The sequence below is a fragment of the Primulina tabacum genome, chromosome 13, assembly GCF_025594145.1.
Source record: "Primulina tabacum isolate GXHZ01 chromosome 13, ASM2559414v2, whole genome shotgun sequence".
In the NCBI taxonomy this organism is placed as follows: domain Eukaryota; kingdom Viridiplantae; phylum Streptophyta; class Magnoliopsida; order Lamiales; family Gesneriaceae; genus Primulina; species Primulina tabacum.
The window spans coordinates 38,054,288-38,169,276 of record NC_134562.1 but is presented as its reverse complement, the minus strand read 5'-3'; the positions used below and the strand labels follow the sequence as shown (position 1 = coordinate 38,169,276).

The window sequence follows — 114,989 nt, the reverse complement described above, 5'->3', positions numbered from 1 at the left end:
ACAAACGAAGACTTAGGTTTTCCAAGCAAGAGCCGCGAGGTTTTTGTAGGTGTGACCTTTGCATGTGTGGTGAAAAAAGGCTGTGTGTCAAAACTGATTTTAGAGTCTAAAAAATTCGTACCTTTGTCTATAACCCTACGCAATGGACAAATTAAACTTCATTCGCTTCGCTTTCAACGGGGGCCCATGACCTTCGTGTCCTGATCACCGTTAGTCAGAATAAACACTCGTCTCTCCATTTCCGGCATGACAGCAAGCAACCCGCAAATCTCTTCTGCTTCAGCCGGCCCGCAGCTTTTTATCCCTTCTCTGTAACTGTAAACAATTAATTTACCCTTTTATTTGGTGAATATAGTGAGATTATTAATTTATTATTTTGGGTTTGTACCATTTTGCAGTGTAAACTAAAACTCGAGTGGTTTGGATCTCTTGCTCTAATGGCTTAACTGGAGCTGCAATCTAGACATTGTATTTCGTTGGTGCGTAATAGACTTAACTGGTTTAGGGTTCGTGCTGATCTGCCAATCTAAGTCAATTACCATTGTATTTTGAATTTCTTTTATTTAATTGAATTAATTAAAGAAGATAAGAGACAATTTATTTGTGCAAGTGGATTAGATTTGCAGTCGGAGAGAGGACTTGGCGGGTGATGCGTTAAAAGAATTTACTTTGGTTCTTAATTAGCTTAAGCCTTGTCAAGAAAAAAAATGTCGCCGGTGAGATAAATCTTGATTATATATTCTCTCTTTATGAATCTCATGTGTGTGCGAAACATAAATAGTTCATGTTTTTTTTAGAAAAAAGATCCATCAAATTTTATTCCATCATAGTATAATATTATAGAGAACAACAATCTTAAATTGGATTTTTTTTGTTTTGCATCATTTTTCCCCTAAAATCACTAAATCCAACTAATATTGTTTATTTGACACTCTCACATGAAGGAATAAATTAAACATATATTCAATGTCAAAATAAAATATTCGACGAGTTTATTGACTTCCAAAAAAAAAAGGTCGAAACAAAAAAAGTTCAAATAATTGGATGGAAATTAAAATTTAACAAATTACACAGGACCAAAATTCAAACCATGTAAACTTATAGGACGGACTACCCACAACAAATCACGTTCACTAAACAGCAGATCATATCAGTACAATAGAGCACAAATAATTGCAAAGAACTATATATACATATATCCCCACATAACTCCGATGCAGATGCAGCCAGCCACATATGTATAACACAACCACCCCCACATGACTGACCCAAGCATTCATTGCAAACCTAGAAACAATCAATCTATACTGCTGGAAAATTTAATTCAACTTCACATCAGATTATGATAATATTATAGAACAGCTTTGGATATATAGTCTATTATAAAATCCACTCGCTGAGCCGTCTTTGATCGGAAGCAGACCAACTATATATATACATGTTTCGAATCGTTTACTCATAAATATCATCAAGAGATTTGAATCTGTGGACCTTAAACCCCGAAGGTTAGTTTTTTCTCCTCTAGTTATCTTAAAATCATATCGTGTTGTACAGAGTAATTTGCCCTTTAAAGTCATGCGATGGGAAACTCGCTTTCGCAAAAATATGATGTCAAAAATTTGTGTGAGGCAGATCTCTTATTTGGGTCATCCATGAAAACGTATTACTTTTTATACTAAAAGTATTACTTTTTATTGTGAACATTGGTATGATTGACTCGTCTCACAGATAAAGATTTGTGAGACTGTCTTACAAGAGACATGCTCAAATATGATTTAGTCCATTATATACTCTATGTTATATATATGTTGTGTGTGTAATATAATATATGAATATCATGTCTTGCACATATTTATTTTCTCACTTTTAATTTAGTTATTATATTCACAAAATTAAATATGAAATGACATCTAATGAGATGATTTTTCTATAATTTTGAAAAATTAAGCACACCATATTATACTATATAAAATGTAAATAACTAATAATTTAATAGATAAACATAGTCATTTTTCTTTTGTCGAAAAAATAAGATTCGACAAAAAAATTAAATACATTAAAGCCAAATGTGTGAGTAGTATTTTTTGAATTTTTTTTAAAAAAGTCATCAAAATATTATTAAAATATTGGGGTCTCTCCCTTAATTAATAATATAAATTTAGATTAATTATTATTATTATTATTTTTTTTGGAAATACTTTAGATTAATTATTATTTCTTAAAAAAACAAGTTTATATTAACATTAATTATTGACTAACTATAATAACCCTCGGTCCAGGCCCACTATTGGATTCTAGTAGTTCATTTGGGCCTTAATACAAGGTCCGACATACAATTATTATTATTGTTATTATTATTATTATTTGGACTCATACAATTGATATTGGCTTACGCTTTGCTAATATTATATGTGAGGAAAGGTAATTACTTATACTCTCAGCAATGTAATCTCTCAATGCCATAGTAAAACATATGTGTAAAAGCAGCGTTTGAAATTTTAACTTATATCTTCTTATGATTAGCGCAGAGACACACACATTGTGAGCTTGTACAATATTTTTTTATAATTAATTTGATTTATATTCAAATATGAGTAATATCATAATTCTATAAATTAATGAGACGTGATATTAATATATATATATATATATATATATATATATTAATATTTAATTTTGTCTTATTTTATGGTATATATTCTTCATCGAGTCCGGAGAATATATATATTAATATTTTTTTTACGAAAACATTATTTGCAAATAATGTTTTTGTAAAAAAATTTAATTTTGTCTTATTTTATGGTATATATTCTTCATCGAGTCCACTTCTCCATGAGTAAGGAATATAACTGTTGGTCTAAAAAGAAGAGGAAGCAAGGGATTCATTGTGAACATGCTGAGAATTCGATCGGTTCGTGTGTAGCTGGCGCACGTGGGAGCAGTAAGGCTGCCATGTTGACGAATCATACTTCACTTTCCCACGTGTCTTGTCTCCATACATGGGGTTGGGAATTGGGATTCAAATTTAATGTGACATGAAATGATTTAGTACTAATCCTATTCCAGATATTCTGTATCTGTATATGCATCATTAATTTGAATTTAAATATATAATCAATATCCAATTAACATTTTCATCGTCTCGAAATTGTTAGTTTTTATCATATTTAGCGTTGTCAAGAATATCACAGTCGCTAGGTTAATGGTGATCAGAATAATAATTGGTAATATAAGCAGCCGCAATGAATTAAATTAAATACTGCAAGTGTTAGTGATATTAGTCAATCAACTTTTGAGAAAAAGACTTGAAGGGATCGGGACAACCTTTGAAACATTTGATGGAAAGGGACTAAATTAAGGTTAAATAAGGCTGTTTTAAATGGCATAGCTGCACAGTAAAGGGGGAACATACATTTTATGGAGTGGGACATCATCATACATGGTCCTTGCCTGCTTCTTTCTTTGTGTGTCTTCTGGGGACTCAGTCCATCAGGATAGTTTATATTTATATTTATATCTTGGTAAAATTTGTCGGTAGAAGACATGCAATTAATGAGGTGCATTAATTTGACTATTCCTTGAAGGAGAATAAAACGTGGGGATGGGTTGGAGGAAATTTCCACTGGCGGGAATTTCGTGAAAAGTTCGGTCAATAGGCTCTATAAATAGAACTCCCCCTTCATTCTGATATCATCCCTTCTTCCAGTTTTTTCTAATCTTATAAGCATTTGAGTGCTTATCTCTATAATATTTGTGAGTTGTTTTGTTCTCCTGTATTAAGAGAGTGTGTGTTCTCTTTGGATACACAGTGAGTGAGTTGTACACCACAAAATATTATAGTGGAATTCTTTTCATCTTGCCCGTGGTTTTTACCCTAATAATTTTTAGGGGTTTTCCACGTAAATTTCGGTGTCCAGTTTATTCTTTATTTTCACCTTTTATTATCTCAAATTCAGCACGTGGGATCAACAAGTGATATTGCTGTTGTCAATTTACACTTGGCTATAGCTGACGAAGTTTTGTCAAGTATCTCTGAGATAAAAACAGCCAAAGTTATCTGGGAAACTCTGACAAAGATGTACGAGGTCAACACTTGGTTTAAAATTTCTTAAAATTCTGAGTATGCTCTGTGGTTGCAAGCCTAGACTGATCTTCCACATCAGAAAAGATTTTTTGAGATTTTTTATTTAAGGCGGGATTATTTTGTCCAGTCTACTAAATTGTTGTAGACATAATGGCGGGAAGCTACGAGATAGCAAAGTTCAATGGAATCAATTTTATGCTGTGAAAATAAAGATACAAGCAGTTTTAAGAAAGGGGAATTGCTTGGCGGCTATTGGAGATAGACCGGTGGAGATTGCAGGATGATGGAAAGTGGAACGAGATAAATGATAATGTTGTTGTCAATTTACACTTGGCTATAGCTGACGAAGTTTTGTCAAGTATCTCTGAGATAAAAACAGCCAAAGTTATCTGGGAAACTCTGACAAAGATGTACGAGGTCACGTCGCTACACAACATGATTTTCCTAAAGAGAAGGCTTTATACTCTTCGGATGGCGGAATCTTCATCGATGACCGACCATATCAACATACTAAATACTCTATTTGTCCAACTCAATTCCATGGGGCATAAAATAGGGGAAAATGAACGTGCGGAGCTTCTACTTCAAAGTCTACCAGATTCATATGATCAACTTATCATCAACATAACCAACAATATTCTTATGGGCTTTCTAAAATTCGACGATGTCTTGACTGCAGTTCTCGGAGAAGAAAGCCGGCGCAACAATAAGGAAGAATGGTTGGTAACTTCGAAGCAGGCAGAGGCTTTGCCGATGATAAGAGGAAGATTTATGGACCGTGACTCCAGTGGGAGCCAAAGGCGAGGTAGATCAAAGTCGATAAGTAAGAACAAAAATAATTACTGCTTTAAATGTGGCGGTAAAGGGCACTTCAAGAAAGAGTGTACGAGTATCGATAAAAGCTCTCAAGGAAATGTGGTCAATACTTCAGGTAGTGATGAAATATTATTCAGCGAAGCAGCAACTGTTGCAGAAGGCAGGCACAAATTTTGTGTTACATGGATTATGGATTCAGGAGAGACATGGCACATGACGTCTCGGAGAGAATGTTTTGATCATTATGAACCAGTCTCAGGAGGATCTGTATTCATGGGAAATGATCATGCCTTGGAAATCGCTGGGGTCGGTACTATCAAAATTAAAATGTTTGATGGCACCATTCGCACCATACAGGAAGTACGACATGTGAAGTGACTGACGAAAAATCTTTTGTCCTTGGGCCGATTGGATGATATCGGGTGCAAAACTCGGATCGAGAACAGGATCATGAAAATTGTGAAGGGCGCGCTTGTGGTTATGAAAGCGGAAAAAGTTGCTGCAAATCTGTATGTACTATTGGGGGAAATACACAAAGAGGCAAAACTAGTTGTTGCATCAATTGGTTCAGGAGAAGAATTAACAGTGTTATGGCATAGAAAGCTCGAGCATATGTCAGAACGAGGGTTGAAAATTCTCTAAGAACGGAAGCTGCTGTCGGGACTTACAAAAGTGTCACTACCATTTTGTGAACACTGTGTTACTAGTAAACAACACAGATTAAAGTTTGGACACTTCTACTGTCCAGGAGCAAAAGCATATTGGAGCTGATTCATTCGGATGTTTGGCAAGCACCGGTTGTATCCCTAAGAGGAGCAAGATACTTTGTCTCGTTCATTGATGATTTCTCTAGGAGATGTTGGGTGTATTCAATCAAGAAGAAATCAGATGTTTTTCAAGTCTTCAAAGATTTCAAAGCGCGGGTTGAACTTGATTCTAAAAAGAAAATCAAGTGTATGAGGACTGACAATGGAGGAGAATATACCAGTGACGAGTTTGATGCATTTTGTCAACATGAGGGCATCAAGAGACAGTTCACGGCGGCTTACACACCTCAACAGAATGGAGTGGCGGAGCGGATGAACTGGACCTTGTTGAACAGAACAAGAGCTATTTTGAGGACTGCAGATCTAGAAAAGTCATTTTGGGCAGAAGCAGTCAAAACCGCTATTTCGACCCCTCTTCCTGTTAACTTCAAGTTATCCTCCGAGATGTGTCCTAGCAGTGAAGCAGAGAGGATGGAGATGTCTCGAGTACCATATGCATCAGCAGTGGGAAGTTTGATGTTCGCCATGATATGTACAAGATCGGACATTGCTCAAGCAGTGGGAGCAGTTAATCGGTATATGGCGAATCCTGGACGAGAGCATTGGAGCACTGTTAAGAGGATCCTTAGATACATTAAGGGTACCTCGAATGCTGCATTATGTTATGGAGGATCGGATTTTAAACTCAGAGACTATGTCGATTCAGATTATGCAGGTGATCCTGATAAAATAAAATCTACTACTGGTTATGTGTTTACACTTGCAGGAGGAGCAGTAAGCTGGGTTTCAAAACTGCAGACAGTTGTGGCGTTATCTACGACAGCGGCAAAATACATACTCAAGGTTGCAATGAGGCAATATGGATCAAAAGGTTATTGGAGGAGATCGGGCACAAACAAGAAAATGTTTCTTTGTTTTGTGACAGTCAGAGTGCCTTGCACATCGCAAGGAATCCAGCCTTTCATTCCAGGACGAAACAAATTGGAGTACAATTTCATTTTGTGCGAGAAGTAGTAGAAGAAGGAAGCGTGGATATGCAGAAGATCCATACGAAGGATAACATAGCTGATTTTCTGACCAAGCCAGTGAACACTGATAAGTTTGAGTGGTGCAGATCCTCAAGTGGCCTAGCGGAAACGTAAGCAGCAGGGAATGACAAGATTGAAAGGATGTGTGGAGATGTGTTTAATTCTCAATCAAATCTCCAAGTGGGAGAAATGTCGGTAGAAGACATGCAATTAATGAGGTGCATTAATTTGACTATTCCTTGAAGGAGAAAAAAACGTGGGGATGGGTTGGAGAAAATTTCCACTGGCGGATATTTCGTGGAAAGTTTGAATACGCATTTTTAACGCATATTCACACGGTCAAGAGGCTTTATAAATAGAGCTCCCCTCTTCATTCTGATATCATCCCTTCTTCGAGTTTTTTCTCATCTTATAAGCATTTGAGTGCTTAGTTCTATATATTTGTGAGATGTTTTGTTCTCCTGTATTAAGAGAGTGTGTGTTCTCTTTGGAAACACAGTGAGTGAGTTGTACACCACAAAATATTATAGTGGAATTAATTTCATCTTGCCCGTGGTTTTTACCCTAATAATTTTTAGGGGTTTTCCACGTAAATTTCGGTGTCCAGTTTATTCTTTATCTTCGACTTTTATTATCCTCAAATTCCGCACGTGAGACCAACAAAATTCATCTGCATAAGTTAAGAACTCTGAAATATAAAGAAAAAAAATAACATAATCTTTGCTTTGATTCTCTAACGATTTTGTTTCCAGACAGGACCTGGATTTACGTTGAATTATGTTATGAAATTGGACTGGAGCAGTATTTGCTGGTAAGGTAAACACGACGGATTAACCAAGTTCAATTGATCAGAACATTGAGCAAATCTTTTTTGGATTTGAGAATCACGTGTCCTGGTTTTATTTAATATTTCATGTCCATCATTAATGACTAGTCGGATTAGTGGGGAACCCAAATTATATTATTAGATGATTCCATTATACTTTAAATATAAACAAACTCTTATAAAATTATCTCACACTAGTTAATTTTATAAAATAGATTTTGGATCTGATGCATGAAAAAATATTGTTTTTTATGTCAAAAGTATTATTATTCATTACGGGTAGATCAAGTCCACTAATCTCATTAATATATATGTATGAGACCATCTAGTTTGTAGAGATAATACATGGATTTTAATAAATGAATAAGATATAATATTGATGAGCAGATTATAAATTTATTAAAATAAATTTTTATAATAAATTTGTTCAGATGAAAAGATATTATGTTTCTAATTTTATAAGAATATTTTTGCAAAAATGAATTGTTGTCACGTGTCTTGATAACTATTATGGGACACTATTTCTACGCATAGGCTGGAATGCCCCTTTGACCTGAGATTGTAAATATCATATTTTTTAAATAAAAAAAAAAAAACAGAAGATGTATGTTAAATCATCATCCTGTCCTATTTCTAGTTTCTACATATCTTTTACCAACTTTTAAACTAAGCCTTACAACAATTAACATTAAAGTTGGATTTGATTCGAAGAAAAAAAAAATTATTCGAATAATTTCAAAATGTCAATCTTCTTGGGTTTGAAATTCGTCACAATTAATGTTGAAATTGCTAATTTAATATAAAATATATTTAAAATTCATTTGAATTTTATCCATACATATAACTAAAAACAAATTTAATTATTGGATTTCATAATAAAAAAAAAAGAGTCTACAATCTATTTATTTAAATCTTTATTAGAGGGAAAACATGAAATATTTGGTCCCAATCGAGCAGACCTGCACTGGCCCATGATTTATTACAGATGCATAGGCCTCTAGTGGGCTTGGGCCTTTATAGCCCAAATAAATCAGCAAAATAGCATATGCTGGTTTGGTGTACTCTAGCCCAAAAAATCACTTTATTGTTTGTTTTTTTAAAAAATAAAAATAAAAATAAAAATAAAAATCCATAAGCTGAGCCTATTTAAAGCTAGCAATAAGGATATGTTTGTTATAATTTTCCCTCTATAAATAACGTTAAATCTCCTCGACCAAAACAACCACTTCAGTGAATTTGGTCTGATTATTTTGACCTGTTGATTGCTATAGAATATAGAAATCTAATATAACTTGTTAAGACACAATATCTTGAATTAATTACTACGATATCTTAGGCATGCATTGTTAGACGAAACAAAATTTTATAAGTGGCGAAAGCAGAGGCCCAATAAATTACTAGGAGTTCGATTCATTATTCTCTTCTCTGAAATGATCGTACACGGTAGAACCCGAGCAGTCAAGCACGTTATGGCCAATCAGCCGACCCAATAATGCACCTACCCGAACTCATACAGAACATGGAGGTGAATAAAGTTTCAATTATATAAAAATTTTGAATAAATCTTCTATAATAAAGAAATAATACTGAAATAATAGAAATATATCATTCAAATCATATCTTACTAAAGATGAGATAATATCAGACTAAATCTCGTATTTAAGGTAATTTACCATTCTAGAATTTTTGTCATACATCTTCCTACCTCTATAAATATCATGTATTACTCGTTGTTATATTGATTCATTACTTACTTACACAACACTATATATCCGTACTTAAGTTTTTTCCTTCAAATTGACTTAAACATCGAATAGATTACGTTGAAACCCTCTCCGGTGGCCCCTAACATTTGTAGGTGTGCAAATGAATTCAGCTCGGGAGAATACCGACTAGAAGGACGTTCTGCCTGGACAATAGTGAACCAAGGGAAGTTCGGCCAGCGCAATTATCATATTTTGGCTCACCATACCACATCATATTTGTTTCTTTTTTTAATAAAAAAAAAAAAAACGTTTACGATTTTCCTCATCCGATCCCGATTCTTGAAGCGGCATCCAGTCAAAATGCAGTGATATAAACAAAATCCTCGTCAATTCTTATCGGTTTCGGGTCCTCGTTCCGGGTTCTATTTTTTTAAATACAAAATTATCCAAACACGTCATATTCATTCACTAATTTATTTTTAATCTATCAAAACTTTGCATAATTAACACCTGTGGCTATTCATCAATTCCCCTATGATTAGTTTCCAATAACAATATACAATTTGGACATGTACAACTACAACCCACGAGTCACCACCTAATACAGGCAGGCAGGATCCACGAGTCCCAAATTATGGGATGAAACGTGTAAATACTAGTTTCAAATTTTCTTGCCAATATCCACTTTGTTGGACAAAATTGTTAAAGTGATTTAATAAATCTTTTCTTTTACAGGTGTATAGAATTACTTTTTAGTTCATAAAAAAATTATATATTTTATCTTAACAAATTAAAATTTTTGGTACTATTTTCATCGGATAATATAGAATGTCGATAATAGATAACCACTTTTATAAACTATATATTAATTTTTTTTGGTGGCAGACATTCGCATATTATAATATAATATATATGTAATCCGCTGACAATGATGCATTGAATACATGCATTAAAATCAACCGGGCCGCCGCGTAATTCACCGGATAAAAAAAAATAACTTTATATATACAGAGGTGGCTCTCCATTGTTGAAGCAATTAATGGAGACGAAATTCACCATCACATATATATCAACCTAACTATCTCTCTCTCAACAAATCTGTAAAATCTCGTGGGATTGTTAATCATTTTCTGAATAAAATAAATAAATAATTCAGTGTTCATCAATGGCGTTCAGCAGAAAATTAGTTCAAGGTCAGTTAAACGTATCAAGAACCAGCAGCCGTGTTTTAACAAGCTGCTGTGTTTTCCCATCATGCACGGAAAAGGCGTCGTTTAATCGTAAGCAGATGCCAGAGAAAGCCCAGAAGGCCTCTCTCGACCCCGGAGATGATGGTATATCTAAGCGATACCTCCACCACCTCAGGGTGGCGACCGACCCAGAACACCGGTTTCATCACCAAGGAGAAAAGATGCTGGACAATATTCGAGAGATGGACATTCCAGGACAAAGGGTCCGCTATGATGGGTTATGGCGGCGGTCGACGCAAGTGTCGCCCCAGGGGAGACTTACAGGCACAGCGGCTGATGTAAGGAAGATTCTTCGAATTTCACAGCTTGAAATGGTGAAATCGAGGCTGAGGAAGATTGAGAAAGGTCGTGTTTCTCACATGGAGTTCTTGCAGATCTGTGTAAATGAATGTTTGAATGTTGATCAAGGGTTGGAGTTTGCAAAAAAGCTTGATGAATCAGGGAGTGTTATTATTATTGGGAACACAGTATTCCTCAGGCCTGAACAGGTTGGGATCATGCTTTTCTTATTTCATTATATAGATCTAGTTTATTGTTTTAGACTAATTTGCGTTATATCCCTTAAAAAAACTGTCCAAGATGCATCAGATTAAATAATAGAACATTTTAGAAAGATGCGACTAAAATTTGAAACGACTGCCTGGTATCTGAAATTACAGCTTGTAAAAGCAATCCAGGGCCTAGTCCATCTGCCCTCAGCTGACAAGTGCTGTCCTGATTCAAGAACAAAAGAACTCCAAAAAATGGAGAAACAGAAGGCAACCATAGACAAGAATGCAGAATCACGGGTTCGTAACGAGCTGTGGTGCGGATTAGGTTATCTAATTATCCAAACAGCGGTTTTCATGAGGTTAACATTCTGGGATCTTACATGGGATGTAATGGAACCTATCTGTTTCTATGTAGCATCCGTTGACGCCATCGGTTGCTATGCGTTCTTCCTCAGAACGTCCAAAGAGCCTTCGTTCGAAGGGTTCTTCCAGAGCCGGTTTAGAACGAAACAGAAACGGTTGATGCGGGTTCAGAATTTTGATGTGGAGAGGTACAATGAGCTGAAGAAAGGGTTCTTTTCTTATTAACTCATTGGCACGTCCTCGAGTGATCATTTTTGTAAAGGGTTTATTCATTCTAGGGGTGATGCATTGTGAGGACATAAAAGTACTTGAAAAAATTTGGCCATTCTTTATAAAATTAAAATTTGATAACATAAATGTCTAAAATTGTAAAATGACAAAATTATAGGACTAAAATATAATTCTCTCGTTTTTTTTTTATTTTACCATCATTTAATAAATATTTTAATTGTATATAAACTATTAGTGTAAGTAGCTAGTATATTTTATGGTAGGGGTGTGTTTGTGTGTAAAGCTTTCACAATCCCTTCGATTTTCAAGTTTCTATTATTATCTATAAAAATATTTAAGATCTGATTAAATTTATGACTTTATCGTCGCTCTCAAATATATATTACATATTCTAGCTATTTCCACGATAAGAATGCCACTTCTTATTTTAAGAAATTTGAAAGAGTCAGTTATATAAGAAAAATGGAAAATTAAAATAAATGTTCGATTAAAGGCAGCATTTTGAACTAAACTATAATATATATGATCCAAATATCATGTCGAATTCTTTTTATTATTATTATTATTTAGTACATGAAAGTATAGTTAATAGAGGATCAAACTGAAAATATGATGGCACAAATTCGTTGACCTCATATTTAAATATTATTTGGTTACGCATCGTGGATAAAAGGATAAATTCAAGATACTTCAGACAGCCAATAATTTTTATGTATTCCATATGTCTTTTCCTTATCTTCATTATTAACATATTATTATAAAGTTATACACACACACACACACACACATATTGTTAAATTCGGACAATATATATCCATCAGTCCACATTATAGAAATAAAAATAAATATATAATTCAATTAAAGAATATTTTAGTAGCAAAAATTATATTTTTGGTATTGTAATTTGTATTTTTTATTTTATTTATGTTAATAGTGAATTTGTATTATTAGTCTTGTGCCATGCATATTTTTTAATTTTTTGTCATGGTACATTGAATTTTCATTTTTAGCCATGCTACTTGGTTTTTTTTTTTTTTTCCATTTTTGGTTCTTTAACTCGTATGTTTTTTTTTTCATTTTTTATCTTTTTTTACTGGAAAACAAGACAAGGGTAAAAAAATATTTTTTTTTTTAAAATAACATACAATACACAACTGAAAATAAAAATTCATCATAACAGAACAAAAAATAAGAAAAAAATGTGCAAGTTACAGGACTAAAAATTCAAATTCATTATTAATAGAACTAAAAGTGAAACTAATGAAAATTACAGGACTGAAAATATAATTTTTTTTCATTATGTTATGGTATTAGGTATTGGAGTTTCTCTAAGTGATGAATATTAATTTAATTTTGGAAAAAGTACTATTTTTAACTCATGATTTTGTTCGAAAAGTATATCGGAAACCGAGAGCTTAGATTGTTAAATTCGGCCCATATTAAGGCCCACGAAATGCAAGAAACTGGCCCAGAAATATTACAAAAGAAAGAAAGTCTCATTAATTGTAAATACAAATAATAAAATGGGCTTTGTATAGGAAACACTTCGTCCAACAATTTTGGGTTGGGCCTGATCAATACTTCAGTACCAATTCAAATTGAATCAGGCTGCGTTTTGCCGCGTGAAATTCATTGTCGCATCTAAAAGATGAGTATCATCTCATTTATTCATATGGATGAGTGCTTAGTAGATGAACAATATATCAAAACCGATGTGTGTATATATATATATGTAGACACTTAAATTCTTTAACTTCTTCGGGATGATTAATTGAAATGAACCTACACATTAAAGAAAAAAAAAGGCCAACATCCATCTGTAGCTATAAGCGTGCATAACCTATAAATAAATTGCTATAATTTTTTTTCCCTGTATTCTAAATCAAACGAAATAAGAGTTTGTATTGACCTAAATACACACGACTCCCAGGGGTATAAACAAATCGAGCTAAAGTAAAGACAAATCGACGAAGATGAGTAAAGTAAAGATCATATTAATCAGTCAACACAGAAAAATGATATGTCGGCAAAATGAATCGAAGTTCATCTGTTTTCTGATACTTATTTTAGAATCGAAGGTCAACAAAAATATGAAGAGAAATTCAATAAATTCATACCAATAATCTTTCTGGCAGGACAATATTAGTTTAGAGGTGGATGGTTTGGAAAAATGAAAAAGAGTGTCAGGTAAGCAGAAGCACATGGATATGGATACAACGATTAGGTTGAATTGAGATTGAATTGGGTTGCCCTCTCTTTTAGTTATTTATAAAAATTATTTGAATCTTCTATGGAATAATAAACATTTCGATTAATTTATATACAATTGTAGTTGCACGTAACCATTACCAAAATCAAGAGATTTGAGTTTAGTCCAAATATGAATTTCTTGCTGACCATTCTTCTCTTCAGTATTTTTCACAAGTCCTAAACTTTGCCTGCACCAAAATTGGGGTCATCAAAACTTAATGGGACCGAACAAGTGATCCTCCAATGTTCACCTACTTTTTTGCCTTTTTAAAGGATTTCCCCTTACTCGGACCCAAATATTTGTTCATATCTTCTTCACCATCATCATCATCACCGCCCATTTGCTTCTTCTTAATTGCCCTTGCTTTCCTTGATTTTCTGTAGAATGAAAATCAGACAGCAAAATAATAAAAACATTAAGGTTCAAATTTGGAACACAAAGCCCCAAGTTTCATTGGAAAAGAGAGATTCTTTTGTTTAATTAACCTCAAAGTTCATCCACAATAACCAACCCATAAACCTCTTTCATAGCTAGCCTCATGTAAGGAATACCACAATGCATGCATACAAAAGAAAATCAAACATGACTAATCAACAGTCTCGATCAAACGAAGGATTGTTAAAACTCAGATGAAGCTATTTGATGTGTCGCCTCTACGACTCTCCTCGTCACCGCGTCATAAACCTATTTTGCTGTTCTGCTGCGGTCACAATAATTACATATTTTGGAAAAATAGAATTGTCAAGAATTTTTAAAGAAACGGTAAACATAGAAGTTTAAATCCATCGAAAAATCACAACTTCAAAAAAGTTAAACATAGACACTACACTAACCTCAGAAGTTTAAATCCACCGAAAAATCAATAATTAAAGAAAAGATTTGATCATATTAGATTAGCCTTAACATGTTGAATGATCTTTCGTTAGCTAACATACCTTGGTACGTAGTGAAAATTTGACTAAAGAAGCGTGGATAATGAGGTCAAATAATTGTGCTTTGTGACTTTTGCAAATTAGAAAGGGTAACTTTGCGTGCACACTAAAAAAGCCAACAAACGTCTTGTTAAAAGGACATGAGATCTGCCTTTTGTTTCAGACATGAAACATGGCTTCAAACATCTGCCAAAGTCTCATCTTTCTGTTGCTAATATGCCTTCCTTCAGCCAAATCCATAGATTTCAACTATCCAGCAGTTTTCAATTTTGGAGACTCCAATTCCGACACTGGAGGACTTGTTGCTGGCCTTGGTGAGAGACTTGATCCGCCAAATGGCCAGACTTACTTCAAAAAACCATCTGGGAGGTTCTGCGATGGCCGTCTGATCATCGATTTTCTGAGTATTGAAAAGCAAATAATGCACATTTTTACCTACTTTTCTCTCATTTTTTTCCTGATAAACATAGCTTGTATGTATGTATGTTTTTATACAATGTAACAGTGGATGCCATGGACTTGCCATTTCTAAATTCATATTTGGAAGCAATTGGCGCGCCCAGTTTCAGAACCGGATGTAACTTTGCAGCAGCAGGCTCGACTGTACTTCCGGCCACTGCATCATCCGTTAGCCCATTTTCATTTGGAATTCAAGTGGCTCAGTTTTTCAGATTCAAGGCAAAAGTTCAAGATCTACAGGCTAAACGTACATGCATCCGTGTTCTTACATGTAGCTTTTTCAGCTTAGATCAGGAGATAAGCGTTGACATAACCAATTCTTGCAGCAAGGAAATTTGACAAATACATTCCAGCGCAAGATTCATTTCAGAAAGCACTCTACATGTTTGACATAGGCCAGAATGATTTAGCTGGTGCCTTCTATTCTAAGACATTGGATCAAATTATTGCTTCAATTCCCACGATTTTAGCGCAATTTGAAGATGGCATTGAGGTTAGTAATAGAAAGTTTACATATAATGTCATCTACCTAATATGTCATCTACCTAATCGCCTGAAAACCAGAAGATATACTCATCTTTTACAAAATCATGTTTTCCATACAAATGATCTTCTAGACTGGAGAAAAACTTGAATATTTTCATATCCATTCTATTTTTCTGTCCCTACAGAAATTATACGAACAAGGGGCGAGAAATTTTTGGATCCATAATACAGGTCCCCTAGGTTGCTTGCCTCAAAATATTGCAAAATTTGGCACTGATACATCTAGGCTGGATGAGCTAGGGTGTGTCAGCTCTCACAACCAAGCTTCCAGACTTCTCAACCTGCAACTTCATGCTCTCTGTAAAAAGTTACAATCCCAATATCCCGATTCAAATGTCACATTTGTCGATATTTTCACAATCAAATCCAATCTTATAGCAAACTATTCCCGTTACGGTTAGCATTCACAAATAATCTCTCTTATTATGTAAAAACACATTTATGAAAAAAAATTGATTTGCATATCAATTTACAGGCTTTGAGCAGCCATTAATGGCATGCTGTGGATATGGAGGTCCTCCGTTGAATTACGACAGTCGCATCTCCTGTGGTCAAACTAAACTCTTGAATGGAAGTTCTGTAACAGCCAAAGGTTGCAGTGACAGTACAGAATATGTGAACTGGGATGGTATTCATTACACTGAGGCCGCAAATCAGTATGTGGCGTCACAGATTCTGACGGGAAAATACTCGGATCCCTCATTTGCTGATAAGATGCCTTTTCTTCTAAAACTAAAATTTTAAGGACTCGTCATTATTTTATACTTATGTCTGTTCATACATTCAATATAATATTCAGTTATTGGATTTGATTTAGGAACTGGTCTTACTTTGTAGTACTACAAATTTATCATCTAATTAAAGCTTGCTGATGATTTTCTATTGTTTAGAAAATTATGATGAATGGCAATCGTTACTGGCATATTATCAACAAACAACGCTAAAATGTTATATTCCAAAGAAGAATGAAGAAGCTGGAAACAGAACTACAGAAGTTCAAACTTCACAGCATAAAATTTTATATACGGGCTTTCGTTTGGTTCTACTGATCAACAAAACTATTGAAGTTTGTGATCGTACACATAAATAGAAAGAGCACGCATTGCAGTCTCCGGCATTTGGGAATCCCATCACCTGTGGCAACTGACTTTGGCGCCACCAAATAATGCTTCATTCTACTTTTCCTCTACTACTAGGACTGATAAATTTTTTCCAGAATTGTCATCAGAAACTGCCACAATATTAGAAGAATGAGCAGGTTCTGTCAAATATTTGGAGCCAATTTCTTAAAAACAAAAAGGGAATGTTCGAACTACGAAGAGTACAAAGAAATGGATTAAAACTTGAATACATGATAAGAAAAAAGAAAAACCAAGTTAGGAAAAATTACTCCTTAGATTGAAATTGAAAATTATATGACAACTGGAACTCGATACTGTGGGATCAAGAATAGAATCACCAAAAGCCTGGATAAATTCAGGGACACCATTAACAGTTGACTAGCAACAAAGCACAACAATGCCTTTGTTATTGCCTTTCTCAACAACTGGATACCAGCGTTCCAATACTTGGTCAGTGTACTCGAATACCAGCGTTCCAAATCATTATTTGCTCTATTAATAGGCTTCATTTTTGTTCCTTTCCATTGTCACTCCAACTAACAACTCTATGATCCTAACTTTACAGTTTGCCTCGACCAAATCCAACGAAATATTCACGACATTCTTTTACAATCAGGGTGGAGTTACTAAATCCAGTTCAGTCCTCAGGGAGTGTAACCTGCGTAGCTTTTCAGACAACCAATGGAAATCATCCCTCATATGAAAGAATTTACATTTTACCACTAGATATTTAAAACAATAAATTTGGTCCTCGAAACAATTTGTATCGATGTGGATAAATTCAATAATTCATTGATCAAAGTCGGATAAGATTCCATTTTTTCATGTTGTCTGGCCTGTGGATAAATTAACTACACAGTTCTAAATCACGTCACTCGAGTATTTAACTTTTAAACCGATGCTTCCACTTGAGTAACACAAATCAAAACAACGATTATTTGTCTTACAGTTGACAATGTTAATGTGGTAACCTTTTGTGGATTCCAAATCCAACACCAGTCTCTTCTAATCCAATTTCTTAACACAGCAAGAACGCTAGGACCAACAGCTCTGTTGGAGTGCCACTCACAACATCAAATTCCGAAGTCAATGCAGAGTCTGCTAAAACAAGGCAGTTAAAGTTGACGGCTAAAGAAATGGAGCTTGCTGCTAGTCCCTGGTGAACACTGGGGAAAAAAGTAGATTGTTTGATGGATTGCGAATTTCTTTCATTGAGCGAGCAGCAAAAGGGCTTGAGCCCAGAAGTTAATTTCGGTTGGTTTGAAGGAAAAAGAGGAGTCTTGAAAAGTGGGCAGAAGGAATTATTAGAGACAGTGGTTTCTATGGGAGATTATCAGAATTTGGTAGTTAAAATGTGTTTGGTTCTCATTTTTTCTATTGGTTTTGGATTCTTGGCTGGAATTTAGAGGACAATGTTATCAATTGAGGTATAAACGCCATCAGTTGTGACTCATCAAAAGACAATTTTGGGCAGGCGATTTCTTTTCTTCTGACTTTGCTTGTTCTTGGATTGGTTAAGATTGCTCGAGACTCAAGTTTTTGAATTTCGCGCCGGTATATTGCGAAAAATTATTCTTTTTCCTGAACTTCAAATTGAATGATGAACAACCTCGCTCAACTCAATATTTATTTGAGTGAGAACTGGAAAATCTAATTTCCAGTTTGTCATATAGACCAAAAATCAAGCGGAAACAGGTTTCTGCCATTGATGGAAGAGATATAAGAGCTGAGATCAAACAACTTATAGAACGTGTCTCGTAGCGAAGCATCATCTTGGGACGCGCCATATGCACGATTCAGATAACATACTTCCACCATTTATTATCAATTTTCTGTGATAGAACAAAATATATTGTGTGCAATGAAACTAGCAAAGACAATACCTTTTCATTCTCAGCGGAAACTTTAAATTTAAATAAACAAATATCGTGAAAAACAAGCATATATTTATTCATCATAAACAATTTTTTTTCATCAGATCATGAACAATTTTTTCTGCGTTCCTGTAAACATGTAATTTTGATACAAAAGTGTGAGGTCTGTTATTGGCCCAACTTATTTTTATCATTCATTAGTCGCAACTTTCTTCACTTTTTTAAATTTTAATATTTGATCCTATGAAGCTAATACTAAAACCCCCAGCAAACTAACATGGAAAACTTCCTGTGAGCTTAATATGATCGAGAGTCCTCTTTAGATCAAACTCTAGCACAGACTTGTTGCCTTGCCTGAAACCATCTCCATATGCAGCTGAAGTGTCTGATTCAATCTGGTGCTTGAAAAATTCACCAAGTTTTTTCTCAAATTCGGATCGTTTACCCTTCTTCGAAGAGCTAGATGATGACGATGGAGAGGAGGAAGAGGAGGAAGCGGCTGATGAAGATGAAATGGAAGCCATATTACTACCAGAACCAGCAACAATTTCTGAATCCAACCACATATGGGCTAGCACTTGGCAGATACCTTCTTCCACATCCGGGCTTAGATTTGGATAGCCTAAGCGGAAAATTAGTTCAAGTTTTAAGTTTGACCCGGTGATTCAAGCTGAATGCCAGAGAAATGGTGGAATCAAGAAGAAAACAAAACACCTTTAAGTCGCAGCCATGCGTGCATCATCTCGTGGGCAATAATTGATCCGGTCAATAACCTGGATTAACGGAATCTTTTAACTATTCCTTGAATTCAAAACAACCAAGAATAGGCATGTGGAAACTAAGGAGATATATCTTACCGAGGAAGGCCATATAAGATGAGAATTGCTGTCACTTCACAGCGACGAACAAGCCTATAAGGCTCGGTGAACATGTCTATTATTTGATGGCCACCTATTCTCGGTTGCCTCAAAATCTGAAATTATAGTAAACTATCATCATAAATTTAATCTCATTAATTAGTCATACTTAGGATGAATCATCTTCAAAGATGTTCGTACTGTGCTAATGGTTTGTTCTTCCGACAAGCAAAGACCTCTTGTCTCAGGCATGTGGTGATGACCCTGGCCGCACAACAAATTTTAAAGAAACTCAGCAAATCTTCGTAAGAAGTGTTAAGCTGCATCAATTCTTCAGTATCCATAAAGCAAAAAACCTACATTTTTCTCTCCTTCCATGGCTTCATTTAGTGCCTGTCTCTCAACCAAGAGTAAAGGAATTTGCTGCTCCACCTTCATATTTAAACCTTCATAAAATTCTTGTATTTCAAGGTAAAGTGGTTGGCACTCATGGGTATCCATCATCGAAGAGTCCAAACACTCCAGACAGAGCTTCCTTCCATCGTCAAGAATCAAATATCTGGCATCTCCTGGCTGCATAGAGAGTTTTGCATCGATCGAGACATCGAGTATATCAAGAATGAGCATGATCGTAGCCAATTTCATGTCGAATTCACAAATATCATAGCCTATATTATGTTGAGATTATGAAGATCGCTTCCCATCGATCTTTCTTCTTCTTTCATGTTCTCACAGTAATGTGTTGCACATTACCTCAATTCTTTTTTTTAAATGTAAATACAATTTTATAGACACCTTACCTCCATTTTTTCGCAGCTGCAACAGCGAGGCGTTCCATCATTCTCATGTGAAGGGCAATACTTCTGATGCCAGAAAGGATGAGCTCTATACTCAATAAGACCAGCCATGTTTGTTGGGATCTGTACCAGAAATGAAATAATTTATATGATACACGAAGGCGATTCACAATGATCTTAGCGTGATTGAAAAATTGTTAATATGTATATTGAACTCTCATCAAACTAAAGGTTAAGAGACTCACAAATTTTTTGCAAACATCACACTTGGGGTGATGCAGGTCCTTGTAGCAGGATTTATGGTAAGGATGATTGCTAAACATTGAAAACTGAAACAGATTTTACTTCAGAGTTCAAAGATATAAAAGCAACATCAATAGGACCATCTAGTTATGATCTCAAAACCAATATCAGAAGACACAATTAAGAATTAGTTCAACACCTCGTAATCGGATATTGGCTGATTACAAGCATGGCAACTAAAACAATCAGGATGCCAAACAGCCCCCATGCAACTCAAATATCTTCCATGGCCAATTTCACTGTTACAACCAGCACAGATTCTACCAACACAAACTGTCAGTTCCAGATGTCATTGGAATCAACTATTTTACAGGAAGGAAATTGCAGCATGGAAATGCAATTTTCTTGCACTTGTTTAGTTACTTGCATTTTTCTTCCTTCATTTATCGATCTACTATAATTTGACTTAGGGCACCAATAGAAGGCGGCCAAAAATAATTTTCTAAGTAACTTTTATGTACGATGTTTCTAAGCTGGGGGTTTGACTCCCTTACCCACAGAAACAAATCTCGTCCATTCCCTACTTCACCCCATCCACCCTCGCACCCCTCTGATTTTGTGGATTTGCCCTTGGTTTGACTAATGGATATATAATCTGATTGAGTAAATACAAATCTTATAGAGAGGCATGAAAATTGGACCACAAGGAGAGTGGTTACCTGTATCCTGGAAGATAGTGGAATGGATTAGGTGGAAAGAAACTTCCGTAATCATATCGTGGTGATCGAGGTGGAAGTAGCCGAGGAGGTGATCGAGGTGGAAGTAGCTGAGGAGGTGGTTGAGGTGGAGATGATCGAGGAGGTGATGCAAGTGGAGGTGATTGAGGAGGCGATTCTGCATTCAAACTTTCTTGAAGAGCCCTAGCAAGCTGTTCATCTTCTTCCAAATGAGACTCGCTATCTATTAAGCAGAACATTAAAAATAGCGAGTTACTAAAATTGCAAGCATCAAAAACCTTCCAGAGCTTGAGCAACACTCTTCGTACCAAAAAACGTTAGAATGTTATACATCCTAGAGCTAATAAAAAAGATTGAGTATTACGTACAGACACCACCAAACAAAAGATGGTGATCACAACGTACTAAAAATCATCCCCAACAGGTAGTATATTCATAGTTAAACATTTAATAGCTTCTTGATCTTGACTTACCTATTACTTTTTTCCCTTTTTCATCCTCAGCCATAGAAAGGGCAATTGCTCGATCAATTTCTTCCTTGTCAAAATCTGACCAACTTTCCTATATATAATAAGATTAGAAATAACACTCGACATCATCAGATACTGAAAATATCTCGTACAACGCAGAAGAGATCAAAACAGTAAAGCTCATAAACTAGCAGAAAAAATCACCGTTGAAGTAGGAGGTCCTTCCCAAATTGTATCATCTCCATATTTCCCTTGATGTTGCCCTCTCGGTATATTGTGGCTGGAACCTCTGAAAATCTTGGTTAGCCACCCCATAATGCAAATTCCTAACAAACTCTGGGATGGCACTTATATCCACCGGACTATGAATGGCGAAAACAAAGAAAAAAAAAAAGAGACAAATTTAATTATGTTTTTTCCAAAATAAGGGAAATTAATATGACGATTTTCAGTCAATAACTCAAAAACCAAGGTTCAAATTCAAAGATATTAGAAAGCAACAAGTGATCTTAATAAACCAATGATTCTGCAGCAGGAATCCCAATTCAAATAAAACTAATCAATCTTAATCTCATCCATCAAGAAAGTTAATCATCCACCAAATTTCATGGCTGTTCAATGATACAGAAACACTAGACTATAAGTTAAGGGAAGGTTCTTGTCTCTTTTGAACATAGCTACTTCGATCATCCAATTATGAAGATTTATTCTTCAATACTGGAAGGTTCTTTTAGATAGTAGGGTAAGGGAAGTTTTTTGTCCACAATACCAAGAACAAAAATAGGGAAAACAACAGAATAAAGTAAATGAAATTAAATCGTGCCAGAAGATTTTACCTCAAACAATTGAAGAATCTGTAGAATTTCAAGGAATCTGATCAACCCAATATCAGATAAAGAATCCATTCACCGACTGAAACCATAGTCGCCACTAATAACTAGAGTGGTGACACCAAAGACATTCCATTTCCCACATATCTCTCTACACACCTAACAAATCAACCCACATAAGAACAATAAAGGGATACAGAAACAGATCCAATCACTCTGTGCTCATTGCTCAGTTGACTAAACCAAGAACAAAAAAGTTCTTCCGGGTTTAAAAGAAAAACAAAAGTGGAAAAGTCCTACTTCTATTCTACGCAAACACAAGCCAAAAGATGCACACTTTATTTCTGACCACTGTTAAAGAGGCATATGATGCAATGATTACAAATACCTTCTGTAAAAAATTAGGAGATAATCCAAATGGGGATTCAGTTTCAAGATTTTGCGCTATTTGTCTGACGTGGGGTCTTTTGCTTGTAGACCCTTGTCTCCCACCATTAGTACGCTAAATGCCAAGACCCATAACTGTTAACCTTTTCATTAGACAAAGCGTTGGATCTTGCCCACATTCACATCTCCTTTTTTTCTTGAATGGATGAATGAGTGAAACGAAATCTAACCAAGTAATTAATTCTTTAAAGCAAAGATTTAGGTTCTGAAAGCACGGAATTTTAAGATTGCATTAAGAAATATTTCCAAGATATTGTTGAGACAACACGAGTTAAATCCAAATAATTATATCTTTTAATTTAATTTGATATTATTTTCTCCCTCATTTTTTCCGCATCCGTCGAAATTAATCCATGTTAATAACTCTCCATCTCATCAAAAATGATGGGATCCACGAGCCACATATTCATTACATTAACACTTCCCCATTATTAACACACACTCACATTCATTTAATTTCAACTTTCATTATTTATGGGTCCCACTGTCCACTTACTCATTTTTTTTTATTTTTAATATTTCAATATCTTTCTAATATTTTTAAATTTTACAACAAATATTACTAAAAATAAATAGTATTATTATTTTAAAAATAACTTAATTCCAATATTCATTAAAATATTATTAAGAAATGAAAAAAAAGTTGGACTCTTTTATTTAAAATATTATTCAACACAATCTCTTTAAAAAAAAACACAAAATACAAAGAAAACGAATTACGATAATTGAAAAGAGAATTACATCAATCGAAAATTACATATTCCATTTCTCTCTAATTTGGTCACACAGATGTTCATGAACTATAAGCTGCTCCGGCGTCATTTGTGAAGTGTCTTTCGAAAGGATTTCGTATTCCTTAAGCAAATATTTGCTCTTTTTAGCTTCAAATTTGTTCAAAGCCGCGCTTTTGCTTTCATCTCCTCTATTGCAAGTTCTTTTTGTTTTCATTCAGATTCGTTCTTCTTTATGTCTGTATACTGAGTAAAACTTTCGAACAAACTGTCGTATCTAGTTGTCAAATCCTCCATCGATGATTTTGCTTTGTTTTTACCTTTTCTTTTTGCGGCTTTTTGACCAATTGGACGAATCTCTTCTTCATCTATATCTAAATCAATACTCGCATCTTTGTTCGATGAGGTGTTGCTAGCCCCCGACTCTGAGATTCTCGCTTTCTTTGTACCAACCAAGTGATCATCGGACTGTGGAGTGAACAGTGGACTTGTTTTCATGATTCTCCACACATGCTCCAGATTAAATGCAACTTCATTATTTTCATCACGATATTTTTCATATGCAAACCGCAATATGTCTTCATCACTATGGCCGCTTCGATAAGTATTGTAAACACTATTATAATTTGCGTTGAAGCGATTTACCTTTTTTTGGACGGTATTGTGCCAATGAGATCGAATCACGTTTAAAGCTCTCCGAGATGAACCAGCGGGACGATTGTCATTGTAGTAGTCCGCAACACGTCTCCAGAAATCATTCCCCTTCTGATCATTGCCGATGACTGGGTCATCACTCATTGTGACATACGATCTCGCTAGTAGCTCGTCTTCCTCCTTTTTCCATATTATTCGCTTCTTCGTACCCTCAACATCTACATCAGCATTTTGCACATTTTCGAGATCAACTCGTGTTTCACGGTCGGACAACTGAGTCTCTGGGACAAACGTAGGAGTTGGCGGCTCGTTTTCGAATGGCATATTGGTGGATTGTGGATTATATAATCCATAAAAATAAGGCGGCATGAAATCTGGGTTGCCTATACTTTGCCAATATTCAGGTGTAGGCGATGGATACGGAGCTCGTGAGGTGTAATTTGGATGATTCGAAGGATTTTCATAACCTTGGAAATTTGAAACAAACGGCCAATTTGGAAATTGTGGTGGATATCGTGTAGAAGAAACAAATCGTGGTCGATTTTGTGAGTTCTGACTATTGTCACCCATTTGGCTTAAAAATATGAAAAGATAAATGTTGTGGGATGAATTTGTAGAAATTGATTAGTATATATAGTGAGTAATTTCGAATATAGCCGTTGGTGCATAATTTTGCCGTTTGAAAATAGCCGTTGGTGATAATTAGCGACAGTTCCGTCGCACATAGCGACGGATGTTAAAAAACCGTCGCAAATAGCGATCTTTTTTTTTTAAAAAAACAGACGCTTTTCACTTTGCGACGGTTTACGAAAAACCGTTGCAAATTTCGAAATAACGCCGTTCATTCTGATGAATTTCTTGGCTGCCATGTCAGCCAAGATTATTAATTATTGCGCCCACATTGGTGGGCGAAAATTAATGGGTGTTATTAATACCCATTAACCAACCAATGTGGGTGCTAAGGTCATGTAACATTTTGTTAGAATTCTAAAATACAATATATTTTATAGTAGGTCTCTTGTGATACGGTCTCACGAATTTTTATCTGTGAGACGGGTCAACCCTACCAATATTTACAATAAAAAATAATATTTTTAGCATAAAAACTAATATTTTTTCATGGATGATCCGAATAAGATATCTGACTCACAGAATACGACCCGTGACCGTCTCACACAAGTTTTTGCCTATATTTTATTCAAATATTATATAACAATATAGAATTTAGGGAATTAATTGATGATGTTTAATTTTATTTTGGAGGTAAATAATCAAACATTCCATTTAAAGTAAAGGCTCTGATGAAATTTATACTGATTAATTTTTTGAGTGAACGAACATAATTCTTCAGTTATTATAAACATAATAGAATAAATATTAACATAAAAAAGTTTTTTTGTTAGGAAATAATCCCTTGAACAAGAGAAGTTCATAAGATGGTCATGTTATAGTATTTTCCAATGCAATAAAGTTACCAAACTGGAGAAGAATATGATCGTAGTATCGTGATGTCAAAATATTTTAAAATAAAATGTTGAAATATGCCATAATTATATTCATATTCCCCGATTAAAATCATATATGGTCTTCATTAAAATATAAGTCGAATTGCAAAAAAATAAAAAAATTCATGTCTTCAACTTTAAAACATAATTCCAAGATAAATTATGACTAGTAAGAGGCCTTTCAGCCATTTTTCTAACTTAAAGCAATTGTTCAATTAACCAAATATATATTATATGTGCATTATGAGTATAGTTAAATAAAATATATAATAAATCCCACATACAATTTAATTTAATAAAACCATTTTGTAGTTAGATTAGATAGTCGGCAAAAGATGAGTGATGGGAAAAAATAATAATTTAATTATTGACCGGTGGGGCAATGCCGCATGCATGAATGACGACAATTACTTTTCATCTATATTATTAATTATAATTAAATCATTCTTTGAAAATTAATTAATTAATTAAGACCAGCATGAAAGCAAGTAATTATTTCTAAAGGCAGGCTTCTAAACAACCAGTATATATGAATATGGGCTCGAAAAGGACCCGACTCTCTCTCCCAAAATGGACAAGAAATTGGACTTGGCCTCGGTCCAAACATAGCTGCCCCAAATTTTATGGATCATAATTCAAACCCGGATTATGGTGAAATGTGATGGCTGATGGGGCAGAAAAATCCTTATGGTTGTACAACTGAGTCAGGATTAATTTATTTATTTCATTAAATGCCATGCAAATAAAGATTTATCATTACAAACCTGAGTTTCTATATCATCGAAGTATTTAACGTAATATTTATATTGCGATGGTTTGACATACCTATCTCGATGACCATAGTGTTTTGTCCCAGTCTGTGGACCAAAAATTTATCGGTAGCACTTGGACCACCGCTCCCATGTGGCCGCGTCCACCCCTGCCGGCCGGGCCACCCTCAAGGACCACCGCAGTTTGGGGATCAAATCTTCCACCTATCACTTATTTCACGTCATTGTCTCGATGGCCCCATTCCCCAAAGTTGCCAAAGCCCATATTTCTTTACGGTAGATGCCTTCTTTCTTCTTTCTTTCTCTCACTTGTGCTCTTGTTTTTGTTTGTTCCCATGTTATCCTTTTTATTTTTTTAACATTCTTAATGACACTCGTGCATTGTATTATATATATTTTTTTGTAAAAATTTTTTAAAATAATAAAAAAAATGTATTGTTTTTGTCATATTTTGAAATAAACGCAAAGTATAATTGCATTATTCACAATTCGTCAACACTACTGCATTCAAAACAAATTTTAAACAAATGGGATTGTAAGTAACAATAATTCTGTCCATCGAAGTTGTTTAAACTGTTGGATGACTTGATTTGAATGACATCATTATCATCAGTTATAAATTTTGATGATATATTGAATGCTCAATCCTATATATATCAACCCAAAAAGTGGCTGATGCAACCCGGGCGAAATGGACGAGCGGGTCCGGTACTATGCTGGATTTGCTACCAAGATGTTAAAGGAAATATGAGTTAGACGTCTGGACTGAACTTCTTTCCTTCCTGGGATTTGAGAGATCTGCGAACAAGAAAGTAACCACGTGAATGAGCGCCGGAGGGGTGTCCAGCGTGACCACTCCGATGCTTAAGTCAGTGAGAAACTCAAGCAGAAAAGACCAATGTAGCCAAGTGATGGTTGTGTGATTGATGTGGAGAGTAAATGAACAATAAATGAGAGCATTCAATGTGTGAATTAATATCTGAATAGAGAATAAATGCAAGTAAAGTACCTGATATTTATAGTAGAAGATGCAATGATGACTTCGTTTTTTGTGTTGAGCATTAATTGTAGTAGGGCGGCTGATTATACCCTATTGTTCTGACATGTCAAATTTCATACTAGTCACATCCAGTCTACTCGATTTTGTCAACCATTTATGTTATTGTCATAGGGCTGTGTATACTCTATCAAGTCGGCGCCATTAAATGCTTCACTCATATCGAGGTAGCCTGGGTAAAATGCTTCTCGGGATTTCTTACGAGAGCCAGGGCATACAACGTCCCGGGGAGATAATGTCCCGGGTGCTCCTATGGCCCGGCCTCTCAACTGACTGGCCCCTCCATGAATTCTTCAAGTCGTACTATCCTCATCCTGGGCAATCATAGGACTCGGATGTTGGTCCAGTTTATTGTCTTATTGACCCGGGAACAATCCATGCTTCTGACCCGAGCACTTTTCCATGGACAGTCTCCATGGCCCGGGACGTTCCGGGTACTATCCATGACCCGGGACATCCCGAGGTATCATCAGTGGCATATGTAATATTTAATCAAAATTATTGCAGAGCATGATCATGTACAAGCTGCACTATCACGTTGAGATCATAATAACGATGACAAATTCATAATTTTCAAAGTTATTGAATGTCGCGAAATTTAGTGGTAAAAGGATACAATTGGTAAATGAGGAGGAGAAAAAAAGGTTGAAAAAAGTGGGGTCATACCATGAGAATGTTGGTCAGTCGATTAAATGTAAGCCATCAGAACAGAAAGTGACCCCGAATCGAGAAGGACATTACTGTTTGGTTCCCAATAAACAGCCCACCGTTTTGAAATTTAGGCAATGCGATTGCGTTGCTTTTCTTGGCTTTTGTGTCCAATTTAAATGTTGTTTCGGTGAAAAAAATATTTCCTCGAAATAATACTTCTTGATGGGTACATCAATAATTTTTGAAGAGATGCAGTCTTTGAATCAATTAAACTGAATATTATTTTGGTCATTTTTTATTATCCAAATTAGACGAACTAAAAAATCAATAAAAGATTTCGTCCAGGTGAACGAGTTATCTTGCAAGAATTCGTATCTGATACGTCGGGATTTTTTTTAAAAAAAAATTTCAATTTGTTATTAAAAATTAGATATGCAATTTCAAATTTGTTGTCTAATTTCTCAAAGGTATGTAAAAAAAAATTACAATTTGTTATTAAAAATTAGATATGCAATTTCAAATTTGTTGTCTAATTTCTCAAAGGTATGTAATATTTCTACGGTTCGGACCAATGATAGACGAGACAGAAATAATAAAGAAAGATGAATAGAGTGGTTGGTGGAGCACTGAAGTCATAGGCTTAATTACTAAGTAAAACATAAGGTATGTTGCTTAAACATCGTCCCATAACTCGAATTTTTGTCGGTTAATGTTTTACATCATCATTAGGTGGAAGGTACATTTTCTAAGCTGTTTTCTACTTCAATTTATATGCAATTACAAGCAATCGTCGACTTATTTTGATTTTGTTACATAATCGTCGACTTATTTTGATTTTAGGCAAAAAATTTGTGTGAGATGATCTTACAGATCATATTTTGTTAGATGGATCTCTTATTTGTGTCATCCATGAAAAAACATTACTTTTTATGCTAAGAATATTACTTTTTATTGTGAATATCGGTATGGTTGGCTCGTCTCACATATAAAGATTCGTGAGATCGTCTCACAAGAGACATACTCTTGATTTTATTACAATGTTCAACTCATGAGTGAACACTATATTAATTACTCATAGCAGTATAAATGACAGAGATCTCATCGGTCTCTCGCCTCTATGACAAGCCTATTCATGAAAAAATATTTCACTAAAATATATTATCCTAACAAGAATTCAATCATTTGATTATGAAATTTATAATGCTATTTGTTTATGATAAAATATTATAGCCGTGTATGATCAATTAGCGAGGATAAAAAAATCGATTGACTTATTGCGCAAAAGGGAAGTCTTAAAAGCGAAACTTATGACGGTTCGTGAAATGAAGGTCCCCAAGTGGTGTTGTGGTCACATAATAATAAAGTTAGGTTATGTGAATTATCTGCCTAAAAGTTGGAAGAAAAGCGAGGGGAAAATAATAATATAATTAACGTCAAAAGGGCGAACAAAATATACAAAACATTCATTTTAGTCATGCATGTGTATTGGTGTGTGAAATTTTTATTTCGGTATATTTCGTTGAATTAATTATAGTCCTTCTTTCCAACATAATGTTACTAAACAACCAATTGTATTGTTAAAATTGTTATGATACAGTTTTTCTTGTGTCCAAGACGCAGCGAAAGTTTTAAAGTTTTTATTTTGACATTCAAAATATTCTTTGGACACTCGCATGATTTAACTAAATAAACATACATAAGATGTTTAATATATATCTTTTAGTGAATAATTTTCACTTGACTCCAACTACTCTAGTATTAGCGGATATAGCTCTTATTGTATTTCTCTACGAACTTTCTTCGATCTATTAATCTGGTCCACGACTGGAATATTTATTACTCTTCTAAATTGCACTAGAAAAATAGAAGATATATTGAGTAGAGATAGAACACGAAGAAAAAATCGACTCAATACTATTAATTAAGACAAACCGAATTTTTCTTGCAACAAGAAAAAGATTTCGAGAGCTGAACTCCGATAAACCTTGGGAAGAGCCAATCTCTATATCAAAAACTTTCGGATGCAATTTTTTTTTGTAAATAAGAATCAAAATTCTTATTATTATTTCTAATATTTTATTTACTTAATTAATTAGATTAATTAAGTTACTTAAAGATTCTAAAATATGCATGCCAAATCATAGTCAATCTCGATTTTTATTGCATTGTTTTTAGAATATCATGCATTAATTTTATTTTACTTTGTGTGCAATTTTTTAAAATTATAGTATCATGAATATTTCCATATTACATAAATCGATATCATATTTTATAAAAAAAAAACTTAATGTGCTATATTTTAACTCAATTAAAACACAATTTGATTATTAAAGCCTATTTGAACTTTAATAAATTAGTATGATTAGCTTATACTCTTACAAGATCCCATGATCCATGCTCTCATTATATTAATCTCGATCGGTGATCGAATATCATTGATGTGACAATTTCAACTTGTTCGTTATTATGATGCACGCTTTAATTTCGAGATCAACAATGTCTAAATAAGGCATGTGCATTTCTTTTGACTCTCTTTAACAATTAAACTATCAAAATTTCTATAAGCTTTTATAAATTTTATTTATAAGCTTATAGATTGATCATGTCAGACTTATTTCTTAAATTCAACTCATTGAATTCATTATCTCAACGGTAACAAGTAAACAAGCGCTTGTGCGACCCTCAATGGTTCATGGATACATCTAACTGTGGGTTCACAACTCTTTGTGATTCAGTACAATTTCTTTTATTTTGGCTTACCCTAATTTGACAACATTCTATGCACCAACATATGATCATGAGAATGTTATAAACAATTTTGTGATTAAACCAATTGAATCATGGTAAAAGCATCTGTCAGACAACATCAGCACATACATGACTAAAAATGACATTTATGGGCTCGTAACATAAACAAAAACAAAAACTGATATCAAAGCAAATTACTTGTTCTGCCCTAAAAACGGGGAAACGTTGATGGGGAAGTGGTTGTGCTTTGTTTTTCACTTGGATAGGGACTTCAGTGTGTTTTCGCTTTTGCTTTGTATCATAACATTTCCTTTTCCATTCTCAATTGGCAAAAACACTATAACTATTCCCATGCAAATTTATTAACGTTGACGCTTCCTCGTACAAATTAGATAACCCTTGTTAACCATTCTTTCTCTTTAATTCACTTGTGCTGCTGCTGCATCGATCTTACCATTTTAATCACAACATATATGTTTTTTTTTTTCTTTCGCTTCAAATAAAGTAGAGACCCCCTAAAGTGATGTCAATTTTGTCAATACTTTTCCACATTAAACAGTGGTTGGCTATGGTTTATTTTTCAGACGAGAAAGCGACAGAGGATATATAGAGATGCTAAGGAATTCTAGATATCCTATGCTAGCTGTTTGTAATGATTATGTATAAATTTTGAAGCCTTAATTTATCTTCCATAAATAATTATTGAACATGAACATGGATGCATAATATTCTTTTATCTTATGTAAACTGCGTATGGTCATGTATTTTTGTTCCTTAATCAAATTAACGGATATATGTATGTTCAAAACTTATTTTCCGAGATCAAATAATTTTATTCGTATGACTTCTGAGGAAATAACCTATATTCATTCGAGTGTTATGCAATTTGGGAAATCACTACAAATATGAGGCACATGTGAAGCCAACTCTAGCAAATTAGAGTAATAATAAATACAAATCTAAAAGGATATGATATGAATCATAATTATATATATATATATATAATTATTGGATTTATATAGCGGTTAGTTAGTTAGTTAGTTAATGGTTAATTGTGTAGTTAGTTGATATAGTTAGCTAATAGCAGTTAGATGATAGTTAGGGTCAATATATGGGAACACCACTGTAGAACTCAATTTCATTCAGTTTTTCCTGATTCAATAAACGAGAAGTACTCTTCGTCCTCATCTCTCGTAATAATAATCGGTGGGAACGAAGTGGTCCTATACATGTATATTCGCTGATGAGTGGATATAAGAGAGACAGAGCTACTCGATGCAACCACCAGTACTGTAATTAGGTCGACAAAAGAAAATTAAATAAGTTGTGATTTCATATATTCTGAAAAATAAATCGTGACAAAAATTATATATATAGCGTTTGATATTAGTTTTTGAACAATCAATTGCGTTCAATCTGGAGAGGTGGTTGGATGAGATTCACTCAGTTTAAGACAAAAAAATTATGTATCCAAAAACAAGGAAAGATAACGACTTAGAATTTTATCGATGTAAACAAAAATAATAAAAATTTGTGTATATACGGGCAATTATCAACTATGGATCCCTGTACGTACGTAGTTAAACGAATGTTTGCTTTCTGTCAACAGCGGACCCAATATAGAGGCGAGGGACCGATCGTTCTTTCTTTTCTATAAAAAAACGTAAGTTTCATCTCCCCAATTCATTTAATAGCCATGTCTGGCCTTGACTTGTCCCCACAACTACATATCATGGATCTTCCCCCGACAGACGTAAGACCATGCAATAATTCAGTATGTTTATAAAATAAAATTTATCATTTTAGTAAAATAATAATAATAATAATAATAATAATAATAATAATTACTGTACAATTTTGCTATTTTTTCCTTTTAGATGTGTGTGATCAAAAAGAGTAATAGCACGCACTGAAATTATATAAAAACCCAAGCTTTTTATTGGCATACATTTTAAATGGTCCCATCGAAAATACTCAGCTGTATATCTAAACATGTTAGACATCAACAAATATTGTCGATAATTTATAATTTTACTGAAAACATAACACAATTACCAATATTACATTCTATTATTTTGAATTTTATTGTTTTTCCAAAGTGTGTGTATAAATACAGACCCGTACAATTAAACTGTGTTTTCTAATATTTTAATGTGTCAACGAGTCATGAATTAATTAAAGAGGTATATTAACGAAAACTCTTATGACACTATTTCACGAGTCAATTTTGTTAAACAAATCTTTAAGACAACTTGACTTATAAAACTTTATTTTTTTTACGTAAAGTATTATTTTCACTATAAATATGGACCGGGTCAATCTATTTCACGGATTTAGATTAATGAGATCGTATCACAGAAAACCTACTAAAAGATATATTACGATTAATTATTGCAGTAAAGTATTGTTATATATTTACTAAAAAGAATGACTTTTATCAGAGAATTAACAAAGTTAATCCTTATCAAAATTAGTGAACTTTATTTGAGGGGAAAAAAATATAGTAGTAAAAGCAACCTTAAGTACCACATACCTAATAAACTGCATATACACTGTAATAACTCTACTACGTACCTTAAGGCTTAAAATTATAGCATATACTTGATCCATATAAAAAATTATAATGATATTCTTAAAATAATATAATTAAAATGTAAATTTAATGTTTGATGACGGTTTTATGAAAATTAAAATTAAATATTTTGACGTGAGATTGATCAAGAGATAATTAGAAGCTTGGTATTAAGAATTAAGTTAAATATAAAGTTAATTTTTTTTACAATTAATTAGGAAATTATTATAATAATTTACTTACATAAAATTTTTAAATATATTTTAGTTGTAACTAAAATATATTTATATTTTAGGAACAAAAATAATTTGTTAAAAACAACTTAAAAAAATTATTAACGCACCTATTTTAAAAAATAATTTCCAACAATAACATATGTAATCAGTTGAAATATCCTAACTTCCATCAATCAAACTTTTTTTTTTTGAAAATTCCATCAATAAAAATTATGAGTGCAATACATGATATGTGTTGGTATAAATATTCACATCGTCTAACTAAATTCGTACAAAAGAAGACAACTTTATACATATATTTGCTATAATTTTTTTGTATATCTGATATATATGATATAAAATAGTTGTTTTATTATTGCTATTCTCTTTCAAGAAGGCGATTGCTGAGAAGAACATCACTCCCTCCGCAAATTCTATGCCGGGTGATCTTCACCTGGAGTGAAAAGACACCTCAGAAACAGCAGACAGTACTCCTCTCAGAGGAAAAGAAGAATTGTTTTAAAAAAATTCAAATTCCACAGAGAAGAAAACGATGTGTGATATTCTCTAATTCGATAAATCTGCATATATTTTAGGAGGTATGTGTTAATTCGAATTCAGAAAGCTGAATTTTCAAACGACAGAAGAATTAAAAGAGTGATTAAATTTTGATGCTTTCACTTTTACTCCTGGCTTCCCTTTTTATTCTTTTCTTTGATTGATTTCTTTCATTTTTTTTTTTCAGTATGTGTAATTAAGTGATGGGTTTAAGTTTTTTGTCTTGATGGATCCATTGATGGAGCCAGGAGCTGGTGCTATGTTTTACTGAAAGAAGTGGAGATGGAGAAGAAGACTGTGATATGGGAATAGCTACGCCTCCTGCAACACCAGTTTGTGTTAACTCTCGAATAAGAGAGGTTATAATTCAATTCGATATTCGGACAAGCAAAGTTTGTTGAATTCTATGTCCCAGGATTATCATCAAGCTGGTACCTTCAGCTTCTCGAATGGATCATTCGAGAGATCCCAACAAGAACAGCAGCAGCACATGGCGCAGCAGATCCGGAAGGACAAACTGAGGATGCAAGGATTCGAAACACGGCCGCCTTTAGTCGGCATGGAAGAAGAAGAATCCGGAGGAGTTCTTCCGGTTTATGAAACTGCGGGTATGTTACAAGAAATGTTCAATTTCCCCTCGGGTGGCGTCGGAACGGCTACTGAATTGCTGGAGAATCAGATTTCGCTGGAGCATCGAATTCCCAGAACTTTTCCTCCTACCGGGCCCGCCTCCGCTGCCGATTGGTTCCTACACCGGCAAGCGATCGTCGGTTGTGGTGGACTCGGAGATTCCAAGAATCAGCATAATCAGATTTCAAACATTAATGCTGATTCAGCGGCAGTCATGCAGCTTTTCTTGATGAATCCACAGCAGCAAAGGTCACCTTCACCATCGCGGTCGCAAAATCCTCTTCCTAATTCTTCGACTATTCACATGCTGCTTCCAAATCAGTCTTCCTCTCCTTCAAATCTCCAAGCTTTTCATAATGCACCAGGCGGGGGCTACGGCCAATTCGCGTGGATTCCAAACAGCGGAAACATAACCAACCCTAATGAGATTCCAGGAGTTGTGGAAGGACAAGGGCTTTCTTTATCATTATCTTCTTCATTACAACAATTCGAAGCTGCAAAGGCCGAAGAAATGAGGATGGAAGATGGAGGAATGTTGTTTTTCGGGAAGGGGGGAGGATCAACTTCTGCAACATATCGGTTCAAGAATATGGTTGCAGGCGGCGGCGGCGGCGGCGGCGGCGGGACGTTGCGTTTTCAAGGCGGAGTTGTTCAGAACCACCAGTCGCACGTCGGTCTGGGGTCTCATTTTGGTGCGGTCAATATTCTACGAAATTCAAAGTACTCCAATGCAGCTCAAGAGTTGCTGGAAGAGTTCTGTACCGTCGGTAGGGGTCAGTTCAAGAAAATCAAATTCAAAACAAATCCTAGTTCAGGCGGAGCTGCAGGTGGTGGGAATTCATCCTCTCCTTCGAAAGATCTCCCTCCATTATCAGCCGCTGACAGGGTTGAGCATCAGAAAAAAAAGGTCAAACTATTGTCCATGCTTGACGAGGCATGTAATATCTTTCACTCTCTTCTTTATTTACTCTCTATCGGGATACAGAAAAGTCCGGCAGCTCTATACAAATGAAAGTAAATTCAATACTTTTAAGTGCGTACTAAATTTTCATATTTGTGGGGTATGATTAGAGTATGCAGGTTTTCATTTGGCAAAAGAATCGAGACTAAGCAACGACCGGCAGAATGAAATTGACCGTTCAGCAAGAAAATATTTGATGATCCAAGATTGCTAATTATTTTATAGTTTTCTTTTCTAATAACATGGTGTTTGAATAATATATTTAAACATAATAATTTTATATAATAGGTAAGATATGTTGTTGGTTTGTATTGAGAAAAGATTGCATTTTCAAATGTGACAAAGATATTCTTTCCTTCAAATCAACAATCATTTCACTGCACCAGACTCTGATTCATCCAGTTATTATCATATGTCGTATCTTGGCCTTTCTCTGTATTTGAAATAAAACTAAAATCCTTAAATCAATTAAGAAGCAAGAAATTAATTTTTTTCCCCAAAATCTTGTCATATTTGAAATGCAGGAATCTTATCACACAAAATTTATTACCATTATAATATTAATTAATCAACATCTCTCTCGGAATTATTTGTTGCTCTCTGGAAATGTACAGCCCAAGTAAATTTTTCTTCTTCCAGGTGGATAGACGATACAACCACTACTGCGACCAAATGCAAATGGTTGTGAACTCATTCGACATGGTGATGGGTTTTGGGGCGGCGGTTCCGTACACCTGTCTCGCACAGAAGGCGATGTCTCGGCATTTTCGGTGCCTGAAAGACGCTATTTCAGCCCAAATAAAGCAGACATGGGAAATTTTAGGCGAAAAAGATGCCGGCACATCGTGCATAACGAAAGGCGAGACACCGAGGCTGAGAATTCTTGAACAAAGCCTGAGGCAACAAAGAGCATTTCATCATATGGGAATAATGGAACAAGAAGCATGGAGACCTCAAAGAGGCTTGCCTGAAAGATCTGTGAACATTTTGAGAGCATGGCTTTTCGAGCATTTTCTGCATCCGTACGTATTTTACTTCACCTTTTCTCACAATTTTTTAAATTTTATTCTGGTTTTATGCAGTAAAAACCTGATAAATGAATCAAGCTTTATTATTATTGGATCAGGAGAAGCATTTAATCACTAAAGAAATTAATCATTATCGTGGCATTCTATGACGAGACAAATCTTGATGCATGCAATTATTCAGCCTTTTCTTTTTTTTTTCTTTCTTTTTCTTTTTGGGTCTTTTATCTTTTGTTATTGTCGTTTAAAGGTACTCAAACTACAGCGCCTGTTATTTTCCTTACATTTTTTTAATAAAAAAATTAGGTGAAACTAACTTCTCCTTTCCTTCACCCTCATTTTGTGAAATTTTTCTCGGGCGCATCATTCCTCCTGTATATAAATATTTTCGAGCAAAATTTGTCTAACACTCAATTTTTGCAACTGGAGATCTGATCTCTATGTTATTATATGTACTACAAAATAACGCCTGCTTAGATATTTTGCCAGATATATTTGTTAAGGCATTAAATTTTTCGCACTCAGTCAGTATAACATATGATAAGATTAATGTCACTAAATTACTTTTTATATATGAGAAATTATATATGTACCATGAAGGTTACTCATACTTACACATTACTTTTGAGATTACAAACTATCTCAAATTTATTTTTGAAAATAAAGTGTATTTGGGGTAGATTGGTAATCTCAAAAGCTATGTATAATTGTAAGTGGAGTCATTTATTATTATTATTCTAAGAAATTGGATTTTATTTGAAATATATATGTTGTGTTCAGGGCGAACGATGAAAAGGGAAGTTTTGAAATGTTGATTTTTAACTACCCATAAATAAATTAAATGGCTCTGGATTAAAAAATTTATGTATAATTTCGCTTACTTTTTTCCCCTTCACAACGTTGAGTAAAATTTCTTGGTGGGGTTCTAGGTCGTCAATAGATGGAAGGAAGGAGAGGCGTGCAACTGCCCTTTTCAATTCTGAACCTTCTGCATCTGTTATGTACTGCATCTGCATGCTCTGATAGATTGTCACGTTCATGCAGCAAAAAGAAATTAAAAAGAAACATAAAAAAGTATTATTTACTGTATATGAGAGTATTTTTCTTGCTGCATAAATCCAATACTTGGTTAAAGTTTGGTTGTCACTTTAATTTTAGGTTTGGAATCTAATGAGTGATGTCGTTTTCTTTTCTGATGTGTATCGTCGTCTCAGGTACCCTGGTGATGCAGATAAGCATCTGCTGGCGCGACAGACTGGCTTATCAAGAAACCAGGTATTCTAATTGTTTCTCTCTCTTTCTCTTTCACGCTCGCATTCCTTTTTTTTTCCTTTGGAAAACTGGTAGCTGGCACGCATAAACATATAGGTGTTAGAATATAATATATTATTGTTAGCTCTCAAGGGTAGATTAGTCATTTATTCTTTTTGTGTTTACCCTAGGTATATAAACATATTCTCTTTGTATTCTTTATTCAGTTTTACAATACTACGACTTGAGTCCTTCCGCTCACTCTCTATTTCTTCATGGTATCAGAGCCTCCATCTCATGGATCTGTCAATCGTAGAGAAGAACTGTGTTCGTACAACTTTTCGTTCGTCTAGTTTCTCTTTGGTAATCGACTTCTTCTCTGCATCGTGTTTTGTTTTATTCGTTCGGTTTTGTTTGGTTTTGGCATCATGGCTACTCGTAAAGACGATTCTCTTCAGTCAATTAGTGTTCAATTGGATGGAAAAAATTATTCGTATTGGGGTTATGTTATGAAGAATTTCTTGCGGGGGAAATCGATGTGGGGCTATGTCACAGGTGTACGAGACAAGCCTACAGACCAGACGAACCCTGATTATGCTGTGTCATTGGATGTTTGGGAGGCAGATAATTCGAAGATTATTACGTGGATTAATAATTCTGTTGCGCACTCAATAGGTGCTCAATTGGCGAAATACGAGACTGCTAAGGAGGTTTGGGATCATCTGGCACGCTTGTATACACAGTCTAATTTTGCCAAACAATATCAATTGGAGACAGATATTCGTGCCCTTCAGCAGAAAGATATGAGCATCCAAGAATTTTATTCTGCCATGTCTTCACTCTGGGATCAATTGGCATTAACAGAATCTGCAGAATTGCGAGCATTCTCACCTTATATTGCTCGGAGAGAAGAACAGCGCTTGGTACAGTTTTTGATGGCACTTCGGAATGATTTTGAGGGTCTGCGTGGGACGATTCTTCATCGTAACCCAATTCCTTCTGTTGACTCGGTTGTAAGTGAATTGTTAGCTGAAGAGATTCGTCTTAAGTCTCACGTTGACAAAGGGACAATCCCGATTACACCATCTGTCTTTGCAGCTCCTCAATGACCTCAAGCTAATCACCAAAACAGGTCAAATACGAAGGTTTCTCAAGATGAGTGTGCATTTTGTAAAGAGAAGGGGCACTGGAAAGCTCAATGCCCACTATTGTTGAGTAAAGAAAAAGTGCAGCCGCAACAGCAACAACAACGACCACACAACACTCCGTGGAAACCACAGCAGCAACATCAGCCATCTCAGAACACTCCATGGAAACCACATCAGCAGCAGCAGCCATCTCAGAACACTCCATGGAAACCTGGTAATCCATCAAACCAGTGGACATATCGACCACCTCAGTCTAACAATGCAGTTGCTGCACCGTCTTTGGATCCGTATTTGTTTGAGCAGTTTCAACAGTTCCTCGCTTCACAGCCTCATGCTATGTCAGCTTCTTCACATATAGGTTTGTCATCCTCTGGCACTTCAGGTATATCTTCGTCCATCTGGGTCTTGGGTTCAGGAGCATCTCATCATATGTCTCCTGATTTGTCATCTTTTGCTTCTTTGTCTCACAATTCTTCCATTGAAATTGTGACTGCTGATGGTACACCTATGCCATTAGTAGGCGTTGGTTCTCTTGTTACGTGTTGTTTATCTCTTCCCGATGTATACTATATTCCCAATCTTACACTTAATCTTGTTTCGGTCAGTCAATTATGTGAGTCTGGATACTTAGTCTACTTCTCTTCTTCAAATTGTTATGTGCAGGACCCGCGATCCCAGAGGCTGATTGGGACATGCCGTAGACAGGGGGGACTTTATGTTTTGGATTATCTCAGAGTACCAGATGTTGCAGCATCTAGTGTGGATCTCTCTTCTTTTCGTTTGAGTCAGTCGTCTTCTGTTTTTTATTTATGGCATAATCGTCTAGGACACGTTTCCGTGTCTCGTTTGAATTTTTTAGCGTCTACAGGAGCACTAGGAACTTTGAAAAGTCATGATATTTCTGATTGTAGTGGTTGTAAACTGGCAAAATTTTCGGCATTACCTTTTTATAAAAGTCTATCTTTTTCTCCTACTCCTTTTGATCTTGTTCATTCAGATGTGTGGGGACCACCTCCTGTTCCCACGAAAGGGGGGTCGAGATATTATGTTTCTTTTATTGATGATTGCACTCGTTATTGTTGGATTTATCTGATGAAACATAGATCTGATTATCTTGCTATTTTCAATGATTTTAAAGCTCTTGTGAAAAATCAACATTCAGCTGTCATCAAGTGTTTTCGTTGTGATTTGGGGGGGTGAATACACTTCTAATGATTTTTCGCGTTTGCTTGCTTCTGATGGTACCATACGTCAAACCTCGTGTAGAGAAACCCCTGAACAAAATGGTGTTGCCGAAAGAAAACATAGACATATTGTTGAAACAGCTCGCTCTTTCTTACTGTCTTCTAATGTTCCTAGTGCATTTTGGGGTGAAGCAATTCTTACTGCTATTCACGTGATCAATAGAATCCCAACTTCACACAATTCAGGTTTGTCACCCTTTGAAAAAATGTATGGTCATGCTCCTGATTATTCTTCATTGCGTGTTTTTGGTTGTGCCTGTTTTGTTCTCCGACCGCAGATCGAGCACAATAAGTTGTCTCCGCGCTCTGCTCTGTGTGTTTTCCTAGGTTATGGTATTGGTCAAAAAGGGTATCGATGCTTTGATCCAATTAGTCAAAAACTTTATGTCTCTCGTCATGTTGTGTTTCTTGAACATGTTCCATTCTTTTCTATACCTGTTAGTTCGCATAATATGACACATGCAGATCTTATTCGTATTGACCCTTTCACCTCCGACACCGACGAGACTTTGCCCACAACCACACTAGAGACTCCTGCTCCTCTAAATCCCCCTACAACAACCCAATCATCTCCTGGCATCGCGGATAATCCTCCACTCCGTCAGTCCACTCGGGTTCGTAAGTCTACTCGACTACCTGATTTTGCTTATTCCGTGTTATTCTAGCTCTTTCGCTTCATTTGTTGCCTCTGTTCATCGTCTCTCTGAGCCTTTATCCTATAGCGAAGCTGTTGGTAATCCACTTTGGCAGAATGCTATGGCTGAGGAACTGACTGCTCTTCATCATACTCATACATGGGATTTGGTTATGTTGCCACCCGGAAAGCACACCATTGGCTCTCGTTGGGTCTACAAGATCAAGACCAAATCTGATGGATCTATTGAACGCTACAAAGCTCGTCTTGTTGCTAAAGGTTACTCTCAGAAGCATGGCATGGATTATGAGGAAACATTTGCCCCCGTTGCTAAAATGACGACAGTTCGTACTCTAATTGCTTGTTGCTTCTGTTCGTCGATGGAAAATCTCTCAGATAGATGTCAAGAATGCTTTCTTGAATGGTGATCTTCATGAAGAAGTTTTTATGGCTCCTCCTCCTGGTGTTGCTCACCAACCTGGTGAAGTTTGTAGACTTCGTAAGGCTCTTTATGGTCTCAAACAAGCTCCTCGTGCTTGGTTTGAGAAATTTTCTATAGTGATTACTTCGCTTGGGTTTATTCCTAGTCATCATGATTCCGCATTATTTGTCAAGTGTACTCCTGCAGGTCGTATACTTCTGTCTTTATATGTTGATGACATGATAATCACCGGTGATGATATTGATGGTATTGAGGCTTTGAAGTCTGAGTTAGCTCGCTGCTTTGCTATGAAGGATTTAGGTTTGCTACGTTACTTTCTAGGAATTGAGGTTGCCTATTCTCCAAAAGATTATTTTTTATCTCAGTCAAAGTACATAGCAGATCTGTTTGAGCGTGCACGTCTAACTGATAACAGAATAGTTGATACTCCTCTTGAGACCAATGCTCGGTACTCTCTGTCAGATGGACCTCCTTTGCCAGATCCTACCTTATACCGTACTATTGTTGGCAGCTTGGTTTATCTCACTGTGACTCGTCCAGATATTGCGCATGCTGTTCATGTAGTAAGTCAGTTTGTCACTGCACCAACTACAGTTCATTGGGATGCTGTTCTTCGCATTCTCAGGTATCTTCGGGGAACTCAGTTTCAGAGTCTTTTGTTTCCCTCTACTTCCTCCTTAGAGCTGCGTGCATACTCTGATGCTGATTGGGCTGGCGATCCCACGGATCGTAAGTCAACCACTGGCTTCTGTATTTTTCTTGGAGATTCTCTTATCTCTTGGAAAAGTAAGAAACAAGCTGTTATCTCTAGATCTTCTACCGAAGCCGAGTATCGTGCTATGGCTTCAACTACTTGCGAGATTGTTTGGTTACGTTGGTTGCTTGCGGATTTCGGTATTCTTCTTTGTCATCCTACTCCGTTATATTGTGATAATCAGAGTGCAATTCAGATTGCACGCAATTCAGTTTTTCATGAGAGGACAAAGCACATTGAGATCGATTGTCACGTCACTCGTCATCATCTCCAGCTTGGCACCATCACGTTACCTTTCGTTCCTTCTTCTCTGCAGATAGCTGATATGTTTACCAAGGCACATTCCGCTTCGCGCTTTCGTTTTTTGTCTGACAAACTCTCCATGCTTTTAGCTGTAGCATCGTGAGTTTGAGGGGGATGTTAGAATATAATATATTATTGTTAGCTCTCAAGGGTAGATTAGTCATTTATTCTTTTTGTGTTTACCCTAGGTATATAAACATATTCTCTTTGTATTCTTTATTCAGTTTTACAATACTACGACTTGAGCCTTCCGCTCACTCTCTATTTCTTCGATAGGAATATCGAGGAACAAGTATGTATAAAACCTGCTAATATCACTTTACAAATTTAGTTAGTGCATGCATGTTTGTTATATCTTGATTTAGCTTGTAAAATTATCACATGCATGCTTTATCTTCAGTAGTGGTAACCATGGATTTAAAAGGCATATTGATCGTTAAATGGGGTCGATGGGGGTGTACTGGCGCACAGTAAAAATTATACCCATATCATAACCCAAATTGTACTGGGAAACTTTTTGGATGGAATTTTGCAAAGATTGATGTAATAATTGTTTTTGTTGAAAGAAAAAGCTAGGCAACTCCATCCTTTCGATTAATTATTTGGATCCTTTCATGATCTGCATATATAAAAACACACAAATTCTGACGTAGAATGTAGTACAGGATGTAACCGTGTAAGAAATGCAAGTTTGCAGTGGTCTACATATCTTTTTAATTTCCACTCCTTCCGTACGCATGCATGGGATTGAGGCAGTACCACAAAATTTAGTGTCCTTTCAGCCTGCATCGCTGAATGGAAACTGCACGCGTATTTAGGTTCAATGATTTCCTATAATCCCCCAATCAATTCATGGTACGTAGACGATAGATGGAAAATGTAAAATAATAGAGGGCCGCCATATTTTTTTTTACCAAGTGGGATTTTGGCCCGGTATTCTTGGATGTTAAGGCCTCGTTTTTACTGATCATAACATTTAAAATTGACAGAAACTTATCGTCAACATGTGTTTCTTTGGTTGAGCCGTCGATGTGCTTCTTTAAACTGATAAAAACAATTGCTAGTGGTGATCACCAGTTAATTATCCATTGATCGATCATGATCATGTTGCCGGATCGAGAGCCGAAATGGCTGGCAGACATTTAGGAAGTTGCATCTTAAAATTCCTAGGTCATTATTATTATCATTAAACCGGCCACCACCCAGTTGGAATCTTAGGTTTATATATATTTATATACACGTGTTTAATGTTTTTACTTTTTATGATTTTGTATCGTTAGCAGGTTTCAAACTGGTTTATTAATGCCAGGGTACGGTTATGGAAACCCATGGTGGAGGAGATGTATCAACAAGAATCCAAAGAAGAGGCAGAAGAAAGTCAGCGGGACCATAGCAGCAGCAGCAGCGCTGCAGGTGCCCACATCAGTACTAATGCACAAACTCCGACGCCTTACTCAGCCACTACTCCCGCCGCCGCCGTATTTACTCCTCCTCCAGCAGGCAAAAGATCAGAAATCAGTGCCACCGAAAACGATCCTTCCTTCATGGAAATTAACAGGCAACGCTTCCCGGAAACCCAGGCCATGATTAGCGGGAACATGCCATTAACCGCCTCCCACTCGATGGCGCCGCATCTTCCGGCAATGCACGAGTCCGACGCTCCAAGCCGGAATCATGCAGACGGGGAGTCAACCCTCAGGGGGCTTGGGGTTAGTGCAGGTGACGTGTCATTGACGTTGGGGCTGCGTCATGCCGGTAACATATCGGAGAAGAATCCTTTCTTGGGTTGTTAGATTGATTAAATTATTCTGCGGTTGCTTCTTCTTGAATAAGTGTTCCAACTTTATTCTTTTCCTTTCTTCTAGACAAAATTAAATACATGCATTATGAGATTTCAGAAGCAATTGTTAGCAACATGTACGATATTACAAATATAAGTGTATATATAGTTCAAAAAATATTCCACGATTTATTTAGCATGTGTATTTTTTTATTAAATTATACAATAATGTGAAAAGTAAAACTATATGTTGCGTTGTAGAATTTGGTATTGACTAGTGAAACTAATGGGTTATCTTTAATTAATTAAAGAAATTTTGTCGAGTATATATTACTATAAATCTATAATATGAGCAAGTTTTTTTGACAATTAAGTGTTGACTATTCTTGGTTTCTTACAAGAACAGTAAAATTTAGGGAGATTTTCTTAAATAGACTTCACACAATTACTATAATCAATTTTAGCCTTCAATTAAATTAATTTACCAAAATAGTCTTTTTAATCATATCAAATTACATAGATATTCCTTATCATTCCCCATCAAATTTTTTTATCTTAAACTCTTTATTTGATTTTCGCAATTTCTCGAATAATCTTATGAATTCCATGCATTTGGACATAGAGTGATGATAATTTGAGATAATTCTTTTGTCAAGTATCATTTTTATGTATTTTATTTTTTGAAGGTTTGTTGTACATACTCATAAACTGTTAGCATGGAATAAAGTAGAGACTTAATTGAGACATTCAGATTTTTTGTTTATATTTGTATAAACTCACATTGATGTAAGTTGTGGGGACCCGGACGCTAATCATCTTCTTAATCGTTAATAGGATCAATATACTAGTCAAGTAATTAGGGTCATAAATTTTTTCCTTAAATTGCGGAACGTAATGGACTTGATACAATATACACATCAGTATACCAGTACAAATTTAATACAACAATGTGAATTCAAACTAACTAAGGTTCAACTACTACATGTCAAGAGCTGGAACCTATTTACATCCAAGTCCGGAATCACCACGCTAATCTCAATCTCTCATCTTCTTCTCGACCCTGATCCTGTCCCACCTGTTGTCATGCACACATACAAACAAGACAACAGCCGGATAACTCCGGTGAGAATAAATCACAGTATAAACAATGTGTGCATGCCATGGTATAATAAAGCATGAAACAGATATCACTACATGTATCATAATCTGACAATGCGAATCGATATCAAACTGTAATTAAAACATGAATTGTAATCTACGGAACATAATTTATACAATCCGTAATTTAACTCATAACTCGGCATCTTAGACTCGACTCATCTCTCATCTAATCTAGGGATCCCGGTGAATAAGAACGTAACAGGTCTCCCACCTACTACTACCGGTCGCGGTGGCGGTACGTTCTTATTTCTGGATTTTGGTCTAGTCTATATCGAATAATCTGTAATAAGGATGCTATCTGTATCTGAAGCATCTCGATATACCAAACGTCCAGTGTCTTGGCATGTCTGTCCAAGACTAAACCTATTCTGACAATGTGCAATGGGCCAGTGACTCCTCTGTCATAGGCTAGCCCCTCTGTCAGTGACTCTCACTCAATAGCTCTCTGCTTTCTACTTTCTAATTCAATAGAATAAACATAATCATTAAAACACAAAGGTATAAAAACAATATCATACAAGTATGTGGTTTAGGGAAACTCGAGTTAAATCTAACTCAAGTCGATCTCCCAGTTAACATCGATTTATATCTTTCTCTTCTCGGTCTGACGAAGTCGAAGTCTCGTATTCAAATCTGTCCATATCCACTCTGACAATGACAAGACCGAATAGCCATAAGATCAATAGACATTCTCAAATCAATACTGGATACAATCAGAACGAAATCAAATTCTATTTCAACGGCATAACTGCACAAGAACGATATACCCAGAACACATAATAATAATCAACTCTCACTTCATAATCAATAACGATACGAACCTGATATCAAATCCCAATCAATATCTTTCGAAAATCATAATAATTCCATACAGTATTTGTTCTTCATTCCGATTTCGATTATGCGATGCTTACTGTCTCGAGAACAACATATATGAATCATATTCAATTCCATCAACGTCATATTTTCAAATCATCTCAAAACGTAATAAAACTTACGTCCTTGTGTAGCTCGTGTCGAGAGGAACTCAGAACTAAAGTCGGATTACAAATCGGATGGTTAATTCTTGTACAAGCACAATATCAAGATACCAAAGAATTTGAAGCTTTCAAAGGTTTTTTTGAATGGTTATCTCGAGTTCTGCTGTTAGGAATGAAAGCCACAACACCTTATATTGCATGGTTAGGCCAAGTGTCTTATTTTTCACACTACACGTTGCACCGCTGGTGCGCCAGCTTTAGACCGCGGGTGCGCTATGCATACTGTAACATATCCAACACCTCGGAAGCTTCGACCGCGGGTGCGGTGCTTGTACCGCGGGCGCGATCATGTTTCCGCCGCTGGTGCACTCACCCTACAGCCCAAATGCAACATTTCATGTGCAACCCAACCGCGGGTGCACTGTTTTTTGGACCGTGGGTGCACTGGCCTTGCTGTCTCACCAATACATTTTTGCAACTAAACTCGAATTGTAACGTCGCTTCTTCGGCCTTCGATGATTACGTCAAATCATACATTCATACTTCCTGATTACCAATACTCAAATCTTGGGCCTTACATAAATATTATGTTTCATAACCATGGTGATTGGTGATTTTATTTATATTATTTTAGATGAGCAACAATCGTAATTAAAATATTATAACCTTGGTAGTTTCATATGCACTAATTCAAACTAACAATTCATTATTTTATTAAAATATGTTTATTGATATAAGTAAGTAGTATTAAAAAATTAATATATTATAAATTAAATAAAACAGAACAAATGTTAAATCAACTCTTAAAGAGAAATAACAGATAATTAAACAAATGAATCATGAAAATAGAACATGTGTGTTTATGGAAAAAAGAGTATTTTAGGATTTTTTAATTAAATAAGACATAATGCAAAATGTGTAATAAAGAAGGTCATTTTTGAAATTATGACTTTGAAATAGACTAAAATAATCAATTTTCCTAAAATTTATTTATAGAGAGAGATAATTATTTTGAGAAGCAAATGGGAGTGATTTTAGATTTTTTGATTTAAAACAAAGTTTGATAGTAAAAATTATATATATAATTGCAACATAATTTGATTATTTAAATTGAATTGAATTCAATATTTTGGCTTTAATGACAAGTGTAGAAAATTTATGATTCTTATAGGTTATATATACTTGAAGTGTTTTTTTAATAATATATCTCAAGTGCTTCTCTCCTTAGTACATAGGATGTAAAATGTTAGTATTTGAAACATGAATATATGATCTCAACTTTCATTAAAATATACTAAATTTATTTAATAAAATGGTGTTGGATATAAAGAAAAGTATTTCCCATGGTGGATAGATTGACTCAAAAATTTGTACACGTGTAGGTTATCAATTAAATCAACCAATTTTTAATTTTAAATTAGTAAACTTTGACATCTTACTCACCGGGCGGTGTATGTCGATTCTCTGTTGGTGAAGGTTAGCGTGCAAAAATTTATATATATTTTTTATATTTTTGCAGAACAACTATGCTCAATGATAGAGGTGTGTATCGACGTATTGCGTAATATTAAAATTTGTAATTGTAATATTAAAGTTAAAAATTTTAAAACATTTTCTTCTTCAATATATATATATTTACCTCACTGAATTTTCAAAAGCGACTTCATATATCTTCATCATGCCTCACCAACGACTCGTATGGTTTCTGCCACCTTTAAAAAATTATATCGGAAGCAATAATTACACTCTACCACACTATGTATTTTGCTTTTTTTTTTAATAAGAATACTAAAATCGAGGTTGATGTTACGTCCACTCTATATTACCATAATATTTTTTACATAAAAACTAATATTTTTTATGGATTGAATCAAATAAATGATATGTCTCACAAAATGGACATGTGAGATGATATTATACGAGTTTTTATGAAATTTTATGGGTATAGTATTTCAAGGAAAATATCATTAAAAAAAACACATAAATATATAACGTACAATTGGAATAAACCCTACAGTTTTTTATTTGGTGTTTTAAATAATCGAGTACCAACGAGGTCTAGCCTTACATATTTGTTTCAGCATAATAATTTGGGAATGTGACGAGGGATGTTACGAAAGTTGAAAAGCTTGCTAAACTATCTATAGTTAATTGCTAATACGAAATTTAATGGTCCAAAATGATTTGGACATGTCGAGTCTATAAAAATATATGAATCTCATATGGTCAAATTAAAATTAGACCTTTGAATATAGCTTGAGGGTTTAATCTTTATACTAACATTTCATTAAATTAAAGGATAAAAATTATGAAATTGAAACATTTGAAAATATATTTTAACTAAGGACTTATAATTCATCTAACACTAAAATTTCAAGTTGGGACGAGCGAGTATCAATACAATAAATTACTCGCGCACTCGAGAAAAAAAAAAAAAAACTTTATAATAATACAAATGCATGGGCCGGTCTATGTTACCCAAATTTCAAATGTAACCTAAATCTGGTTGAGTTCATATTTGAAATAACTTGTACATTTTGTGAGGCCTATAAACACTAGCCCCGTTCAAACTCAATCTGGAATTGCATTTTAAAAAAATCAAAATTTATGATACTTTCCAGTATTATGCACCTCCCATTTTATATTTTTAATTTTTGCCCTCGTAGAAAAGAAAACTCCAGCAGAATGATATGATTTTCAATTTCAAGAACATGACATACAAAAATGTCTAATAATATTTGTCATTGGTTTTTATTACTCCTTAATTTTGTATATATTCTCGTAGGTAATACGAAGATAGATGGATTTTCATGCCACCATATCGGCAGAATCGAAGCACAAGGTGTGGACGAGACGTGGATAGAAGAAGCTTTGTTAAAATTAGGACACAAAGACAATTAATGCCACTTGAAGAATTAAAAAAAAAAAATGAAAGAATCAAGATTCATTATAGGCACATTTGATTGAGTACAGTACTGGGTTGATGAAAAAGAAGGAAAAAATGTTAAAAAGTCAACTCGGTGTTTGACTTTTGCGTGAGGAAATCTTGGTCAAGAACGAGATAGATCTGAACAAAGTTCACATGAAGTGATTACAGAGAATCTGATGGGTTCGGACACTACAAAATCTGTAGAAGTTTGCTCCCGATTAATGGCTGCCCTTTTCGCTATATCGACGTACTTTCAGTTCGACGATCCAGGTGACCAAAAACTTTACTGGTCTCCTAATTTTTTTCCTAATTAATTCTCTGTACGGCTAACTCCGCTAATTCTGTTTGATCTTTAAGATTGGTACTTCTGGATCCCTCTGTATATGTCTGCTTGTGTCGTCAACTTGGTAGACATAAGCTCAAGGATCAGAAAACTGGCAAAGATTGCATTTTGGCTTGGGGGGTTCTTGTTTTTAAAGGTTGTAATGGAAGATTTTCTCGACGGGATTGCTGGATTTTGGTCATTAGACATGAGGGAGAGAGTGGTGAGGGAGAAATTTGGAAGTGGGCTGGTGATTTGTTCCATGTTTCTGCAGTTGGAGTATTCATGCTTCCCAGATTATCCTTCAAAACTCCCAAAATATGGTGATATTTTTAAGCATCTATTGTGCATTTTCTTGGCAATATTTGGGAAATATCCCTCATGGCCGCTAAGATTTGTTGTTTGATGTGTTATCAGGGATGCCAATCTTGGTGGGCGTCGCGTATGGCATCAGCTTCGGTTTCCTTGTGTTCTACCGCGCCGAAATGAGGTATGACTTGAATCAACCTCATGGACTCTGACTTTATTTTTGTATAGAAGATTTGTTGCGACTCGGTCTTGTTCACGTCGTGTCAAACCTGTTATTTTGGCCATAATCATATCATGGGACAAATTAGAGATTTCATCGTTCAATTTTGTTTGGTTTTATGTATTACGTATAAGAAGATCACGGTTCCACGTGTAGGAGTAAAACTGAAAATGATCCAAAACTAAATTAAGCTAGGAGATTCTAGTGAACTATAAAGTTGATTAGAGGGAAATATTTGGAATGTCTTCTTGGTCCCCCGGGCTAAATGCGGTTAATAAACCATTCTTAAGAAAACATGTGGAAGACATATTTGTTGTTTATCTTGTGACATAGAAACCTCTTTATCGAAAAACCAAATGTCTGCATTTGTTCACATCCTAAAAAGTTTGATATTATTCTTTTAAAAGATATATAATCTGGCTATAATATCCAATGTAATTGTTCTGATATATCCAGTCCCCCCGTTTAGTTCCATTTTTTTAACCTTTACTGAATAAATTGGGTGGGCACAGAGCTATAAAAAAGAGATGCAACCATATATAATTGGCATTGACTCCATTGTCCACATGTCTTTGGAAAGTTCCCCTTTTCTTTTCTATCTATATATCCTAGAGATTCTACTCTTCTTTTTACAATGCTGTTTCCACACTTTACTCTACAGAGAAATCTGATGAAATTCCTTTTACATCTTGGATTAATTTTGAATACCTTTCGAATAGGAAAATGGGAAAAAGACACGTCAAATTCAACTGTGTTGCTTAGTGTTGTCAGCACCGAACAAGAAAGTTCCATGTCTCAGTTGCACAAGAAATTTGTATATTATTTTGTAATTATGCGGTAATAATTTCAAAAACAAAGCATGTGGTACACTGCAAAAGGTAGATTGTAAGATATTACGCTCTCACTTTTGTCATATATATATATATATATATATATATATATATATTTAACAGAAAATTCAAAAAAAAAATGATTATAATTTATAATACTCAGCCAACTCGCTCGAAATTTGAATCCGCATCGATGGACCTGCAATGCATGAATTTTGGTTGTCCTAGAAATGCTTCTTATCCAAGAACACGAACCCTCGAAAAAAAGTTTGATAATCAAAATAAAACGTTCATCGGTGGACATTTGATTAAAGACTATCAAACCTCAAAACTAAATAAATAAATCCACGAATCTTGGTCTCCATCCATTATATAAAACAAACACTAATGTCTGGGAAAAAAATAAAATAAAATGAAATCATATATATAAATAGATAGCTTAATTAAGTTTTGATTAGAAACGAACAGAAAATACTCAGAAGGGCATCTAACCTAATCCAGTAATTGATGTTTATAAATTACTAACTAATTAATGTGTTTGACATCTCAGCAAACATGGAATCCTTTGTAATATACTACATATAATTGTGTAGTAATTAAACAATGTAATTAAGGATGATGATTAATTTGTTTAAATATCATAAATCCACGCTGACATTAATTAATCCAGTTATTAATTGTATCCGTGCTGCAAAGTATGTCTGTCAGTTTGATTAAAAGATTGGGGTTTCACTTACTCCCACATCAATTATCGATATATGGACTACTTATTTATTTATTGATGTTGGGAAGAAACCATAGGAATCCCTATGTATTCAGATTCATGTAATGGTAAATAGAAGTTTCTAGCTTGGATAAAATTTTTCAAATCGATCATAACTAATTTTTTGATTTTATTTAGATAAATCTGCTTGACAACGGATTTTAAATTCTCCAATGTTGTGTTTAGATGACATGATTTGAATAAGAAGATATTTGAAATGAATGATTCGAAATATATCATATGACTGAAAAATAACTAATTGATATTCGAAATTCATTGTCAAATTATTTCTCCAAATAAATCGATTGATTTGTTATTATAGATTTGAAATCAATATCAAATTATCCAAATGCAAAATTATTCCTCCAAGCAAAAAGTCAATTCTCTTGTAAATCAAAATATCTTCTTTCAAATCCATCTCTATTAAAACATTATCTAAAATATATAGGACGTGGTACCCATTTTTCGATTATCAAGAATTCAAACATATTTATAATAAAATACAAAATTAGAGTTTGTTAATTAATTATTTAAAACTCAAATTCATATGAAACGACAAGTTTCCACACACGCAAAAGCCTTGATTAAATATATAATAATTATCCTATACATAAAAACTCTTTAAAAATGGATATAGGTCAACATGACGACAAAAGTTAGGTCTATATATTTTCTTTTCTTGAATTTAATTAACTACTCTAATCTTTACTGTCGATCTTGGAAAAGGTAAATATGAATACCGTATATATTTTTTTGTCGATACCGAGACAAACAATAGTTTCTTGGATACTTAAAGACAACGTGGGTATCTATCTCCTCATTTCTCCATCTTCATTATGATATATCAGTTATCGGACAAAGGGACACCCACAAAATTTCATTTACTTTGAAGCATCCACTGCTTCCTTTTGAGTCCCAGCTTTCATCCCTTTTGAGGCCAATTGCTTTCTTCTAGCAACCTCAAATCAACTGTCCTCACAGTAGATACAGTTGTCGATTCGGTAAATAAAAAAAAAACTCGTATTTTTTTTATAAGTTTTATTGTCTCCGTTTTCTATTTGAATCGGCTATTTTTCAATCCCATTTCTATTTGAATTGGTTATTTTGTTTAAAATTCTTGAATGCGTTACTTTGTGGCCATAATTGTTAGTTGTCGAGGATTGACAGGCTCTGGGAAGAAAACTACGCGATCCCAAAAAGACAAAGTACAACAATTAATATTTCCTTAGAAATCGAAAAGGATATCGACATTTTATAAAAAAAATAAAAAATAGATAAAATAATGTACGGATTACTAATTCTTTGGAAAGATAAGATTTTTCATGCAAAACATAGTAGTACATTGTTTTACTTCACTATCAAAATTAACTTCTCGAATTTAAAATATTATGCCTTGAAATCCCCGGACCTTTTGCATTTACCTTTTTATTCACTTTTTGTTGACCTCAAAATCCCCAACTTCAAAATATTAACTCATGATGACTTTGTAAGATGTAGCCTTTATAGCTTGGAATCTTTTGATCCACAAAAAAACGTAACTTATCTCACGAATTTTTATCTGTGAGACGAGTCAAATTTATCGATATTCACAATAAAAAATAATACTCTTATAATAAAAGTAATATTTTTTAATGGATGACCCAAATAAGAGATCTGTCTCACAAAAATACGACTTATGAGACCGTCTCACACAAGTTTTTGCTTTATTATCAAGAGAAATATCTTTTTACACCAAATATCATCCTATCATCGATTTTATTCTTCAAAAGATGAAATTATTAGTATGCAATTAACGTTTTGTTAGTAATTATTAGGAAAAAAAGGAGCTCATCCTATATGGTACACATGCCAGTTCTCATCACAAAAACAATAATAAAAGGCACTTAGGAAGTTAGTGTTTGCGACCTCTCAATTCTCTTTTTTTTTTTAAAAAAAAAAAGTTATTATCATATATGTATAAGACACATGTCACAAATCTAAATCGTGTAATGTTACACAATTTGTAGTAATGTAAGATTTATGCTTCGTTAGCAATGGGCAAAAAACCAAAATAGACCTTATATAAATTGGAATACTTCAAATACTAAAACTCAAAATAGAAAAACTTTTGAGGATTTATTTGTCAATATAAATGGGAGCGACGATCTAATGAACCGATTGGAGTCACGATCTTATTAATTACGGTATTTCCCAGTTGGTTAAATCTGAGATATGCACTGTTTGTTACAGCAGCACTACATACATCTATACACACACACACACACACACACACACGAAGGTAAGCTAGAACAGCCACGGGTTATCGTGACAGACACCCCTCCTCGCAATTTCATCGCTGAAGTAATTCACTCTCCATCACCCACCGTACTTTTTCTTTTTCTCCTCTGATTTTGTCACCTTTTAAAGAAACTAATTGTACACACTTTGACAATAGCTTGAGATTTTCTTCATTTCTAGTAAAAGCCTATAGGCAGTGTTTACTCCTTTATAGCACCTAAAGGTTTCTCCATTGCCCATAAGCCATAGTTGAGGCAGCAGATTTTGTAGGGGTGTAGATGAAAATGGGAGTTTTTCTTTCATGTGAAGTGAAAAGAGAGTGAACAATTTACGAGTGCACATGATCATCTGCTGTGTTCAGAAATCAGATTGGGTTAAGGGTGAAAAATATTAAAGAACTCTATTCGGGTTTTTGACCTCAAGTTGAGGTTTTCAGGACCCCCTTTGGGAATTCTTGCTTTCATTTTAAAAAACTTCAATCTTGGTATAACTTCAAAATCAGAGCTTGTGAAGGTATGCAGTTTTCATGGCTTTATTGGCTCTCTAAGCTTTGTATATAGTTTGTAAATCCAAGTTCTGTTTGTTAAAAATGTTACATTGTGCTTGAATGATTTTCAGAGATGAGTTTGGAAAGGTTTAGTGGTGGTAAATGGCCGGAGCTGGTCCGACACAAGCGTTCCAAGAGGTATATTGTTGTTTGGTGACGCTATTTTTGGGCTGGTTTTTATGAGAATGTTAAGGCTTGTGATTTTCTTTGAGTATTAGAGGACTTTGGAGGCATTGTATTATTTCCTCTGCGGTCCGAGAGTATTACTCTATGCGTTACAATGATTTTATCCATTTGACTCTGAGCCATAATGCTATTTCTCGGTGTCCATGGTTTAAATTGGAAAAATTAATGAAGAAATGAGCAGAGGGTAGAATGTGGGGATGCTTGTTATTTGTTTTAAACCTTGAATCCTATGTTAAATTGTGTGTTATTTTTGTAATTTAGTTAAAGCTCTGTTACTTCTGTGGCAATTGCAGCTTACCGAACTCCAAAGAACCAGAGCAAGATATGCAGGATCAGTTTACTGAAGCCGTTCATGGGGTTAAATCGGTATGGTTACTTTATTGTAGACTTTTGATGTTGTGATTTGAGTCGGCAGTTATCTGTTTAACAGAGCTTTGGCATTTATCAACCTTATGATTGTTGTATGCTGCACGTGATTGTCCTGCTGCACGTGATTGTCCTGCTGCTTGTACTCCCTTTTCTTTTCTTTCTTCTATCACTTGCTGCTTTTCTGGAATTATTTTCTTTGGATTCAATTGACCATAATATGTAGACTTTGATTAAGACATGTTTTCTTTTCTCGGCTACCAGAATATGGGATGCTCTAATGACTGTACCGACATGAAGAAAGGACAAACACCAAGTGCTGATACCCAATATTCTTTGAAGCAAGAGGTATGGAATAATTGATTTTCTAAGCTTTGTAAATTTCAAATCTCAAGTGTTGTAAACCTTGATCATAATACACAAATTACTACGCCAAATATTGCAGCTTGAAAAGAGATTACATGATCAAATTACTGTCCGTGGAGCTCTTGAAAAGGCTCTAGGTTATAGGACTTCCTCCAATGATACTTCCGACAAAACAACTGTTCCTAAGGTACCACTCTATAACTCTTACATTTCGAACGTCGACGAGAATTTTTATCATTACTTTTGCTATATTCTTCCACGAACCTTACATGAACTCACCTGTTTATATTTTTAGTTTTATGGCTTGCTTGATTTCTCTCATGACCATGCCAACAATTGTTGGCTTTGATGAAAATTGCTTAAATTAATTCCAGCCAGCCACAGAACTCATCAGAGATATTGCTATATTGGAGCTTGAAGTTAGGCATCTCGAACAGTATCTTCTTTCACTGTACAGGAAAGCATTTGATCAAAAAATACCTTCTCTGCACCCATCCAAGAAACACGGAGATTTGAAACCACCCCTATCACCACCAAGAAGAAGGCGCCTAGATTTTTCGAGATCGGATATCACTTCAGCAAGAGTGAAGTTTTCGCCTCAGACTGAAATTCCAACTGTATCCAATACAAGGAAGGAAATCAATGGTTCAACAGAAGAGAAGTTCAATGATTCAAGTGTACTACGTTCTCATTCTTCTGTGCACCAATACTCATCTCTGGAAAACCAAAACTCACCTCCAGCAGAAGCCTTTGGGAAAGCTTTGCGGGCATGTCATTCTCAACCATTATCCATGATGGAGGTATCTCACATTTGTCCTTTATTCTCCATATTTTTAAACTTGTCAATTTTTTAGTAACTTGAATTTATTTGGTTTCTTACTGTATGCGCAGAATACTTCTTCACAGGTCATCAGTCTAGCAGAACATCTCGGAACCCGTATCTCAGAGCATCTCATAGAGACACCGAACAAGCTTTCTGAACATATGGTCAAGTGCATGTCCATTATATATTGCAAACTTGATGATAGGCCATTAACGAATCCTGGCCTATCATCTCCCACTTCATCTCTGTCCTCAGTTAGTGCATTTTCTCCGAAAGATCAATGCGACTTTTGGAGTCCAGGACTGAGAAATGATTCTTCCTTTGATGTTCGGCTGGATAATCCTTTCCACGTGGAAGGACTCAAAGATTTTAGTGGACCTTACAGCACAATGCTTGAAGTAAATTGTTTACACACTGATAGCCAGAAATTGGGTGATACCGAATGCTTGTTACAAAATTTTCGGTGAGCATAATTCCACTATGTTGATATGTTCAAATATATCTATTTTGCATCATCTAAATTTTTACCATCCCCATATCGAATTTGTGATAATTATGGAATGAGCATTAAGTTTAGGAGGTTGTCCCACCTACTAACCAGTCTTCAAGATTTATCCATTCAGGTTCTCTTCTTGGGTGGATACATAACATAAACTGAACAACGGATGTTGAGTTTTTACGTTTTGCAGGAGTCTTATTTCTCGATTGGAAAATATCGATCCTCGAAAGTTGGCTCATGAGGAGAAGTTGGCATTTTGGATCAACGTACACAATGCTTTGGTGATGCATGTAAACACCCAAATAACTAAAATTCATAACAATATGAATCGTTTATCACGAGTTGACAGTATAGTTTTCATGTGAACAGGCATTTTTGGCTTATGGTATCCCCCAAAACAATACTAAGAGGATGCTGCTACTCTTAAAGGTAATGAGACATAATTTATTTTTTTGAAATAAGACTGAGTTTGAGAATTAAAATTTAACACTCTTGTTGCCTAGGCTGCCTATAATGTTGGAGGTCAAATAGTAAGTGCAGACGTCATCCAAAATTCTATCTTGTCTTGCCGAATGTCTCGTCCGGGACAGGTATGGATATATGCTCAGTGTGTTAATTTTCTAGAGTTTTATAACTTTTTGTTATTTGACTTGTGTGTAGACCGATCAATTATCTCTAGACTGCTCAAACTTTAGTTCATTAGCAAAAAACAATGAGAAATATGGCTTGATTTTGCACTTGATGAAGGAAAGGCATATATATAAGTTTCAGTTATTAATTCTTGTTCTTTTTTGACAAGTCGACCAAGAAGCTCTTATCCAATTTGTTTTGTATCCAGTGGCTCAGGTTGCTACTTTCCTCTAGAACGAAATTTAAATCGGGTGATGCACGACAAAAATATGCAATTGAACGTCCTGAGCCTCTTCTGCACTTTGCACTTTCATCTGGGAGCCATTCTGATCCTGCAGTAATAATCCGTAACCTTCTTGTTTTGTTTCTATATAAGCCTTGTTCTTGATTCTTCTTGTTAACCACTTCTTTTATCTTTAACAAAAAGGATTTTTCTTCTGTTCTCAGGTTCGTATTTACACGCCCAAGAGGGTTTTTCAAGAGCTGGAAGCAGCGAAGGAAGAGTACATCCGAGCAACTTTTGGTGTCAGAAAGGATAAGAAAATCGTTCTGCCGAAGATTGTTCACTCCTTTTCAAGGGATTCAGGTCTCTGTGCTGCTGGTATAATGGAGATGATACATCATTCTTTGGCCGAGTCAATGAGGAAAAGCCTCAAGAAACGGCTGAGAAATTCTCTCGGGAACATCAAATGGGCTCCTCATGACTTTGCTTTCAGATATCTTATTACGAAAGAGCTAGTGAAGTGAATGTTAGCCTTGGTTAGCATCTTGTTCCGTAAAATTGTTGTTGGTTATGATTTCTTGTTCAAATAGCGCTGATTCTGTAACACTGCGTAGAAAGAAATTATTTTTTTGCTTCCCAGCATTGTATCTAAGTTCAGCAATCATGTGAACTTATTTTTGTACATCCTATTTTGGTTCAGCCTTTTCGATGACTATAAATAGCAACGGAGTGCGCTTAATTTATGATCTAAACATGTTGACATTACAGTATTTGTAAAACCGTGAAGCATCTATTATTATCATGCGGTGAATATATAGTCAGCTGTATGTTTATGGACCTTGAGAGCTAGGAGTAATTGGTTTAGAACTTCGAAGGCCCGTACTTTCACCATACAATTTTAGTTCCATGTACGGCTATTTTCCAATCAACGCATTTCATGTTCACTAGTTGGAAAAGATTGAAAAGCCCAAATAGAAGAAAAACTAAAAATAAAGCTAATTACAGGTTTCACGGAGGCAGCTCCATCTTTTACTGTACACTTGCAACACTATAATGAATCGTTACAAAGATACAAACTAAAAAATGATCACATCCCACGTCTAGTACAAGAATTACAGAAGCTATAAGGTTGCTGGAAGAAGCCAGAGATTGAAGAGGGATGATGCCAATATCAGAAACCACGACAAGAAGGCCATGGCAGCAGAAAGTTGATATCTGGTACATATCTTTTGGCGGCAGAACGAGCCTCCAAAAGCAAACAGGATACTCGTCACACTGGCCGTTGAACAGGATGCAGCCAACGCCAAAAACGACAGAACCTACAACATAAATTAGCCTTTATAAGAATATTTTGCAAGTTATGTTGAAACAAAAAAATTACTGAATGTACATATGATTAAATTTGTACCAAATCTCCTATAACAACAAGTAAAAGTATCCCTGGTTGACGGGATGCGCGTTTTATGAGAAGAGAGAAGATATCCACCGCTGCTAATGTCAAGCTCCACGGAATCACCAGAGCCATGGTGGTAACCAGGAAACTGTGAGCAGAAACAGTAACGGCATGTTATGTATTGAAGAAGAACATATCAAATTAAGCAGAATAAACAAAAGTACTAATACTCGGTCAAGTATGCTAACTTGTCACCCCAAATTGATCCACAAAGAGTTTTTTCAAATCAATTTTGTGATGCATCGATATCTAACATTCATCAAGTTAATACATATATTAAAAAACCCACCCTGCATTGAAACTAAATCTTGTGATACTTGCGGTCGATAAAGATTATGTCAAAATTGTACATTTCTTTCAAATCTTCATCACGAATATGAAAAAGGTTCTAACCGCTCAAAAAAGAAGTCTGAAACCATAAGAAAAGCTACCTTTCCCATCCTTGAGGAGAGGGTGGGAACATATCTTTCACCCATGGTACAGCTAAACATTCAAATGTTTCAATCTCAAATCCTGATGAATCACATCCTAGCTTCTAAATTCTTGAAGTTATCACTAGATTGACACCTATATTACTCAAACTTTTATCTTTGAACGACTAACTTCATCTGATACCGAGACTCTTTTAAAATCTCCAGAAATCGTAACCGACAGTTAGCAGCAACAAAATTGTTTTAGCACTACACAACATGATGATCAGAAAACATATTCATAATTCAATTGAGAACTCTTCATCCTTGAAAATCAATACTTCCAATCAAAAACCAAGAAAACATTAAAAACCAGTATTAAAAAAAGAAACAAAACAAGCCATTTTAAAAATAAATAAATTATATTTATCTTTTTTTACCAGAAAGCAGTGTAACTGTAAAACTCGACATCAAGACACATGAAGAGCAATGAAGCAACGGCAAAAACAGCCTGTCCCAATCTCAAAGCCAGGCTCGCACTTGTCCCCGAAGCCCCAGGAAACAAATCCATATCATCTGTACATAAATCACTCTATTATGTGGAATTCCTGCCAACACAATTTCTGTGTGCCTGTGAATGTGATCACAACACAGCTCCCTCACGCCCATTTAATCCTTTGCTCAAGCCCATTCATCTAAAGATATATGGAAAGTGGGAAACAGAAGTGAATTCTTAAAGCCTTTCCATGGAAAAGAATCAGAAGCAAGCGTTTATTTGATGGGTCGTGAAGAGTTTGTCGGAAAAGGCAAAAAATAGCGGTGGAGATTGGTTCAGCGAGGAAATGAGATGGTGGCAACAAGACCTTTCCTACGTCCTTTTCTCTTTGATTAATTAATCAATTCAATCATAGTCGTCTACATTACTATCGAATTGAATCAAATAAAGAATACAGGAAATATACGTTACATTAATTACTACACGATTTACATAATCTAGATCATACTAATAACAGTTATGCGTGTATATAGAAAGATTTTACATATAACATTTGGTTAAAAACTTGTGTGAGACGATCTCATGGGTCGTATTTGTGATATGGATATCTTATTTGAGTCATCCATTAAAAATATTATTTTTTATGGTAAGAGTATTACTTTTTATTGTTAATATCGGTAGGATTGACTCGTCTCACATATTAGGATCCGTGAGACGGTCCTCACGTGAGACTCACTCTAACATTTGTTGTAAGACCATTTTTTTGCTCTTTGAATATGTGACTCTACAAAGATATTTATGTATAATTACATTGGTGTAATCAGGTTGGACCAAAAAATTAGTATTAAACGTATAATAAAAAGTTGACTATTGGCAAGATTCCTATAATGAGCGGTTGGGGGTTGAGTTGAAGTCCCACCATCCATCCATCCATTGCTTTTCTATAAAGTCCAAAACAGTAAAAATATATACATTTTCAACAGCTAAATTATGCCTTCAGTGTACCTTTAAGTTTACAAGAATACTGTCTACTTTCTTTCGTTGAAAATAGAATGTATATTAGCGATTCTAATACTTTTTATTAAAAAAAATTAAGATTTAAAGACATTTTAGTAAGAAAATTTAAATATTATACTTATTAATATATTATAAATGTAAGATGAATTTGTATCCTTTTTTTAATAACATTTGATTTGATAGTTATTCTACATCAGTCATTCAGTACAATACAGTAAACTTTTTATATAAGTAATATTAAATAAATATTCTTAAATATATGTTATTTATCCATTCAGTTGCATATAAGAAATTAGCTCCAGTTTTATACGGAACTAATATTAAAAAAATTAAAATTTGATCAGGTGAACTAAAATATTTAGTGTTATTACTGAATTTAATATTATAATATAATATATATTATGATGACTTTCCATTCGCAGAATCGGCAAGACGGGGAGAAAAAACCTGGTGAAAATGGCCCATGCAGGTCTCGAACCTGCGACCTTCGCGTTATTAGCACAACGCTCTAACCAACTGAGCTAATGGGCCTTGATACTTTTGAATTCGATTGTATATAATAATTTATAATAAAATAATATGCAAACGGCCCCAATATTTTTTTGGAGGGGATTTTTAAAAATGTTTTTATAGACCAATGGGGTAATTGCATCACATTTCGAAGAGAAGTTGGTGCAAATAGCCGAATTTTAGAGAGACACGTCCACATTATATACTAAAAAAATCACATACATAATATGTGATATTATTATTTTCAATTTGATCAGATAATATTAAATAATTAACAAGAAATTATTTTCAATTTAGAATAGTTGTTCGATTTAAAGAGAAAGTTTTGTTTATATTTTTTTTTAAATATGGAGTGACTTGAGGATGTTTTTAGTAGGGTAAAAAGGGTAATCATGAAATTAAATATTTTGGTGTATTATAAGGTAATTATTCTAAAGTGTCTCACGTTTAATATAGTATAGATAATAATAATAATTTAGATGGATGGCTACTGGATCTCAATTTTTTTTAAAAAAAATAGGCTTTCTCAATGTTACTTCTTCATCATCAGTTACAGCTGAGGAACACATACAAAATTTGATTTACATCCTACCTTCACCTCTCTGCTTCTTATTTATTTTTCAGGGTAGTTGCATCGACACTTTTTTTTAAAACAAAAAAAAACGCTATGTGTGAAATTAATATTCAGAAGAAATTACTGTGTCTGAATTTATAAAATATAAAGATGAAAGTTATTTGATTTTTTAAAAACTAAGAATGTATTAGTCTTTTAATATTTATTAGCTGTTTTTTTTCGAATTCAAAATATAATATTTCGTTTTTCTTAATGCTTAAGAGGCCGAAAAATAAAATATGCAAAACAAAACGATAAGTAGCATAATAATAACATTTTTACTTTTTGAGAAGATTTTGAGCAAAATAAACAAAACTGATCTGCTTCTCTCCACTTAATCAATATAGTATAATTAGAGGACTAATAAATGAAAAGTGTAGACAAATCTTGATGATATTAATTATAGGGAGAGTAGGAGGTTAAAATAAACTCAATCAACCAAAATTCCTCAGCTAATTATAAAAAAAAAATCAAAATCAAAATCCAAATCTAAACAAATGAAGATCAACTGCTGTGGGAAAGACCAATGCCTCGTTTCGTCGTCACATTTTTAACGAATGGATTTCGATCGGACTCGTCATCGTGATTTGTTCAACACCAAGAACCACCCATGAATCACCCAACCATGCCATAAAGATTTACTAGTTCATTAACCGGAACCCTGAACTTCATTTTCTTCGAATTACAAGTACCAAATAAAATAGCTGGTTCAAGAAATTGAACAAAGCTTCCCTCTTCGGTATTTACGAACCAAATATATATTCAGTCACCGAATCATATTAGCCAATAAGCTGCTAGCCGATGGTGAGCTCTGCTCACTCGCCCAAGGATCCTGCACAGAAACTGGTGAACAATCCTCCACATCATGTTCTGCTGTTCTCGATGGAACAATCACCTTACTGCTTTTCGCCCTGGATTTCTTAAAAGCCATATCTTTCAAGGATTTCTCACCCGCGTGATACGGTGACGAACAAGAAGAGGCGATAGATGATCCCGTGTAAATGGTCTCGTCCAACGGTCCCCAACTGCTGCGCTTAATCTGTTCCAACTCGTGTGCCACTTCCATCATCGAGGGTCTCATGTCCCGATGAAAAGAAAGACATCGAAAAGCCATTTCGCCCATCTTGTGTATTGATGAGAGTGTCCAAGCATCTCTGTTTGGCTCCAAATATGGGTCGATTATCTCATCAACACGACCTTTTCCGATCCTGTCGATGGCGAGTGCAGCCAGATTAATGTCGCTGTGAGGTCGAGAGAAGTCTACTACCTTCATTGCTGAGATCATCTCGACAAGAACGACCCCAAAGCTGTAGACGTCGCTTTTGTCCGAAAGATGGAAGTTCTGATGATACTGAGGATCCACATAGCCAGGAGTCCCTTGTGGAGCTGTTGAAATGTGGGAATCGTCTGTCATGCCAAATCTTGAAAGACCGAAGTCAGCTACTTTCGAGTTGAAATTCGAATCTAACAATATGTTACTCGACTTGATGTCCCTGTGATATATTGGAGGATTCATGGACGAGTGAAGATAGGAAATGGCGCTAGCCGTTTCAGCAGCAATGGTTAGCCGAATAGTCCATGGGAGAACTGAACCTCTCTCTCGTTGGAGATGCTCGGAAAGGGTACCGTTTTGCATGAACTCGTAAACAAGAATATGCTCACCATTCTCAATGCAACATCCTAGGAGACGGACTAGATTTGGATGGCTAACAGAGGATAAAAGTTTGATTTCATTCATCACTTGTTCGACACAGTCATGATCTCGACTTCTTAATTTCTTGATCGCTACCCTCTCATCATTGTGGAGTTTTCCTACGTAAACTGTGCCATATGCGCCTGTCCCAAGCTGTTGTCTTTCGGAAAAGCCATTTGTGGCCCTTTCAATATCCTTGTATGGATATAGTGGCACACTGGAGTTGCCTGCTGCTTCAGAAATTAAACGCCTAGCAATCAAGATGCTCTTCAGAGAAGCAGAACGTTTCTTTATGCAGAAGAGGACAAGAGCCAGAGTGACCACCGAAGAGCCTCCGATGAGAATCCCTACGAACAGAAACAAACGAAGAAATATTTACTATGGAATGACTCAAAGATTTGGCTAAGTAACTCAGATGGAACAATCGGATATAGGGTGTTCTATTATCGGTTAAAAATACTGAATTCCAAGCTCCACACGTTGGATCAATTTATTTATATGGGCTTATATGTGAATAATTATGTATTGTGGGTTGTCTATTAAGTTAAGCCCAAAATAAAGTGATCATTTAATGTTTCGGGTTATTGGGCTTTAATGTATCTAATGGGCTGTGAGCCTTTAATGTGTAGAAACATAAGTGTAATTTTTGTTTTTATGATGGGCTAAAACAGAAATACCAGAAGATATTGATAAACATTATCTATAAATATGGGTCATGGTCCCCAGATCTCGCGTTATCACTTTCACTATTCTCTCCTCCATTAAGAAAATAGTTCTGAAGAGAAACTAAAGGATTCTCTCAAGAAAAGAGCGCGTAGATCTGGAAGATCAAGACACGTTCTAAAGAATTCAGAATTATGGCTTCAGGTACGCTTCCGCTTAAGTTTTCAGTCAAATTCTTGATGATTTATCATGATGGATTCTGCGGTTTATGGGTTTTCCCCAACAAGTGGTATCAGAGCCATTCATGTTTGAATCATTGAGATTTGTTTAAAGTTTTTGGATACTTTTTGGATCCAGATCTGAAAAAATTAAATTTTGTTTAAAATTTTTTTGATATGGCTTCAGATCTGGAAAATATATTGATATGTTTTCAGATCTGAAAATATTTTGATACGGTTTCAGATCTGAAAATTATTTTGGTTTAGATCTGAAAATTTTTTATATGGTTTCAGATCTGGAAAATATTTTGGTTGAAAACCAAATCTTTTAAAGTTTCAGTTTTGGTAAAAAGATTTAGTTGTAAAATTTTAAAGATTTGGTATAAGATTTCGATTTTCCTTCCGGTTTTTGTTTAACAAAATATTTTTAGAGGAAAATCGAAAATTCGGATTAAATTTTTTAAAAAAAAGGTACGGGTTCGGGTCGGGTCGGGTCGGGTCGTACGGACCCGGGTCGACCCGAACCGTACGGATCCGGGTCGGGTCGTACGGAACCGGGTCGACCCGACTCGTACGGAATTTCCGAAATTTTTTTTTTAAAAAAAAAATTTCGGTTCAGGTTTATTCGTTTGAGGTTAAATATTCATTAATTCAAATAATGACAAGGTTATATGTATTTTTAAAATTGATTAATTGAAATAAAATGTCACCAAATTGACCTCTTTTATGAAAATTAATTTTATTTTGAAATACAAAAGGATTTTGGGTATATGTGATTTATATGAATATTGATCGGTCCAAAGGAAGGTTAATATTTAATATAATCACATATGCAATTGTGGTGGTAAACATGTGATAGTTTTTCGGTTTTTTCATGTGAATAATAAATCGGCCCAAAGGAAGGTTGTTATTTGACATGATAGTTACTATCAGTGTTTGACTGCTGCGCCAGGATATCACTTACAAGTTAATCTTTTGTCCAAAGATGAAACATTAATGGAGTGCTCGATATTCTGTTTATGGGGGTTTACATTATTTGAATTTATTGATTATTTTATTTGGATATTTGGTTGAGCATGTATATTTGGTTTTTTGTTCTCTATTCAGATTTGACTCCTGCAAATATTCACTCCAACATAAATTCTATTCCTATGTTAAATGGCTCGAATTTTAAATTGTGGCAAGAGAATTTGTTTATAGTTCTCGGAGTCATGGATTTGGACCTTGCGATAAGGGTTGATCTCCTTATGCCGTTACGGATAAGAGTACCTCTGATGAAAAGAGGGAGTTTGAAAGGTGGGAGAGATCGAATCGCATGTGTATGATGATCATGAAGAGGGCCATTCCAGAAACATTCAGGGGCACAATGTCTAACGACATTGCTACGGCTAAGGCTTTCCTTCAAGACCTCGAAAAGAGGTTTGCTAAAAGTGAAAAGTCTGAAATTGGTACACTTTTGGCAAGCCTAGTTTCAATGAGGTACAGAGGTAAGGGCAATATCAGGGAGTACATTATGGAAATGTCTCATCTTACTTCAAGGTTGAAAGCACTGAAGCTTGACCTCTCTGAGGACTTGCTGCTGCATCTGGTTTTGATATCTCTTCCTCCTCAGTTTAACCAGTTCAAGGTGAGCTATAACTGTCAGAAAGAGACTTGGTCTCTGAATGAGCTCATCTCGCACTGTGTCCAGGAAGAGTAAAGGTTGAAGCAAGACAAGACAGAAAGTGCTCATTATGCCTCTACCTCGAAGGATAAAGGAAAGAAACGAAAGTATAAGGAAGCTGCGGATACACAGCCTCCGAAGAAACAACAGAAGAATCCTAGTGATTCTCAAAGTTCTGGTTGTTTTTTCTGTGGCAGTGATGGGCATATGAAGAAGCAGTGCAGTAATTATCACGCTTGGCGTGCTAAGAAAGGTATGCTTCTGAATATGGTTTGTTCTGAGGTTAATTTAACTTCAGTGCCTAGACACACGTGGTGGATAGATTCTGGTGCAACAACTCACATCAGTGTGTCTATGCAGGGTTGCCTGGATTGCCGAAAACCAAGTGATGCTGAAAGATTCATCTATGTTGGTGACGGCAACAAAGTTGAAGTTGAGGCAATAGGAAAATTTAGATTATTGTTAAAGATTGGAATATATTTGGATCTTTATGAAACATTTGTTGTGCCGTCTTTTAGACGGAATTTGATTTCCATTTCTGCATTGGACAAATTTGGTTATTCTTGTTCTTTTGGAAATGGAATATTCAGTTTGTTTCTCGATTCAAAATTGGTTGGTTCTGGTTCTTTATCAGGATACGATAATCTCTATTCTTTGGATGTTATTGCTTCATTTAATGAATCCCTGCAAACAAGTAGAGGCACTAAAAGAAAATTAACCAGTGAGAATTCAGCTGCGTTATGGCACAAAAGATTGGGTCATATCTCTGAAAAGAGAATAAGGAGACTCGTGTCAGACGAAATTCTCGAACCTTTAGATTACACAGATTTTAATAATTGTGTTAATTGTATAAAGGGAAAACAAACCAACAAAAGGAGATTTGAAGCCAACAGGTGTTCAAGCGTCTTAGAACTTATACATACTGATATTTGTGGGCCATTCCCTTCGGCTTCTTGGAATGGTCAACAGTATTTTATAACGTTTACAGACGATTTTTCAAGATATGGCTTCATTTATCTCATTCATGAAAAGGCACAGTCATTGGATGTGTTCAAAAACTATAAAGCTGAAGTTGAAAATCAACTTGGCTTAAAGATTAAAAGCGTTAGATCTGACCGTGGTGGTGAATACTATGGTAGATATGACGGTTCAGGTGAACAACGTCCAGGACATTTTGCTAGATTCCTGGAGGAATGCGGTATCGTCCCACAGTACACTATGCCGGGTTCGCCCACTATGAATGGTGTTGCTGAAAGACGAAACAGAACGCTTAAGGACATGGTGAGGAGTATGATCAGTCATTTTACCTTACCAGAATCACTCTGGGGAGAAGCACTAAAGACCGCAGCATATATCCTTAACAGGGTTCCAATTAAGGCAGCGACCAAAACCCCTTATGAACTTTGGACGGGTAAAAAGCCCAGTATTAAGCATCTGCACGTTTGGGGATGTCCAGCTGAGGCAAGGCCTTACAAGCCTAATGAAAAGAAACTGGACTCAAGGACGGTTAGTTGTTATTTTATTGGATACTCTGAAAGATCCAGGGGTACAAGTTTTATGATCCCACGAGTAAGTCGATTTTTGAGTCAGGAAATGCCAGGTTCTTTGAGGATGTTGAGTTTGCGGGGGGAGATAAAGTAATGGATATTGTCTTTGAAGAGGAATATGTAAATATTCCCACAGGTGTCTTGGACATTGGTCAGGATCATATTCCTCACTTTGACCAAGACACAATACAGGAAGACAATATTAGAGATCCTCTCATTCCAGATGAACAAACTCAAGCACCTCCAGAACATATGCCATTAAGGAGATCCACTAGAGAGCAGAGAAATGCAATGCCAGATGATTACATTGTATTTCTTCAAGAACATGAGGCAGACATTGGATTGATGGAGGATGATCCTATTAACTTCCGTCAAGCCATGGAAAGTTCTAACTCTCAAAAGTGGAATGATGCCATGAATGAGGAGATAAAGTCCATGAAGGACAATGACGTATGGGATCTGTCCCATTGCCTAAAGGTACGAAGCCCATTGGTTGCAAATGGATATTTAAAACCAAGAGGGATTCGAAAGGCAATGTGGAAAGATATAAGGCTCGTCTTGTCGCTAAAAGGCTTTACACAGAAAGAAGGCATTGATTATAAAGAGACTTTCTCTCCGGTTTCTTCGAAAGACTCTTTAAGGATTATAATGGCTTTGGTGGCGCATTTCGATCTTGAGCTTCATCAGATGGATGTAAAGACTGCGTTTCTAAATGGTGACATTGATGAAACGATTTCTATGGTGCAGCCAGAAAATTTTGTGTCCAAAGACACAAATAATATGGTTTGCAAATTAAAGAAATCCATCTATGGGCTCAAGCAAGCATCTCGACAATGGTATTTCAAATTTCATCAAGTGATCATCTCGTTTGGTTTTGAGATGAATTTGGTCGATGATTGTGTGTACCATAAGTTCAGTGAGAGTAAGCATATTTTTCTGGTTTTATATGTTGGTGACATTTTGCTCGCTAGCAACGATATAGAGTTGTTGCATGAAACCAAGAGATTTCTAGCTAAGAATTTTGAGATGAAGGATCTTGGTGATGCATCTTTTGTACTAGGTATTCAGATACATCGGGATCGTTCTCGGGGTATTCTTGGATTATCTCAGAAAGACTATATCAAGAAAGTTCTCAAGCGATACGGGATGCAAGATTGTAAACCAACAGATACCCATGTGGCTAAGGGAGACAAATTTAGTCTCAAACAATGCCCAAAGAATGATTTTGAGGAAAAAGAAATGCAGAAGGTTCGCTATGCATCTGCAGTGGGGAGTCTGATGTATGCTCAGGTTTGTACACGTCCAGATATTGCGTACGTGACAGGAATGTTGGGACGATATTTAAGTAATCCAGGAGTGGAACATTGGAAAGCAGTCAAAAGGGTTTTACGGTACCTACAGAGAACAAAAGATTACATGCTCATATATCGGAGGTTGGATCAGCTTGAGATCATTGGGTATACTGACTCCGATTTTGCTGGATGCCAAGATAGTATGAAATCTACGTTGGGCTACATCTATCTCCTTGCTGGAGGTGCCATTTCCTAGAAGAGTGCTAAACAGTCACTTATAGCCTCTTCTACCATGGCAGCTGAGTTTGTAGCGTGTTATGAGGCATCCAATCATGGAATATGGCTGCAAAATTTTGTCACGTGACTGCGCATTGTTGATGGCATTGAAAGGCCACTAAGATTACATTGTGACAATAAATCAGCAGTTATGTATTCCAATAACAACAGGAGCTCGACGAAGTCAAAACACATTGACATCAAGTTTCTGGTTGTTAAAGAAAGAATTCAGAGTGGAAAGTTGTCTATTGAGCATATCGGTACAAACTCCATGGTTGCGGATCCGCTTACTAAGGGACTACCACCCAAACAGTTTCATGAGCATACTGCTAGTATGGGTGTTATGTCAATTGAGGAAATCCAGTTTTAGTGGGAGTTTGTTATTTTAAATGCTTTTCAATTGTAGACATTTTCAGTTACAGTTATGTAAATTTATTTTCTGCAGAAATAAATTTCAAGTTAAGTCACACTCTAATTATGATTTAAAGTTTGATCTCGATAAGGTTAAAGGGAGGACCAGTTGAAAATAGGCATGTTACGGTCACATTGCATGAAATTTCCATGCTACACATCCACTTCACGATCCATGTCATTCAGTTGTGTTACCATTGATGGGTCTAGTTACCTTGAGTGTAGCGAAGACTGCTTTGATCCTATGTTGATGTGATTGATGGACCGGATTGGTTATAGATACATTTCGAAATGACAACAATTTTGAGCTCATAAGGTTATTTTCACAAACATAATTATAAAGTTGCACATATAGCCCAAGTGGGAGATTGTTGGATCAATTTATTTATATGGGCTTATATGTGAATAATTATGTATTGTGGGTTGTCTATTAAGTTAAGCCCAAAATAAAGTGATCAATTAATGTTTCGGGTTATTGGGCTTTAATGTATCTAATGGGCTGTGAGCCTTTAATGTGTAGAGACATAAGTGTAATTTCTGTTTTTATGATGGGCTAAAACAGAAATATCAGAAGATATTGATAAACATTATCTACAAATATGGGTCATGGTCCCCAGATCTCGCGTTATCACTTTCACTATTCTCTCCCCCGTTAAGAAAATAGTTCTGAAGAGAAACTAAATGATTCTCTCAAGAAAAGAGCGCGTAGATCTGGAAGATCAAGACACGTTCTAAAGAATTCCGGATTATGGCTTCAGGTACGCTTCCGCTTAAGTTTTCAGTCAAATTATTGATGATTTATCATGATGGATTATGCGGTTTATGGGTTTTCCCCAACACCTAACGCCTGCGAGCATTATCTTTTTAAAAATATACACAGGAAATTAGTGCAATCAAGGTTGAGACGCGACATATACCTCCCAGAAGAATGGCCACTTTCCTTTTTCCACGGGTCCATGAAGAAGTGTAGATGGGAACTGATACTTGAAAATCAAGAGAGAAGCAGTTACGAAAACGAACTCAAATGAATACTAGAATCAACAAGTCTCCTCCCCCTACTTTATTATTATTACTATTACTTTTATTTAAGCAATCGACTTAATTAATAAATCACGCGTCATTCTTCCCAAATTTCTACGTTGTAAAATATAAAATTCAAAGAAATGAAGCTGCAGATAATGTTTACCGATTCAAAGGCTAACATAGAATACAACATTATATGACCGAGTCTACGATTGATGATGAAAACAGATCGTTTGGACTCCTCTTCCACTTCCCACATATCCAATTATTCAACACTTTAATAGATGACAGTTTGTATTATTAATTAAAAAACTAAATAAATATGTAAATATTCATATTTTTTTGAAAGTATATCTACAACGATACTCAGAAGTTTGATTGATAAATCAATTTAATTTGCTCCAGCTCTGTCCGATATCATTTGACAAATCAAAGGTCTTTCTCAAAGTCAACACATATTTTACGCAATAGCAATAATATTTTCCAAAATATCGAAAAATAAATAATCAAAAAAATTAAATGGAAGTAATTGGACTAACCTTTCCGACAACCTTCACCATCGGCGAAACCATCTCCGGCGAACCCCTCGTTACACTTACAGCGGAACCCTTTCCGCACCTCTCCTTGTATGATCCCCGTGCAATTCGCGTTTGCGTCACAATTACAATCTCCAACAACCCACCACCCCAACTGAGCCGTCTGAAACTCCAGAGTAACGGCGGAGCTCCCTCCCACGCCGCCGGAATTCCAATCCGTGTCCACCGTGATCGAAGAATGTAAAAATCTGCAGTTCCTTCTCAACACCTTTTCATAATCCAGAAACTCTGCCTCGTCATCAATATCCTGCGAATAACATGTTACATTAAAATTGCATTCCTGGCCACCGATTTCTGACTTGATCAATCTTCTTGGAATCACGCAATCGTTGAGGCTCGAGCTGCAGTTTTTCAGCAGAAGGTCGTTTCGCCATGTCGGTGCGTAGTTTTCGCCGAAGAGCACTTCCAGTTCTTCAATTGGACGGTTACATTTCGCCGGAAAACTAATCAGAATGTGATCGGCCGTCCAATTCTGGACCAAAAAGTTGCCGATTGTAACGTTTGCCGAGTTTCGATTGCATTTTAACTTTATTTCACAACCATCGGAGAACCCGAATGGATATTGCACGGCTTGGTTGCCGCAAGACCTCTTACATCCTATTGAATCGTTATTCTGAGCAAAAGAAGGCAGGATGAAAACAGATAAAAATAAACAAATAATTCTTTGGTAAAAACGAAAAATCATATTGAGCGAAAGGGATCATCAATCAGTGGCACGGCGCAAGAAAACTAAGAAGATCCAAATGGAGACGGATTGACTTGTGATGACCAAATCTATGCACGGAATAAAGTTACGAGCAGATTCGGAAGAAATTAAATACTCTCCAATGTTTCGTAACTACTCGATCTTTTTCCTGGAACTCCTCAAAGCAAAGTTCCAATGGTTTCTATTTCTTCTCCGTGGCCGGCTGCAATATTTTGGATTCTTGAAAAGTGAGTAAATTTCAACTATTTGACGCAAGATAGACTGAGAGGATGAAGAAGAGGAAGTTCGAGGGTAAAACAGAGGGAGTGCACCTGCGCAAGTATTCCAGGAAGTTTCGTTTCTCGGCGACAGAGTTTCCCAACTTTTTTCGCACCAAGTTTGGACATAGATATTAAATCCAATTTTACTTTAACAAAAGTTAAAATTAACAATAAAATATGATACACTCGTGTCAACATGATGTACATGTAAGAATAATTATAATTCCATCTGTGATTTATTTTAAAATCTTTTTGACTATATCAATTTACTCTCTCTCAGATTAAAATATCATATATCTTTTAAAAAAAAATTATGTAAATCTAACCATATTAGATGGAATGGTTGCTATAAATACCTCACTGTTTTAATAATCTAGTATAGCATACAAAATATGGACGCATAATATATGTAAAATTCAACTATTTACATTGTATATTGGATTTGCGCTTATCGAATCCTCCCTAATTTGTATGATATCCTTCGCACCTGTAAAGCTAGAGTCCATTTTTTATTAAAAAAAAACGTTCGATATGGTTTGGAACAAATAATCCCCCATGACCTTTAATTTTCACTTTTTCTTTGGTTAAATTTCGAGTTTTCATGTTTAGTCACATTAATCTCGTTTGGTAATTCCTTTAAAATATTTGGGATTTCTATGTTTTACCAATTTCTCGTCATCATCTATGTTCTTACACTGTGTTATAATATTAATGGTATCCCTTGATAAATTTGAGAGTTATTAGTATACGAACATAATCAATTTGAGAATAGTGTATTCGTTGTAGAGATTTATTGATTTTTTTTTTAAATAATACTTTTAAAGAGTTGATAGATCTCTAGAGATTTTTGTAAAATTTCACATATTTTCTAAATATTTTCACAAATTCTTGTAAATTTTTTTTGTAAGATATTTAGTGACATTTGTAGATTTTTTTCATAAAAACTTATGAATTTTATAATTTATGATTGTGATTTTTAAATTTTTTGTGAACTAACAGTCGAGCTTAAACAAAATTTATTTATTTAAAATATTTTTATCTATCAATGTAATTATTTTTACTTATTAATTTAATTTACGAAATACAACAAATAAGTCGGTACTAAATTTTTTGTAATTAAACTTCAATTATTCAAGTCAATTCAACATGTTTATTTAGTTAATAAATAATCTTTTTTTTTTGAAAATATGTTTTAAAAAATAAAAAGATAATTATTTGTACTTGAAAATAGAATATAAGTATATTAAAATATTTGTACTTTAAAATAGAGAATAAGTATGTTAAAATATTTTTAAAAAATGTAAATTTATAAAATTTTAATATATTTTATTTATTATAATTATCATTTATATTTATATTGATAAAATTTTAAAATTATATATCAATTACTCACGTCATATATATATATATATTCAAGTTAATAACAAATTTTATTCACTGTCATAAGCACGATTTTGAGTTATAATCAAAATTAAAATATAGATTAATTAAAATTATATAAAATATTTAAACGTAAATGTTATATAATGATTAACTAAAAATTAAATTTATTTATTACAAATAATAATAATTATTTTTAATTTATAAGTTAATAAAATATTATAAGTTATTATTATTATATATTGTAATACTTTTCTAAATTTTTTTAATAAATATAATTTTAAATTTTATTAGGTTTTGTAAATTTGAGAAGTAAAATTAATGATGTTAATAATTTTGATTTTAAATAATTATTAATGATAAAAATATATATTTTTTAAAAGTTTATATAAAAACATATGGAAGAGAAAAATATGAAAATTAATAATTTTATTGATATTATTTTTAATAGAAATGGAAGTGAATATGTGAGTTCCTAATATTTCTTGATCAAATCTCCATTTAAATATTTAGGTTCATTGAAAGACATTTTTGACTTTTTATTGTTCTTTCTTAGATTTTAATTCTTTTATTTAATAGAATTTCATCGATTCATTAAAATTCTGTTGGCATTTTGAATACTTCTAAACTTTTGTAAAATTTTAAAAAAGCATGTGGTATTTTACTTGATTTTTAAAAATTGTACAAAAGTTTACATTGAATATTATTAAAATTTTATAAAATATAAAAAATGGTAGATTGAATACCGTTAGACTTTTAAACTCCATAAAGTCATTAAAATCTATAGCCAATACATCCTCTTAAGATTACGCTTTGATTGATGAATTTGATTTAGAGAAAATTGTTTAATATCGGAAAATATCTGAGGGATGTGTTCTAAATGAGACATATTATCTGTATTCGAAAATATATTAAAAAATTTGCATAACTTGATATGAAAGTGAATTTGAAATTTTTTTTATTTTGTACATTCAAACAAGTCAAAGAATGTGAAATTAGAGTAAGTCTCTTGTGAGACGGTATCACGAATTTTTATATGTGAAACGGGTCAACCCTACCAATATTCACAATAAAAATTAATATTCTTTGCATAAAAAGTAATACTTTTTCATGGATGACTCAAATAATAGATCCGACCCACGAAATTGATCCGTGAGACCGTATCACAAGAGTTTTGTGCTGAAATTAAATCATCAATTCAAACACAACATTATTGATTATTAAACATAAAACTCTCGTGAGACGGTCTCACGGATCAATTTTGTGAGTCGAATATATTATTTGGATCATCAAATAAAAATTATTACTTTTTATGCTGAGAGTATTATTTTTTATTGTGAATATCGATAGGGTTGACACATCTCACAGATAAAAATTCGTGTGATTTATTCTTAAAAAGTAAGTATGAACATATTACTCCATTTTTTGCTACTATAATTAATATTATCTTTCCTTTTTACCAAAATAAAATATTTTTAATTCAAGAATAAACAAAATAAGACCCACGAGAGTTGGGGAGGTATCTAACAAAGTAGAGAAATGCATAGAATTAGTTTTTTATTTTTTATTTTTAAATGCATAGAATTAGTTAATAATAAATCAATATTTAATTTTAAAAGAGTGAAATTATTGACAAAAACAACATCGTGTTTATCCAACTCACCAACGCTGTTGGCTGTGGAATTTCATACAAATTTTTGTGAGATAATTTTACGAGTCAATTTTGTAAAATAGATATATAATTCGATCTGATTTATAAAAAAAATAATATTTATTATGTTAAAAACATTATTTTTCATTTTTAAATATAAATATGATTGATTCATTTCACCGAGTCCACTAATTTTGGACATGTGAATTATTTGACCATTCGAAGGTGAAAACTTGCTCTGAATTTATAATCATCAATATTTTATATATTTTTTCATCACAATTAAATATAATATCATATAATCTCACACATCAAACTTCATCCGTAAATAGTTTTATAAATTAATGTTGTGTTTCAAGATCGGAAAAATTTAATTTAAATAGGGATACTTGATGAATGATTGATTTCTTCGCAAAAATAACCGAAATCAAAATTAAAGATGAACCATTTTTTTAAAATATAAAATCGAAACGGATTTCATATTTTGTTTTCCTAACAATAATTTTTTTAGTTTATTGCTTTATCAAATATTTTAATTTTTTTTAGATATTTTTGATAAATTTGTAATTATTATTTAATTTAAAAACCCATATTAATTTTATTATTATTATTTATTTTCCTTGAAGGCGCCTTTTCCACCACTTTCACGATTTAGGCGTTTAAAGTGAAATTTAGGGTTCTTATTAGAAGCTTGATCTGCATCCAAGTTCTTCCCAATTCCATCAGTTGATCTGTCCGGCGAACACTTACAAAAAGCTTCGAGTTTCGACTGTTGGAATTGTGGAGTTTTCTTAGAAAATGGCATTCTCATTCACTCCACAGCAGCAGCAGCAGCAGCAGCAGCAATCCCCTTTCCAATCTCCTTTCAACCCATCCAATCCTTTCCGACAGACTACCCCATCGCAACCGCAACTGCAGCCTCAATCTCCGTTCCAGTTTCAACTCCAACAGCATCAACCGCAGCTGCAGGTCCAACAACCGCAGCCTCAGCAACCTCAGACACAGCAGCAGCTTTATCTTCTCACTAATGATAAAGCTCCTGCAACTTACAGTACCAAATGGGCGGAGCTTCATCCCGACTCTCAAAAAGTTCTCCATCAAATCGAGTAAATTTCTGCGATTTGAGGAGTTTTTTTCCGGTTTTTTTGAAAAAAATTATTTCTGGTGATTCCAATTGGGTTTTTCTGGGATGCAGGGAGAGAATATTTGGGTACAGAGATGAGAGTCATCGATTGGATCAGTGTAGCCGGCTTTATGATTCATCTGTTTCCAACAACGGGTTTGAGAACGATGCCAGCTCTATCATGCAGGTTTTATGCCCCCCCCCCCCCCCCCCCCCCCCCTCTCTCTCTTTTCCCCCTCTCTGTCACATTCAATCTGATATTTTGTGGGTTTTTGATAATTTCTCCTTGGATATTTGGAGGGATGTACTAAAACTAGCAGAGCTTAAAATTGGTAAAATAATTTTTATATTAGGTATAATTTGTTTGGTTGCCTCCTGTTATTGGCTGTACCATTTGTGGGAAGTTCAACCTCATTGTGCTTGTATTGGACCTTTGTGGCCGTACACAAATTTGCTTTTGTTTTTCGGGCATCATAAATAAATCTCTTTTATGTAAAATGCTGATTTATTTATGATACAACAGTTTCGGTTTATCATGAAAATGAATCTGTTCCTGTGCATCCACAAGAAAAAACTTGTTTGGCATTTTTTTTACTTTAACAGGTTTGTTTGACATATTTTACTTTTGCAGGAACTTGGTGGTATTAGTGTAGCTATAGATAGGCAGAAGGCAATTTTACAAGAGCTAATGACTGTTGTCAAAGATATGCTACGAAACACAGAAGGGGCTGTCCGTTCCTTTATGATGTTACAGCCCAGATTTATTCACCAAAATAAAGCGGCTGCAACAAGTGCTTCTGCACCATCCCAACCTTTAGGAGCCATGACCGCTCAAACTTCAAGTGGTCAACCTGCGGCTAATAATATTCTGCCAGTACTTGATTTCTACAGTGGTGTCCCGAAGAAGCCATCTCCCTTCTTGTGCCAAACTGTTTCCAGATTTGAGAAGTATCTTTCTGAGTGTCGTCAATGGATTGAAGAGTTGGAGCAGCTACTTTTTTTAGATGAAAAGAACTCTTCCAATCCAAGTTCTTCGCTGTTACAATCCCTGCCTAAAGTCATGGCAAATGTACATGACTATTTTGTTCATGTTGCAGCAAAGGTAATGATGAGGTGCCTTCCTTGTGTTGTTTTCTATGTTAACTTTTTACATTATTTGTATTTCTCTTAATATTTATCCTCCAGTTTTAACTTCATAAATTATTAGAATTTACGGTTGTTTCAAATTACGAATCTTTCTTCTTAGTTTTAAAATTACAATATTTGTATTTTTCTCTATAATTCTCTGTTATATTTGCATGGATTTTTTTTATGCTTACATGTCTTTTATTTTTCCTTTGGTGAATTATTTCCAATGACTTGCTTTTGTTAATGATTGTGTAGGTGGAAAGTATTCATCAATACATTGAATCCATGAAAACCGCATATCTTGCTGACAAGCGTCGTCGAGGGGATGGGAATAATCCATTTCTCGAGGCTAATCGACGGGAAACAGCTAAACAGGAGGCCGCCTCTCGAAGGATACACCCAACTCTTCACTTACCTGCAGTTTCAAATCCAACAGCTCAAGCTACTGGACCATTTAACAGCTCAGCTGCACCTGTCTCGTCAATGACAACTAATGCTCCTGCTGCTGTATCTGCTTCTAGTGGAAGTGGATCCTCACTCTTTTCTACTCCATCATTTGCCACATCATCTCCTTCTCTATTCTCTACTCCCACAACTTCTGCTCCAGTTTTGTCTTTGTTAGGAACCACAGCTTCCCCACAGTCATCACCATTTAGTTCCTTATCTGCGGCATCCTCAGCATTTGCCATTTCCACTCCCTTGTTTAGTTCAACCCCAGCTTCTGGATTCTCAACCTTTTCAACACCTTTCGCTACAGGTTACTTTAATTTATTGGATTAATTGCAACGTGTTCTTCTATTGTTATCAAGATTCAAGATGACTAATAACTCCTAGCATGGAAAAGGATGACAGGTTTTTGTGCAAACATTTATGCCAACAAATGGTGACCCTTTTCTCTCCGCCCTGCATCCCTAAATACCAACCTTGGTCTTCTATCATTAATAGAATATTCATCAGTAGGGCTCCACCCAATCTGTTGTTATTCAGTCTGAAAATTGGTGTCATGTCAACCAGTAATGACAATGTACTCGTGACCACTTTTATAAGAAGCCGCATGCTATTCTCTGAAAGATGCCCCACTTATAAAGACACAAAAAGCTCGTTAATTTACTAATCCAGATGATTGAGTAATTATTCTTGTGATATTAAATTCTCAATGGATATTTTTTTTTCAAGCAGGTGCTGCAACTGGATCAGGAGCCAGCTTTGGGACTTTATCCGTGAGTAATTTGATATTTTTTTTGGGCAAACTCTGTTCGTCTTTTTTGCCTATAATTGACCTTTTGATCTGCCCAAGTTTTGACCATACGTTCCAAAATGATACAAAAAAGCTGAATTGTTGATTCGTCTAATTTTCTTCTAATTATTAAGAGTTGTCTGCCCAATGATGCGAGAACTTCTGAAGTAGCAAACATTTACTATTTAGATCACATCAGAGAGAGATTGCTGATAGTCATGGGTAGCACTTTCTTCCTCTTAGCCCCAGACCACAAATTTTCACGTCAATCTTTTCCAGCAGCTAAAGTGAAGTTTTGTTTTATTTTATCATCTTTGCTACTGCAAATTTGTGACCAGTGCACATTTTTTATTGCCTTGATTACAAACAAAAATGCAAGGTTTAGCTGCATATCGATATATTCATTTTCTCTGATATGTATACATCTGTTTGCGTTGACTTTCTTATCATTCATTTATGGTTCCCTCTCTTGTCGCACAGAAGGCGAGAGCAAAAAGTCGTGCGGGCCGTCGCTAATCAGCGAGAATGCATCTCACAGTCTCTTCTCAGCTCGATTCTTTTCCATCGGAATGCAGCAGGCTTTCCTATGCTTGTTTGACGTTGTCCCTTGAATCAACTCAGATAATTCCTCGCCAACAATTGATGTTGAGAATTTACGCCTCTGAATTTATACCCGAATCCCAGATGCTCGAGCACAAGTGCATTTTGTATTTCTTGTATATTGCCTTTAATATTCTTGTTTTCAACCGAATTTTAACCCTCTAAAAATCCATTGTAACAGTGTTTAATGGCATATTTGATGTTTGAAGGCGCAGATGAGACGATTACATTATAACGAGACGTCCAGTTGGTAAATAATTTTATCTGCCTCGATTGCAAATAACCTTCAAATTCATCTCTTTGTTTGATTTCAATTATTGTTGTTATATCAAATAAAATTTTCACGGACTCTGATTAAAACATGCACAACGGATGGGCTGAACTATTCATGTCGATTGAAAGAATGCCTGATTTGAAAGCCAAATCAATTAGTTTGTTATATTTATCGGTGGTGGCCATCACGACAAATTCGTTGTCGAAATGGATCGAAGATAATTTGTTGAGTAACCACTGTTTTTATTTGATATTTTTACATGTACTGAACTCGCGTAAGATCTTCGAAATGAACAATAAAGGGTTTTAATATCATGCTAAACGTCCACGCGTGACATTGATTTATTTAATAGTTTGTACAATTATTTAAAAACAATTCACGCTCTTGGATCATTTATTTGAATCAAGTTAAACCATACATTTTCATAATACTGTACCTACCCAATTTGGTGGATCAAGAATTTGGCTGGATATTTAATTATATGTCGTTTTTCTTTTCGAGATCAAATTTAATTAATAAATAAAACGAAACATTACCAAATCTCGAAGCCTAATTTTTTTGTCGAGAGAAATAAAACTTTAGCTTCAAATCTCGGAGTAGATAATATATTTTTCGACGAATCAATAATTTATTCTGCATCAAGTGTCATTAGTTAACCTTTTTTTTAACAATGGGACCAAAGTCGTTACCTATACATATATATATATATATATAAATAAACGGAGCCACCCATTAGAGCTGATGCTAAGGACATCTCCAACTCTGCGTCAAAATAGCGTGAAACGCCATTTTGGCGCAGGGAATTTCTTTTTTCTTTTTCAATTTTTTTGTTTGTTTTTAATTATAAATATTTAATAATTATAAATATTATTTATCTAATAATATGATATTATTATTATATTAATTTAATAATTAGATATATTTAAATAATATTTTTTTGTTATTTTAATAATTAGATATTTAATAATAAAAAAATTAAAATATTTAATTATATAAATTTATAAATATATTTTTAAATAATTTTATAATTAAACATCTAACACACAAATTTATTGAATATATTTAAACATTCAAGTACACAGTTAAAATAAAAATACAAATTCGAATTCAGATAATTTAAATGCAAATATAATAAATGATAAACAAACTAAATGATCAATAATTTGAAAAATCGGACTGTGAGAATATGTAATTATAATAAAGGATAAACAAACTAAATCATCAATAATTATAAAATGTAATTATAATTATATCACTAAATTTAAAAATTATACATTTAATAACTAATATTAATATTAATTATAATTATATTGTTAAATTTATAAATAAATAGTAAGCAAATGGAATATTCTAGGAATATACTTTTTAGTGTAAGATTTGAAGTAAATGTGTTGGAGATAAATGTTATATTTGGTGCAGAAACTGGACCAAAATAGATTTATGGGTTGGAGATGGCCTAACGACTTAAAGCTAACCTATAATTTCGAAGGCAATATTAAATATGTTATCCAAATTAGCCTGATATATGTTTATTCAAATCAACATAAAAAGAATAACAACCGATAACAATAATCTATGTGTATAATAACTAATTTGATTTGTAAATATGACCTCAAACTAAATTTAACAAATACGATCTTCCTATTTAAACTAAACTTACACGACAAATTTATTTGAAAAACGGATGTATAAATTTCAAAAACTCACACACATCGTATGCCTCTTTCACTAATCTGAACTGTTAAATCTTATTGGACAAATAATCTGAAATATGATCTTCATTGCTAGTGGATTTATGCAATAGTTGGTATACCGGGCAAGAATAGTCAAACCCCTTCACTAATATCATACAAACTTATTGTATAAAGTTTTTTCCAGTATGATTTATCCGATTAATTTGATTTATAAATTATTATATTAACTTGAGAATTTACAGGAGTTTGCATCCAAATGTGAAAAGTAGTAGCAACGGGTTATATGACCAAAAAATAAAAAATCAATCCCCCGATTCTTGTACTAATCTACCAAATCTTCCCAAATTGTTTTCACACCACCATGTTCGCCTTCCTCAACGTGAAATATAATATAATATAATATATAAGAAACCAACGAGAGTTGACACAGACTCGCTAATTTCTTCAACCATGGACTTTATCAGCAGTTGTTTTGGTATTATTATCTGCTTTTACTTTATTCTATGGCTACCGAATACTATACACAAGGGTTAAAAAGTTTCCGCCAGGGCCAACGCCGCTTCCCATCATCGGGAATCTCCACCTGCTCGGCGACCAGCCGCACAAATCACTGGCCAAATTGGCCAAGACTTATGGCCCCCTGATGTGCCTCCGCCTTGGCTTCATCAACACGGTGATCATTTCCTCCTCCGCCATGGCTAAGGAAGTTTTGCAGAAGCAGGACCTTGCATTTTCTAGCAGGTCGGCTCCGAACGCTGTGCATGCCTGCGACCAACCCAAGTACTCTGTGGTGTGGCTGCCGGTGGAGTTGAGGTGGCGCAGCCTCCGTAAAGTTTTGAACTCGAACATCTTCTCTGGAAGCCGCCTGGATGCGAGTCAGCACCTGAGGAGCCGAAAGGTGCAGGAACTAATTGCCTACTGCGGGAAAAGTAGTCAGGCTGGTGAGGCGGTGGATGTGGGGCGTGCCGCATTCAGTACATCGCTGAATCTTCTATCCAACACAATTTTCTCCATGGACTTGACGGACCCCTTTTCTGATTCAGGCAAAGAATTCAGGGATCTGGTATGGAACATCATGGTTGAAGCTGGTAAGACCAATCTGGTGGATTACTTCCCTTTCTTGGAGAAAATCGATCCTCAAGGCATACGTCGCCGTATGACTATTCATTTTGGGAAGATGATCCAGCTTTTTAACGGTTTGATCAACGAAAGATTGGAAAAAGGTAAATCCAAAGATACCGAAACAAATGATGTTCTAGATGTCCTTCTCACCGCCAGTAAAGAAAACCCAGAAGAAATTGACAGATCTCACATCGAACGCATGTGCCTGGTAAACAATATTTTCATTTATTCGTGAACAAGCTTCTGCCTAAATTAAACTTGATGTCCCTAAATTGGATAGTGACTTAAAACTACGAAAACAGGACCTGTTCGTAGCTGGAACTGACACAACTTCCAACACACTGGAGTGGGCAATGACGGAGGCGATTCGTAACCCAGAAACCATGAAAAAAGCCAAATCCGAGCTCGAGAAAATCGTGGGGAAAGGGAAAATTATCGGCGAAGAGGACGTCCAGCGGCTGCCTTATCTCAGATGCATGGTGAAAGAGACTCTGCGAATCCATCCACCGGTGCCGTTCCTGATTCCACGAAAGGTGGAGGAAGACGTGGAAGTACGTGGCTACACTGTGCCCAAAAACTGTCGGGTTTTGGTAAACGCGTGGGCCATTGGAAGGGACGCGGATGCATGGAAGAATCCCCTGGAATTCAAGCCGGAGAGGTTTCTGGAATCGGACATGGATGTGCGTGGAAGGGATTTTGAGCTAATTCCGTTCGGCGCGGGTAGAAGGATCTGCCCTGGATTGCCGCTTGCCATCCGAATGGTGCCTGTGATGCTGGGTTCCCTGTTGAATTCGTTTGATTGGAAACTTGAAGGTGGGAGTCCTCCGGAAGAATTGGACATGGAGGAGAAATTCGGAATCACTTTGCAGAAGGCGCTACCACTTCGAGCAGTCCCCATTCATCTGTAAGCATAGATTTGCAGGGTCGGAAGGTTCTTTTTAGAATTTTCTGTGAACTCTACTACCACTCCAATCAACACGTAGATAAAATTTAATAAAGTCAAAGGTGGAGAAAAACTCAGAAGGGAACCATTAGCATTGTGATAGTACGATAATATTTGAATAAATTAAAACATGAAAACCAAATCATAAAAAAATAAAAAATTATGATCATAGATGATACATGAATTGGAGAAATTATTTTATCAACATGACACACTTTTCAAAACTCTTATTGGTTGACTTTTACTGCTCAACAACTCTTTGTCGCAGTTTGTTATAATATGCATATAACAATTTTGGTATACTCAGCAAATATATGATCGTCTTTAACATCTATTATGTTATTTACAATCCTCATCTAAGATCTGACATGCCCGTAATTTGCTTTCCTTTCACGGCATTTTTTCGGTTTACTACATTGTTTTTATTCAGTAATCTTATTTTTCCGACTATTTGTTTTGTTGTTGAATGATTTTTCAGTTTTTGACAATCATCAACTATAACTCCTAAGAAAAAATGTTTTTAGCCGTGATAGCTCATTAGGTTTTCATTTGTGACTAAAAATATGTATAATCTACATATTCTTCAACAACATAACTAATGAATGGTGCTGTAATTTTTTCAAATATCATGATATTTTTGATATCATTTTTATATATTTAGTATCAATATTATCAACATGTAAATTTTTAACTATTATTTCTCAATCACGGTGAGAAAAACACTTGATAATCTTTTCAAATGTCTATATCTTATAACTGTATCCTCGTTTAATTTGACACAATTCAGGAAAATCATCTCGTTCGTCATTTTTTAGAAGCTTTGGAACAATGATTGTGTGCATCGTATCACGGGGATGATATAATTTCAATCTCATTTGTTGTGTTTAGAATATAATATTATATTATTCATTGAAACAAAACAAATTTTCTTCTATCGAGTTTACATTTTATTTTATAATATTTATATTTAGTGGAACGACATTCAAATATATGTCAAACTATTTGTTTTATTCAATATCTCATCTAATAACTGTTTAGATTTCATGAGCATTTTATGACAAATAAAATTAAATTGATGAAATAATGTAGAATTCTATTTGAATTTCACTATTTGGCTAAATGAATTTATTTTGCGAGGTCATCATATATTTTATAAATTAATTGGTTAGCTACTTTGACTGAGGAAAAAGACAAAAACAACCTCTTAGCCAACTCGAAATATATCGAGATAATATTGGAGGAAATAAAGTGCAACCGAATCAATATCTCAATTTATCAAAAATGCACAAAATTGATCTATTGTATCCACAAAGCTTTAAAATTGTTCTCATACCATTATAAATAGATTGAGAATTATGCACATTTTTTTCATGTATTTCTTTTCCGAAATGAAGAATTTTTTCTTTTTGAAAAAAATTTTATTCTTTGAGAAATATTGACATTTTATATGACATCCATATGTCGCAAACCGTGAAGTAGAAACACAATGACTATATAACACTTAAAAGTTTACACATACAATTCTTCAATTTCTTCTTCATTGTGCTTCGTTGAAAGTTAAATCTTAATCATTCTTTATCTTAACATTTTGCTTTAAATACAATGTTACTTAGTTAAACCTAATTTAAAATATCTATAAAAAAAAATGTGTTTGAATTATATCATACAAAGATGGGCCGAACCCATCTAAGGTCCGGGGTATCACTATTGCACGAAAACACAACCTAACCGTTGAGTTGCGCGCTTTGATGCTGCATGTCTTGTAATAAGTCAATCTATCAGCAGCCCCAGCCATCAGACAGCATCCACTCAGAATCATACTTGCGATTTTAATTCAACTTTCAACACCCTACATTATAACGTTAATTGCGTAGTTCCAACCTCACACAAAGAAGGCAAACACTGAAAAGGGACAAATGAAATTCCAAAAAAGAAACCTGAGTAACATGTTTCAGTATGTCTACAAAGAACGCACACTGCCCATGTTTGCATACAAACGCTACTGTTTTATAACATGTGTATCTTTGTCAAATAATATTTTGAGGCCCACCCCACCCTCACATATTTACTTTATATCGACCAATTACACCAAATAATTTACTGAATAACTTGAGTTCCAAACGCCCCTGAACTTCCTACCAACGACACAACATCACCTACGTGCACGAAACACTTGAATTCTTCACAACTGTACTAAATAGGTTCATAGTGTATGACATTTTGATGGAACATCCACAGTTTCAATGAATAAAATGGAACACACACTCTTGAATTCCGCTCAAGAAACACTCAAAATAACTCCATCAAACATTTCAAAATCTCTCAGGATAACATTGTCCCAGCACGAGCAGATATTTGCAACAAAAAAGCTATAAGCAGAACTTCGTTTTAGGAGACAAAAAACGCTTGAACCTCTTTTTTGCACGAACGATTAGCTGATTGACTTCAGCATTGAATATTCTCGCTCGATTATTTACAGATTATCCAATCAGTTTTACCATCTTTAAAGATGTTGATGTACATCCTGAATGGCCTGTGGATCTTGATGCAAAACCGGATGACATCTCATGGTTGATAACTGCAGTAGATTCCATCAAAGTCTTAGGAATGAATGGTTCAAGGTAGTTACGTTCGATAATTTTTACCTCCTTGAAGTTTACTATCGGTAGCTTGTTTTCGGTCCTATAAATTGACCTTTACAGTTTTGGGTATAAATCTCTGACAATATTAAATTTAATCTTGATTTACTTTTTCTAAATGGTTTATGACTTTATGTTAAGAATACAGCAAGTTTGATGTTTTCGATTGGTTATCTTTTGTCTGTCACAGTGTTTTGAATTTTTACATGTACAGAAGGAAGACTACAAGATGGCCATTAGAAAGTACCGCAAGGCTCTCAAGTATCTCTGGTTTATGCTGGGAGATGGAAGACATTAACGAAGGTGAATGAAATAATGTCTATTGACTGAATCTGGATAACAGGCTTCATTCATTATCTTATTGCCTGATCCTTATGTTTCTATAGTGCAGAGTGAGTCTCTGAAAAAACGAAGTTTCAGATCCTTACAAATAGTTCTGTGAGTTCATGTTCTCTTTCCCTCATACCCGTACAGCTCTCTTTTGTGAATCACCTACCATTATACCTTATGCGTATTAGAGTGAGTCTCTGAGAAAAACGAAGTTTCAGATCCTTACAAATAGTTCTGTGAGTTCACGTTCTCTTTCCCTCATACCCGTACAGCTCTCTTTTGTGAATCACCTACCATTATACCTTATGCGTATTTTTGCATTTTAGTTTCATTTCTTAATGCAGGGTTACCTTACCTCTTTTGAAGGCACTGTTACATTTACTTAGTTTCCTCTGAAAATGAAAGCACTAACTGGTTTTTCCTCTGAAAATGAAAGCACTAACTGGTTTGACAATCTAACCAATTTTTTTTAAAAGGTTAAATGAATAGTTTACATTTTCCCTGTTTAACATACTTATACTGCAGAAGATCAGGACTTGCTGAGCCCTCTATTTTGCATTGGGGCTAATGAATTTGCATCTTTGCTTCAGGTCTGCAAGTTGAGGTCAGGAAATCTTAAAGGAGCATTGCTGGATGCAGACATTGCAATTCGTGATGGTAAAGATAATGCAAAAGCTTTCTACCACCAAGGCCAGGTTGGTGCCCGATGTTAGATGAAAATTGTATGCATTGACTTGTGGTTTTTTCAGGAGCTGTCATTATATGTTCACATGCTTCCTCTATTTTTTTTTTCTATCCCGCCTTTGCTCTAATGTGTTCTTTCAGATTTTCCTCTGTAAAATGATGCTTGAGTTAAACATGCTTCTGCAGTGCTCTATATGTGTTGGTTTTGTTGATCTTAAATTTTAATATATGCCAAAAGCCATAAGCCCATAACCACCCCCTTTACTCATAGCTAGGCTCTTCCTATTCCAGTCTGTCCAAATCTTTTATTTGCTCAATAAACACGAGCAAACTCCATCAATTCATGTCTTCATATCATTCCTCGACCTTTCCACTTCTCTGCCACTGCCAATTTTTTTGATGAAATAAAAGCAAAGAAAAATATTGTTAAATTTTTTTGAGTAAATTCAGCAGTGGTGGTTCCGATAAGATTAAATTCAGGAACTTGGTTGCTTCGTGTTTCTTCTAGTTATTTTATTTGGATTCACCTCTTTCTGGAGAATCTATCTCAGTTATTTAAAAGCTTTTCCTGCCATGAACTGCTTTGTATAAATTCTAGTTTTGCTGCTACCTTTTTCAGGTGTATATGGCACTCAACAATATAGAATCTCGGAGCCAAATGACAGTAAGGACTCCGTCCCCACCACTGTCTTCTACAAAATTAGGATAAATTCTTATATATTGGTGACAGTACGTGATGGTTAGTTTGGTTAGTTTGGTAAAAAAATTCATCTGTGAGATGGCTAGAAAATTTAATGGATGTTTTTGTCTATAGGTGGTGTAAAGAAAGAGCTTGCTATTGAAAAGAAGAAGGTAGCCACCTTTCAAATTTATATGAACAGTTAAATGATATGTGTCGATCTAATAATTTAATTTGTGGACCTCGTTAACAGATTGCTAATAGAATTGAACAAGAGAGAGAGGCATTCTCCAGAATGTTTCAATAGAGATTGAGGTGATATGCTGTTCTCTCTCTGGTTTTCATTTTTTTCCCTTTATTCATGTATTCTTGATTTAAGCTGATTGACATATGCTTTTGGGTTGAAATACAGGTTACTGGTAACATGGTGTGGCTTTAAACTCCTTTGGTCCTGCAAAAAATCTGTTAAAGAATTGCAGACTATATGCCACCACTACACCAAATTTTGCCCGAATTTGTTGCACAGCCAATATTTATGTGGTCTAACATTGACTTGTGAGCTTATGGATATTTCTTATTGACATCGATGTTTGATCTCTACATCCCTGATCATTTGAAATATTTTTACAACCAAAGTACAAAAAAAAAAGCATTATATTCGAACAAAAATTGATGATCTTTTTTTCTTGACTTAGTCTCTGTTTTTATTGTTAAGTTGGTGACTTCGCTTTAGATTTAGAAAAAGTATTTTCCCGGTAATTGTTTAGGTTTCCCACTTCCATATTTGCACGTCGCATTTCTGTTTTCTTGGTGACATTGTGAGATATATCGTGAAGATATAACTTCTGCGGACTCCCGAAAGCAGAATCTCCGCTGTTTTCTGTTACAAGTTTTCTTCCATCGATTATCTCCTGCCTGCTATTGGAATTTGTTAACTAGCTCTTGTTTTTGGCAAATCATATTCCTCTTTTTTCCCTCTAATTGCACTGATGTAGCAGAGAATCTGATCTGCCGATATACGAAAAGCTTTAAATTCCAACCTTCTTGCTTGGAAAGTGATTTCTATCATCCAAAGAGTCTGCCTTTTAAGTTGTTTGGACTTGTTTTAATTTTGATCCTTCCCTCTGCTTGTCGTATATTTTCATTCAAAGTTATCCCCGAGCTTGTTTCTTTCGATGATCACCACCTGGAGTTTCAGCTTTTCCTCTTTGAACCTGATGCTCATATCTGTAGTTCCTAGCTGAGTTTTAAGCTCGGAAATGGCGGTATTTCCTTCTATAACTCTGGCTTCTGCACTCGTCAATTCGCCTGCATCATTTCAAGTTCATCGATGTTGGGTCGGAAGTGTAACAATGACCGAGTGAGAATCATCTGTAGCCCGTTTGAGATTTTCTTTTATATCTTGCATGCTGTCAGTCTATCTAGACCCATTAGGCCTGATAATGGCTCATATTCTAGAATTCATGGTTCAATTGGGATTGAACAATTTAGACATGGTTCCAGACAATTTCGATTTTAATTTGAACTGAAACTTATTTATTCACGTGTCAATAAGGAAAAAGTAACAATATAATGTGTGGTAATCATATTTATTGGAGTTAATAATTTTAATATTATATTAGAACATATTATCAATACTTTTTTTTACTAAAAATTGATTTCAGCGGAGTTCAGACTTTGATAATTTTTTAATTCAAAGTAGAAGGGATTTGATGCCTCTGCTAAATCCTCTTCTAACTCCACCATTGATGATATCAGTGCTAATAACTAACTAGAGCGGAACTTCTTCTCCTCAGACAGAAACTTTGCGAACCGGACAAGAGCTTCTTCGTTCGTGCCCTCTCCCGGAACCGCCTCGGGTTTGCCCGTCTCCAAATTAACTCTTGACACCGGCTTTTTCAGTAAACTGTCACCAATTTGCACCAGAGACTGCAAATTCTTGATAGTTGAAATATCAAGCGATGATGCATCTCCAGCCAATTTGTCCTCCTTTAGTTTAGATCAAAGTTTGAAATTCAAAATGCTAAAGTTTAACTCGACAAATTTAATAATAAGATAAAAAAACGTGATCAATTTATATATTTTAAAAACACCTGAATGCGAAGGTAATTTTGTTCGTTTTGTAAGGATTGGAAAACAGTCGAGACGTGGATATCAACCATATCAGAGCTTGCGTCTCCAAAAGCATCAATCAATGGAGTGGCACCATTATTGTACACCCATGCTAGTAAGCCCCAATTGGCTGCATCCTTAGCGTTATATTTCTCTTCTAGTTGGGCTATTCCCGTGCCAAGTGACAGCACCAGCATCCTGTTACTGTCTAGTGGTTGCATGTCCACAAGATCAAAATTATTCATCAATATTTCTTTGGATATGTGTGTCATGGCCATTAGTGTCTGCAAAATAAATTGATGTGAAGGTCAGTGACATTCTTGGATGACCCGTGAGATTCTTTTTAGATAATGAGTGTCAAAATTGTAAATTTAGAGACCCTTCGGATAATACACTCACTGGATTGTTCGCAGCAACTCCTCCATCGATAAGATCGAATGTGCGTATGCTTCTATTTGAATCCTTAATCTCGAAATAGTGTGGTGGAAGAAAAGTGGGAGCCGCAGAGGTACCCAAGCACACATCTGATAACAGGGCATTCTTGGAAACATTTGATTTTCCCTGTCAAGAAATTCCAATAAATGATGCATCACATTACAACTCCTCATGTTTTGACGTAAAAATTTGGTAAGAATCAATTGAGAAAATGAAGGGTATCCTTTTTCTTTCTTTTTATACATCTTTTGTCGTGAAGACAACCGGTTGGAGTCTCTTTAGATCAAATGTAGGTATGACCACGTTTGTTAACGTCTGAATGATTGTAAGATTGCCTAATAACCCCTCGACCAATGATCTCAAGTACTTCCCATCATACTTTGGCCCGCCAATCAAATTTGTGACCTTGCTTACGAAGCTGTTTCGGTTGGAACCAAGTTGCGAATTCTTGATCAATATGACAAAATGATGCTAAAAAAGTTTAAGAACATTTGTATCCTTACACACTGTCGGGGAAGATCTTTGGGCCATGCTCCAGGTAGAAGCTTGTAATGTTTCTTGCAGCAAATATGGGGCGATTATCCTTATCAGGAGCAGTGATCATAGTAGCAACAAGACCTCCAGTGCTTGTCCCTGCAATTACGTCAAAATAATCTGCAACTCTTGCATTTGGGCCATCCAATTCCTGTCAAAAATGAACCAAAAACTCGTCGTAGAACGAGTGAGCCTGAATGGCGGCATTCACATCAAAAGAAAAAAGATATGATCTTCTAGGAAGTACCTGGAGTTTGGATTCGAGGAAGGCAAGAACGGTTCCAGGGATAATACCTCTAATTCCACCACCGTCAATGCTCAAGATTGTCACCGTTGTACCTTTAGTTTGAGCTGTAGCGATTGGAAGTAGCAAGAAATGGAGAGTTGTGAGCCATTTGAGTGAAAACAAGATAGCCCTCTTCTCCATTTTCCTGCACAATAAAAAAAAAAATATCTGTAAAGTACGGAGATATAACTCGATTCCAGCTTCAGTTCCCAAAGATAACATGTGTGAAAGCTTACAGTACTAATATTCAGAAAAAGTCAAGTCTTGTAGTGACATATCGTATGGGTTAAAATCAATGAGAGAATATCTTTCGCTGTCACTTCTCGAAGTCATGTCGGGTCTAAACCAATTTTTGATTAACCTACGGGCCTATATATAATGGGCCAGCTAAAAAATTCTCAAGCCGACTTGATTGTGTTTTGTTTAACATAATTATAAAGATTGTATGTATTAACAATGTTAAAAGTACACTCATTTGTAATATCTACAATCATTATATTTTGACATAAAAAAATTTCATTTTGAATTATAGATTTTGAACATCTAAGATGTTGATGTAAGTATTATCTGGACCTTGAGATTGTTAGAGACCGACCGAAGATTAATAACTATATCCATATTCTACTTAATATGGAAATTTTTGATTTAAAACAATATAAAAGCAGGTATATAAATATCAATAATAATCACCATAAGAACATTTGGACGGTAATTTCTTTATTAAGGAACTGTTTGGTACAGTTTTATACAAATTTCTATTACATGTTCATTCTATGTATGATTTACTCATTAGATATTTTAGTTTATTATATATCTATGAAATCAAATATTTTGTCATTCAAAGGAGTCTACAATAATAATATTATATATTATTATTAGTGAGATGAAGTTCAAAATGAAGAAATGGCTTGTTTTGAAGTGGATGTCACACGTTCGAGGAATTTTTGTTCGTATTTGACACGTTATATATCTTTATTTAAAAAGAATACCTCGTAGATCAATTATTTCAATCCGACTTGCAAGTTGCAACCTCTTTATTACATTGCGAAAACATTAAAAAATTATATCAACCATTTTTTTACAGACTTTTCATGCCTTAAACTTTACCCCATTTTTTTTCTCAAATTACCGTGCACAAAGTTTGGAAAAATGACTTGTAGTGGACTAAAAAAAATCATACGAATTCTTGCATGCAACGAATACTTCAAATAAAAACTGAAAACTTGGTTAGTAAAAAAGTGTGCGCAAATTTGTCTGATAAAATCTGAAGAGATATCGAACATGGAGACGATCAACATTGCATTGATCAATCACGCGTATGAACTTAATCATGTCAATAATGGTCAGTATCTACAAAAACTAGACGATTCTCTTCTTTCAGCAAGATCAATCAAATAGAATTAGTTTAGTCTCCGTGCAGGAAGCTCTCGTAAGTAGTTCCTTTGAGAGTTCTTTTAACGTCATCCCAGTTCTTCACATGTTCTGATAGTGGTCCTTTGTGTATCTTGACTTGGCGACTGGTTAGCTCCATTTGTGGCAACTCCAAAAATTTTCGCACTTCCATCAGTTTCTGCAAATGGAATTAATTTTGATATTTAAAAAAAATTGTTCCTGAGGTTTTCACTCACTAGCAGTGGAAGAAAGAGAGGGACAATGGGGGCAGCCATCCCCTTTTTAATCTTGCTATGAACGTTTATATTTTCACGATTCTAAAAAGGAGAAGAATGATTATTCATCCCCATTCCGCTACCTTTTAGATGCACAAAAAAAAGCAATTCAATTAATCATGTCATCTAGCAGAGTCTTAGGAACATTCTTGATCACAAGTAGTAAAACACCCCAAGTAGTCGCAGACAAGTCCATATGTATAAACTAGAATATCCTAAAACCAGTTGATAAGTTTGATGGCAACCTAGCCAATGAACGTCACCTATTACATGAAAAACCACTTACAGTACGATTCTTTAGTAGGTCTTCATAATAAAGAACCATATGTCTGGTGCTGCGGAAATAATCTAATGCATCCAAAACCATATCCTCCATTTGCTTGAGATCCATCATAAGTGATGTTAAATGGATTGTTGGTTTATATCCAGCAAGAGTATCGGCCTGAGATCAATGGGTTTTAAAAATGAGTTGTCTAGAGTTAACGCAATTCCTATAAGCGGCATTGGAGGCTGAAAGAGTTACCTCTTGACGTGAATGCACATGGGACTTGTGAATACCATTCAAGAGTTTAGCATTTCGATCGTAGGAATTAGCGAGCACCGAAACCATCCTGCGCAGATGATTTTTCCGAAAGAGAAAAATTACAGAGACACCCCTGTCGTTGAAATATTCAACTATTTCTTTGTGACATTCCATCAATCCCTGAAATATTTTATTACGAAACCAAAATCACATCACGTGGTGAGTTTTGATACACGATACTTGCTTTTAAAATACTTCACTAAGTGGTCTTAGCTAATTGCTTTATTAGCAAAGGCTGAAGTAGAAGCCTTAATACCAGCATTTTTCTGCCTCTTATTTCCGATTATAGGTACAGTTTTATAAGTTAAAACGCAATAAAACATTGCTATTTAAAAAGGTAGCTTCTCTATTCTGTCGCACTCAGGTGTTTAAGTCATCTCGAAAGTCATAAATAAAGGCTGATAGCTAGAATAAAGTTTGACAAGCAACCTGATTAAGCATCCACTTGAATCCAATGGCAGCCGAGCATTGATTCTTAGATGCGCTAGTAAACCAGTCCATATTGAAAACTTGGTCTAGAGTCGACAATATTGAAGAAACATTGCTTCTCCTTTCCATAACGGAAAATATCTCTCCATTAGAACTAACATTACCATGACTATTTAAAAATGTCTCAAACCAGCCACTTCCGGATCTTTGCATAGACACAATGGCAAACAAGCGCACTGGATTGCAAGCACATTCGGCCCTGAAACATATAAAGTTGCGAACATTTCTCCCACACCTTATTGACTAAAACTGAATTTCAAGAAACAACGACGTAACAATTACCTGCTAAAGGTCGTGGGATTTGGGTAATGAAAGTATGGAGTTTGAGATCTATCAATGCCAATATCATGACACCGCTGCGTTGGATTAACTTCAAAGCTTCCAAATTTTTGACGGGTATAAAAATTGGCTTGATTTAGACAGACTGAACATGTGTAGAGACTGCACACTACAGCGAATGCTAAGACTAACGCCCTTAATGAAGCTTGGGATTTCTTGGGCGGTTTAATGATTAAAGGGTCCTGTAACATACAGAATCCAATACTATGAATAAACGTGTACATTGCCGAAAATAGGATTCTGACGAACATACTAAGCTTATAAAAACATACTACTACATCAAATTAATCAGTTTTTCCATGAAATCAAAGCAACCGAAAAAAGAAGCAAGAGAATCGGGACATAAAAGCAAAAGGGAGAAAAACAGATAGCAAAACCACATCAAGAGGGGGGGAAGCCTAAATCCCAAAATTAGTATATAATATAGGAAAAGAACAAGGTAGGATTCCATGTAATCCCGTAAATATCATGCAAAGATCAAAACTTGCAAGAACAAGGACATCAAGTGCCTCATAACCCATCCCGGTTTCCCAACCCACCAATTAACTTCAAATTTCACAATGCACAGAAGTAAAAACATACGCAGTCCAACAAAAAATCTTGAAATTTTGAAACTTGTCTGATAAAAAGATAGAAAATGGGGCAAGAAAAAGGTAAAATCTCTGTTTTAAACAACAAACGACAACCCACTACTTTGATAAACAAAAACCCCCAAAAAAAGAAGGCAAATTAAAAAAAAAAAAAAAAAAACTAATGCCAACAATGTAAGGCAACAAAAAACTCACCTCGGTGAAGAGACAGATATCTACACCCATTTATACATCTCTCAAGAAAGAGACAATCCAATCCAAAAGGGTTCCTTCTCAAAAACCTCAGATTTATCCAATTACTCGAAACCACCAAGGAAAAACTTGAGAATATAAGTATATATCTAAAGAATGCGACACTGGATCTCCTAGTCGGTAACATAAATTAATCAGAAAAAATCGAAACTCCTGTCTCGTTAAGAACGGAGATATTAAAGTGCGCCAGCTGGGTCGCTACTGCTGCTTTTTTTTTTACAACTCTCAGCCTTCTTCGTACTGCGTATTATATACACAAGAAAATATAGAATGATGTATTTTATTTGTATATATACTCAACACGCGTGGCCAGTGATTGAGTGCAACTCTGTCTAACTGCGAACTAACCTGATTCCCGTCCGGGTTTCTCGTGGAATTGGAATTAGACCTGGAATCGGGGAAACCTGAATCATATTCAACATCTTCGATATACTGGAGGGGCCCGCTTGAGAAGACAACATTATGGAAAACAGACATGCCAAAAGGCCAAAGTTTGGAGCAAGCTGGTGCGTTTTGGACCTGGCTCGGCTCCGACATTAGTTTCGATCATCAACCTACGACACGTTTGACCATAATTTTTTTTTATAAATTAATTATTATATAATAATTTATTTCAGGGACTTTTTAAATTATTTTTGGGGTTTCCGTCTCTCTCTCTCTGCATCTGCCATTGAATTTGGATGAGGATTCTAATTATTTTCTTTTGTTTCCAAGATTGCAATGTTCTAAGATAAGGGATTAAAAAAAAAATAATTAAAGGATCTCTTCAATAAATCACATCTTAACTATAAATCAACGTCAGCATAAATAATTTTTTTATTTATTACGTATTCATACTTATTATTATTATGTTAATCAAAATACTTACTTTACTTTGTGTAATCAATAATTGGATTTTTACTATGTATACACATATTCAAACATAAAATAAATATCTTGGAAAACTTAGCTGTCTATTCTCAAGTTAGGTCGTGAGATTAACTATTAGGAAAAAATTTACGTGAAACGGTCTTACGGGTTGTATTTTGTGATATGGATCTCTTATTTGGGTCATGCATGAAAAGATATTACTTTTTATGCTAAGAGTATTTTTTTTATTGTAAATATCGGTAGAATTAATGTATCTCACAGATAAAGATTCGTGAGACCGTTTCACAAGAGACTTACTCTAACTATTATCATAAAAAGAAACCGAGCCACATTGTCAAACCTTTGTCTAGGACAATTGGTCTGATTCATTCGTAATTAATTACGATAATTTAGTTCTGCCAAACACATACCTTCTTTCATTTCGGGGGAAAAAGAAGCTTCGGTGTAATTTTGACCGAATTATTATTATTATCATTATCATTATTTGTATTTTTCATCCTTTGTCCTAATCTTTCGATTTTTTGACAATTTTAATTATTTTTAGTCAAGACTTGTGATGTGCAAATATATATGTCTACCCTGAATTTATGTCGTATCAGTGTCACTTTTGAAAATTATTCATTTTCTATAACATTTATTACATAATCTATTTCTCTCTTTATTATATATTTATATTAATATACTTTATATCATTAACTACTTCAATTAAAAATTTGACAAAAATTTTATTAAAGGATACAATAATTATATACATCCAATATATGCATGTTACATAATTAGTGTGTTTTTCCTTATCACATTGACTTAAATAAATAACATATTTGTTGATCAATAGAAGATTCAAAATCCTCTTCCTAATTTATTATGCAAAAATATTTGTAAATAAATACATTTTGAAATATATTCCTTGATTACCAAATCAATTGAAGCAACCCGAGCCCATTGGTTGGCCCGTGAGTAAAACTAGTGTGTCATCAGTTAGGTTCAAGTCTAGAAGGCCCAATTATGAAATTCGGAAACATGCAAGGATGTTGAAAAATAATAGGCCCAATAGTGATATTTACCATAGTCCAGTTATAACATGCAACTAAAAATGTGAAACATTGTTCAAAACAATACCAACCCGTCTACAAAATATGTGGGTTGAATTTATAATTTAGCAACTATAAAAATGAGAGATCGGCCTGCTTCAATCCACAAAATTACACCTAAAATTGATTAAGTTCGTCGAGTCAAACTTTTACCACTTAGAATAAGTGCGTTGAATAATTATTTTCCGGCCCGTCAAAATGATAGATTATCCTACCCCCGGGTTAATAGTAGATTGTGGACCGACGCACCTCACTGATCCATTTCAGATATCTAAAAACATCCATCATAAAATAAATAAATGATAAAATTAATATTTTGATAATGATTATGATAATTTTATTATTATTCATGTTCAGATTCGATGATACTATATATTTGGAAATAACCATTAAAATTAAAAGCTTTGTATATGATATAGAAATTATTAATTAATAACCAGGATTTTCAAATAAATTAATGTGCAACAAAAATGTAATTTTTTTTTTTTTTGGGGGGGGGAAACATTTTCCGCGTATGCAGGGAGCTGGGCACAAGTAATTAGGGTTTGTTTCAACCTACTCTTGCAGTACTGCCTGCACGGGCAATGAACGGCCCGAATCACTCCACATGAGTGATCCGGGCCCACCTTCCTGTAAAAAAAAAAAAAAAAAAACTGGCTCGAAAAAATACGAGTCCTTGGATCGATTCCTGCAAGCAGTGTTCGCCGGGGTTGGGTTGACCGAACCAGTGATGGTTAGCCCGTATTCGCAGGTTCCTAAATCTAATTTCTGAAATTTTCTTCGGTTTTTCTTCCGCAATTTCTAATTTTCCTATTCTTATTGCTGTGTGAGAAGGAAATTCTTGGTACTGTAGAAACCGAGAAGAATCGGAATCTGTCTTTTCGTTTACACCCTGGCTACATTTCTTACGAAATGAAACTGAAAATAGTTCATCAAAATCAAGAAAATCGAGAAGTTGAAGAGCAAGTGATGAAGAAGGAATCGTTGGATATGGATCAGATGGCGGAAACCCTGACGCGTCCTTCACCTGAGGATGAGTCGACGAAGCCGAATTCGCCGAGTCGGGAGGTTTCTCCTATTGCTGATGTTCACCCATCGCTGTTTTTAGTGGGTTTTTTTCGGGTTTGACTTTGTTCATTTGATGGTCGTGTGGATGGATTTAGCGAATTGATATCGGATCTGGTTTGTTGTTTCCAGGGTAAGAGGAAGAGAAAGCGTAAAGAGATGATGGGCGAAGCTTGGCCCAATATTTCGAGGAACATGAGGAAGAAGAAGACCTTTGTTCCCAAATCCGAAGATGTGAGATTCTTCTGTGTGATTGTATTTTAATTGAGAAAAGAGTTTCATGATCGAATGGGCACTGATTTTTGGAACTTCAAAGAGTTTTTACTTCTGGTGAGATGATTTCGTGAGGAGAATGACCTTTTTTTTATACCGGAGACTACATTTTCTCTATGAATATACCTGATTGAGCTATTTTTGTCAAAGTTGCTTCATTTTCGGTTAATTTTCGGTTCTCTTTTTTTTTTGAGTAACTGATTTCAGGTTATCCCCTAATTGATGTCCTAGTTTCTCTCAGCATTCGTTGAATTTCCAAATCATGATCTTGTTTGCCCAGAAATTCAAGGAACTGGAAACAGCTTCAGGAGACAGTAGCTGGGTCTTTATGGCATTGTTGCAATTCTAATTCTCGCGTCATAAAGATATACGTTGTAGTTCCGACAAGTTTTTTCGAGTACACCCACAAGAATAAGAAGTCTATCGCCTCCATTCAAAATGACTTCCAGAAATGTTTCTCACTGGACTTGGTTGGAAATTGATCAATCGATCCACCGATATATCTTCAAGTTTTCAGCGGGTTTTAAGTAGTTATGTAAAATTATATTGGCACTATTACTCGAGGGCTTGTCGGTGTCAGAATTGTGATGGGTGATCACCAAGGATTGAGTATACTTCTGCATGAGAGTTCTCACTGTCATTAGACACTGGGGGAACAAGTGTTTTCAAATTGACGTCTTTTTTCCCATTCGTCACTCTTTTAAAAAAACTCAGCTGCTGGTGTTTTGTTGGATTGTTTGACCGTGTTTCCCGGAAGTATTCTATGTTTCATTTTTCCTATTTGATGAAATTCCTCAAAAAGAGGCTTGCCTCGTATCTATTTTCTCGGTATAAGACCTCGTAGTTTCAGTCAGTTAGCATACTGTGTGTAATATATTAACGGAAGTGATGCGTTTTATTACATGTATTGATGAAAACAAGATTGATTTACTTAAAAATCACTCGTTATGATTTCTGTGACTAATTAATGGATTAATTGTTTTTTGACAGGGAACACCTGACTGTGGAGGAATGTTGGTGAGGTCAGTTCAGAAACTTGGCACGCCCACACACAAATTCCTATATAGTCTTATGAGCTCAATCTTTTCTTTCATTGCAGCGAAGGAGATGCCTCCATTGGTGGGTCAAGTATTCGTGCCCAATTCAAGTCACCCACCATGATTCGAGCCGAGGAGGTTCAGTCAAGCTTGGGCAATGAGCAGCCCAGTTTTTTGAAAGTCTTAGTTAGATCTCATGTAGCCAGTTGTTTTTGGATGGTATCGATCTTTTTGGAATTGAGTTTTCTTGTCTTACAAAATATGTTAACCTGAGCGAGTAGTTACATTTTAAACTATCGTATAATTCCCTCTTTTTTCTGTAGGGGCTTCCAGTTCCCTTCTGCAAGCTACATTTACCAAGCAAAGACACCACAGCTGTTCTCGAAAACGAGACTGGTGAGGAATTTGAAATAAAATATATTGCACATAAGACAGGACTTAGTGCAGGATGGAGGAAATTTGTTGCTGGAAACAAAATAGTTGAAGGAGATGTTTTGATATTCCAACTGATTGGACCATGCCGATTTAAGGTGATGCTGTGCAACTTGTTCTGTTGGCTTATTCCTTGTGAAAGATATCTTCACGCACCATTTAGTTGGTTCATTTTTTTTTTAAATCACTTCATTTTGTCATGGTTATACATGTGTTTTGAGTATAGAAACACACTATGCTTCATCGATTGTAAACCTTAAAAAACATATAGGTCAAGAAAACAATTATCATGAATTTATATGTGGTTTGTGTAATTGTTATGTATGACCCTTTGCTTGCACTCACTTGAAGCTTACCCAAGATTATATTTGAATGTGCATGGTTCCTGAAATATCGTGGTATTGTTCAAGTTTTTATTTTGTAAATAGAGTATTAGGGAAAAGCTGTGAATCACGCTGTTCCAGATCATTAGTTGTCAAATATCATCACAATGGCCTGTATTATTATTAATTTGGTTTATTAATAGCTATGTGGATTCATCTAATATTATGTCCTCAATCTGTAGGTGTACATAATAAGGGCAAATGATTTAAACGAAGTAGATGGTGCACTTAGCCTACTAATTTTGGATTCTCAAACAAACCAAAGTGACGCGGGTGGGTCAGTTTAATAATCAACAATTTATGTCTTTTGAATTTAGATTTGGGAGTTGATTTGCTTTATATTTACTCGGTGTTTTTGGTTCTTCAAAAACCGGTATGACATGAAACTACTGAACAGAGGGAACTATCGATGCCCAAAGCAAGAAAAAACGACGTCCGAAATCTCTTCCCTTAACATTTGTGCAGAAAAAGAGGCAAAAGGAAAGTCCAGTGCCTCGAATTGGACAACAAGAGGAGCTTTCTGCAAATGACAGCGAAGAGGTTGCTTCCGAGGTTTTAGAATGTTCCAAGTTCTCTGGATCCGCTTACCATTTTAAGGATGTTAAAAGCTTCGAGGAATTTCACATTGTGCTCCATGGAGTATGCATCGATCTTGAGCTCCCCAAACACATCCGTCGAAAATACTACGACCTATGCTGCAGCAAAAACACATTTCTTCATGATCGACTCCTCCCAGGGCTTTCCTGTAAGTTAGCTTCTGGCATGATTTTTGAAACAGTCAATACCGCTGATGCTATAAGAGGGTGTAACCTCACGACCCCGAGAAATGAATTTGACGTCTGGGAAAAATCATTGAGGTCTTTCGAACTTCTTGGCTTAAAGGTTGGATTTTTACGGTCTCGATTGCATCGTCTCGTGAGTATGTCTTTTGAGTCGGAAGATGCGGTTGATACGAGAAGGTATTTGGATGCCAAGATCAAGCGTGGTCAGGCTGAAGAAGAGATTCGAAATCTAGAAGCGAAGCTCGTGGAGATGAAAGAATTATCTACAAAATATGATAATGAGATCGAGATTTTGAAGGTGAAAGCGGAGAAGTATGAGCTGAAGTTTCAAGAAGAGGCTAATTCCCCCTGGTAGTAATATTATATTTGGTGTGTATAATCAATCAATCACGTAGCTTCCATACATAGGCTAGTCTTTTTCTGTTTTGTTTTAATTCTGAAAAGCTTAGAAGTTAGAAGGTTTTGACATTATTCATTTTGTTGCTATGCTTTCCTTGGTTGAATGCTTTTCTAAATTCAAATCTATTGTTCCTTATTTTTGGGTCAATTAACATATTTGGAAAAAATAAAAATAAAAAGAAATTTTAATTTTATATCAGCTATAAATATTATTAATGTATTATAAAAAACACTCGATTTAATTTTAAATATATTCTTCAATGTAGCCAGCTAAACATACATAAAAACATAAATTACTAAGCTTTATATTGTCGGCAATTAATTATCCTCGAGTGGTCGGGGAAAAGTTGTTGGAGAAATGCTAATGAAAATAACGTATTTCACAGTCATGAGGTTTTTCTCCTTTTATTTTACATTATGTCATTCTTGATTATGTTTCTTATCTTCAATATATTTTTATTTAAGTGTGTTCTTCTGTAATATTCGTGAGTTGTTTTGTTATCTTGTATAAAGAGAGTGTATTCAATGTAGGAAATTTATTGATTTTTAATGACTTTTATAGATTTTAAAAGTATGGAGATATTCAATTAAGACTTTTGCATATTCTATAGAAGTATAATGATATTCAAAATAGACTTTCATAGAGTTTTAAAAAGTCAAGTATTATTCAACATTGACTTTTAAAAACTCTATAAAAGTCCTAGAGGTATTCAAATTTTCAATAAACTTTTAATAACTTTATGAAATTCATTAACATACAAACATTAAAGCCTAATGTACAACTATAAATGGTCAAAAATTGTATTAGGTTCAACCCAAAGATTTGGATGGACTTTTAAAACTTCTAACTCATATACAAGCTATTTATTTCTTTCTTTGTCGCTTCACATCACCTCTCTTCTTATCTTCTCTCCTCTCATCTATCTCTGTTACTCTCTCAAATTTTCGAAATATGTCTCTATATATATTTTCATCTTTCTTTTCAAATTTTTAATTTTTTGGCTGATTGTTTATTTAATAATTTTTTATTTTAATACCATAGGAAATTTTAATTTTTGAATTGATTTTGTGATTTTTAAATTATAATTTATACAAATTAATGTAATATTCAATAATAATAAAAAAATATCACAAAAAACCACTTATTTCTTAATAATTGATAGTCTCGCAACAACCATGATTTTTAAAATTATTTTTAGCATTTTCAATTAATATGTAAGCTATGATATTTTTATAAAAAATTGTATCACACACAATGATAAATAATATTCTTTTCACATGTATATTATCAATTCAAAAACAAGATTACAGATTAATTAATTGATATATTTTTAAAAATTTACAAACATGCATACAAACTTACATATATACACATGTAAGGATTAAATGATTTAACTTTTAAGTAAATTTATTTATTAATATAAATTTTGAAAAACTATTTCAAATTGAATATGTTATATATGTAAATTAATTATTGATTCAAAGAAATTAATAAAGAATAATATGTTATAATTAAGTACAAAATGTATAAAATTTTATAAAAAAAATTCATAAAAGTCTATAAAAATCTTGCAAAAAAATTTACATGAATCCACATAAATCTATTTATAAATCTGTGAGATTCTGTAAATTTCAGTAAAAATCTATCAAATCTATAAAAGTTTATCATTTGAAAAAGTCATTAAAAGTCATCAAAACTCTGAATTGAATACACATCACTTAAGAGAACGTGCATTATCTTTGAAAACCTAATTATTGTACAACATAAAATATTATAGTGAAATTAATATTATCTTTAACGTGTTTTTTATCATAATAATTTTTAAAAAAATTTCAAGTAAATTTCGATATCAAATTTTATTTTTTATTTCCATATTTATACGTCAATATGTAGCACCTGGGACAACGTACGTATATAATATATTAGTTTTATTACATATAATTTTACATGCATGAGCACTGCATATAAGTGGAAGAAAAGGCCAACGATTTGATGATTCCAAACCAGCACCAGGTAATTTTCACTAATAGAACTTAAATCCCATAGACTTCTCGGCAAAATCCAAGAGATTATCGATCTCTTCTGCATCAATGTAACCACTCTGATCCAAATCAGCCTCACTGATTCCGCGTCCACTCTTCCTCGTGCTGAACCACCCTCCGCGGCTCCGAATCGCCTTTCTGAGTTCCTCTTGGCTGAGCCGCCCATCTCTATCCGAATCAAACTTCATCAGCCAAATCTTGAATTCCTCAACCGAGATCTGCTGTTTCCCTGCGCTAGGTGCGCCCCGAGGCCTGTCTCCTGCTATCGCCATTAAAATTTGAGCGGATATATAATTGATTTTTGCTGGATTGATTCAACTATATACTGCATGCGATGCATTTATACGTGAGAGAAAGGGATCTGAGAACACCAAAATATAAAATATTTTGATGGGGACATTTTTCTTTAATGGGTTCCTTCTTATCAATTAGAAACGATATGAAAATGACAAAATAAATCACTCGAATTTTGCTTTGATTTATTCCTGAAAAATGTGCTATGTATTATGTATATTGTAGTGGCGAATATATCTCAAATTCTGTATTCGAAAATCGATGAGAACGTGATATTTTAATTGATACCTCTTTTTCATGCATTACGAAAGTCTGAATTTTTCATTCTTGCCTGATAGAAAATTTCGAGAAAGAGAATCAAACTCTTGACAATTAGCTAAATACTTATCTATTCTATCAACTCAAAACACTCGTTAAGAACACCTACATATACTATTGTTCATTAATGAGGTATTATTTAAGCTCACCTAGAAATTACTGCTAGAATGAACTTTTAGTCTCACATCGAGTTAGTTTTTAAAAATAGCCATTATATATGTTGAGTTTCAAATATATTCTTTGGGCTATTTTACACACAACATACAACATTAAATAAAGTTCAAACGATCAATTTAAAACAAAATTATGGAACTACTACCCATTTAATAGATAAATTTGTTTGTTTAACTTGTGCATTACTTGCATTTGTTTTTATATTTAAATTTTTTTATTCTATATTTAATTTATAGAAGTAAAAAAAAAACTTTATTAAAATTAGGAATTTTTATTATGCCTCGGTATATAATTGTGGTGTTTTTTAGGAAAAAAGTAAATACCATTCCCATTTTGTAAATGAGAATCTATTGCGTCAACTAAAGTTTTCGGAATCATTCTTTGCTTTTTTCAGCAATTTTTTAAAAATAATAATAAGAAGAAAATTAAATAATTACAAATAAATAAATACAAATGAGAATCTTATAAACAGTATAAATTAATAAAAATAATAATGGTGATTGTCATTGAATAATAACGGTAAATATTATTAGTTTAAATAATTCTCATTATAGTTAATACTATAAATTTATTCACTATTATTTTTATTCATATAAATTTATTACAATATCAATTATTTCTAAGAAAAAAAGATATAATGCATAATGAAAGAACTTTTTAATTTCAATTATTTTGAAAAATGAATTTTTTCACCAAGTTATATAATTGTTTTATATTGGGAAAAAGAAAAAAAGAAGAATATTTTAAGATTGTTATATCATAAACGCTATTTTTAAAACTATTCTTTTGACGTGAGTTATTTGTCACGTTTCTCTATGAATTGCAGAAATCACTTTTAAGATATCAAAATATATATTTAAAAACCCAAGTGTTACGTATTGGGATGGGTACGTATAGCATGACTTCATGAATACATATCCGTGTAAGGTTATATATTATAATATCCAAAGAAGATTTTATTCTCTAATAATAAATGATTATATCTATTGCGAGACGGTTTCACGAATTTTTGTATGTGAGACGGGTCAATCCAACTGATATTCACAATAAAAAATAATACTCTTAGCATAAAAAGTAATATTTTTTCATGGATGACTCAGATAAGATATCTGTCTCACAAAATACGATCCGTGGAACCGTTTCACATAAGTTTTTGTCATAATAAATACCAGCGAAAGTGGTCGGGTCCAAAAAGTTGTGTGTGATTTGACTGAACAAATGGGCTTTTGAATGTTTTATAAGGCCCAAGATAAAAAACCAATTGTGGTGCTATGAAACTCATATTCGGATTCAGAGACATGGGTGGCCCAATTTTGCCGGCCCGTAAACATCCGTGGTTGTAAATAGAGAGAACAAAATTTAAAGACAAGGCTAAGCAACAAACGAAAATAAGTCCATCTCTAATCTAAAAACACTCCCAAAGTCGTATTTCCCAGCTAAACTTAAATTCTAAGCAAAAATTATTACATAGAGTGCTAAATATTTTGAGCAATAAGTTAGTCGGCGTGACAGGTGAAATATTAATGTATTCAATTATTATGATGGTAGACGAAAATTTAAGAGAGTTGGTCGGCGTACATAACTTAATTTAAAATGACTTAATTAAAATCATATAATATAAAAGAAAGTCCCCGTTGCTTTTTCGTCTAGTGCAATATAATTAACATTAGATCTGTAAGTTTATGTGAACTTCACAAGAATAATATATAGATCCAATGAAAGATATGCTAACGTTGAAGATAGTTAATTCGGAGATTGGCGAACAGAGCAAGCAACCAATTGTGCCCATTGTCTTAATCTTGTCTTCATGACCTGCGGATTTTCTCCTAACAACACAAATTAAACCAACAGGTTTACCAAAACTACATAATTTATGAAGCAAAGCAAGATCAAATCATAAACTACGAAACGGATTTCAAGAAAATGAGAAGTGTATAATTCTTTTTACCAGCTGGACCGAGAATGGTGTGCGGGCTTCCAACTGGGGAGGGAGTGTCACAATCTGGCTGGGCCGAAGAGGAAGGCTGCCGCTGCTTTGCGACAGTGCTATTGTAATTCTTGTTGATGGCGTAGTAGAGGCCGTAAGCGGGAATTGTATCGGACAAGCGCTGGTCGATTTCGGAGGAGTCAAAGCTAAAACCGAGCTCTATGCAGGCCTTCAGTTCGTCCAGATCTTCGTCGGTTAAGCTCTTGCCGCGTCTGTTACGGCAGACTTTCCTTCGCAGCCACGCCTCGTCGCGGTTTGAGTCTGGGGACCAGGAATTCAGTTTGTACAAAGAGCGAGGCGGCGGAGACCGAGGAATAGAGGGGTGAGGTAGATGTGACATGGGGTAGAGCGGCGTCCAGCCCCTACGGCGAGGAGGAGAGGAGCTCTATGGGTCGTCGGTGGGAGTTGAGGGATGGTGTTGGCTGAGATGTTGAATAGCTTGGCTAAGTATTGCAGAATTGATCCCTTCATTCTAATTATTCATTGGTTGTCCACAACATGATGACCTGTCCTTTGTTTTTAAACAAAATCAATGTGAAAAGGACTGTTGGTTAATTTGATGACATATATTTATAAAAAAAAATATTATTTTTTATTATAAATATAAATATAATGTATTCATCTCACTATTAAAGATTTATGAAATCGTAGAGATAACATATTTATTTTTTATTATTAGATTCCCACTTCATTTCGTTTAAATTAATTATTTCATTGAAATATAATTAACTGAAAAAGGGTTTTTATAATATTAAAATAAAATAAATATTTTTGTAATGCAAGACATAATTTGATAATTGCATTAAGTGGCCTTTCTTTAAGTTAATTGCATTTAAAATTATAAAAGTGTGTTTTTGTTAATGCGATTTATTTGTATAAAAATATGGCAGTTGTATTTCTATAGTCGGACATTCCATTTTCCAGTTTGCAAACAATATTGTATGCAAGTGTAGACGAAAAAATGTGAAACAATCTGCAGTGGTCTCCGATCCGTATAACCACGAACATTCTCATATATATCTACAAATTTATTTTATCATTTTATGATGATATATATAAATATCCTTACAACAACGTATCATATCGATCATTCAAAAATATCTTAAATTTACACAAATGGTAAATAAATGAGAATCAATATGTAAGCCAATTGGTGGATATATAAATGCAAAAGGACGTGGTTTATAATGGACAAATTAAGTACAAATCAAATTTATTGCCAACTATATTGACTAAGCAGGGCAAATTAGAGAGTTTAAAGTTCTTGCTTTGGCAGCAATTAGGAAAGGGAATAGGTATCTTGTGATACGGTCTCACGAATCTTTTATTTGTAAGACGAGTCAACCCTACCGATATTCACAATAAAAAGTAATACTCGTAGCATAAAAAAATAATACTTTTTCATGGATAACTCAAATAAGAGATCTGTCTCACAAAATACGATCCGTGAGACCGTCTCACATAAGTTTTTTGTCTAGGAAAGGACGACGAAAATTTTGGTTATAAAATTATATATTTGATAAATTAATATAAAAATGAAATATATTGTCGTGGAAAACTTTGTATTTAGTCAAGAAATAAAAAGGAACAAAGAAATTTCAAACTTTTTTGATAGCGAGATATAACATTTTTTTTTGGTCATTTGCCTAAATGTAGGCAGATAATATATTTTAATTAATATTTAATTTCATAAGATATTTCCAAACAATCAATGTTTAATTCTTAAACGCATCATCTACCGTAATTTCCTGTTTTCGTGAATGGCGCCGTTATATTTGGGTTTACGATAATTAATAGAATGTCACATATCCGTTAATTTTTTTGGCGACAAATATAATCAAGAACCCCGATTATTGTTTCAAATGTAATATAAATAGGGACGAAAATTTGTGTGAGACGAACACTAACATGCAAACCAACTATTGTTATTATTTCAAAGGTAATATAAATAGGGGCAAAAATTTGTGTGAGACGGTCTCACAGGTCGTATTTTGTGAGACGGATATCTTATTTGGGTCATTTCATGAAAAAATATTACTTTTATACTAAGAGATCTACTCATAAATAGGATATACGGATGTACATATACGTTATAAAAATCCATAATCTTTGATTATGCTAATATATACATGCACTGCACCTCTTCGGGTAATATAATATTATACATATAAAAACATATCAGGGATAATATCAATTGGTTATTTACAATGAAAGCTGTGTATATACGATTACATCAAATTCAAAAGTTGATTTTCAAAGTAATTTATTTATACAGATCGAAACTGGGGCCCCTATATTTTGATTTGCATGTATTGTCACATGGATTGCATATGAGATATGCAGGGACACCACCCCCTTCTTCCGCCATTAATTTCTCCAAACCCAAGCCAAGCCATCGTAGCACAACAGTCAATAGATCATCATGTCCAAACAATCGCTTTCACACTAGTATAATTATTTGTTTCGATTCATACCATTTTTAAGCGTCCTTTTCAAACGTGAACAAGAAACAATTCTAAAGGAGAAAGGCTGCGAAGGAGTGAATTGAAGAATAATCGGTTAAGTCTGCAAATACCGATCGAGTTTTTTCCGACACATCTAAAGGTAACTGAGTGAACAGCCCGTGTCTTTGTTTTTGTCTCTACTTTGATCTATCTCTGTGTGGAGAGAGGAAATGTGAAAATTTGGTGTCGTGGTTTTTTGTGTGTGATATTGGACAAGGGAAGGGTAGAGTATTTATATCTTGGAAGCTTGATGTGATCCAGCACTTAACTTGGCTGTCCCTATGCTTTTGTAGCATTCCTGTCGTGGAATCCTACACGTTTAATCCAGAGCAAAAGTTTTGTGGATGCTAATTACTTCTTGACAAGGGAAATTTTTTTTGGTAAGTTCTGGCCATGGGCTTGTATTTGGTAAGAAAAATCTACGAGTTGGACTCAAGTGTAAATAATATAGAAGATGAATTTAATAATATCACAGCCAAATCGAAACCACCCCATGATCCGACCAGATTCGTTTTCGTAGAAAACGTATGCTTATTTTGGGTGTGAAATCGTGAAAGAATTATGAAGTTAGAAGGTTCTGAAATTTGATAGAAAGTGTGTATGCAACCAATAACTATTGAGATACAACATGTAGACGCTTGTTTTATTTTTTCTTGAATTTGCGTCGAACTCTTACCCTGTAAACGGTTCATGATTAATCAGGCCACAAAACTTGGGGAATAAGAGAGCAATGTGGCCTACAATCAACATCAACTACAATTCATGAGGAAGAATATGGGATCGTTTAGAACTTCCGGTACATATACGAGTCCAGGGACACCGGAACATGGTGACATCAGCATGGTAGAAACTCCCGGAGGTTGGAGCTCAGAGCGTGTAGGGATGCCGAATAGCAGTAGTCGGAGGCATAATAGTTATGCTGCTGCTTTGATACCCTTTAACAGTGGAAGAGCATTGCCTTCCAAATGGGATGATGCTGAGAGATGGATTAAGAGCCCAGTTTTGGGCCACAAGTCTTTCAAGGCAGTACCTTCTGAGGCGCCAAAGAGGCAGCCAAAATCAAAGAGTGGCCCATTGGGATTTTCAGGACTTGTCCGCTTATCAAACTACTCGCCCACCTTGGGAGCCGAGATTGTGAATAACTTCGTGGGAAATGCAATGTCTAACGGATTTTCCAGTTATGATACTGGAATTGAAGTAAACTCCAGTCAATTATATTGTGAAAATGCTATTGCTAGAAGTACTAGCGTGCCTGGTTTGTCAAACTTTCTTGGTGAAACTTCACTTCCTAGTTATCAAGTTATAATATAAAATCTCTTCATGTGATAAATCATTTGCCCGAAAATTGTTATTTTTAACTAAATGATGGATTTGATTTTTCAGAAGTGGGGCTTGATGATGGCACCAAGGAAGAAGATGGGTATGTTTCATGTAAGGATATGTCAACTCGAATAAGTCCTGAAGTGTTAATTCGTCCTCCAAACCAACGTTTTTGTATTCAATTTTAACTTCCTCTTCGTTGGGTCCAAATGCAAATCCCGCAGCTGAAAAGGAAATCCGAGATGTGCAGGTAGATAAAAGCACTGGTACAGGCCAGCAGTCCAAGAAACAAGAACAAATAGATGTGGAGAAATTAAAGAATGTCCAAGTGAAGTACGTTTATAATTTCTGAACTCTAGGGAGATGGAATTATGTAGTTTCTATTGTAAATTTACAGAGTTCAAGACGATGTAAGATAACATGGCTGTCCATTGCACATTGCCATTTTACAGGTTGCTAAAAGAAGAAGCCAAGATAAGTGCTTGGGAGAATTTGCAGCAGGCTAAAGCAGACGCCGCAATTCAGAAACTGGAGGTTCGTTCCTAAAAAATTGGCATTTATCAGACATAAAATCATGCTATTTTGAAATCCATGCCAGCGAATGTCGAAACTCTGCCTTGAATTCTTGTGTAGCCGTTGGTCAACAGTAGATTCATGGTTCTGTAAACTAACATGTTCATTACAGAATTAGAAGATAAAACTATTGTTTATCTTGCCATTCATTGTCGCATGGTTCTGCGTACAAGCCTAGACATGAGAAAGCAGAGCAATCACACCTGAAACTGAAAATGTGTCCAATTTTACTAATAATTTTGGGAAATATGTGATGTAATTGCCCATATACTAATGCCCTCCAAAGTGTTGAAGGGGTCAACTTGTCACCATATGATAATGCCCTCCAAAGCTTATTTGGTGTTCTCTTAATAACAACTACACTTGTTTATACAGATGAGACTAGAAAAGAAGAGATCAGTATCCATGGACAAAATATTGAACAAGCTCAGAGCCGCTCAGATGAAAGCTGAGGCCATGAGAAACTCGGTGCTGTCAGAAAGACATGAAAATCGAAGCAGGAGAAATGCATGCTTAGGAAGTTCCTGTGGCTTTTTTGTGAATTTTCCTTCTCTTGTTGCCCGTGAGGACAGTCCGTGACAATCCTTCGAATAAAATAATCAAATTGTCATTACTCTGTTTGATCATCAATATTGTTTCTGTGTGTTCAGTGTACGTAATCATGCATGGCTCACCTTCATTTCAATGGTTTTAGAAAATATCGAGGAATTAAAGAGATGATGGCCATTTTAGTCCATTAATCTCAATTCTGTGAAACTACCATTTCCTTGTAAAATGTTGAGGAATAATTATAAGTTTCAAACGAAGATGACTTCGTGAATTTTTTTCCATCAGTGTTTTTCCCTTTTGGAAACTTTAAAGAAAGATAAATATAATTCCAATGTTATCAAGCTTGTCAGGTCTAATTTCAGTTGGTTGAACGCTAAACATTTTAAATTGTGGAAAGAAAAAACCATTTTGGTACTAAAGTTAAAAGGTTCTAGCACAATAACAAAACAAGATTTTTTGTGGTTTCAAGCTTCAACCCCTGGCTGCTGGCTTGAAATTTTAATTATTTTTTTGGAACAAACACCACTTCTAAGACAACCTTAGTGTACAGAATGTCTTCGTGTTCTACCAAGTAATTCATGTATTTAATTTTTATTAACGCGTTGTATTAAGTTTGAAAATTGTATGAGCCAATTCGTACATGAAGAAAGATCAGGGCTACAACATTAGTGTTAGACCATTCAAATCAGTATATATACAATGGAATGGAAAAATAATTACAGCTGTAACAAACTATAATTAACTATCACTAATCTAATAATCAAATGTAAGTTTAGATCATTAAGATGAATCAATATCATCCTTCTAAAACAACTAAAACTTTTAATAAAAAAATACTATAAAGTCGTCATTGCGTTTGGATTGATGGATTTCAACTCCATATACTTCTAATGTACTTTTTTTATTTAAAGAAATAAGACAATAAAATTCAAATCAACTTCTCACATATTTTTATAGTATTTTATGTTATTATGATGAATTTTAAGTTGACCCAATAATAATGTTATTCGATTTCATCAAATTCTTTTTACAATCTCGGATTCAATTAAAGTTGATCCAATTTGACTGCTACTGTATAATTATATACATTTAAAGTTAAAGAGTGTATAATTTTGATACTTACAATATATATATATTACTATTAATAATATATGAGCATCATATACTAAAAGAATGAGGTCATAATATAAATTTAGGTTTTTTCTGAAATACTCTTCATCTTATCAAACTAAACATGGTTTTATTATATTATATTTTACTAACAAATCTATTTGTATCATTTCTATTAACTTATATCATTTCAATTTCAAAAATTGATTTTCAGACACGTTGAAAAGATGGGTATATCGCTCTTTTGAATAACCTCTATAATCTTATCTTGATTATATTAAACGAGTCTCCACTAACAGAATAAATCCAAGTCAAATTATATCAATGAGCCCTCTCTGCAATATATTATACATAGTCGTCTGTCAATTTGGTGGCAACAATAAAAAAACAAAGGGTCAAACTTAAATGTGGACATCTAATTATCTAATCTTTATTAAGTCTGAGCTAGATTAGTCCTACGGTTAATTTTTTCAAGTTCCAAAATATCTTTTTTTTATGACGAATTAATTTTATGTACCGACAATGCAAGCAAACACGCAACGCGTGCGGAGAGATATTATTATACATTAACAACGAAGACTTTTGAGTATGGTTTTTTCCATTCAGATGCACTAATTATAATAATCAAAATCCTAAAAATTAAATTTTTAAAATTTTCAACCAAAATAATAGAATTTCCCGAGTTCCTTTACAAATTCTACGATTCTCTAATAAAAGAATCGGGTAACACTGCTTTTTAAATTTAAGTTTTATATATATATATATATATATATATATAATATAGATTTGAAAATGAATTAAGATTAATAAATCTAATTTATTCACTCGTGCTGTTTTCATCACTCAAGATTAGAATTCAAACTTTTTCATAAAAGAATCATAATTCAAATCAAATCTGAAAGATGCCATGTACAGTACACAAATCAATCAAGTGAATGAATTCATCGAAACAAAATAAATTCATAACCAAAATAGGCAAAAAATTTGTGTGAGACGGTCTCACAGATTGTATTTTGTGAGATAAATCTCTTATTTGGGTCATCCAAGAAAAAATATTACTTTTTTATGCAAAGAGTGTTACTTTTTATTGTGAATATCGGTAGGGTCGACCCGTTTCACAGATAAAGATTCGTGAGACCGTCACACAAGAAATAAGGATTTAAACCGCCTTTGTCAAAATGGAATTTTACGCCATATCAGATTAAAAATTGATGCACTTTAATTACATGCTTCTTATTTTCCTTTTATAAAAATCATGGTGAATTGTATCGGGGATACACAGAAAAAATCCCTTAAATATTCATTGTAATTGTCACAAAAAACCAAAAAAAGAAAAAGAAAAAAGAAAAAAAGAAACCCTTTGATATTCATAATATTACCAAAAAATATTGATGGAAAACATTATTCTAAGGTATGGTTTAAGCGTTAAAACGTGCGAACATGTGAATGCGAATACCTGGCTATCAATTGTCGACCCTAGTCCAGCTGCTATCCCTACATCTCAACATTTTTTGCATGAAAAATGCGAGCGGATGTAATGCATATGCAGGTAATTAATTAGTAATTAAGAACACGCACGTACATTGCCTAGACTTTTATCAAGTATTAACGGGTCGTGGCATATGCATGTCCGTAGAAAATTGTGGAATTGAGGTTAATTATATCTTATTAATGGTTTAAAGCACTAATTAAATATTAGTAAAATGAAAATTTCTTTTGTTAAATTTGTTTTTAGAATAATTTTCTCAATTTTGATTTTTTTGATATTCAAACGGAATAAGGAATAGATTTTAACCAAATAGTGGCTTTTGGTATGAAAGTTTATGTAATTGGTTTTTATATAAATATCTCACTAAAAGTAAATACAGTTGGAAGTTAAGAGCGAAGGTTTCTCAAATTAACAACTAAATACTGCATTAATTAAGGTTAACCATCACTTAATTATGAAGTGGGAAAAGAGTGCTGAGCATATTAATT

At 34.5% G+C, this 114,989-nt stretch overlaps 17 protein-coding genes and 2 non-coding genes across 31 annotated transcripts; 10 read left to right on the top strand and 9 right to left on the bottom strand.

Moving 5' to 3' along the window:
• Positions 1 to 10,279: 10,279 nt before the first annotated feature.
• Positions 10,280 to 11,672, top strand: LOC142522814 (calcium uniporter protein 3, mitochondrial-like). Its single transcript, XM_075626361.1, has 2 exons — positions 10,280 to 10,965; positions 11,137 to 11,672. The coding sequence occupies exons 1-2, from the start codon at positions 10,393 to 10,395 to the stop codon at positions 11,554 to 11,556; spliced, it is 993 nt and encodes a 330-aa protein (XP_075482476.1). The 5' UTR covers positions 10,280 to 10,392; the 3' UTR covers positions 11,557 to 11,672.
• Positions 11,673 to 14,894: 3,222 nt separating this feature from the next.
• Positions 14,895 to 16,634, top strand: LOC142523376 (GDSL esterase/lipase At1g54790). Its single transcript, XM_075627156.1, has 5 exons — positions 14,895 to 15,149; positions 15,251 to 15,451; positions 15,531 to 15,697; positions 15,876 to 16,146; positions 16,226 to 16,634. The coding sequence occupies exons 1-5, from the start codon at positions 14,918 to 14,920 to the stop codon at positions 16,492 to 16,494; spliced, it is 1,140 nt and encodes a 379-aa protein (XP_075483271.1). The 5' UTR covers positions 14,895 to 14,917; the 3' UTR covers positions 16,495 to 16,634.
• A 2,359-nt stretch (positions 16,635 to 18,993) lies between these two features.
• Positions 18,994 to 23,293, bottom strand: LOC142522237 (protein DA1-related 1-like). 4 transcript variants are annotated; one of them, XM_075625462.1, is made up of 13 exons: positions 23,068 to 23,293; positions 22,686 to 22,838; positions 22,054 to 22,211; positions 21,853 to 21,940; positions 21,362 to 21,602; positions 20,842 to 20,962; positions 20,645 to 20,728; positions 20,403 to 20,522; positions 19,963 to 20,175; positions 19,804 to 19,866; positions 19,603 to 19,718; positions 19,460 to 19,518; positions 18,994 to 19,367 (listed from the first exon to the last, which is right to left on the bottom strand). In XM_075625462.1, the coding sequence occupies exons 3-13, from the start codon at positions 22,162 to 22,164 to the stop codon at positions 19,018 to 19,020; spliced, it is 1,566 nt and encodes a 521-aa protein (XP_075481577.1). In that variant the 5' UTR covers positions 22,165 to 22,211; positions 22,686 to 22,838; positions 23,068 to 23,293; the 3' UTR covers positions 18,994 to 19,017. The 4 variants fall into 4 exon arrangements, with proteins under 4 accessions (XP_075481577.1, XP_075481574.1, XP_075481578.1 ...); XM_075625459.1 differs by lacking the exon at positions 23,068 to 23,293 and having other exon boundaries at positions 22,686 to 23,052; XM_075625463.1 differs by lacking the exon at positions 23,068 to 23,293 and having other exon boundaries at positions 22,054 to 22,138; positions 22,686 to 23,052.
• A 777-nt stretch (positions 23,294 to 24,070) lies between these two features.
• Positions 24,071 to 25,081, bottom strand: LOC142522117 (glutathione S-transferase T3-like). The gene has a single exon (XM_075625269.1). It carries the CDS (start codon positions 25,079 to 25,081, stop codon positions 24,071 to 24,073), a length of 1,011 nt encoding a protein of 336 aa, XP_075481384.1.
• A 9,289-nt stretch (positions 25,082 to 34,370) lies between these two features.
• Positions 34,371 to 44,951, top strand: LOC142522139 (BEL1-like homeodomain protein 2). The gene is given in 6 exon segments (XM_075625288.1): positions 34,371 to 34,628; positions 34,775 to 34,931; positions 34,934 to 36,151; positions 36,818 to 37,200; positions 38,418 to 38,478; positions 44,263 to 44,951. Coding segments are annotated over 5 exon segments (2,214 nt in total). The 5' UTR covers positions 34,371 to 34,628; positions 34,775 to 34,889; the 3' UTR covers positions 44,773 to 44,951.
• Positions 44,952 to 49,732: 4,781 nt separating this feature from the next.
• On the top strand, positions 49,733 to 51,593 carry LOC142522836 (uncharacterized). Of its 2 annotated transcripts, none has more exons than XM_075626394.1 (4): positions 49,733 to 50,099; positions 50,187 to 50,474; positions 50,569 to 50,641; positions 51,400 to 51,593. In XM_075626394.1, the coding sequence occupies exons 1-4, from the start codon at positions 50,006 to 50,008 to the stop codon at positions 51,440 to 51,442; spliced, it is 498 nt and encodes a 165-aa protein (XP_075482509.1). In that variant the 5' UTR covers positions 49,733 to 50,005; the 3' UTR covers positions 51,443 to 51,593. The 2 variants fall into 2 exon arrangements, with proteins under 2 accessions (XP_075482509.1, XP_075482510.1); XM_075626395.1 differs by having other exon boundaries at positions 49,734 to 50,099; positions 51,342 to 51,585.
• Positions 51,594 to 54,358: 2,765 nt separating this feature from the next.
• Positions 54,359 to 58,860, top strand: LOC142522835 (uncharacterized). The gene is made up of 12 exons (XM_075626392.1): positions 54,359 to 55,063; positions 55,169 to 55,235; positions 55,577 to 55,649; positions 55,914 to 55,997; positions 56,095 to 56,202; positions 56,390 to 56,815; positions 56,907 to 57,301; positions 57,528 to 57,627; positions 57,707 to 57,766; positions 57,841 to 57,927; positions 58,176 to 58,304; positions 58,415 to 58,860. The coding sequence occupies exons 2-12, from the start codon at positions 55,171 to 55,173 to the stop codon at positions 58,712 to 58,714; spliced, it is 1,827 nt and encodes a 608-aa protein (XP_075482507.1). The 5' UTR covers positions 54,359 to 55,063; positions 55,169 to 55,170; the 3' UTR covers positions 58,715 to 58,860.
• A 288-nt stretch (positions 58,861 to 59,148) lies between these two features.
• LOC142522577 (CASP-like protein 5C1) lies at positions 59,149 to 60,936 on the bottom strand. Its single transcript, XM_075626040.1, has 3 exons — positions 60,494 to 60,936; positions 59,599 to 59,731; positions 59,149 to 59,509 (listed from the first exon to the last, which is right to left on the bottom strand). Exons 1-3 carry the CDS (start codon positions 60,622 to 60,624, stop codon positions 59,312 to 59,314), a joined length of 462 nt encoding a protein of 153 aa, XP_075482155.1. The 5' UTR covers positions 60,625 to 60,936; the 3' UTR covers positions 59,149 to 59,311.
• Positions 60,937 to 62,023: 1,087 nt separating this feature from the next.
• TRNAI-AAU (transfer RNA isoleucine (anticodon AAU)) lies at positions 62,024 to 62,097 on the bottom strand. The gene has a single exon. It is a non-coding gene; the product is annotated as a tRNA-Ile (tRNA).
• Positions 62,098 to 63,066: 969 nt separating this feature from the next.
• LOC142522926 (wall-associated receptor kinase-like 14) lies at positions 63,067 to 73,152 on the bottom strand. Its single transcript, XM_075626520.1, has 3 exons — positions 72,015 to 73,152; positions 71,370 to 71,429; positions 63,067 to 64,729 (listed from the first exon to the last, which is right to left on the bottom strand). Exons 1-3 carry the CDS (start codon positions 72,754 to 72,756, stop codon positions 63,456 to 63,458), a joined length of 2,076 nt encoding a protein of 691 aa, XP_075482635.1. The 5' UTR covers positions 72,757 to 73,152; the 3' UTR covers positions 63,067 to 63,455.
• Positions 63,199 to 63,292, bottom strand: LOC142523587 (small nucleolar RNA SNOR75). Its single transcript, XR_012814773.1, has one exon. It is a non-coding gene; the product is annotated as a small nucleolar RNA SNOR75 (small nucleolar RNA).
• A 3,553-nt stretch (positions 73,153 to 76,705) lies between the features above and the next one.
• Positions 76,706 to 80,421, top strand: LOC142522927 (nuclear pore complex protein NUP58-like). 2 transcript variants are annotated; one of them, XM_075626522.1, is made up of 6 exons: positions 76,706 to 77,174; positions 77,264 to 77,378; positions 77,823 to 78,293; positions 78,575 to 79,076; positions 79,499 to 79,539; positions 80,040 to 80,421. In XM_075626522.1, the coding sequence occupies exons 1-6, from the start codon at positions 76,867 to 76,869 to the stop codon at positions 80,070 to 80,072; spliced, it is 1,470 nt and encodes a 489-aa protein (XP_075482637.1). In that variant the 5' UTR covers positions 76,706 to 76,866; the 3' UTR covers positions 80,073 to 80,421. The 2 variants fall into 2 exon arrangements, with proteins under 2 accessions (XP_075482637.1, XP_075482636.1); XM_075626521.1 differs by having other exon boundaries at positions 80,037 to 80,421.
• Positions 80,335 to 84,155, top strand: LOC142522928 (geraniol 8-hydroxylase-like). The gene is made up of 3 exons (XM_075626523.1): positions 80,335 to 80,406; positions 82,653 to 83,454; positions 83,549 to 84,155. Exons 1-3 carry the CDS (start codon positions 80,372 to 80,374, stop codon positions 84,152 to 84,154), a joined length of 1,443 nt encoding a protein of 480 aa, XP_075482638.1. The 5' UTR covers positions 80,335 to 80,371; the 3' UTR covers position 84,155.
• Positions 84,156 to 86,105: 1,950 nt separating this feature from the next.
• On the top strand, positions 86,106 to 88,960 carry LOC142522115 (peptidyl-prolyl cis-trans isomerase CYP40-like). Its single transcript, XM_075625268.1, has 8 exons — positions 86,106 to 86,130; positions 86,669 to 86,810; positions 87,019 to 87,131; positions 87,684 to 87,853; positions 87,984 to 88,044; positions 88,462 to 88,581; positions 88,657 to 88,694; positions 88,934 to 88,960. Exons 1-8 carry the CDS (start codon positions 86,106 to 86,108, stop codon positions 88,958 to 88,960), a joined length of 696 nt encoding a protein of 231 aa, XP_075481383.1.
• Positions 88,961 to 90,147: 1,187 nt separating this feature from the next.
• On the bottom strand, positions 90,148 to 92,126 carry LOC142523344 (patatin-like protein 2). 2 transcript variants are annotated; one of them, XM_075627111.1, is made up of 6 exons: positions 91,850 to 92,126; positions 91,572 to 91,753; positions 91,312 to 91,486; positions 91,033 to 91,194; positions 90,615 to 90,917; positions 90,148 to 90,510 (listed from the first exon to the last, which is right to left on the bottom strand). In XM_075627111.1, exons 1-6 carry the CDS (start codon positions 92,108 to 92,110, stop codon positions 90,289 to 90,291), a joined length of 1,305 nt encoding a protein of 434 aa, XP_075483226.1. In that variant the 5' UTR covers positions 92,111 to 92,126; the 3' UTR covers positions 90,148 to 90,288. The 2 variants fall into 2 exon arrangements, with proteins under 2 accessions (XP_075483226.1, XP_075483225.1); XM_075627110.1 differs by having other exon boundaries at positions 91,312 to 91,495; positions 91,850 to 92,125.
• A 927-nt stretch (positions 92,127 to 93,053) lies between these two features.
• LOC142523235 (uncharacterized) lies at positions 93,054 to 96,386 on the bottom strand. 4 transcript variants are annotated; one of them, XM_075626929.1, is made up of 7 exons: positions 96,157 to 96,198; positions 95,752 to 95,855; positions 94,910 to 95,148; positions 94,568 to 94,826; positions 94,079 to 94,258; positions 93,842 to 93,997; positions 93,054 to 93,458 (listed from the first exon to the last, which is right to left on the bottom strand). In XM_075626929.1, exons 2-7 carry the CDS (start codon positions 95,779 to 95,781, stop codon positions 93,294 to 93,296), a joined length of 1,029 nt encoding a protein of 342 aa, XP_075483044.1. In that variant the 5' UTR covers positions 95,782 to 95,855; positions 96,157 to 96,198; the 3' UTR covers positions 93,054 to 93,293. The 4 variants fall into 4 exon arrangements, with proteins under 4 accessions (XP_075483044.1, XP_075483041.1, XP_075483042.1 ...); XM_075626926.1 differs by lacking the exon at positions 95,752 to 95,855 and having other exon boundaries at positions 96,157 to 96,386; XM_075626927.1 differs by lacking the exons at positions 95,752 to 95,855; positions 96,157 to 96,198 and adding an exon at positions 96,213 to 96,380.
• Positions 96,387 to 98,420: 2,034 nt separating this feature from the next.
• On the top strand, positions 98,421 to 102,276 carry LOC142522557 (B3 domain-containing protein Os01g0234100-like). 2 transcript variants are annotated; one of them, XM_075626009.1, is made up of 8 exons: positions 98,421 to 98,520; positions 98,604 to 98,837; positions 98,967 to 99,068; positions 100,098 to 100,129; positions 100,207 to 100,363; positions 100,468 to 100,674; positions 101,142 to 101,232; positions 101,357 to 102,276. In XM_075626009.1, exons 1-8 carry the CDS (start codon positions 98,500 to 98,502, stop codon positions 102,094 to 102,096), a joined length of 1,584 nt encoding a protein of 527 aa, XP_075482124.1. In that variant the 5' UTR covers positions 98,421 to 98,499; the 3' UTR covers positions 102,097 to 102,276. The 2 variants fall into 2 exon arrangements, with proteins under 2 accessions (XP_075482124.1, XP_075482123.1); XM_075626008.1 differs by having other exon boundaries at positions 98,604 to 98,876.
• Positions 102,277 to 106,480: 4,204 nt separating this feature from the next.
• On the bottom strand, positions 106,481 to 107,394 carry LOC142522475 (uncharacterized). Its single transcript, XM_075625900.1, has 2 exons — positions 106,918 to 107,394; positions 106,481 to 106,795 (listed from the first exon to the last, which is right to left on the bottom strand). The coding sequence occupies exons 1-2, from the start codon at positions 107,294 to 107,296 to the stop codon at positions 106,713 to 106,715; spliced, it is 462 nt and encodes a 153-aa protein (XP_075482015.1). The 5' UTR covers positions 107,297 to 107,394; the 3' UTR covers positions 106,481 to 106,712.
• A 1,868-nt stretch (positions 107,395 to 109,262) lies between these two features.
• LOC142523326 (uncharacterized) lies at positions 109,263 to 111,983 on the top strand. Of its 3 annotated transcripts, none has more exons than XM_075627081.1 (7): positions 109,263 to 109,560; positions 109,754 to 109,840; positions 110,163 to 110,715; positions 110,844 to 110,891; positions 111,005 to 111,113; positions 111,233 to 111,314; positions 111,729 to 111,983. In XM_075627081.1, the coding sequence occupies exons 3-7, from the start codon at positions 110,223 to 110,225 to the stop codon at positions 111,930 to 111,932; spliced, it is 936 nt and encodes a 311-aa protein (XP_075483196.1). In that variant the 5' UTR covers positions 109,263 to 109,560; positions 109,754 to 109,840; positions 110,163 to 110,222; the 3' UTR covers positions 111,933 to 111,983. The 3 variants fall into 3 exon arrangements, with proteins under 3 accessions (XP_075483196.1, XP_075483194.1, XP_075483195.1); XM_075627079.1 differs by having other exon boundaries at positions 109,264 to 109,560; positions 110,163 to 110,733; XM_075627080.1 differs by lacking the exon at positions 109,754 to 109,840 and having other exon boundaries at positions 109,264 to 109,560; positions 110,163 to 110,733.
• Positions 111,984 to 114,989: the final 3,006 nt, after the last annotated feature.

Excerpts from the sequence above, each read along its gene's own strand:
- LOC142522814 (XM_075626361.1), top strand. The coding sequence starts at position 10,393 with ATGGCGTTCAGCAGAAAATTAGTTCAAGGTCAGTTAAACGTATCAAGA. Across the intron at positions 10,966-11,136 it reads TATTCCTCAGGCCTGAACAG|CTTGTAAAAGCAATCCAGGG; the intron begins GTTGGGATCATG and ends CTGAAATTACAG.
- LOC142523376 (XM_075627156.1), top strand. The coding sequence starts at position 14,918 with ATGGCTTCAAACATCTGCCAAAGTCTCATCTTTCTGTTGCTAATATGC. Across the intron at positions 15,698-15,875 it reads AATTTGAAGATGGCATTGAG|AAATTATACGAACAAGGGGC; the intron begins GTTAGTAATAGA and ends CTGTCCCTACAG. Across the intron at positions 16,147-16,225 it reads AGCAAACTATTCCCGTTACG|GCTTTGAGCAGCCATTAATG; the intron begins GTTAGCATTCAC and ends ATCAATTTACAG.
- LOC142522237 (XM_075625462.1), bottom strand. The coding sequence starts at position 22,164 with ATGGGGTGGCTAACCAAGATTTTCAGAGGTTCCAGCCACAATATACCG. Across the intron at positions 19,867-19,962 it reads CCATGGAAGGAGAGAAAAAT|GGTCATCACCACATGCCTGA; the intron begins GTAGGTTTTTTG and ends TTGTGCGGCCAG. Across the intron at positions 19,519-19,602 it reads ATCTTATATGGCCTTCCTCG|GTTATTGACCGGATCAATTA; the intron begins GTAAGATATATC and ends CCGTTAATCCAG.
- LOC142522117 (XM_075625269.1), bottom strand. The coding sequence starts at position 25,081 with ATGGGTGACAATAGTCAGAACTCACAAAATCGACCACGATTTGTTTCT.
- LOC142522836 (XM_075626394.1), top strand. The coding sequence starts at position 50,006 with ATGGGTTCGGACACTACAAAATCTGTAGAAGTTTGCTCCCGATTAATG. Across the intron at positions 50,100-50,186 it reads CTTTCAGTTCGACGATCCAG|ATTGGTACTTCTGGATCCCT; the intron begins GTGACCAAAAAC and ends TTGATCTTTAAG. Across the intron at positions 50,475-50,568 it reads TTCAAAACTCCCAAAATATG|GGATGCCAATCTTGGTGGGC; the intron begins GTGATATTTTTA and ends ATGTGTTATCAG.
- LOC142522835 (XM_075626392.1), top strand. The coding sequence starts at position 55,171 with ATGAGTTTGGAAAGGTTTAGTGGTGGTAAATGGCCGGAGCTGGTCCGA. Across the intron at positions 55,998-56,094 it reads AATATTCTTTGAAGCAAGAG|CTTGAAAAGAGATTACATGA; the intron begins GTATGGAATAAT and ends CAAATATTGCAG. Across the intron at positions 57,928-58,175 it reads GAATGTCTCGTCCGGGACAG|TGGCTCAGGTTGCTACTTTC; the intron begins GTATGGATATAT and ends TTTTGTATCCAG.
- LOC142522577 (XM_075626040.1), bottom strand. The coding sequence starts at position 60,624 with ATGGATTTGTTTCCTGGGGCTTCGGGGACAAGTGCGAGCCTGGCTTTG. Across the intron at positions 59,732-60,493 it reads TACAGTTACACTGCTTTCTG|TTTCCTGGTTACCACCATGG; the intron begins GTAAAAAAAGAT and ends TTCTGCTCACAG. Across the intron at positions 59,510-59,598 it reads TTGTTGTTATAGGAGATTTG|GTTCTGTCGTTTTTGGCGTT; the intron begins GTACAAATTTAA and ends TTTATGTTGTAG.
- LOC142522926 (XM_075626520.1), bottom strand. The coding sequence starts at position 72,756 with ATGATTTTTCGTTTTTACCAAAGAATTATTTGTTTATTTTTATCTGTT. Across the intron at positions 71,430-72,014 it reads TGGTGAAGGTTGTCGGAAAG|TTCCCATCTACACTTCTTCA; the intron begins GTTAGTCCAATT and ends TTCAAGTATCAG. Across the intron at positions 64,730-71,369 it reads AGTGGCCATTCTTCTGGGAG|GGATTCTCATCGGAGGCTCT; the intron begins GTATATGTCGCG and ends TTCTGTTCGTAG.
- LOC142522927 (XM_075626521.1), top strand. The coding sequence starts at position 76,867 with ATGGCATTCTCATTCACTCCACAGCAGCAGCAGCAGCAGCAGCAGCAA. Across the intron at positions 77,379-77,822 it reads ATGCCAGCTCTATCATGCAG|GAACTTGGTGGTATTAGTGT; the intron begins GTTTTATGCCCC and ends TTACTTTTGCAG. Across the intron at positions 79,540-80,036 it reads CCAGCTTTGGGACTTTATCC|AAGGCGAGAGCAAAAAGTCG; the intron begins GTGAGTAATTTG and ends CTTGTCGCACAG.
- LOC142522928 (XM_075626523.1), top strand. The coding sequence starts at position 80,372 with ATGAGACGATTACATTATAACGAGACGTCCAGTTG. Across the intron at positions 80,407-82,652 it reads TATAACGAGACGTCCAGTTG|GGTTAAAAAGTTTCCGCCAG; the intron begins GTAAATAATTTT and ends ACTATACACAAG. Across the intron at positions 83,455-83,548 it reads ACATCGAACGCATGTGCCTG|GACCTGTTCGTAGCTGGAAC; the intron begins GTAAACAATATT and ends CTACGAAAACAG.
- LOC142522115 (XM_075625268.1), top strand. The coding sequence starts at position 86,106 with ATGAAATTCCAAAAAAGAAACCTGA. Across the intron at positions 86,811-87,018 it reads TTAGGAATGAATGGTTCAAG|TGTTTTGAATTTTTACATGT; the intron begins GTAGTTACGTTC and ends TGTCTGTCACAG. Across the intron at positions 87,132-87,683 it reads GATGGAAGACATTAACGAAG|AAGATCAGGACTTGCTGAGC; the intron begins GTGAATGAAATA and ends CTTATACTGCAG.
- LOC142523344 (XM_075627110.1), bottom strand. The coding sequence starts at position 92,110 with ATGTTATCTTTGGGAACTGAAGCTGGAATCGAGTTATATCTCCGTACT. Across the intron at positions 91,195-91,311 it reads TTGTCTTCACGACAAAAGAT|GGAAAATCAAATGTTTCCAA; the intron begins GTATAAAAAGAA and ends ATTTCTTGACAG. Across the intron at positions 90,918-91,032 it reads GAGTTGCTGCGAACAATCCA|ACACTAATGGCCATGACACA; the intron begins GTGAGTGTATTA and ends TTTATTTTGCAG.
- LOC142523235 (XM_075626926.1), bottom strand. The coding sequence starts at position 96,345 with ATGTCGGAGCCGAGCCAGGTCCAAAACGCACCAGCTTGCTCCAAACTT. Across the intron at positions 95,149-96,156 it reads GAAACCCGGACGGGAATCAG|GACCCTTTAATCATTAAACC; the intron begins GTTAGTTCGCAG and ends TGTATGTTACAG. Across the intron at positions 93,998-94,078 it reads ATGTGCATTCACGTCAAGAG|GCCGATACTCTTGCTGGATA; the intron begins GTAACTCTTTCA and ends CATTGATCTCAG.
- LOC142522557 (XM_075626008.1), top strand. The coding sequence starts at position 98,500 with ATGGTTAGCCCGTATTCGCAG. Across the intron at positions 99,069-100,097 it reads TTGTTCCCAAATCCGAAGAT|GGAACACCTGACTGTGGAGG; the intron begins GTGAGATTCTTC and ends GTTTTTTGACAG. Across the intron at positions 100,364-100,467 it reads TAGCCAGTTGTTTTTGGATG|GGGCTTCCAGTTCCCTTCTG; the intron begins GTATCGATCTTT and ends TTTTTTCTGTAG.
- LOC142522475 (XM_075625900.1), bottom strand. The coding sequence starts at position 107,296 with ATGTCACATCTACCTCACCCCTCTATTCCTCGGTCTCCGCCGCCTCGC. Across the intron at positions 106,796-106,917 it reads CACCATTCTCGGTCCAGCTG|GAGAAAATCCGCAGGTCATG; the intron begins GTAAAAAGAATT and ends TTGTGTTGTTAG.
- LOC142523326 (XM_075627080.1), top strand. The coding sequence starts at position 110,223 with ATGAGGAAGAATATGGGATCGTTTAGAACTTCCGGTACATATACGAGT. Across the intron at positions 111,114-111,232 it reads TTAAAGAATGTCCAAGTGAA|GTTGCTAAAAGAAGAAGCCA; the intron begins GTACGTTTATAA and ends GCCATTTTACAG. Across the intron at positions 111,315-111,728 it reads CCGCAATTCAGAAACTGGAG|ATGAGACTAGAAAAGAAGAG; the intron begins GTTCGTTCCTAA and ends TTGTTTATACAG.